The following is a 121,896-nucleotide window of genomic DNA, read 5'->3' as shown; positions in this document are numbered from 1 at the left end:
TACATATGGCACCAATCTACTTTTATGGGAAGAATTGGCTGATAATTGACAAAACCAAACTCTTTTCACTAATATTATAAATCGGCTGTATTGTTTTATTTGATTTTTGCACAAAACATTTTTATATAAACCTGGTCTTCTATAGCAGGGGTCCTCAACCCCTGGTTTGTGGACCAGTACTGGGCCGCAGCATGCCAGCAAGTGGTCCGCACAAACAAACAAAGCCCCATCTGTGTGATGCAGGCAGTATATGAAACCACACCCACTCCGGTCCACAGAAAAACTTCTTTCCATGGAAACAGTCCCTGGTACCCAAAGGTTTGGGGACCTCTGTCCTGTAGTATTTACATTTTCTGATCAACAAATGCAGCTTAAATCTTTAAAGTTACGTTGTCTTAAATGTGTTGACAGCTGTCACTTTCATAAAATGATTTGGATTCATGTAGATCATGGTACAATTGTAGTATTGAAGAAGATTTTATTTCCCACTTTTTTTCTTGCACTTCAAAATTTTCTAATATGTTCATGCATCCAATTTATCCAGTTCATTAGATAAATGGTATTCAAACCATGGACCTTAAATCTATACCTTTTTCAGGAAAAGCTAAGTCAGATAAATTTATCTAGGTTATTACATATAAATGAAGTGCAAAAACAATGACAAAAAATTACAGCTGTTTCAAATTTTAAAACGACTGAATGTTGGATAGCAGTGATGTAACATGAGATATGTCACAGCACAGTTCCACATATGTACAAGCTACCCTCAATGAACTCTTCAATAACTTTATGTGCAATCAGAAAAATATGCTAAAACATAAATATATTAAAAAGCCAAGGATATAGTCCAAGCAAATTTCTCCTTAGTTCTAGGTTGCTTCTGTGCTTTATTAATTTCCATCTGTTGCTTCTTGTCCTGACTTCAGATGCTTTGGAGAATAGCTTGATTCCCTTTTCTTTGCGGCAACCCCTGAGATATTGGAACACTGCTATCATATCACCCCTAGTCCTTCTCTTCATTAAACTAGAGATACCCAATTCTAGCAACCATTCTTTATATGTTTTAGCTTCCAGTCCTCTGATCATCTTTGTTGCTCTTCTTTGTACTCTTTCTAGAGTCTCAACATCTTGACAATGAAAACTCTACTAGGGTTAAAGTTAGGGTTAGGGTTAGCTCTACTTGGAGTCATGCCACAAAACTAATGCTAGGGATAGATTCTTACAGGTATTTGAAAGAAAGAGATGGTTACAGCTTTTCATATAGAGTTATCGTAGTGACCAAAACTGGATGCAGTATTCCAAGTGTGGCCTTATCAAGGCGTTATAAAGTGGTATTAACAGTTCACGTGATCTTGATTCTATCCCTCTGTTAATGCAGCCTAGCACTGTGTTGGCTTTTTTTTTGGCAGCTGCAGCACACTGCTGGCTCATATTTAAGTGATTTTCCATTAGGACTCCAAGATCACTCTCACAGTTACTACCATTCAGCAAGGTACCACCTATCCTGTACCTGTGCATTTGGTTTTTCTTGCCTAAATATAGAGCCTTACTTTTTTCACCATTGCATTTCCTTTTGTTAGATAGTGCCCAGTGTTCAAGTCTGTCAAGATCCTTCTGTATCTATTCCTGCCAGCTTGTGTCATCTGCAAATTTGATGAGTTCCCCATCTATCCCCTCATCCAAATCATTGATGAAGAGGTTGAAGAGCACTGGGCCCAAAATAAAGCCCTGGGGCACCCCACTGCACTCTTCCTTCCATATAGATGCAGTTCCATTGCTGTTCATATTTTATATTTTTCAGTTAATCAACATAAATGGATTCTGATGAAGATTTGGAGGCATTACTAGATAAAAAGATGGAGGCAAGTTACGACAAATATTTTTAAATAGTTATTTTATTTCCTAATATAGTTATATTATATAATAGTTATATTATTTCCTAAGTGATTTATTAATGATTAGATATACCTGTTCTTTAGATAATTAAATATTGAGACTAATAATGTGATTATGTCCATTGTTTAGGGGTTTTTTTTAAAGTGGCTTTGGATCCCTACAGATAAGATTTTAACAATTTCCTTTCTTTTTGTAGAAAGAGAAAGTTCAGGAAAGATTTGCAAAGAAAAAAACATCTTTACCTAAAGGAAGTATTAGAAATCAGGTACTTTCATCCATATTAAAATAGAATATAGTATATTCTTTAGAATTTTGGATATTCTTCAGAAATTGCTTTTTAGAAAATGCCTCTAATTATGTTGATAACTTTTTCTGTTCAGTGTCACATTTTATTTGTATATTTTCATGAAAAATGCACATGTAAACTACTCTGAACTAATGAAGAGGTGATTTAAAAGTATTAAATTAAATATGCACAATTTGTACCCTGGAGTTAACCACAAAACAACCAAAACAGTGTAAGTTATATTTATGTTTCTTCCAGCTGTATAATAGTTAAAAACAGGAAGCAGAGAGGAACAACAATGGATAACTCTTATGCTAGAGGAACTGTGTAGATTTCCCATAAGATGCATGTTGGGACTGGCACTTAAATTAGGAATCAGCAGGTAGCTAATCTGCAGAAAAGCAGTAACCTACGCTGAAAGATAGAAACAAAAAAGCATAGGTGAATAATTATAAAGTAATATAAAATTTGAGGAGAGAAATATTTGTTATACAACACTGTTGATTTATATTGTTTTCTGCTTGTACTGCACTTAGGTGTAAGAGTATATCAAATGAAAATACTAAATACTACTTGTTAAAATGGCAAATGTAATTTAAGTTACCGGTAAATGTAATCCATATGTAAACTAATGGGGAACTGAGGTCAGTGACCTGTTTGTAGCAATTGTTGAAAAATTGTTAGGAACTAAAGGAATGGAAGATAAAATTGCCAACACTATAATGCCTATTTAAAAAATACACAGTGTAACCCCATGTGTATAATTTGGGTTGCTGAACTTTGATAACTGTATTATAAAAAAGAGGCAAAATAGAGCAATCAAAATGTTCAAGCTGTAAAAGTGAGGAAAAGTTGTAACATGAGATAGATAAATTAAAGGAGACATGACAGACCTCTATAAAACAAGTAGTCATAGTGTATAATGAAATTGGACAAAAATAATTGTTTTGCACTCATAATTTTTGAATCTGTGATCATCTTGTAATTGTGGGAAATAATAGGATTAAAATGGAAAAAAGGCTGGAAAGTAAAGTGCTTTGTAAATATCTGAGGCCTGGAGGAAAGATGGGATATACCTTGATTAAATCAATCAATTATTCAGTCAATCAATAATACAGGAATATAGTTCTTACAGTTTATTAGCAATTTTTCTTATACAATTTAGCAAACTGAAGATGACCTTTATGATGATAGAATACAAATAGAAGCCCAAGAACAAAGTCCACAGAAAGGTAATTCAGTGTTTTATTTGGATGGATATTACCACTATGAAATTTAGGAACATTTAGTGTGCCTTAAACGGAGTTTTATTATTTCATTTTATCATTATTTCACAGTATATTTTTATGCATTCTTTTCAATATTAATTTTTTCCCCAGGGAAGATATCCTATCTTGACTTCTCAATTTAATGTTTTATTAAAGAAAATTAGAATTAAAAAAGCTGCATGTGGAAAAACGAACAAGTTCAGGTATCACAGTACAGTGGTCATCTCTTAACGATCTAGAAATATTTTAACATTAATTATAACATTAAAGTAATTTGTAATATTTTCTTATCCCTTTTCTACAATTTCAAAACTTAGCTGTAAATGCACTTTTGTCAAATAAGGCTAAAGAAAGCACTGTTTTCTCAGTGCTGCTGCTCTGTCTAACTTAGCACACCGGTTCTTTAACTGGGAATAATTATACCCAAAGGAGTAATTTGGGCATATGTTGGGGGTAATGAACCATCATCTAAGTGGTTCCTACTTCCCCAACCCATGTACACTTACAGATGTCCACACTTTTTCTCACCTTTTGAAGAAAAGTTATCACTGAAGACTAATCTCATTCCAATTCTCTAGAAATTTAAGAGACAGCTGCACAGCTAATCCAGATTGTGACTTTGAGTTCTTCCATTCTTAACCTAGATTACTTTGTTGTTAGCTGCGAAGTCATGTCCGACCCATCGCGACCCCATGGACAACGTTCCTCCAGGCCTTCCTATCCTCTACCATCTTCTGGAGTCCATTTAAGCTCATGCCTACTGCTTCAGTGACTCCATCCAGCCACCTCATTCTCTGTCATCCCCTTCTTCTATTGCCCTCAATCTTTCCCAGCATTAGGCTCTTCCTCAATGAGTCCTTGCTTCTCATTAGGTGGCCAAAGTATTTGAGTTTCAACTTCAGGATCTGGCCTTCTAAAGAGCAGTCAGGGTTGATCTCCTCTAGGACTGACCTGTTTGATCACCTTGCAATCCAAGGGACTTGCAGGAGTCTTCTCCAGCACCATAGTTCAAAGGCTTCAATTCTTTGGCTCTCAGCCTTTCTTATGGTCCAACTTTCACAGCCATACATTGCAACTGGGAAGACCATAGCCTTGACTATACACACTTTTGTTGACAGGGTCATGTCTCTGCTTTTTAGTTTGCTGTCTAGATTTGCCATGGCTTTCCTCCCCAGGAGCAAGCGTCTTTTAATTTCTTAGCTACAGTCCCCATCTGCAGTGATCTTGGAGCCCAGAAAAATAAAATCTGTCACTACCTCCATTTCTTCCCCATCTATTTGCCAGGAATTGAGAGGGCCAGATGCCATGATCTTGGTTTTCTTAATGTTAAGTTTCAACCCAAGTTTTGCACTCTCCTTCTTCACTCGCAACAAGATGCTCTTTAGTTCTTCACTTTCTGCCATTAGAGTGGCATCATCTGCATATCTTAGGTTGTTGATATTTCTCCTGGCAATCTTAATTCCAACTTTTGATTAATCTAGCCCTGCCTTTCTAATGATGTGCTCTGCATATAAGTTAAATAGGCAGGGCAACAGTATACAGCCTTGCCGGATTCCTTTCCCAATTTTGAGCCAATCAGTGGTTCCGTGTCCAGTTCTCACTGTTGCTTCTTGACCCACATATAGGTTTCTCAAGAGACAAATAAAATCGTCTGGTACTCCCATCTCTTTAAGAACTTGCCACATTTTGTTGTGATCCACACAATCAAAGGCTTTAGCATAGTCAATGAAGCAGAAGTAGATGTTTTTCTGGAACTCCCTAGCTTTCTCCATGATCCAGCGTATGTTGGCAATTTGATCTCTAGTTCCTCTGCCTCTTCGAAATCCTGCCTGTACTTCTGGTAGTTCTCGATCCACATACTGCTGGAGTCTAGCTTGTAGGATTTTAAGCAGAACTTTACTAGCATGTGAAATGAGTTCAGTGGTACGATAGTTTGAACATTCTTTGGCACTGCCTTTCTTTGGAATTGGAATGAAAACTGATCTTTTCCAATCCTGTGGCGACTGTTGAGTTTTCCAAATTTGCAGGCAAATTGAGTGTAGCACTTTTACTGCATCGTCTTTTAAGATTTTGAATAGTTCAGCTGGAATACTGTCACCTCCACTGGCTTTGTTGTTGCTCAGCTTTCCTGAGGCCCATTTCACTTCACATTCTAGGATGTCTGGCTCGAGGTCAGTGACCACCTCATTGTAGTTATCTGGGACGTTAAGCTCGTTCTTGTATAGTTCTGTGTAATTTTGCCACCTCTTCTGCCTCTGTTAGGTCCCTGCCATTTTGGTCCTTTATCATGCCCATTTTTGCATGAAATGTTCCCTTCATCTTTCCAATTTTCTTGAAGAGATCTCTAGTCCTCCCTATTCTATTGTTTTCTTCTATTTCTTTGCACTGTTCATTTACAAAGGCATTCCTCAGCTGTTTGCAAAGCTTCCTCAGACAGCCATTTTGCTTTCTTGCATTTCTTTTTCTTTGGGATGGTTTTAGTTGCTACCTCTTGTACAATGTTGCGAACCTCTGTCCATAGTTCTTCAGGCACTTTGTCTATAAGATCTAATTCCTTAAATCTATTTGTCACCTCTACTGTATATTCAACAGGGATATGATTTAATTCATACCTGAGTGGCCTAGTGCTTTTCCCTTCTTTCTTCAGTTTAAGCCTAAACTTTGCAACAAGAAGCTCATGGTCTGAGCCACAGTCAGCTCCTGGTCTTGTTTTTACTGATTGTATAGAATTTCTCCATCTTTGGCTGCAGAGCACATAATCTGATTTCTGTGTTGACCGTCTGGTGATGTCCATGTGTAGAGCCGTCTCTTGGGTTGTTGAAAAAGAGTATTTGCTATGACCATAGTATTCTCTTGACAAAATTCTATCAGCCTGAGCCCTGCTTCATTTTGTACTCCAAGGCCAAACTTGCCTGTTATTCCGGTTATCTTTTGGCTTCCTACTTAAGCATTCCAATCCCCCATGATGATAAGGGCATCATTTTTTGTTGTTAGTACTATAAGGTGCTGTAGGGCTTCATAGAACCGGTCAATTTCATCCTCTTCAGCACCAGTGGTTGGGGCATAGACTTGGACTACTGTGATATTGAATGGTTTGCCTTGGATTCGAACTGAGATCGTTCTGTCATTTTGTGGATTATATCCCAGTATTGCTTTTCCTACTCTTTTATTGACTATGAAGGCTACTCCATTTCTTCTGAGGGATTCTCGTCTGCAGTAGTATACCTGATGGTCATCTGAATTAAATTCACCCATTCCTGTCCATTTTAGTTCGCTGATTCCTAAGATGTCTATGTTCAGTCTTGTCATCTCTTGTTTGACCACGTCCAGCTTTCCTTGATTCATGGATCTTACATTCCAGGTTCCTATGGAGAAAAAATCTTTACAGCATCGGACTTTCCTTTCACCACCCGATACATCCACAGCTGAGCGTCCTTTAGATTACTAGGGCCTTTGAATTTGTTGTTAACGTCCTTTTTTCAAATTTGTGAAAGTGAAGCAAAAATATAATTCCCTGCCTACACACTGTGCTACTCCATCTTTTAAAAAAAGTTTACAATAAATTGGTTAACTGGCTAAGTTGAGGGATTTATTCTCCCAGAAAAAAATACTTTGATACTATATATAAGTTATCCATTCATGGAAGAATCCCTAATGAAACAACTCTAATTCAAACTGTAGAGCAGTGAAGGGTGACTGGCTAATTCTAAGCATTCTTATCATGGGGATGGAAGAGGTCTGAGATTGCACTGTACTTTCTTTGGAGGTACTGTTTGATTGATAATGAAATGGTATAGCTCCTTCTGTTACTGTCAGACTTTATCCTCTTTGCATGTTCCAGAATTTTACATTCTTTGGATGCAAGATAACAGTGTCAAATACTGGTTATTTAATTTGAGGGGCAGGAAATGTGGCTCTTTTCCCTGATGAGCCACAGACATTTTTCCCCCTCACTGCTTTCACCTCTGCTTTGTCTTCTTTTAGTAGCTCCGGCACAATGACTTCTAAATGATTCTTGAAAGACAGAAGGCAACTGAATAGAACTAAAATGCACTATTGGGCAACACTGCCTAACATAGCATAGTAATGCAAGCACTAATGAAATGTCATTGCAGCAGAAACAGTTATGCACAATTGTTTAGATCTGTATTCCCTACAAAGTACCACTTGTCCCAAAAACTTCAAATTGGGCTGTTGTATTATAAAGTTCAATTTGATTTATAGATATGCTGGTTGATCCCTGAATTTAATCGCTTTCTTCCCCACCAATATTGGTGTCAGAAATTACTATATAAAAACATTGCCCTACTTTTTGGTGTAAAACACAGCATCCTATCCTTTCCAGCAGGCTGCTCTCATGAACTCATGATCTCATGAATATTAGAAGTAGAACTCCATGAGGATTTTGAATCAGACAAGAAGGCTGTCAGGTTCAAGGCTAAATTAGAGCAGCCTATTAAATATACATTCATTTGGAATTTTGCTAAGTGTGTGTCTCTGTATGTGGTTCAGATGCAGAACTCAAGCATTTAACAGCTTCAAAAACTAAAAAAAATATAGTCGCATATTTTACTGTTAACAATATGATCTACAGTATATACTATAGGGCAGGGGTCCCCAACCCCTGGTCTGTGGACCAATACTGGGCCACAGCATGCCATCAACCAGTCTGTGCAAACAAGCAAAGCCCCATCCACGGAATGCAGGCAGCACACAAAACCATGCACCCTCCAGTCCGCGGAAAAACCTCTCTCCATGGAACCGGTCTCTGTTGCCCAAAATGTTGGGGACTTCTGCTATAGGGACTATGAAAGAATTCTGTCACAAACTACATTCTAAAAATGTATGCTTTCTTGATTCTAGTTGTGGCTGAAGGAGAAGAACAAGATACATTAACTGAAGCATTACGGGACAGAGTAAAAGAAAAGCTGAAAACTGTCAAGGTGATAGTTTTAATTGGTCTGTAACTAAATGAAAAAAACAACCCAGAATATTTATTTATGTTTCTATGAAAAAAAAAGATAATTCAGTGTAAAAGATTCACCTTCAACGTCACTTGAAGTATCCCAGAAAAAAGTGGTTACATGATGAGTAATTTGTAAGTGATTTTGGTTATTAATGTGTATGTCAAAAGTAATATTGTAAATAAAGCATAATATTTATTTTAGGCTGCACAAGAAAAAGATTTTTCTCACAAACAAAATTCTTCTGCCACAGGATTTGAGAACAATCAAGAAATAAATGCTGAGGTAACAAAACTTTTGTAAAAAAATATTCCCAAGAGTAATAAACTATTGTTTTGGTCAGTTTCAGGATGTTAATAATGAGAAAGGCACAGTTTTGTAGAACTGTAATTCAGGCCATACTGCCTTACATAGATAGAAAAATGATAGTTTCTTAATTCTTAATCTTTTATTAAATTTTATTAAAAGTTAATGTTGATGTTCTATATAATCTGTGCAAACATAATATGTCTGTAACCTTGTAACTGGAATAGAAATATACTATATTCTAATTCAGGGGTGTCAAACTGGTGGCCCACGGGCTGGATGCGTCAAGAGCAGGCCACGCCCATCCTGGCTCCACAAAGGCAAAAAGTGTTTCAATACATCACATGATGCAATCGAGTTTGACACCCGTGTTCTAGCTGATCCCTGAGGGTCTACTCCCTTTAACTTTAAAACATAATCTTTTCAATTGTTTTTCTTCCTTTTAAAATCTAATCTGCTTTTTCAAAAATGTTTTCTAGCAAAATTCTATTCAATTTCATGTTTCATATTTCATATTTATATTTATTTTAAAATTATTAGTATAAGCATCAGGGAGGATCCAAAAGCTTAATAAAATAATCTGCATCTGGGAGGTCAACAATAAAATCAGGAAAAGTCATTTGAAATAATGTCAGCAGAAAGCTAAATATGGATTTCAGTCTGTCAAATATAACAACAAAAGGTTAAATAGCAAAAAAATTAATAGCAACTGAACTAACTTGCTGACATTTCCCCATTCTTTTGTTTCAACAAGTATCATGAACATATCTACAATTTGATTGCCAAATCTGAAAAAGCAAATAATCTGAATCATTCTTAGAACTGGTGGTACCATAGAAAATAGATAATTAGTAATTAGTATTTTCCATCAAACCTTATTAGCAAGCATGGAAATGAATACTGTGGAATAGATATTTAGCTAGTTTCTATAGCTACACGTGTAGTTTGGGATATCAGACAATGGGCACAATTTTTTGTAAACAATTTTGTGTTGATCTGATCACTAGTGGAATTTGCAGGAAAATTAAGTATTCTCAGTATTAAACTGGAGCCCTTTTGTCATAAATTCATTAATGTTTCAAATGATAACTGAGTAGTTATGAAATATTGCTTGTATGAATTCAAATTGTCTTTTTAGTTTTAATTAGTATTTTGTGCAATTTAAATAGTAATTTCCTTTTTTGAATCAGTGTGAAGCTAATATAGCAGGCTATACATACTTAGAGATGCTGTTTTACGATAATCTAAACCTTATTACACAAAGCATTGCCAAAAAGTTTACATTCTTTCTTCGTTATATTTTCCCAGAATTGTTTAAAATGGGGGGAAATGGATCAAGATGCTATTTCAAAATGTCTAGTTTCAGTGTTTATGCAGCTTTTGGAATGAATGATGAAGATTTAGCAGTATAGGATAATTTAGGGAGAACACAAAACTTACCTTCATGCCAGTTGTTTAATTAACAAATGTATATGAACAAGTGCCAACATAGTTTTAGTTAAAGGGTATCCTATGCATCTTTGAAACAATAATATTTCACTGAGGAGTGGATGGTTGCTGTTGTAAAATCAACCATAATATTTGAGCGGTAATTGTTAAAGAATATGAGGACAAATAAAGGAAAATATAGCTTAGGAGAAAATAAAACGTTACTCTATGATCTATCAACAGTTTTTCTGCTATGTTCTTATCACTCTTAGAATGAAGTACCCATAGATGAGGGTTTTGAATTTTTTATATCAACTTTTGAAGAACACTCCAATATGAAAGAACTTGATACAAATCTTGAACAGGTATTATTCTTTACATATGAATTGTCTTCTTCTTTCTTTTTTCTTGAGTGACTTGTAGTTTTTTTATAATAAACAGATACAGAGCATCATAATGCTGTATATTTCATTACTAATTTTAATGAAATAAACTATTGAAATGTTATCTTAATGTCTCAGAATATATATGCACATCAAGTAAATTTTTTTATTACTTTTTCTTTAAGCTCATACAATGAAGTCTTTGAAAATATATTATGCTTTTCTTGGAAACTTTTCATTAATTATGGAAGTAATATGTACTTATGTGTAATTACAATATATTATGTATTTATGTATAAAAAGTGCATTTGCAATTGGATTTGAAGTAATAAAATATTTTACAGCCTGCCTTTTTTTAGCTTTTTTAAAATTGTTTTAAAATTGTTGCATTGTACTTTCTCAAAATAATTTTTTAAAAGTGGAAAAAATAACAAACTTTGGCTTTAATTGTCCAGTGTAGCTAGAGTGTATCATTTTCTTCCTCTATACTATACAGGATCTGTCAATACTGGGTTCTAATGAGAGCTAATAAATTGTATTGAACTGTATAGGCCAGGGGTCGGCAACCTCGGCTCTTTTATGACTCGTGGACTTTATGACTCGTTGAAGTCCACGAGTCATAAAAGAGCCGAGGTTGCCGACCCCTGGTATAGGCTCTAAATAGCCCCTTGCAAAAGTGGGAAGCTGTTGTAAAAAAGAATGCTATGTTTGTCTGCGTGTCTAATACTTAGACCACTTCTAATTTTAAATAATCAACTTCTAGAAGTGCACAAACTAATTCCACAATGTACACATTAGCCTGTTCAAAGCAAAAAATAGCCAAATTGTTTTAGTCCAAAACATTTTTATATCCTTAGTGTGCTTCCTGTTCAATGTATATTGTACTGCATCATTAGTTTAATAAGTTACTGAATTGTTAAAGAAGTTATTTTAAATGATTTACAAAGTTTGAAGTACTGATGAAGTACAGTTAAAAAACAGAAATATGAACACTGAGAAATTGTTTATTTGTGTCCTGAAGGTAGGTCCTTGATGCATATCTGCTGAAATTTGTAAAGTTAAATGATACAATAAATTAAACAGAAATTATCAAATAAATAATTATCTTAAATTATTTCAAATAGGATAATTCTTTGTTAGTACTATTGAAAAATCAAAACCTTTTATCAAGTTTGTATATTTAAAATATAGCTGTTCCAGCTGCCTGCAATTAGTGCAGGTTCGCATCCCACCAGGCTCAAGGTTGACTCAGCCTTACATCCTTCCGAGGTAGGTAAAATGAGGACCCAGATTGTTGGGGGCAATAAGCTGACTTTGTAATAATGCCGTTTGGGGTGTGTGTGAAAGCCCTAATAAGCAGGCATATACATAGAATGAAGGCTACTGCTAAGTTTGTAAAGCCGCCCTGAGTCTTTGGAGAAGGGCGGGATATAAATGGAATTAAAATAAAATAAAATAAATAAATATACATAGAATGAAGGCTACTACTAAGCTTGTAAGCCACCCTGAGTCTTCGGAGAAGGGCGGGATATAAATGGAATTAAAATAAAATAAATAAATAAATAAATAAATATCCCTCTATTTACTGTGTACATAAGTAGAATCCAGTATTGTACTACTGGAATTCTGTTTGTTCTCAACATCTACTCCAGAAGATTAAGGATTTTCTAGCCAAACTTTGGTGGTACATGGGAATTTAAAACACTGGATATCATTGCTTGTCATTCAGACTGAATTTCATTTATGAACATATTGATTATTTTCTAGGAATTACCTATATCAATTCAAAGAATTCAGTGGAGATATTGTTTCATGTTAGTTTTTATTCAATTATTTCTGAATTTATTATTTCACATTGTTTTTCTTCATGATAAACAATAGAAGTCAACAGATGGCTGCCTTCAAAACATCTGTAGCTTAAATGAACAAACTCCACTGCTTGTCCATATGAAAGAAATGTTGACAGAATTACTTGAAGTAAAATCTCCTACCTGTGATTTCAATAAAGTAGACAAGGAAAAGGGATGGAATCAACTCTTTATTCCAAGCACATCACCAGGTGATAAAAGTTTCCAAAGATACTATAACATTGATACTGGTTTTATACACATAAATATAAATATTAGGTCTATCTGCTGATTCAGAGCAGAACTGTTATCAGGTGCAGAATTTGATGTAGTTTTCATTTTTCTCTAAACCTATCCTGCTGTAAAATTCACCATAAAATTGTTTGTAAATGCTAGGGAAGACTTTCATGCTGCAAAAAATGGCACAATGGTACCATGTCCAAAAAGTGCTCCCCCTCCCCCTCCACAAAAATCCATATACTTTGCTTGTGTAAAATATCTTCATATAGAAGGAGGAGAGAATAATGTTAAATGCAGTGATTCTTTAGAACAGGCCAAAGTTGGGTCCTCAATTCAGGTCCAAAGTTTTCATGGAGATATGAGTTGTTTGTCATTGTGGAATACTCTGACTTCTTATGAACACTGAAACCATTCACTATTAATAGACAGAGGAATCTCAGGGCTGTATTAGTGGTCATCTCTAGCAACTTAGGAAGGGATGCTGCTTGGTAGCAAAACATGGCATATCAGCATTATCCTGTCCTCTACAAACCATGAATCAAAACCAGTTAGACAATGGGCATTGCTGGCATAAATCTCTTGAAATAGAAATCATGTTAGGTTTAATGTAATCCCATTGCTTTATTTCTGCATTCAAGGCTGCACTTCATGGAATGCAAAACTGCACCAATGTTATTGTAGCAGTTTCTTATTTATCAAGGAGCCATGGTCAAAAATGATCATCCCAGAGACTAGCAAAAACTAATTAATTTTCTTTCCCTCTTCAGAAAAATCTCTTTTCTACATCTAATACGAAAACTCAGTAAATATTTATTACCATATTCTACCTTTTTTGTTTTTTTCAGAAGTAAATTTGACATAGATCCAAGAATTAACGTCTCTATGGATATTGCCCATACATGAACACGGAGACACAGGACTGATTATTTCCTTAATTTCTTACTCCCAATGTGGCCCCCATGAAAAGAATAGTCCCTTTTAATGATTCTTCTCTCCTGCCTTTGATAGCATTGCCACTGGAAATAATACTTGTGTCAGCTAGCTCCTGCAGACATTTCTTCATATAAACTTTTTTTCCATAGTATGATCCTGGATTGTAATACTGTGGGATAACACCACAGATATTCATCAGATAACATTTTACATCTCATAATGGGGATGGTGGAAACAAGGTGTGCATGGGGTGAAGCGGGATCTGGTATTAGTCTATTAATCACCTCCAGCATGCGTGGCATTTCCCCATTGAGGCCCCAAGCCAATTGGCAAAGCCAGGTTTTCAGGTGTTTATGAAAGGTCAGGAGGATGGGAGCAAACCTCACTTCATGGGGTAAGATGTTCCAAAGGGCAGAAGCCATGACAGAGAAGACTTCTCCTGGACCTTGCCAGCCATTATTCCATAAATGACAGAATGCACAGCATGCCTACTCAAGTAATCTGGACCCATGCTATGCAGGGCTTTATAGATAATAACCAGCACTTTAAATTACATCTAGAAGCAGACCAGTTGCCAGTGCAGCTTGCAGAACAGCAGTGTAATTGGGCCATTCTAAGGCCCCAAAGGCTGCCTGTGCTGCCGCATTCTGCACCATTTGTAGCTTCTGAATGGTCTAAGAGTAGCCCCATATAGAGCTCATTGCAGTAGTCCAAATTTGAGACAACCAGGGCTTGAATGACTGAGCTCAGGAACTCTGGTCCAGGAAAATTTGCAACTGGTGCACAACCCGAAACTGTGCAAAGGCAATTCTAGCTGTGACTGCCATCTGTTCAGGACCCAGATTGTTGGGGGCAATTAAGCTGACTTTGTAATAATGCCGCTGGGGTGTGTGTGAAAGCCCTAATAAGCAGGCATATACATAGAATGAAGGCTACTGCTAAGCTTGTAAGCCGCCCTGAGTCTTCGGAGAAGGGCGGGATATAAATGGAATTAAAATAAAAAAATAAAAAAATATTATGTTTTCCTTATAGAAGAGTTGCTCTAGCCTTCCAACCATTTTTCTATTTTCCCCATTTTTCTAAGCTCTTTATTTTTGTTTTAAAAATATGAAAAAATAGTAAGTAAAAATACCATTTTAAAGTAAAATGTATTTTAAACTATTGACCTGCAGATCACTGCTAATTTTTCCAAAGGAAAAAAAATGAATTCAGTGCCTGTTTTATCTTGTGGCTGATTTTTTATTAAAAAATTGATGGATCCTTTTTGATTTGGCCTGAAAGAAAAAGAAAACAGCAAAAGAGCACCAAAATAAAGTTTTAAGAACATTGTGCATACACCGTTTGAGCTGGAGCTGAGATGAGCCTTCTGTAGGTATTTTTTGTCTCCATGCTATGGATCAAGAGGAAAACATTACACTTTTTTAAAGAGTTTTTTTTTTAAAAAAAAAGTGGGTAAATATAAACAATGATACCTCTGATAAATCTTGGCAGCGTATTCAGTCTAGCTTTTAAGAGACAAGATAGGGAAATGCCATGGTAAGTACAATATCGTTGTACACAGTTGTATACAATTATCTCTGTGTTATCTCTGTGTTTCATAAGCTTAGAAGAGCAAAAGTTGGAGAAAGTAAATTTTTACTGGCAATTCACTTTATTAGGAGTATTATCTGTAGCAGATTAACACGGTTGCTATTATAAATATTCCACAAATCATTTGTACCTTTTTTCTCTGTATGTAACCAATAAAAGGAAGAAAAGTAATTAGCATTGCAATCTCTAAGTATACATCGTTCTTGAAGTCATCTTGATTATTCTCAGTTATACATAGCTGTAAGCTACCAAGCAATATGTTGCCACGACTCCTAGAAGAGGAAGGATTTTACATTCCAAGAAAGCCTCATATTCCTAGGAAGATGTACCACAAAATGGAGAATCGCCTTCAGCAAGAAGGGGTAAATATGATGGTTTTGCTTTTTTTAAAGAACCACTTTCTAAACAATTTGTTTTAAAAACAGTTATTTTCTGGTTTGCTTGATTTTCTTCATGCTTTTGAATCACTCTTACAAGGCAAAAGGCTGGTTTGAAGAAAGTGGGGAAATAATATCATTACCTTCTCCGATCAAGCAATCAAGCCATCACATAGTATCTTTCCCTGTTAAGACTATCACAGAATTAAGTACAATATACAGAAAGGTTTGTTTTTACTCTTTTACACTATTTTACAAAGGGATATTCATTGGACAATGTTCAGTATGCTTTGCCAGAAGTGTTACATTCAGGAAGACCGACAGTAGATTTTAGTTGTTTTTAAATAACAATTTGTGGAGGGGGTGTTACTCATTGAAGGTCTGCACTAGCATTTGGAATTTCATAAGATTGGTAAATTGCTTTATCACTTTCCACTTGCTTTGGAGGAGAGATGAATGAGCAAGCTGCAAACATCTAAGAGATCTGTGCTCATTTTGAGTTAGTTTTTAAAGCCTGGCTGCCTATTCAGGCCTTTCAGCTTTGGGTCTTTGTATCAAATGTTTCGGGGGATATAAATGTATCCTACTACAACCATGGCTTTGTCATACATTGCTATTTATTTATACTTAAAAATAGTATTTGGCCCAGTACCATATCTAATAGTCAAGGTTGAAATAATTCTTAAAATTGAAATAGTATAACATATTTTTTACGTTGACTCACAAACAGTTTTTATCTATCAGGTCAAACAGGTTTTTCTCACTTTGGTTTCCTTTAGGGAGCCTGCTTTAAATATATATACATATATAGAAGTACAGTCCATATTGCTGTTCAAAATTACTTTTTTAAAGAGAATTTTTTTAAACTTCCCAAATAGGCAATGCAACCAGAGTTGGAAAATTGTGCCAAGTTTGATGACTATAAAATGTATCAACTAGATCTTAACATATCAAGTATTGTCTTCAGTCATCATTGTCTTTTTAATTGTGAGCAAGTTTTGGCTGTTAAGTTGCTTGATATTTATGAATGTTTTCAGAAAAGACAAGAGCAAAATGTTACCAACTTGCTTTCTGAAAAAGTAAGAAAATACTTTTATTTTGCACTAAATTCTAGTAATAATGATGTTTGAAATGATGTTGTTTAAATGACTTCAGTTTGTCTCAATTTGAAAACTACAGTAGAGATGTGCCTAACTTTATTTTGTTGTCATAATATCTGTACATGTTAATCATTTTGAAATTCTGCCTTGATTAGGACTCTATTTCTATAGTGCTTACAATATTGCAATACTGCAGCATAGATGAGACAATAAATTTATTATTACCGTATCAAACTAACATTCAGAATAGTCTAAAATATTTCCCAGAAATATGTGGGGAATTGTTGCTTCCCTCCCCCTCCCTAGCCTTTGAACTGTTTTGTTAAAAAAATTTAAATCGAATGCATTTGGGCATTTGGGAACCAGCCTGCATTTACAGCCCTTTGTAGCATCTTGCAATCACATGATCATGATTTACAATGTTTTGCTGGAAACCAGTGTTTATTTCTGGTTTTAGGCAAAATGCCCTATAACAAACAATGGATTCAATTAACAACTGCAGCATTCATTTAAAAATCGTGGCATTCAGTTTATGACTGTCACATTCACTTAACAACTGCCACAAAAAAGCTAAAATCAGGTGAAGCCATGTGGTGATTTGCTTTATGACTGTTACAGCTTACAACTGGAATTGGACGCTCAATTACAATTGTAAGTCAAGGACTACCTGTAATATGACTTATAAAACCATAGTCAATTTATGATAACATAAATATTTACACTGAACAATAGATAATCTTTTTTAAAACATTGTGGTGACATTCCTTTTACCACAGAGCGCTATTTATGGCCATACTTTGTTTGGCTTCCTAATATTGAATCTCCAAAACATAAAAAAATTAGACCGATTATCCTCTACTGCAAAGTTCTTTTTAATAATAATAGCCAGCTGAATGAAGCCAAATTACTTACGGTAGTTGTTGTACACTGAAGGTTGAGGATTATTTATTTTTTGTGAAACAAGTTTCTCTGCTGGAATTATGCAGAATGTCTATGACTATTCTTTTTATTTTGTGTTATTACATCATGGCTGCAAAATGTAGAAATTTTCCACTATAAAAATATGCATCAGTTTTATGAGCTGCTTTTTCTACTTGTTAATGCTAAATCACTAATAACAATTAACTAATTATAAATTTTTGTTACAGCTAAAAGCCTTAATAAGTGCAACAATTTTAGCAGAAACAAATTCAAAAACAGGCCAGTTGAATACAAACACTTTAAAGGATTACAGCTCACAAATAAGGTATCTTGTTATTCTGGAACATTTCAAACATGCTGCAGATGTGTTATTTTGTTGTTATTGTTGTTGTTAATGGTATTATTTATTTTATTTGCTTTATTGTGATTTCTGCAGTGCCTGAAATCTATATACTACTAAAAACTCTTATGTCTGTGCGAATTGGGCAAAACAATAGGATAAAACATTTTCAACCAATGGGCTCTTACAGAATACATCTAAAATTCAGATCCTATGACTCCTGTTGAATTGAAAGTTGACAAATTTTATAAAACTTTTTATGACATAAAAATCATCATAACACATTTTTTCCCTGTGTCAAAAGCACCAAAGCACTTCTATGGTGAAAGGATCAACCGGTGACATCACCCTTGCCCAGGGGACACCCAGTTGGAGTGGGGTCCTTTTATGTCCCCATTAAGTTGCCCACCGGGCAGGATTCTGATCAGGTTTTTGATAATTCTGATGATGTAAAGATTCTTATGTTGAAATTGAGGCCTTGGCATGTCTTTGGAGTTGTGGAAACTTTGATAAAGAAACCACAGGCTTATAGTTGAACATGTGATCATAACTACAGAATGCACGCACAAGTATTTTTGTAACTTCTGTACCTTATCTACTATGAAGTGCGTTCCTGTTATGTAACTAAGTGAAACTAAGACACCTATATATGCTTGCTTCAAAATGCATTCCATAAGAACGACCCACCTTTGTTCAGCACTGAATAAACATGTTACTTAGAAAGAGAAGTTGGACTCCACCTCTTTGATTGTGCTGAGCCACACGTGGTCCCCTGCTTAAAGTGGTATCCATTTTTCTACTTGTGATCACTGCTTTCGAATTTCTGAGTCAGAGGAGCAAGTGACAGAAGCCCACCCTGCCAGGCAGCAGCAACCCGGCCTTCAACACAAGTCTGCCAGACTAGTGCTTTAATCATGTGAGCCACCGTGCTCCACATCATAAAGCATTTTAACACATAAAATGTAGTGAACTCCTGATATTTGACTGTGCTTTACAGTTTAGTATAGGCTGCTTTCAATGTAGATTTATCTCTGAATATTTCTCTGAATTTTTAAGAATGTTTTAATTACGTTAGAAGCTCTGCTATTGTTGGAGGCATTGAAGAATATAGTAAGGACATATCTGAAATCACAGGTTATTAGTAAAAGGAAAACAGCCTTTTAAGGGTTGCTGATTATTTTCACCCTTAAAAGTAAGTTGGTCATTAAAAGGTCAAATCAGTACATGGAGGAGAAGGGGGAGATGATTGAGAACACAGTACAAATTGGGAACACAGTACAGGTAGTACTTGTTTAGTGACCACAATTGGAGCCGGCAACTTGGTCATTAAGCAAGTGGTTGCTGCAAAAGCGAAACATCAAGATTTTACAATCTTACTTAAGCTTTACTTTACAGACCTGCAAAGGTCATAAATGAGAGAATTAGTTGCAATTTATTTTTTCATTACCTCTGTAACTGAATGATTGCTAAATGATGCAGTCACCAAACAACTATGTGTATCAGTGAAAGTGATTTAACATTTTTTTCCTAATGCTGAAATATTATTTGGATTGCATTTTCTTTCTCCTTCCCATGCTGTTACTTTAATTCCTGAGAGAAAGGAATAATAAAGCCTGCAAGATTGACATAAAGAGCATATAGCTGCTCAAAATAGTAGCGGTTTCATGAAATTTGATGAAAGCAGCTTTGTTGTAGTACAATAATAGGTTCCCAGGAAGGAGGGAGCCTATTACAAAAAGAAAGTCATTGTTTATTACATTTGTCATTTGCAATAAATATAAATGAGTACCTTTTAGCAAGTGTACTCCTGATGATTGAGAAACATTAGACATGTTGTTTTGCAAGATAGTATTAGAATTTTTCTCTTTTTCTGCTTCACAATTAATGAACTGCTAGAATTACAGGTCCAACCTATAATCAAGCGAGCCTATATCATTAATAACAGCCATAAAGATTAGATTAAATCCTTACTTAATACTATTGTCAGGCCTAACCCTAGAACATCCTAGCACAATTCTTAATTTTCTTATACCATATAGACAGAATCTTGCCTGACTAACAACAACAACAACAACAATAATAATCATCCTATATTACCCTACCCTAAATCCTGGGAGACTATAGGGAGTGGTTATTCTAAACTTCTGTGCTATCTCTTGTTTTGATAAGACTGTTTTATTTGTAAATCCACTGTAACATCTTTTTCCATATCATTCTTGTAACTTGTCATTTTTAAGTCCAAACCCCAAACAGTTTTTTAATTCTTGTGGAATTGAAAGCCTGATTCTCAGTTGTACGCTATTACGTCGCCTCTTTTAATACTTATAGTAGCAGACAATTTTAAGAGAAATTTCTGAATGGATTGTTCCTAAATGCCTCTGAATTTTTTCAAAGTTAAAATACTTTTCTCCATTCTGTATTAGTATGTCTCTTCTCCTTTAATTAATTTTATCCCTTTAGTAAAGAAAGGCGATGCCAGAGACTGCTCCAACTGTCGCACGATTGCATTGATTTCTCATGCAAGCATGTTTCTGTTAGAGATCATTAAACAGAGGCTACAGAATGTTATCAATCAAGAGTTAACCGATGTACAAACTGGCTGTAGAAAGGGGTTCAGCACTGCCAATATTAGATGGATTTTGGAAAAGGCAATTGATTACAGAAAAGCTTTTGACTGAATAGAACACAGTAAGCTATGGGCAGCTTTGCATGATCTTGGTGTCCCAGTGCACCTGATCAGATTCATCAGGTCACTTGACACTGATCAGGAGGCAACAGTGAGAATGCTTTATGGCGATACAAACTTGTTCAGGATCAGTAAGGGAGTTAGACAGGGATGCATTTTCTCTCCTTTTTTGTTCAAGTAAGATGCTGAAATGACCATGTGGAAATTAGATCTGGAGCTGCCTTATGTTGGAGTGAAAATTGGGGGAAGAGCCATAAATAATTTCAGGTACACAGATGGTACAACACTATTGGCTGAAAATAAGGAAGATCTGGAAAAATATGATCTGGAAAATCAAGGACGAAAATGAAAAAGTAGGACTGAGTCTTAACATCAGGAAAACAAAGATAATGACAACAGCTGAAGGTGACACGAGACATTTAAAATCAACAAGGAGGAAATTGAATTAGTTTGAGAATTTATCTTCCTTGGATCAAAAATTCTTTATGATGGCAGTTTTACTCTTGAAATCAAATGCAGGATAACCTTAGGCTGTACTGCAATAATTAATTAATTTTATCCCATTAGTAAGATCTGGAAAAGCAGAGATATTGATATAAATACAAAAAGGCTAGTTAGAGCAATAGTCTTCCCTATATTGATGTATGGGTGTGAGTTGGACACTAAGAATGGCTGATCAAAGAAAAATCAATGCCTTTGAACAGTGGTGCTGGGTAAATTACTGCATATACCATGGACAGCCACAGTAACTAACAGAGAGGTGTTAAATCGAATAAAACCAGACTCATCACTAGAAGCTACAATCATAGGTCTATGCCTGATTTACTTTGGCCATGTTATATGTGCACATTTATTGGAGAAGGTAATCATGCTAGGACAAAGAAGAAGGTGTAAGCAAAGAACACGCTGGCTTGATAACATCAAATCTGATGCAAAGTTGAACATACAACAATTAAAAGAAGCTGTGTTTGACAAAGCATGGAGAGCACTTGCCTATTAAGTCACTACGAGTTGGAGATGACTAAATGGTTAAAAAACAACAATTTCTTCTGGTTGCCTCTAGTATCCTGTCTTCAGTCTCCTCGTATGCTTTTTTCTAATCCATATTTTTCCATGGGAAGACTTCTTTTATTTAGATTCAAATTCATATATTTTAATAGGATTTTAAACAGCCCACCTGAAGGATTCTTATAAGTAATTTAAAAATCTTATTCCCAATCCATCTATCCCCTTAGTCTTTTTATAGCTTTCCATAATCAACATTCTAATCCTCCTTTTGCTGTTTATTTTTTAAAAAATGTTTTTGAACCATGAGTAGGGCAAAACTGATCTTCCCTTATTTTCTAGAGCTCTATAAACTACTGGAGATCATTGTTTTACTCTTTCCTCATGAGGAGCCTTCATATGGAATACTTCTAGGCAATCTCAGGTCTTCCCTTTTATCCAGAGAGGCATTTTGAGGCACTGAGCCATTTGCCAGCTCCTCATTCCGTTGCCATCACCTTCAATCCATCATTACTTTCCTGGAAGTGCCACTAATATTAATTTTAGTATTAAATAAACCTCATGATTTGTGTTTGAATGTTGAAAATTCAAGTGTGGAAATTCAAGATGTTAATTAAACAATAGTGATTTTTTAATGTTTCAGATAAATATCTCATTTTTTTGTATCTCCCTTTTCACAAGATACACTCCCTTTGTATAAGTATATAAGAAAAGGGTTTTGCAAACCTTTTCAAACAGGAGAAATTAATGTTTAGCTTTTATTGTGCCTTTAAAAAGTAGAATTTTCAATTAATTTTGTAAAAAACCTTCTTCCACATACTCATTCTAAAAAAGAAATACTAAAATATTATATGAAAAGGAACGACAACGAGATTATTCTTTAATACAAAGTATGCTGAAAATATGGAAACAGATGAAGACTTTGCGTAAACAACAAGCTTTTACCAGTACAACTATAAAGCTGCAATTTCAAAGGTAAATGTATAAGGCAATCACAATACAATTAGAAATTGTGCATTAAATTTCTATAAAAAGTAATAACACGGCAATGGCAACGCCCAAGCAATATTCAATGATCTTGAAAAAAAACAACATTAACAAAGAAGAACCTTAGAAGACATAAAATCTGCATTTGCTTAATACAGTGAAGAAAGAAATTCTGGAAAGCTCAATAGAAACAGATTATAAATAGCTGCTATTTTTTTATTCATACGGTATATGAATAGTGAAGGTGTTTCTGAATATTATGGTTTAATGTATGGTTTGTTTTGTAATTTAATTTTATAAGCCATAATTAATACTAATTGTAGTATGTTGATTTAGATGGAATAGCAAACCACTTTTAACCAAATACTTCTGAGTTTTAAGTGCCCTTCCCAGATACACAGATGCTATTTAAGATGATGGACAAGAAATAGGGAGAGTCATGTTCTTGTCCAACTAATTGGGTTGCTCTGGGCTAACAGATCTCACAGCGGTGTTGAGAGGGAAAAGGTCAAGTAAAATACAAAAAATTAAAAATACCATTGAATGATAAATTGGACAAAGTGGAGGATTCAGATTTCCTCATTTTGCATTAAATTATAGTTATGAATAGACCACGGAGAGTTAAATTTGGGGGCTCTGACACATTAGTGGAAAATGCAATTGTTTATTGATAGAATGTGATGTGGCACACAGAATTTTATAGAAGTGGATAGGCTGTGTGCTATCACCAAATGCCATAACCTTGTGGCCTTAAAATTATTTACAGCCTGGGGTGACTGCAGCAATATGTTAATCATACACTGCTGCTTCCAAGACTATAATTTCGTGATGGTATTAAATAATTAATCAAATTTATATTTTACCTTGCACTATGTCAGGTGCTTCTTTCTCTTGATAGCTGGCATTTTTAAATGCAAAATCATTAGAGGCTGCAATTGATTACCATGGGTATGAAGGACAGTGAAAAGACTCCCCACTTTTCCATTCTTAATTGCATTCTCCTTCCTTATTGAAAATGAGGGGAGAAAGCAATATATTGTATTTTAGTATTTATTGCCCTGTTCACCGCCCTGAGTCCTTCGGGAGAAGGGCAGTATATAAATAAAATTATTATTATTATTATTATTATTATTATTATTATTATTATTATTATTATTATTATTATTATTATTATTGTTGTTGTTGTTGTTGTTGTTGTTTTGTTGTTTTGTTGTTGTTGTTGTTTTGTTGTTGTTATTATTATTATTATTATTATTTAACTTGGACATCAGTGCTGACTGTGTACTCCCGAATGTCTATTTTTTTAACTTTTCATATATTTTTCATATTCAAGGCAAACACATAATTCTGAATTGGATGAATATCTGGCCAAAATATCAGAAGACGATGAAAAAGAGGTAAGAAAAAGGAACAATAAAATATTGTGAGTTCAGTAAACTTGTGTATAAATTTCTATAAAATGCATTTGAAAAAAAGCTATACAAATGCAGATATTATTGTCTGAGAGAATATTGATTACAATAAAAATATTAATATTGAATTCTAGGATTCTTTGGACTCAGTGTGTACCTCTCAATCTTTAACCAACCTCAGAGAAGGAAAGAAAACATTTTTCATCCCTCATATGACCTTTATATCAGAAATAACACCAGCAAAATTATGCCCACTGTGAGTTCTCATTTTTCCCCACTTTATTTTACTTTTCAATGGCTATTTGTTTTTTAAAAAAATGCAGATATATCCTTTGGCATATGTAAATAAAATGGCTTCTTCCTCCTCCTCTACCCCACTTTACATTACAATCTTCTATAGAATAGGTCTTTCTTATATCACCTTCTGATAGCACCCAGAGCAGCCCAGCTGAACTGCAGTTCATTCAAGGTCTCTAGACCAGACATGTCAAACACAAGGCCCGGGGGCCGGATGCGGCCTGCGAAGTGGTTTCATGCGGCCCGCGAAGCCATCCTGGAAACAGTGAGGGAACGGCCCCCACTGCCTTGGCCCTGGCCCAGAGACCCTCCTTCTGCCAGAGACTCCCAGATCTGTCCCACTCCTGCCCAGGCCCCCATAGGCACCCTTGATGCGAACGATGTAGAGCTGGCCACGCCCACCCAGTAGGCCATACACACTGTAGCCACACCCACCCAGTAGGCCACGCCCACCCTGGCCACGCCCACCCAGCCCCCTGAGGGCAACTGCAATGCTGATGCGGCCCTCAATGAAATTGAGTTTGACACCCCTGCTCTAGAAGAAGACTGTGGTTAATAGTTCAAGTAGTCCTTGGCTTATGTCCCTTTGTTTAGTGAACTGTTCAAAGTGACAGCGGTGTTGAAAACATAAGACTAATTTCTAAAATTCAGGCCATCACAGCACCCTTGTATTTATGTGATTCTAATCTGAGTACTCAGTGCCCAACTCACAAATATAACACCGTGGTTACTTGATCGCCATTTTCAACTTTCCATGCCAGCTTCCTATAAGCAACGTCAGTGGGGAATTTGGCAGGTGAGGTTGCAAGCCAGTCGTGTAAGTCATTTCTGCTTTTTCTCCCACCAGGCTAAGGTCTCTGCCAACCTCACCTGCAGCCTCTGCTGTCCCTCCCAGACTTTCCCCTGTAGCAACCTTCCACCCTTGCTGCAGCCTTATTCTTCTTTATCTGGGTTCTTGCCTCTTTCCGCTTAATGATCCATGTGTTTTTGAGCTTACAATAGCAACTGGGGTTGCCTAGGATTGCATCACTACTTTTCAACTGCATCACTTAGTGATGGCAATCCTGGTCCCAATTGCTGTCATAAACTGAGGACTACATTTCTCAAAATCAGGAATGTTAACTAAATTACACTCTCCTGTCAATGTCTGGGTACAGATAATCCAATAGGATGACCAACATGTCCCTGTGCCAATATTGGGTTGAAATTTGGAGTGAAAATTTAAACCTTAGCTATTATTTTTAATTGGAATACATTGTAACACTAACATTCCACACATTGTTTTAATGATCAGAACCTCAGTCTAGCAAATGTATACAGGTAGTCCCTGATTTACAACAGTTCACTTAGGGACCATTCAAAGTTACAACGGCACTGAACAAAGTGACTTGTGACCATTTTTCTCACTTATGACTGTTGTAGCATCCCATGCTCACGTGATTTACATTTGGATGCTTGACAACTGGTTCATATTTATGACCGTTGCACTGTCCCAGGATTGTGTGATCACCTTTTACGACCTGACAAGCAAAGTCAATGGTGAAGCCAGATTCACTTAAGAACCATATTACTAACTGCAGTGATTCACTTAACAAATGTGGCAACAAGAATCGTAAAATGGGGCAAAATTCATTTAACAAATTTCTTACTTAGCAACATAAATTTTGGGCTCAATTGTGGTCGTAAGTTGAGGACTACCTGTAAATGCATGCTTCATTTTTTTATGAAGAAATTAATGTGTAGGTTTTTTTGTCTGACAGTATGGTTAAATAAAATATTAACTGTAATTTGTTTATTTTTAGAGAAGAACAGAAGAGAAGGGAAAAGGTCAAAATGGAGAAATATTTTATTAAAATATATTACAATAATAAATTGGTCTCTTGCACTCCGGAGTTTTCTCTACGTGATGATTTTAAAGTTATATTTCAACAACATTTTAGAATTCAGATTTTAAACTGGTCTGAATCCCTTCAGCTAGAGGTATCTGTGCAGATGCAAATTGTTCCATAGAAAATCTAATCATCTTCTCTTTACAAAACCTTCATCTAATTGGAAGTTGTTCTGTTCCTATTATTTTAAGGGAAATTTTTATATTTAACTATTTTATCTTGGAATGAGCATGTAGTTGACATGTTTGTTGAATGAACTTACTGTGTGCTCCATAATGTTTGAAAAGATAATGTGCTGTGATTAGCAACCCCTTACATTCCAGGAGATTAGACCTGTTATCCTTTTGCAAATGTACCTTGGAGTTTGACATTACAATGTCTGTGGTCTCCTTAAATGGTATCCACCAATCTCCAAAATAAACAATAATCCCCCTAAAAGGGCAGAATCTCAAGAAATAGCTATGTCCTGTGCATTGTTTTGTTAATATGTGATTTCAAAAGTTTGATTTTGATTACATTTAATTTTTTTTAGTATTTACAACAACATTGTGCCTTCACTATAGTGTAAAATCATGCAGTGCTGCCCTCTGTCTGAAAAAAGTGATTGGCCCTAGATATTATTTATGTATTATTGATTGCATTCTATTTTGCTTTCTTTCCCTGACTATTCTTTTTTTTTTGAGAATTTAAGTTAATATATGGTACATGGCAATCTTTTCTAATTTTATTCTTCACATCAAGAACCCTCCCCCCCATGACATAGTTTGGAATGAGGGAAAACAAATGGCCCAAAACTATTCAGCAAACTGGGAAGATAGGAACCTTGATCTTTCCCAAAACTTACACATTATACTAGATTATCTCTGCTTATGTAGAAGCAAATCATGAAAAATAACCTTTTAGGTCTAGATCAGGGGTAGGCAACCTCGGCTCTTTTATGACTCATGGACTTCAACTCCCAGAATTCCTGAGTCAGCTATGCTGGGAGTTGAAATCCATGAGTCATAAAAGAACCTAGGTTGCCTACCCCTGGTCTAAAAGGTAAAGGTTCCCCCGCACATGCGTGCTAGTCGTTTCCAACTCTAGAGGCCGGTGCTCATCTCCGTTTCATAGCCGAAGAGCCAGCGTTTGTCCGAGGACATCTCCATGGTCATGTGGACTAGATAGATATATTTATAATATTAATCTTACAGGTTATCTGTATAAAATATCTGGGACTTTTTATTGTGGCTTTTTCTTCTTTTTACTTTGGTTAATTAATTTCAATTCTTCTTTGACACAGAATGCTTTATATTGTATTATATATTACATTGTAGATTATGGAGTCAAATAAAAACATGTTGCTGACCAAATTGTACTTGCCTCTTCCTAATAACTGTATTTTGAAAAGCAAGGATGTTTTGGATGAAGTAGAGTTTAGCTGTGAACAGCAAGTTAAACCTTCAGCTGGAGCAGTGGGAAGCAGTTAAGTTACTACAATAATATTTCTTCAAATTACTTAGATAACTGTGGCTCTCTACAGTTTCATGTAGACTGGTGTAAATCCATTCTGTTTCGCTGCATATATTTACAAGGCAGACTTTCATTTTCACTGTGAGTTTTTTTCTCCAAACAAAACGAAAGAAAAAAGTATTTGGTATTAAATTTAGAGGCAGAAAAAGATTTAAGTATAATTTTGAAAAAGATGTCTTTGAATTTTGCCTTTTCTTTCTTTTATTGGTAAAAATAACTTGTTCATTCACAGTGACTCTGGGCTTCTTATAGAGATGCTGCAGCTTTGCACTGTAATCCTAGAATGACCGTGTCATGCAATGGAGAAGAAGCAGCTTCCATGAAAAGCTGGCATTGCTATAAACCTCTTAAGGCTGAAAGCAAGCATAATATCTTTCGGTTCAGATATGTTTTTTTAAAAAAAGTGCTTGTAACCCTTTTCAAATGTAACATTTTTTTCCTAAATTATTTAAAATTATTTTCAAAGTCCTTGTTTTGAACTTATTTGTTTTTTATTGCCATTATTTTTAGTAATATATCTCAAATGATCATGTGTGCCAAGAAGAAAAATTAGTAAATTAGTGATCCTCATGTTTTCATTGCTAGCTGATGTATATTTCAAATTTGTTGGAACAGATTATAAGGCTATGATTGGTGAGATAAAGAATCTTTGCTTATCTGAACCATTTAAAAGCAGATGCTCTTATACCTATTTTTATCAATCAGATCGATTTAATTGTGATTCATTTGACCCTAATTTTAAGCTCCAAAGATTTGTCGTTAGAAAGTGAGCAATCTGTTTGTTAGTCTCAGAAGTTAGCACCTAAAGTTACATGCCACAGTGAAGATGTGTGGCATTTAAAGTGAAATGAAAGTCTGGTGTTGCAATAATGTTTGTTTGGGTTATGTTTATATTGCAGATGTTACTTTTTTTCTTGGTGAAAATCAAACAGAAGAATTATGTATTATGACATCAGGAAAATTAATTTATTCTTTATCTTGGACAGTTAATGACAAGGGTATTCCTTTGGCTCCTACTTTTCAACATGCAAATATTTCTTCCAACAGGTAATATTTATGGATAAGTTTCACTGTTAGTTATTTGCTTGGCAGATTTTTAAGTATTTATTTATATTTTTAATTTGCTTTTATAAAAAAATATCTACAATCTAATTTTTATTTTTCTGCAATCTACAAACTGCCATGTATCTCTTTTCCTTGTCTTGCAAGGAATCTACGAGTTCTAATTCATGCTAGAGATAGATTGTGTATTTTCATAAATTGAGGAAATACCTACTGTATTTTTTTTTGCCTCAGTAATCATTTGAATTATTATCTTGAAACCAGACTGATAGAATGAAGCTAATCTAATTGCATATATCTATGTTACTTCTGCACTTCAGTTTGAGATAATTACAAATTGCAGGCTTTGGCTTAGCATGGCCATGCCTAGCTATTTCTATAAGTCCCCTACCCCCCATTCCAAGAAGCATTTAATTATATTATTTATTTTATTGGAATTCTGAAAACTCATAATTTCTCATGACTCAATTCAATTAAACAGGCATGGAGGAGGCATGAAATGGATATAAATACAGATAGTCCTCACTCACCAATCACAATAGGGACTGGCAATTGTTAAACAATGCAGTTTTTAGATTTAGATTTTATTAGATTTATATACCGCCCTTTTCCCGTAGGACTCAGGGCTGTTTACAAGGTGTTTAAAATTAAAATTAAAAAACAATTAAAAATGATTAAAAATGATTAAATTCAATCCCTACATGTTTTTTAGAAGACACCCAGAACTGGCACAGCACATTCTCTTAAGGAATCATGAGTTTCCAAAAGCTAACAAGTCTCCTTTCTCAAAATGAAGAACTATTACTACTATTTAATAAGTTATTTAACAGTTACTAAGTGTGATGTTACATTATTGCACTGACTTATAATGCCAGTTCTAGTCATTAATCAGATCACTGCAGATTGTTAGTTGATGTCATGTCACTGAGACTTGCAATTCTTACCAACTTCCTCATTGTAAATAGTGATCACATGACTATGGGGCATTGCAGTCATTGTGAATGTGCATGGTTTGACAAGCATCTGAATTTCAATCATTTGACTTCAAGGACCAGCCATTAGTCTTTATTTCCAGTGCTATTATAAATTCAAACCATCACAGAATGACTAGCTGGTAAGCGAAGACTTTCTGTAATACATTTCAGGTTTTGCTCGGAAAGTGGGAAAATGTGGGCATTAAGATTTGGTACTGCATAGACCCAGGACATAGATGACATGTATTACTAATCTTCTTGCTATGGCATAATCTGTCTCCAAATAACTAGCTAGGAATCTATCATGGATGGTGTTAGAAGTTCTTGTTTTTATTTGTTGTAGCTACCTATGACTTGGCTTTTTATGCTGCTGCTGCATGCTGGATGCAGTTTCTGGGCCCATAACCTGTTAGAAATTCTGTTTATATAAAGCACCACACAGAGCAAACAAAGTACAATCACCATGTGCTTTACTATATAACTGTAACAGGAAACTCTACTAAGAACAAAAGAACATAGAGTATACATACCATAAATCCAAACTTGCAAATACTGCCATCTACTGGCTGAATACTATTGTAGTTGTTGCATAAAAATACATTCCAACAATGAATTCCAACAGATGGCCAGTTGTAAGTATGTCATTTGTTACTTTCCTTTATGCTTAATAGCCATCATTGGAGGTCCAGTGGTCCTTGTGCCTTAGGCTGGGCCCGACATGAAATTTCCCCATTTTGGGCTTATACCAGAGTCTAGATCACAGCTTCTCCTCAGAATGAAAACAGACTGATATTCCCAATCCAATGTACATATTCAGCTTATTATCATAGCTATTATTGCTACAAAGTTTTCCTAAAACTATCTATACATTTAGATCTTACCCAAACCTAAGAGGTGCACACTTTTATTCCCCCAAATGATTACTTTCTTAAATTATTTTGAGTGCAGCACAATTTTGCACCCAGTAGCAGACACTTCAAACATACAACCCTGTTGACTTCTTTGAAAGGTCTTTTCCACACTCTTATGATTTAAGGCCTGTTTCTACATCCTTAAATTAGTAGCTCTGACTGTATGATTTGAAGTCCTGGAATACAACTTGCAGTTCATATGCAGTGACTATTTTAAAATGTTAAAATAAATCTATATTCTTTTGCAGTCGTCCCTTTCCCCCCATTATAGCATCATAATGAGACTGTTATTTCATATTACATTTTTTTTAGTGTACCAAGGAACATCAGTTCAGAAAAAGGAACAGGAATTTGGTGGCATTCTGATATCCAGAAACTAGTTGACTGGGCAAAAGACATAAATATTGACCCAAATGATCCTTACTACTCAGATTTGTTTGAGTTAATTATGGTAATGATGAAATTTCTGTAATGGAAGTTTCAAGTTTTCTGAAAGAAACTGTGTAATAAACCTTCAAGAATAGTATCTTCTTTTTATTTATTTATTATGTATTTTTTATTCTAAATAATAAATTAAATACTTAGAAACACTGATCAAGAAATTAAATCAGGATTTTGTAATAATTTTTGATAACTAGAAAGTTTGTATATAGTGTTCCTTTTTAACTCTTCATGATCCTATAGCTTATTTATTAATTGTATAAGAACCAAGTTTAGACTGTATTTTATTCTTTTATCCAATTTGTTTCATTGCACCTTTGATTCCTCCTTAACAAATATGAGAATACAAGTAGAGTATTTGACAAAACAAAATCTTACAGTATGAGCAGATACAGAAGAAATTTCTCTCTCATAATACAGGACAATTGAAATTGATTGGCAATATACACAGGAGTGGTGTGGAAGCACTTGTTCATATAATCTGATATGGAATTGACTCTCAAAATACTTGTAGTGATTAGTTTGTATGTTAGGTGTCTATAAAATAAATTAAATGGAAGGATGAATACTTATTTGAAGTATAGATATCTATTAACTATAATAGTTACATGATTCTCCAGGCAGAAATAGTATAACAGTGTGAGTTTCTTGCTTTGAATTCCTAGATGCATCTTTTTGACTACTTTTAGAAGCTGACTTCTGTTTGCCAAACAAAGGTTTTCATAGCATTTAAGCAACAGTTCTACTATTTCCATACATATATTTATTTATTTATTTATTTATTGATGGGATTTATATCCCGCCCTATCTCCTGAAGGACTCAGGGCGGCTCACAATACAACATATAATAAGTACATAAATCAAGATAAAATGAAAATTGAGAACATCAGTGCAATAAAAATTAGAGAATTTTAAAATGAATTAAAAATACTGAATATAAATTAATTGAAATGCCTGTCAGTCTAGGTCAGCTTGGTGGAACAGGTGTGTTTTGAGGCCGCGGCGAAAGGATTGGAGGTTTTGGGCTATCCGAAGCTCAGGGGGGAGCTGATTCCATAGGGTTGGTGCTCCCACAGAGAAGGCCCTCCCCCTGGGGGTCGCCAGCCGACAATGCCTAGCTGACGGTACCCTGAGGAGGCCTTCTCTGTGTGAGCGTACTGGACGATGGGAATTTGTTCCCGGCAGCAGATGGTCCTGCAAGTATCCCGGACCTAAGCCATGTAGGGCTTTAAAGGTAAGTACCAGCACCTTAAATCTCACCCGGAGGGCAACTGGTAGCCAATGCAGCTCACGCAGGAGGGGTGTAATATGGGAGTATCGGGAAGCTCCCATCACAACCCGTGCAGCTGCATTCTGCACCAGCTGAAGCCTCCGGGTGGTCTTCAAGGGCAGCCCCATGTAGAGAGCATTACAGTAATCAATACGGGAGGTAACGAGTGCGTGGGTGACTGTACGTAGGGCATCTCGGTCCAAAAAGGGGCGCAATTGGTATATAAGACGAATCTGGGCAAATGCCCCCCTAGCCACGGTTCCAATGTGATCTTCAAAACTGAGTCGTGAATCTAGGAGGACGCCCAGATTGCGTGCTTTATCAATGGGAGGTAACATCTCTCCTCCTATAGTCAGAGATGGAACCTCTTGGACTAAACGAGATGACGGTATGTACAGCCACTCAGTCTTGGCCGGGTTGAGTCGAAGCCTGTTTTCTCCCATCCAAATCTGTACCGCTTCCAGACAACGGGACATCACATCAAGGGCATCACTGGGTTGGTTCGGGGTGGAGATGAATAGCTGGGTATCATCAGCATATTGATGATATTTCACCCCGAAGCTACGGATGATCTCTCCCAGCGGCTTCATATAGATGTTGAACAGGAGGGGCGAGAGCACCGAACCCTGAGGCACTCCACAATTAAGAGGCCTAGGGCTTGACCTCTGCCCTCCTGCCAACACCGTCTGCGAACGGTCCGAGAGGTAGGAGGAGAACCAACGCAGAACGGTGCCTCCCACTCCCAGCCCCTCAAGACGACGCATATATACCTAACTTTTTAAAAGAAATTAAAAGTCAATTATTTTCTGAATAACTTTGTTTTTCCAAAACACTTTAGCTCTCCTTATGCTTATTTAGTGGCAATTTGTTTTGCAGATTTAATTATATTTTCTCCTCTTCAGCATATGAACAATCTTCATAGCAGTAAAGTTTTAGTATTTACTGATTGTATTTAGCAAAATTTTCCCAACTTACGGTATATTTGTTATTTTTTAATAGTATGCACGGTCTCAGGAGAAAAGTGATTCAAAACACTTTCGCCTTGAACAACTGCAAGAAGATTTTAACTTTGCTACCGCAGAAGATATTCAAAATTGCAAACGTTTCCGGCTGTTACAGTTTAGGAACTTAGGACAGTTGGGCTTCTACTGTTTTCAGCAGATTCCTCTCTTTGACAAAGAAATTCCAGACACAATTTTTCAGGTATTTTACTTTAAGAACAAATATTGAAGTTTAATTTTACATTATGTATTTACACAATTTTCCACTTTTACCTTGTCCAATGCCTAAGCTAGTTGATGTTGGCCTGGTTCTCGATGCTATAACAGTGAGGGAAAGCTGGGAGCCACATCTAGGCATACTGCATGCTTTTTTGGAAGGGTTCTGATTATGGCTTTGTACAGGTGCATCAACACATACAAAGCTGAGCATTTAAAAGAATCACAGTGATAGGTAAGCATTGGGGAATTTGAAAAAAAAACAGAAGAAGGTAATGGGAAACCACTCCATATAATGGCAACAAAATTCCATGAAATGACTTTGTGGTTGATAGACCCAGGGCTTAGCTTTTTACAAATTCAGTTTTTCTCATGGATCAACATCTTGCATGCGCTAATTATACCATACATTCTATATTCAATCCTCACATTGTCATAAAAGCTATATGATTTACAAGTGGTGGGACATTTTTTTAATACTTAAATTATATATCAGCAAAAAATGAGGTACTGAAATATTAGATTTCTATAGGAAAATGTAGCTATAACTGTATGCAATAAATAGAAAGTACTACTCTAAATGCTAAGTAATTGCTACTTAAGACCACAAGAATCTATATCTTACAAGAAGGTAGAATATAGTTATGACGACTTATCTTTTGTTTGTCTGAACAGCCTAGTGTTTTTTTAATTGATAAAAACAATCCATTTCTTCTTTCAGGAACATGGAGGCCAATTGGAAAAGGACATGTTTATGACAGATATGGATCCTATTTCTGCACAAAGAAGTAGTTCTGCCAACTTTGTTAGGATGGTATGACAGTTTTAATATAATAGAAAATGAATGGTTGGAAACTACTTACTGCATTGAAAATAAAACAATGTAATATTCAATTTCTATGAAACTTAAGGATAGTTGTTTTAAGATAAGTTAACGTTTATTGTCACTTTTTTATATGAATACACTGGTGCACCTTAAAAAATTAAATTCTGATGCCTGCTCTCAAAATAAATAAATATATAACCATACACATACATACACTTTCCAAAACACTAGCTCTCCTTATGCTTATTTAGTACATTAAGGGGTCCTTCAAATGAAGATCATATCATAAGCCTAAATTAAAGCCAATAGATTTCTTTTTCCTGCTTTGAAAATTTGTATCATAAATATACAGATTAAAAATAAGTAGGAAAAGGACAGAACCATGTTAAATATACTATTGAGTAGAATCTCACTTGAACATGGGTATTTTAATACAATTACAAACCTTGCAGAGAACTGCATGTTCCAATTAGGACTATATACAGACTTAATATATCTTACACATAATAAGGTGTTTTGATTTCATTATCTCAAGCAATTATCTTGCATGTAAGGATTAATCCAGTGATATTGGCCCAATGCAAGAATTCCTCCATTCCTGTCATTCCCTAAATCTCAGTACAAATTGTATTGTACTGAATATATTGTACTGAATAAATAATAAAGCACAATATAATTTATACTGAAATTCATTTCTTGACTTGCATTCTTTTTTGAACATTCAGTCTAGCAATGGAATGTTCTAGAAAATTGAAAATGTAGCAAATTATTGCTTCTGATGAGGTATTACTTTATTTTACTAATTTAATTTTAATAAATATAATTATAAAGCCTACTTTGAGGTCTACTTCTAAGAACAGAAAAGGTGCATGAGTGAATTGAACAAAATCTTACTTATAGGTGGTTATTCTTGCTCACAAACTCATTTAATTTCTGACAATAGAGAGAGGAAGGATTTTGCTAACAAATATAATGAAATAAAATTTATATTTCCCCCTAAAACAAACATTTTTGTTCTAAAAATCTGTTTCCTTATATAGGATTTGATCAGATTGAGACAAAAATTAGTAACTCTGATGCCATCATATAATGTGTAGGGTTTGATCCTCAAGAGCAACATGCACCTTTTTACATACTATTTCATAGCAACAAAATGTTTACTCAACCTAACTGCTTCAAGCAAAGCCTGTACTAGATAATTCAACGTAAATGTATTCTTTTCTGTTGGCACTCCCAAAGCTTTAACAACATCTAAATATGAATAAGGGATAATATTTGTAGTTCAGGATTGAAATGAGAGGTCCTTGGTACTCTCTTAGCTTGCTTTTTTTTGTAGACGTTTCATTACCCAAACTAGGTAACAACATCAGTGTTAGTGTGATGGTTTAAAGCCCATTAGTGCTGGCACTGATGATGTTACCTAGTTTGGGTAATGAAACTTCTATAAGAAAACAGTCAAGCTCAGAGAGTACCAAGGACTGCTCAACATCCTCTGTCCTGGTCCTATTAGATCTCTCAGCGGCTTTCGATACCATCGACCATGGTATCCTGCTGCGGCGTCTCAGGGGGTTGGGAGTGGGAGGCACCGTTTTACGGTGGTTCTCCTCCTACCTCCAGGGCCGCTCGCAGTCAGTGTTGACGGGAGGGCAGAGATCCGCCCCGAGGCCTCTCATTTGTGGAGTCCCTCAGGGGTCGGTTCTCTAGCCTCTCCTGTTCAACATCTATATGAAGCCGCTAAACATCTAAATAAATGTTGTTTCTGTCTTAAACTCATGTTGATTAAATTTTACCAAGAACTTACGCTTTTTTTTTACTATGTTGTTTTTAGATGCGAAATCAAGTTGCAAAACAAATTTTGACCATTAGGCACAAATTTAATTTATCAGATCTTGTGAGTGATTATGAAGAAATTATATCAATGAGGTACATAATTTTAAACAAGTTCTTTTAAAATGGCCCAGTGTGGATACAGATGCTTAATATGAACAATATAAAATTCTAATAAAATTGGAAGGTTAAAAAAACTCTGAAAGATCTCATTTATTATTGAAACACTAGAACAAATACAGTTTTACAGAATGATATGCTTTGTGGTGTCTTTATTTTCAAATTGTTTTATAAAACCAATTAAGCTCTGTACACAGTTTTGTGCATATATTTCAAGATTTGAGAAGTGGTAAACACCATTCCCTGCTACAGTATCATTTGCACTATGACATCAATGAACAGCCTGTTTAAGCAAGTAAACTGCAATAATAAGAATCCTTTGGGTACACATAAGGACTTCCACATGAGTTGCAACCAGCAGCATTCATTGGGAGAGACTCAAAAAAGTCAAGAAGATGGTTGCAGCAGTGTGATTGTCGCCCCCCACCCTTTGTATGTGCATGTGGTCAACACATGTACAAAAACTTGATTACAGTGCTGCAGCCATCAGCTTGAGTTTTTTTTGATACACATACACACACACTGCGGATGCTCCTTGTTGCAACCCTACACAATGTACTTTAAAGCGAGGGTGCTCTTAGTTCCTAGTAGCTTTTGCATAACACAGTCTAATAAACTGTAATTTTATTTATTTATGTAATAATGTATTATGATTGTTGTTGTGGGTTGTTGTGGGAAAACTAGGAAGAGGAACTAGTATTAGGTATGTTCAGTGCCTTGAAGTATTATAAAAATGATAAATAAATAAATGAATAAAATGGTCACTAGGCTGAAAACTGTTATGCATTGCAATTCCATTGAATAGCACTAAATAACAAAAATAGTGCTTCACCCTGCTAGTCTGTACAGGTATCAATTTTACTGTATGTCATAATTTTACTGTATGTCATAGACTTGAGGTTCTTTATTTTATATTGTGTTCTACAATTGCTTTTACTATGTTGTAATATTGTTGTTTTTATCCTATGCATGCAGTCAGCTATTGGTACATGATAAATAATTTCAGTGTTAATTTCAGTCTGATCAAAATAGCTGCTTTAATTCTTCATTTATTCTAGCCAATTGAGTAATGCAATTTTCAAACTAAGTGAACGCAGAAGACATTTGAAACCACAAAGGAAAGAGAGACGAAAGGTTGCAGCCCAGGCAGTTTCAGATGGAGATGTTAAACTTCTTATCAGAATATTGAGAGCATATAATATTCCTGCAAGGAAGGCACCAGCATCTAAGTAGGTGCAACATTCAATTAATGTAAAGAAGGTTTTTTTTTAGCAATACAGTAAAATACAGGCTGTTCATTATAGTAAAACAATAATACAGTAATCTACAATTGCGGCAGATTATCTTGCAGTGTGCACACTACAAAGTAATTTGCCGCAATTGTACTGATTTTATAATTTAGTTCTTTTCCTCATGAATATTAAGAATATATTCCACAATACTAGTAAAGTAACTTAAATACCACCAGGTGAAAGACAGAATAAGAAAGACACATTATTTATACTAATGGAAAAATATTTGCAAGAAAATGTAATGAAAATCAAATATTAATACAATTCTACAATAACTTGTTAGCTCTTAAAACAGCATATGGTACCATTTTGTTATGTTTTTATCAAAAATTCCACTGTGCTTTAAAATATTATTTTAATGTCTGGATATATAGAAAAGTCTGCTGAAATTATTTATGGTAGTACAAAAGTGAAAGATTGAAGGCAAAAGAAAGGGACGGCAGAGGATGAGATGGTTAGATAGTGTCATTGACACAACAAACATGAATTTGGGCAAATTCTGGGAGACGGGAGCCTGGCGTGTTATGGTCCATGGGGTCATGAAGAGTCAGGCACAACTTAGCAATTGAACAAGAGTAACAAAGAACAAAAGTAACCAAGTGTAAACATGTTAGTTTGGAAAACAAAAGTTCTAGTAGATTTTGAAACAAAGGGGATTTTTTTTTCTTGAAATAATGTTTCATTTGAAAAGCATAGCTGTCTTTCAGAATTACTATTCTGGAAATAACTGGAATTACTAGAATATTGTATGTAATAAAACATAATTTCTTATCAGAGATTTATAATATACTATATAGCAATAATAGGCATTGGGGCACATTTCAAGATGTTTTCTCTGGATCAGTCTCGTTAACTTTAGTGGAATGCTTTCATGCTAAATTTATACACAAGCAGAAGCAGTATTATTTCCAAACAAACACAAATCATTATCAATTTTGAAACTTTTCATTTCATTTCCTATAGTGTTACTACCCCATATTTTACTTATCCTCACATTATTCAACTGATTCCTCATTTATCTTCCCCTGAATTACTCATTATCATACAATTTCTCTAAAGCTGTAGTATTCAAATTGTCATCTCATAACTACACATGGTCCTCACATCCTTTTTTTTGCAATTTCCATAACATTTCTGAATATGAAACTTAATTTCAGAAGTTGCCCATTATTTTGAAATAAGAAACACATATAAGCAGAAGAATAGCACTTACTACACTACTGTCCGGTTATCACCTCCTTTGCACTGACAGAGGAATGAATGAATGAATGAGCAAACTTGTTTATGCTCACTCTTCTTTTACATACTGTCTATATTATTTTGGCAGATATGTCTGGCTGCACCAGCACCTTCCTCTAAACAATATTCTCTGTGTTGTCCCACATACAGGTTCTGTGCTAGAGCCAAACTTTATTCAGAAAACTTCTACAATTTAGACAGGAACCCTATCTGCACACTCAAGGAGAATATTCCTTCCTTTTTTTCTAGACTAGAAAAAAATGTGTATCAGATAATTTAGACATTAATGCATTTACCAGTCCTGAATAAATGATCCTTATCCAATCTCTAATCATGAGATAATACATGAAATAGATGCATAAGAATGTAAATCAGGTTACAATAAATGAAAAATTCTGAATGAATATGTGACATATTTCTCAGTTGCCTTGTTTACAGGGGGATATCTAGCTAATAGTTTGCATTTATATAACTTGTATTTCCAGTCTATTACCAATATCCATGTTTAGCAACAAAATGAAAGTTTTGCTGAGGTGATTCTTCTGATTAGACTTTTCTAAAAGTAATGTCATGCCAACTTATATTTTATCATGCCTCCCTACCGCATTGCCTTGTATTAGCAAATTTGAGTTACAACTTTTACTCAGATTTTCTTTAGATTAACAGTCAACCTACTATTATGTATCAATAGACAGGGAGTTGTGCTGCATTTTAATGAGAAAAATTGGCTGAAACATATATAATATTTTCCTTTAATATATTGTTAGGGTTGCAGTTACTTATTCACCATCTTACTTACCAAATCGTATGTCCCGAGGCAGACATATTCCATTAGGTAATTCAGCCTATGCTGCCAATCTTTTCTCTGAGGTAATTATGATTTTTTTTCCTTTTAAAATATGTTCCATTTTTCTGTGTTTCATAAACCTTGAAGAAAGCAAGAATAAATCTATATGGCAGTGTGGCGGCAATGTGGAAGACCATTGTATTTTGAGGAGTTTAATGACATGTTTTGATTTCATATTAAGAAAAGTCTAAAAGTTTAGAGCTCACTCTGAGCTAAGCTGCTTGTTTCTCATTCTCGTTTGCTAAATAAAGAAGTGGTGGTGGTGGAAATCTCACAAAGCTTTTCTTGATCTCAGAGTCAAATGCCACCTTGTCAAATTCAGGGTTTGCAGGCTCATGACCATAAAAACAGGGCCATGAAGTCATGATGACAGGTTTTAATAAAAACCCTAGTATTGGCCTTTAACCTGGGAGCTATTACACAGAATTTAGTACTGGCACTGTGGAAATTAACCCCAGTTGGAGTATCCCTGCTGTTTTTATTAAGAAGCTCCTGGCAGCTTGTAAGAGATTTGGATACCTTCTTGCTTGTTATGTATGATTTCTATCTTATGCTTTTAAATCCATTTACTTGAATTAATAATAAAGCTTAAACTTCTTTTTTTACTGATATGTTCATTGTCTCTGTACATAAAAGAACCAATTGCCTGGACATCTTACCTTGACACTTGGCAAAACAGCTAGTTGGTTTAAAATATTAATTTGAATAAATAAAGACCCTTTAATTTATCCTAACCCTTTTCTGCTTTCAGCAAAAATATAACATTAAGGAATATCCTTGACTGGATAGTATTTATTAAGGCCATCTCACCAGAAGATATGAAGTCAATTCCTTTACAGGTCTTAAGGAAATGCAGAATGTAAAAGACTGTAGAAAAAAATTGTGGTTATGAAATTTGGACCTGGATTAATGAAATCATTAGGGAACTTTAAAAAATAGCAACACCAGGATGAACTTTTATTCTTATCTTATTTACTATATAAAACATATGGCTGTAATATTTACTCAAGTTTGGGTGTCAGAATCCTGGGCTACCTAGAAAGCACTTGTATGAATTTTTATGTATGTTTAAATTTTTCTATTTTATCTATATTAATATTTGCATACAGGCTTTAATGATTATTTAAATGTTATGGGCCCTTCAGATACTTTCTAGTTGCCTTTTTGAACTGAATTGTAGTTTATTGTTTATTGATTTTTGATATTGTATTTTATTTTCTTATACTGCATATAATTATATGTTCATGAAAAATGAAATTACTATAACTATTAATAATTTATAGGGAAAGGCACTGAAAAGATCTGAAAATTTTGATATGGCCAGGCCGCAAGGAAATCTGAGCACTTATCCCTATATTAAAAGAGAAACAATTCACTTTATAATTGAACTGTGAGAGTTTAAGGAAAACTTAAACTGTCAAAGTGAAAATGAATTTGATGAGTCAAAAATAAATTTAGATGAGAAGAAGAACCCTTGAATGCATGTAATATAGTACACTACTTGGGGCATGCCTTGATTAGAAATTAGAGGCTGTGGTTCTCATGGGTGACTTTGGGCCAATCACTCTCTCTGAGTTAACTGCCCCCCCTTAAAAAAGTTATTGTTATGATGAGAAGAGGAACAGAAGTATTATGTGAATTCCAGAAGCCATGTTTTACGTGCTCTCCCTACTTTGTTATCTAGAATACCTATTGCAATGTTAAAGATGCTCAAGATATTTTACAACTTGTCTCTCTCCATTAGGACAATATTTATCTGAAAACTGGACTGGGTTTAAAGTCTCTGTCTCTGTCTCTCTCTCTCTCTCTGTCTTTCTGTCTCTCTCTCTCTGTCTCTCTCTCTCTCTGTCTCTCTCTCTGTATGTGTGTGTGTGTGTAAAGAAAACAAAAGAAGGCTTGAATTCAGAAATGGGCAGATCATATCCATGGTTATAGAGAAAAAAAATCCTCCAATACATTCTCCAGTATAAGAGGCAGTGAATACAATATTGGATATTGCTTCATTGTAAATCCTTCTTCCTCCTCGTTCCCAGTTACGCTGTGACTGAACTCTGTTTAAGAGGTTGGAAAGAACACCGGAAACTGCACTTTGCGTTCTTTCTGTACCTTACCTATTTTGTGAATTGTTTTAGCCTAAGTAGAAAGAGGTTAGAAATAATAACTGGAGTGCATCTTGTACTGTCCACAGTGAGAAGAGAAAGAGGTTATTTAACTTTAATAACTGTTCTTCCTTTCCATTTTAATATGGTCAAACTTTTGCTCTGTTTTAGGTGACTGTTCATCCTTTTGTAGAAGTTACATTTCAGAAAACAGTTTATCAGACTAGCACTGCAGCTGGCTCTCATCCATGCTGGAATGAAGAACTTGAAGTTGACTTTAAGTGAGTTAATATTTCAATTTTAAAACAGTTTGTTTTAGATGAATATGGCATTTAAATTACTCAGGAAAAACTCCATGTCTCCTGTGTCCAAATACTTCTTGCACTGCAGTTTGTTCCATTTTCTTAGACATTGGACCTCAGTTGTACATTATCTACATATAATGGAAGATGATCCCAAAGCAATGATTTCTTATTTATTACCTGAATGTTATGAGGGGTTTGCTGTATAAAGAAAATAGGAAAACAGTAAAACCTCAGTTTAACAGATCATTCAGGGAACAGTATATCCATTATATTTGAATGTCTGGATAAATCTAAACTTGTATCATTGGCATCAGTTTATTATTGATTCAAGATTATGTTTGTTAAATTGAAATTTTATTGCAGATGATGCCATTTAGTCAACTTTATAATTATGCAAATGATTTAAATTCACACAAAACGATAAGTTCAAAATTAGCAGATATGAATAGTCCATTAAATGTATGTAATGTAAATGTTTATGTATGAGACTTAATATTTTCTAAATCTAGACATGATTTTAAAGTTTTATTGATCAAATGGAAACATATGTATACAATTGTATAGAGGATTCACAGATTCTATACAGCACAGTATATAGTTTAAATAGAATTATTATTTAATACATGATTATTTTAATATTTTTTAATTTTTAAAATTTGTTTAAAGTAGAAAAAACATAACTCTTCTTAATTTTATTTAAAATATTTGTTCTTTGTTTCAGCTCTCCAGCAAATGATTATACCTTTCTAGGTCTATCTAAAATAAAAGACAACATAAATATTAACATTTTTGATGAATTTGTGATTGAAAAGCATGAGGTAAATTGTGTAAAAAAAGAATAAGTTTTTAAATAAGTAATTATAGATTGATTTGTAACTATGTGTAAGAAATCAGAATATTTTTTTCATTTTGATTAAAGAATAGAAAGTTACCATTAAGTCCAAAATATAATTGTAATATTTCTTATATTGTTTAAGAAAAAAGGATGTTATGCATAAATGCTGTTCACATGCTCCTGCTCATTTTGTTCCTTGATGTATTTCTTAAACTTTGATTGGTATACCAACTGATGGAGCATACTGACTTGGCCAATATGATCCACTCTTGTCACTTGCAGCTAGATTATTTTAATATTATATATGGGATTACTCTTAAAGACCATTCAGAAGCTGCAGTTGGAGATACTGTATTTTTAAAATGCTGTCTTGCATTCTCTCTCTTGCACATAGATACATGCATTAATCTAAATACAAAAGATTAATCCAAGTTATATATTTAACTAGGATGCCTGCCCAAATAGTTGCAGTGGTCATTCTTACATAAAAAAAAACTGGCTTGGATCGATTGTATTTCCTTTCTCTGCTCTACTTGAACAATCTAAGGTAATAAGAAATATGGTTTTAAGCATGTCAGTACAATCCCTGCAATTCAGCCATCCCTTCAGATATTAACTGAGATTTTATTATATGTATTTTTAATCTGTATGTGTTCTCAGATTTGTGGAACATTTCAAATAGATATGCCACCTGTTGTACTTGGATATACTTGGAGTAAGACATATGTATCCCCTAAAGAAGAATGTTTGGGGCAGAATCTGAAAGAATATAGCTTTTTAACCATCTTTGCCACTATTGAACCTCAGTTATCCTCTGCTGAAAATAATTTAGAGCTGTATACGGTAGGCATCTGAAATTATCGCATTTGATATATAAGATAAGTTCAATTTTTTTCCAATTATAAAGTGCAATATATAGATAGTCTTCAACCTATGACTGTAATTAAACCCAGAATTATGGTTGTAAGGTATTGTGGTTGTAAGTTAAGCATATGTGACTGGGCCTGATTTACATTTTTCTGGCAGTCATTTAAGGAACACTGTCATCGTTAAGCAAAACTATTTTACCCAGTGGCCATTTTTTCTTGCTGGAAACTAGAAGTTAATGGCAAAAAACATTGAGATGCTTTAAACGGATATAAAGTGAATCGAGGACCCAAAATTTAACCATGTGACTGTAAGGGTGTGTCTGGCCATTGCATCTTTGAAATTAGGTTGTAAGTAGCTTTTGGGAGGGTCCATCATAACTTCAAATGGTTGTTAAGTGAGGGTTGTAAGTTGAGGATTAATTTTGAGTATGTATTTAGTTTGCAGATCATGAAGCAGAAACACTATTGCAAAGAGCATACATTTTTAAGCAAACATGGAAAGCGGTGTTTCCAAAGAGAAGAATAATGACCTCAGTTTTTAACAATCAGGGAAGGAATATTTTGGTAACTAAGTACATTAGCCCTTTGAATCCACCACAACTATTGCTAGATATACATCCAAAAGATCCCAGTTCAACTTCTGTGAGTATGATTTATTATTATTATTATTATTATTATTATTATTATTATTATTATTATTATTATTATTATTATTATTATTGTTATTGTTGTTGTTGTTGTTGTTGTTTTGTTTTGTTTTGTTTTGTTGTTGTTTTGTTGTTATTATTATTATTTCTGATTTCGTTAAATATTTCTTTAAGACATTTCAAATTATTATTTCTTCAAATTATTATTTCTGGTGTGCCAATTAGAACTTTTTCTTTATTTATCTTAACAAATGTAAAAACATAATCCAATGAATAAATAATTGATGCATATTACAATTCCACATAAAACAAATCAGTTGGATTTGCTGATTTGATTTTCTGCTGATTGGATTTCATCTTATTTTCTAGGACCTGATATCACGATTTGTATCTTTAATTCCTTGTATAGCAGATACAGTGGATGAAAATAATGATGTTGATGTGTGGATGACATCAGAGGTACTGCCAAATTTCATAGTAATACTGCTCTGTTGATTTTTACAAATTACTTTTATTTTTTTGTAACTTGCACTGATAGCCATCTGAAATATTTACCGGTATATGGAAGTGTGGTATAAATGGATATTTCTTATATTTTTTCCCTTAGGACCTCTTCCCACTTTTAAAAATTATGGAGTAGCCCAAAAAAGCTTTTGTTTCTATAGGTTATATATATTTATGAATAATTTACTGTATTAAAAGTTACAACTGATGCATTTGCTGCCACTACCTCTTCTTACAAGAGTTCGATTGACTTTCAGTAATATGTTGTTTTTCAATGTAAAATGGCAAGTAATTTTGATTTTGCTGATTGTTAATATTGTTAATTGTAATTTTGTTTGTTCTTTTCTGAATTTATCTCTGGGTTTGAGTAATCTGCTGAATTATAGAAAAACAGTTTGTTATAGCCAGAGTGGACCTAGGAAAAGAAAAAGATTATTGAATTGATGTGGTACTTGTCATCTGGTGAAAGACTTAAATGTCACCCTGCTTATCAGTTTACAAAAAAAATAATTAATTTGAATTATAAAATACTACCATGAATGTGTTTTCCTGCAGTGGGGAGGATATTCTTAGAAATGGTTCTCACTTACTCTGATAGGTAAATAATACAGAAAAAGAAGTAGAAACTGATTCCCTAATAGAGAGCATTCTGTTTCCAGGTTTGTTTCCGTCTTACTCTGAGACAGGATGTCATATCACCAATGTTTCATACAGTTACCCCCCACCTCCATTTTGTCAGTATGCTTTTTATCCTTAAACCCATTTTTCCCTTTTGATGAAAAACAAGTTCTTTAAAACTTTGTCAGAAGAACCCAGGATCTCTTGGAAGTTCTTCAGAAGGTTTTCAACTAATCCATAATTAGTTGAATTTAAAACAAAAACAAAAACAAAAACTCCAAACCTGTGGTGCCGACCTCAGTGTCCTCTTTTTCCAGTTCCCATTGCGTCTCTATTTCTGTCTCATCTAATTCTTCTTTTTTTACTTTCCAAAAATCCTTTGCCTTTTGAACAGAGTTCAATCTGATTCTTTGCAGTTCAATTTGATTCGTTGATGTTTGGAAGTAAAAATTACCGGTACCATTTATCCCTTTGAAAAGGAGCTTTTTCTGTTTTAATTTTTCAACCAAAAGAGAATATTATTTCTGCTTACACAAAATTCATTTGGAATCTCTTTCCCATAATTGATGGGAAACAATTATGTCAGTAATACCCATTTTTAATATTGCATCCAAAAATTAGGATGTCATAAAAGAATTTGGAGATTACAAAAGAGAGGCTGTTCTTAGGCAAGAATATGAGGCTTCTACTGTGGTTACAACAATTTTCTCAGTAGTGCTATTTCCTCCATAATAGGAAGAGCTTTGATAATCTTGACCAAAGAGCTAAGCATTGAAAAGGCCTTGGAGCTCACCTAGCTTTGACAATGGATAATAAAGGAGTCAAGATTACAGCTTCTGTGGCTGATCCGAGTTCAAATATTGTTCAGTTTGTTTTGAATCTGGCTTTTAGTTCAAATCTTCATTTCTTTCTTTGGCAGATTTTTTAAGACATTCTTTGTAGATGGCCAGGATTTAGATCTTTCAAAAATAAAGTGTTGAGGCCTTTACAGTCTTTAAGCAGTAATAAAATGGAAGTTTTCAATGAAGACATAGTGTATTCCTCACTGAAAGGCTCACATGATAAGAAAAACAACAGGCATACTGCCAGCCACCCACCAATATAGATTTATAAATAATTCATGCATCAGTGAGGGTTCTTAGGAATAGATCAGGGGAATGCTTTGCAACCAAAAGGAAAGTTATACTCTAAATTTGGTATCTCCAAAGTGTTTCCAACTTTTTTTTTAAGCTAGTTCTGGAAAGAAAGTTCTCTTTAAGTCTGACAGACATTGGATATTTGCTGCAATCCACCAAGGAATTATTTTATATCAAATATCCTGTTCAATATTCTTCATTGTTCCCAAGAATAGAAATTGTTATGATCAGTATTGCATTTGAAAAAAATAAATTGGAATCAATTTATCAAATAAAGATAGTTTAGGATTAAGCATTCTGTATCTTCCTGGCCTTCCTACAGACAAAAGATTTCTTTACTTTTAACAGTCTTCCAGATGAATTCACATGCCAACCTAACTTCTTTGTTATCATTTTTTTGCATTTAGTTGCAATTCAAAGCCCTCTCCCTTGAGTTCTTTCCTACATGCTTAAATTATTCACCAGCGTTTTAGTAATGCTCATAAATAATGAATTTGGGGAAATATTGGAAAGAGTAATCTCCATCTAATGCCAGATTGGGGGAAGTACTCAATATGCAATATGTTGAACAACAAGATGAAGTCAGATCCAATTCTAGAAAAACCCAAGAATTTAAACATGGAGCATTCATATACATTGATATTTTATATCAGTATTTTGCAGTAGTCCTGTCTTCTGTGCATATATTATTTATTGTTTGTCTGCAAGCAGGCAACTGATGCAATCTGCTCAGAGTCGCTCACTTCATGAATTGTTATATACATAGAATGAAGGCTACTGCTAAGCTTGTAAGCCACCCTGAGTCTTCGGAGAAGGGCGGGATATAAATGGAATTAAAATAAATAAATAAAATAAATAATAAATATTATTTAATAAATAATAATACTGATTCTGTGAATTCTGTTAAGTATTCGGTTCTTATAGGCATTGAGCGAGACGAGGTGTTCAAACAGCAACAACTTTATTCAGATTCAGAACATAACAGAAGCAAGCTAATAGCTGCTGTGCAGCTATTTATATGGTTGGCCTCTAGGCGGTGACCAATAGATTTAAAGTAGCAGTTTCCCGCCCAAACCTACTTAACAGACTGGAGACAGCAAGTCTAGCTCAGCCCAGCAACCGTTATCTAACATACAAAGAGTAGGTCAGCTATTAAGCAAGCAGTTTAGACATAAAGCAAGTGATTTACACAGATAAGGCCTATACATTACAAATTCTGTTTTAGTAACTTCCAGATAATGGGATGAAGTGCCTGGAATGCAGGGATTTATTCAGTGGTGGGAGTCAGCCGGTTCACACCACTTTGGCAGAACCAGTAGCTAATTTTTTGTTGCCCAGGCCCAGAAGGGACATCCGGAAGCAGCATCCACACAGAGAACTGGTTGGTCACATATTTGAATCCCACCACTGGATTTATTGCTATCCTTGTTGTGAGTCAGACATGCAGTCACCACCCCCACCCCCACCCAGCTCCTCCTAATGTATAGAGAATATCCAGAACTCGTCCTGTCTCTAATGAAGCTGAGCAGAAATTACTCTTATGATACTTACCTGCACTTTATGGTAAGAAACCTTTTTTAATGCTGCTTGTCAGTTTATAAATAGACTGAGAGATTGCTTTCTATTTAAGTACATATAACATCATCATCATCATCATCATGATCTATGAAGACCACATTGGGCAGCAAATGTTTTCCAGTGGTTTCAATCATTCGCAGCATCTTTGGCACATCTCAAGGAACTTTAATAATCTTAAGATCTTCCTTAAGTGTTTGGTGCCAGGTTTTCCGAGGCTGGCCTTGTAATGTATTGGGGTTTTTTTTGCTTGTACTGATTCACATGTCTGTTTAAATGCTGATTATCGGGTACTCAGTGGTGTGTCTGTGTAACAGCTATGAACCAAGCCAGACTTGTTGTCTCCAGGAATATCACTGGTAGATTTGAGGTGGGAACAGGTTTCTTTAAACCTATTGGCCGCCACCTAGTGGCCAACCGTATAAATAGCTGCGCAGCAGCCACTGTTTCAGTTCTGTTCTGCTTGACTCCAATAAAGCATGTTTCTGTTTGGAAACTTCCGTCTCGCTTATTGCCTGCAAAGAACCGGCTACACAACAGACTTCACGTCTTCTTTTCTCCAGGAGGTGTCCAATATAGTGCAATTTTTGGATGCCAGTATTTAGGCATATGTTACATTTGGCTAACAAGCCGCATTCAATTTTCATTCACAGTTCTTGATAGGGGTTCTAAATCTGTTCTTTCTAACATCTAACAGCAATGAAGGAAATCTTAGGATAAATTGAACACAGAGTAATATTCACTTGGAGAAATATGTCAATAATGGTAAAATCAACAAAGGCTGTTTACTTTTCTACTATCATGTATCTATATCTGTATCTGTATACCTATACCAGGGGTCGGCAACCTTGGCTCTTTTATCACTCGCGGACTTCAACTCCCAGAATTCCTGAGCCAGCATAGCTGGCTCAGGAATTCTGGGAGTTGAGGTCCGCGAGTGATAAAAGAGCCAAGGTTGCCGACCCCTGACCTATACCTATGCACCCACACTATAGATATCCCTCAATTTATGATCACAACCGGCACTGAAACTTTTATTGCTAAATGATGTGGACATTGAGTCACACCCAAATTTATGACCTTTTTGCCACAGTCACTAAATGAATCATGTGGTGGTTAAGTAAATCTGGCATCCTCCAACTTTGCTTGTTGGAAGCCCTCTGGCAAATGGGGCCCGTGTTACCCTGGGATGTTGCAAGTCATAAATTCCTGCCTGAATTTTGATCATGTGACCACAAGAACGTTGGTCGTTATAGTTATGGTCATTAGTGTGAGGACCAGTTGTAAATCATTATTTTCACACTTTTTTTTATTGAAAAGTTTTAAAGTACAGTTTTCCATTAGAAAAACCCCCCTTCCCCCTCCCTATACCCCCCCTACCTCCCCCCAACCTCCCTCCCTCCCCTCCTCCCTCCACCCCCCCTCCCCCCCCCCGACTTCCCAGAGCTAAATACAAGGTATATGTATATAAAAAAGCAATCATAAACAACCATATACTAAAAACTATAGATTCTAAAATCCATCACTCTCTAGCTTATATAGGATAAAACACACCTTAACCATAATAAATATATATAAAAAAACTAGAATAAAAAAGAAGGAGAAACGAAAGAAGACTCATTCGAATGCTACATAAAACTTCTTGACCCTATACTTGTTCTGGATAAACTCAATCCATTTTCTCCATTCCATAATATAACGTTCTTGCGAATGATCTTTCAAATAGGCTGAAATCTTCGCCATCTCTGCCAGGTCGGAAACCTTTAAAGTCCATTCTTCTATAGTCGGCAGTTCCTCTTTCTTCCAATATTGACCTATCAAAAGTCTTGCTGCCGTAACTAAGTTCAACATCAACTTAGAGTCCACAACTGTAGCGTCAACAATTATTCCCAACAAAAAAAATTGCGGACAAAACTTTATCCTCCGTTTAAAAATCTTCTGCATATTCCACCAGACTTTTATCCAAAAAGCCTTAACCTTCTTACATGTCCACCATATATGAAAATATGTTGCATCTTCATCGCCACACCTCCAACATTTAGGCTGGTATTTCGGATACATACTTGCAAGCTTTTTAGGATCTAAATGCCATCTATAAAACATTTTGTAAAAGTTCTCTCTTAGATTTTGAGCTTGAGTAAATTTTACATTCCTCACCCAAATCTTCTCCCACGTGTCCATTGTAATAACTTCCTGAATGTTTTGGGCCCATTTTATCATGCAATCCTTAACAAGCTCCGTTTCTGAATCCATCTCTATCAATGCAAGATATATCCGTTTAATATGTGCTGGTCCCTGGTTTCTAATTTGCTTTATCAAATTTTCATCAGTCATTGTAAATCCATTTTTCTGGTCTTCTTTCCACCTGGCCCGTAACTGAATATATTGAAACCAAGTTTGGACAACCTTCTCTTCTCGCAGCAGGCTATATGATTTCAAGCACCAAATATTCCTTTCCAAACTTAAAATCTCCTTGTACGTAGTCACATCATGTTTAAAGCCAGCATGTATATTTTCTATTGCGTGTTTTGGAATTGCCCACAATGGTATCTTGCTGCTTAACTTATGTCTATACTTCTTCCAAACTCTCAGCAATGCCTGTCTTAAAATATGCATCCTGAACACAGTATCTACCTTCTTATCATACAACAAATATGCATGCCAGCCAAACAACAGATCATGGCCCTCAAGATTTAATAACCTCAATTGCGTCAAATTAATCCAATCGCTTATTCCTACTAATGCAGCAGCTTCATAATATAATTTCAAATTAGGCAACTTAAGGCCACCTCTCTCACGAGTATCCTGCATAATCTTAAGTTTAACTCGTGGCTTTTTCCCTGCCCAGACAAATTTATTGATACCACGCTGCCATTCCTCCAAATTAGAATCTTTCTTAAGAATCGGTATCATTTGAAATAAAAATAAAAATTTGGGCAGGACATTCATTTTCACTGCTGCAATCCGTCCCAGCAAAGACAATTGCAATTTTTGCCAACTCTCCAATTCTTTTTGAATTTTCCCCCATAATTTTTCATAGTTATTTTTATATAGCTTTGTATTAGAGGGCGACAAAATCACCCCCAGATATTTAACCCTTTTAACAATCTCAAATCCAGTTAATCCTTCTAAGAGAGCCTTCTGTGAAACTGTCATATTTCTAGCCAAAATTTTAGTTTTCTGTATATTTACTTTAAATCCAGAAACTTTCCCATATTGTGTTATTATCTCCATCAGGTCCACAACAGAGTTCTCTGGCTGGGTCACTGTAACAACCAGATCATCGGCAAATGCTCTCAATCTATAGTCCTGATCTCCAACTTGTATTCCCTTAATTTTTTCTGAGTTCCGAATCTTGGCCAATAGTATCTCTAATGTTAACACAAATAACAAGGGCGATAACGGACACCCTTGCCTTGTGCCCTTCTCAATATTACATGCTGCTGTCAAGCTATTGTTAACTATGATTCGGGCAGTTTGTTTTTGATATAATGCCCTAATCGGCTGTAAAAATTTTTCCCCAAAATCCATTTTATCTAAAACTTTCAACAAAAATTGCCAATTCAATTGATCAAAAGCCTTTTCAGCATCTAAAAAGATTAGCGCTGCAGAGATCTGGTTGTGCCTTTCCAAAAACTCTAACACATCAACTATATGTCTCACATTATTTTTCATTTGCCTACCACTAATAAACCCCGTTTGATCCCCATGAATCACCTGTTGCAGGACCGTCATCAATCTATTAGCCAAGACCTTAGCAAATATCTTATAGTCTGTATTTAAAAGCGATATCGGTCTATAATTTTTAACTTGAGTAGCATCCTGGTCTTCCTTCGGAATCAAAGAAATAAAAGCTGTTCTCCAAGACGGGGGCACCTCTCCCCCCTCTGGATTGTCTGGAACAGTTCCTTTAACGGTTTTATCATCTCTAATTGCAAGTTTTTATAATAGGCCGCAGTCAAGCCATCAGTGCCTGGTGCTTTATCCACCTTCAGTTCCTTAATAGCTGTAAAAATTTCTTCTTCTGTAATCAGTTGATTAATCCCCTCTTTTTGTACTTGCGTAAGAACCGGGATGCTAGCATTCTCCAAATATATATCAATATCTTTTATATTAATTTCCTCCTTAGTATATAATTTCGAATAAAAATCCACAAAAGCATCCTTAATAAGATTCTGTTGAAACACAAGCCTTCCTTTATACTCAATCTTATCTATATTAGAGGCCCTTTGCTTTTTCCTCAGTCTATAAGCTAACCATCTGCCTGGTTTATTAGCGTTGCAAAAAGTATTGTGCCTAGCAAACCGCAGATTGGTTGCCACTTGATCTGCCATTAATTTATCAAATTGTCCTCTTAGCAATCTAATAGCCTCCTTGATCTTCACATCCTCTGGATTCAAAATCAAAGCCTTTTCTTTTTCCTTTATTTCATTCTCCAGTTGTTTCCTTCTAATTTCCACTTCACGTCTATGTCTATTGTTCATATATATCAACACCCCTCTCATATAGGCCTTGCTAGCATCCCAAACCATGTCCATAGAGGTACCCTTATTCATATTAATCTCAAAAAAATCCTTCATCCGCTGTTTACATTCTTCCACATTTTTCTGATTTCTAAACAAATTCTCATTTACACGCCACGAGCATCTGTCTCTTTTCTCCTTATCAATCTCCAACCAAACTGGACTGTGGTCAGAGATAGTTCTAGCACAAATCTTCACCTTTTTAGTTCTCAAAAAAAAGTCATTAGTCAACAAAATAAAATCAATCCTCGAAAAAGATTGGTGTCTGTCAGAATAAAAGGTATAATCCTTCTCTTGAAAGTGTCTCTCACGCCAAATATCTCGTAATTCCAAGTCATCCTTCATTTCAAAAAAAGATTTAGGCAGTCTTGCATGACTTGGAATGCGCTTAAAAGCTCCAGCCTTATCCAGCTGTACATCCAAAACACCATTCCAATCTCCCATAAAAATAAAAGATTTATAATCCAACTGGGTAAGCTTTGTGTGAAGTAAGCTAAAAAAATCAGCTTGTTGTTGGTTAGGTGCATATAATCCAACTAAAAGCGTCTTTTTACCTTCTAACAACAGCTCAATCATAACATATCGTCCATGCTTATCTGCTTCAATTAAGTCTGCTGTTAAGGCACTTTTAACATAAACAACCACTCCATTTTTCTTATTCTCTGCAGAGGCAACAAATTGCGTACCCAGTCTCGAGTTCATTAAATACTTTTGATCCAAAACTCTAATATGCGTTTCTTGCAAACATATAACATCTATCTTAAATTGTTTTAAATATTGAAAAACTTTCTTCCTCTTCTGCGGTGAATTTAGTCCATTAACATTCCAGGTTAGAAATTTAGTTGCCATGGATATCCTCCAAAAGCTCTTGGACCACAGCTTTGATAGGACTAACTTCTTTAGGCCGTGCTCCTCCCACAGCTTGACTATATGTACGTTGTAAAGAATCTGAAGACTTTTGCTGATCTTGTTCCTTTATTTTCTTTGCTCGTTTTAAAGCAGCACGCGTTACTCTTTGCTCTCTAGGATCATCCAAAGAAGTTGTAGCTTGATCTCCTCCAACACCACTTTCCTCTGTTTCATCCTCTTGATGATCTCCTTCTCCAACTCCCTTTCCAGCTTCCAGAAGTGTTAATGGGGTTGCTTTTAAGACATTGTTGTAGAAATCACGCGCTTGCTTCACAGTAATCAGCCGGTACCTTTTACCTTCATGCATCACCATCAGCCCCTCTGGAATCTCCCATCTGAACCTTATATCTCTTTGCTTAAGCTCCTGCACAAGAAATGCATAGTCCTTCCTTCCCCTTAAGATCCTTGGAGGAATTTCTTTTAAAACCAGAACTTCTTGTCCAGCAATCACCACTTTAACATCATAGGCAGCTTGTATAACTTGGTCTCTGATTTCTCTTTTTGCAAAATAAACCACCACATCTCTAGGCAACTTTCTCTGCCTAGCAATCCATGAATTCACCCTGAACACTTTATCCATAGCTGCTCTTATTTCAGATGCTGGCTGGTTTAATACCACTTCAAAAGCCTCAGAGATCAGCTGCTTTAAATCTTCTTTAATATCCTCTTTTAAACCTCTAATTCTGATAGCAAACTGCATCTGGTAATATTGGGCCAAGCTTAACTCCTTTTCCACTTTGTCTCTTGCATTTTCATTCTCCCGAGCCTTTACTTCTAATATAGCATTTCTTTGAGCCAAATCATCCATTTTTTCATCTAATTCTTCCACACATTCCGCCACTTTATGCACTGAGGACAAAATGTCTACCTTCATCACGCTGAGCTTCTGTTCCATCCTCTCTTCCATTCTCTCCTCCAATTTCTCCAATTTCTCCTCCATCTGCGCAAATTTATCTGCCATTGATTGATTAATTGATTCCAAAAGTTTATCCAAAGCATCTCGTAAGTCCTTCAGTGTCAGCACTTCAGGAGGGTGCAATGCCTGTAATGATGATTGTTGCACTGGCGAGGATCCACCACTCCGAAGAGTTTTAGGGGGAGGTTTCGCCGCCATCTTTTAATCCTCAATTATGACGCACTTTCAAAAGTTTAAAAAATCCAACAAGCTAGAGAGTATATTAAAATAAATCTCTTCACCTTTGTCTCTTGTACCGCTCTGCCTGCTCCTTTAAATCATAGTCCTTTCTTCAGGCAGGGATGGTTCGCAGACGCCTGGCTCTGCTCCAGGGAGTTCGGAGCAGAGACGCCGGCCAGCTGGGAGCAACCCAGGCTTCGGGGGAGTTCGATCCTTCAGCCGCCCAAGCTCCAAGCTCAGGCGGCCCCGGAGAACTCTACCCCTACCTGGGGCCTCACCCCCTCCTCTTCTCCCGAGGAGGGGGCTTCAATTTCGCCCGAACAGCTGATCGGCGCTGTTTCGGGCGAAAAAACAAACAGCTGAGCCGCGGGCAGCCCGGGAAGGCTGTCTTCGGCGCCGCGCCGCCACCGGAAGTCATTATTTTCACACTTTTTAACACCATGGTCGATATCTGTATGATATCATTGCTTTACCATATTTTACAGCATCTTCTTTACCAGGTTGCTAGGAAAGTGCTAGAATAATGGGGGAGATTCATTCTTTGCTGATACTTGATTAAAAGTGCTTCAGATCCTCCTGATGTGATCTCAGCAAGTGCTTGTTAACTATTTTAAACTCTTTTCAGCTTCTGAATCTCAAAAATATAGAAGAAACAATTAAGTTAGGGAACCTGGGCGATAGGGATATAATTTCCCACCCCCTTTCTTAATAATGTATAGCTAGCTGAAATATCTTGCTGCTTCTAAACTTCTTCATGATAATAACACTCTGCTATTTATACTGACATTTTACTATTATTATGTATGAAGATGAACATACTTTTTTTTTAAAAAAAAGTAACTTATGTTTTTTTCCCCTAGCATTGCATCGAATTGAGTGTTGGTAATAAAGAAGAACATGCAGTGCTTCTGTGTAATTATCTTCTATACATTGGGAAAAAAGCCTGGGTATTGTTAGGAACATCTGTGTTAGAAGTAAGAGCAAAATAATTTTTGAATTAGCAAAATAATTAAAACTGTGCTTCCCAAATATTATAAAGAATGAGTGAAGTTGTAAAGCAAATTGAGATCCTTATGTGAAGAAAAGCATTAGCATGTATGTTAAATTAAGCAACTTAAGCCATGGAAGCTTTGAAAGAAGCTTTCAAGGGTTTCTTTTCAAACAAAATGGTCTGATCTGAAAGCTGAATTGGTCTTGATGTTATTAGTATTCGCTAGCATATGTGAATAGGCAATGCTTCTTGCTCAGGGATAGTGCACAAAGTCAAAATGGAAATTAATCAATTCATTATTAATCAATCAATCAATCAATTTCCAGCATGGAAGAATGAGAAAAACTGATGGAATTAGTGGAGGTCACCAAAGTAACTGCTTTAAACAGAGAGAAGAATATATCTAACTTTGTTTCTATCTGGAAACCACTTAAGGATTTTATGATTGAGATAGAGGAAAATGAAAGTTTGACTTTGGTATTTCGTTCTTACTTTATCCTCAAATTATAGATTCAGTGCTGCACAATGGGATGAGTTCCCATTACTTGCCCCAGCTCCTGCCCACCTAGCAGTTCAAAAGCATGCAAATGCAAGTAGAATAATAATAATAATAATAATAATAATAATAATAATAATAATAATAATAATAATAATAATAATAATGTTGGAAGGGACCTTGGAGGTCATCTAGTCCAACCCCCTGCTCAGGCAGGAAACCTTATACCATTTCAGGCAAATGGCTGTCCAGTCTCTTCTTAAGTGGGAAGGTAACAGCGTTCTGTGCGCCTTGGCATGTAGTCATGCTGGCCACATTGATATGTCTTTGGACAATGCTGTGTTCCTTGGCTAAGAAATGGAGAGGAGCACGGCTTCAGTCACAACTGCAAAGGGGAAACCCTTGCCTTTCTTTAATGTTCAATAATGAACAAGTAAAATAGATACTGTATAAAATAGGTCATAGAAATATAGCACCTGTAAAAAGTATGTAGAACGAATAGAATTAAAACTAAATGACATTTACCCAGTATTGGGCCATGTCAACAGCATTTTCTGACCCGGCGCAGATCCCAGCGAGCCCCATGGTTCACTGCGGAGCTCCGGGAGATGAAGCGTCGGAGACGGGGCCTAGAGAGCCGTTGGAGATCCAGTCGATCCGAATCCGACCGATTGCGATTAAGAATCCTCACCAGGTCTTATCTCGCTGCGATAAGGGTGGCAAAATCCAACTACTTTTCCACCCTCATCGCGTCCGCAGATAATCGCCCGGCTGCCTTGTTCAGGGTGACTCGCTCCCTATTGAACCAAGAGGTGAGGGAGGAACCCTTGCAGGGTCGAGCCGAGGAATTCGTCAATATCTGCTGGATAAAATTGCTCGGATTCGAACTGGCCTGGACTCCAACTGGGCTGAGCTGGAAGAACAAGACATGGACAGTCTTGTCGACGTCATCTGGGAGGAATTTGATCCTGTAACTCCTAAGGAAGTGGACAGGATTATGAGAAGGTTGAGCGCCTCCTTACTGGACCCGTGCCCTTCCTGGCTGGCCTATGCAGCTCGAGAGGGGACACGAGGCTGGTTCCTAGCGGTCATCTCTGCTTCTCTGAGTGAGGGTCACTTCCCCACCGCCTTGAAGGAGGCGGTGGTGAGACCTCTCCTCAAGAAGCCCACCTTGGACCCATCCTCTTTGAATAACTTTCGTCCTGTCTCCAATCTTCGCTTCCTTGCGAAGGTTGTTGAGAGCGTGGTGGCGCACCAACTTCCTCAGATCCTGGATGAAGTGGTTTATCTAGACCCGTACCAATCGGGTTTCAGGCCGGGCTACAGCACGGAGACGGCATTGGTCGCTCTGATGAATGATCTCTGGAGAGCCCGGGACAGGGGCCATTCCTCTGTCCTAGTCTTATTAGACCTCTCGGCGGCTTTCGATACCATCGATCATGGTATCTTGCTGCGACGCCTCAGGGGACTGGGAGTGGGAGGCACGGTTCTGCGTTGGTTCTCCTCCTTTCTCCAGGGTCGCTCGCAGTCGGTGCTGGCAGGGGGACAGAGGTCGACCCCGAGGCCTCTCGCTTGCGGAGTCCCTCAGGGGTCGGTCCTCTCGCCTCTCCTGTTCAACATCTACATGAAACCGCTGGGTGAGATCATTCGCAGCTTTGGAGTAGGGTACCATCAGTATGCTGATGACACCCAGCTTTTCATCTCAGCTCCAAACAATATCAGTGATGCCCTCGACATGATGTCCCGCTGCCTGAAAGCGGTCCGGGAATGGATGGGGAGGAACAGGCTTCAACTGAACCCGGACAAGACTGAATGGCTGTACGTACCGGCAAGCCAGGATATTCAGAACGTCCCATCCCTTAACATCGGGGACAAGTTACTACCCCCCTGTTGATAGGGCCCGCAACCTGGGTGTCCTCCTAGACTCGCAGCTCTCCCTGGAAGATCACATAGGAGCTGTGACCAAGGGGGCCTTCTCCCGGGTTCGACTAGTTCGCCAACTACAGCCTTATCTGGACCTGGATGCCTTACGTACAGTCACCCATGCCCTTGTGACCTCTCGCCTAGACTACTGTAACGCTCTCTACATGGGGCTGCCCTTGAGATCCACTCGGAAGCTTCAACTGGTGCAAAGTGCAGCGGCACGGACACTCTTGGGAGCCTCCCGATACTCCCATATCACACCTCTCCTCCGTGCGCTGCACTGGCTTCCGGTTGCCTTCCGTGTGAAGTTCAAGGTGCTAACAATGACATACAAAGCCCTACATGGCATGGGTCCGGACTACCTACGGGAGCACCTTCTGCCAATGTCAGCACCCCACCGTCCTGTGCGCTCCCACAGAGAGGGCCTCCTCAGGGTGCCACCGCTCAAGGAATGTCAGCTGGTGGCCCCCAGGGGGAGGGCATTCTCAGTGGGTGCGCCAGCCCTCTGGAACAGCTTACCAACCGAAATCCGGATGGCCCCCGACCTCCGCACCTTCCGGCGCGACTTAAAAACCTTCCTGTTCCAGCAGTCCGGCCTGGCCTGATAGCTTTAATTGGGGTCCCAGTTTGTTTTTACTATTGTTTTTTATTGTTCAATCTGTATACCTTCCTTCCTCTGTACACCGCCCCGAGTCCCTCGGGAGAAGGGCGGTTTATAAAAACAAATAAATAAATAAATAAATTTTCTGTCGCTAACATGATTTACTGATTAGATAAGTTTTCTTTGTTGTAGAAATTGTAAGTATATACTGAATATGCAAAGTATAAAAAGGTGAGACTATAATGTTATTATGTTCATTCTATTATGCTGAAAAGAGTCAGACATTAATGTTTTTTTTCTTTTTGCCTGTTTATCCTATACCTCTTTATTTCCCCTTTTCTCCCTTCCCAATTTCCCACTATTTTTATTTGTATTTTATATTCTAATAAGTTGTATTTTATATTCTAATAAGCTTAATAATTTTATAGTATAATAAAAAGAAATAGTGCACAGAAATGTACTGGAAATAGAAATACAAATAGAATACAATTGGGAAGTTGAATAACAATTACATATTTACTGCAGTTTTAAAAATTAATTTGCCCATAATAGTTGATGTAACAATTATTTGCATGCATGTTGTACCAACCATATTGTTTACACTGATTTGCACATCCAGTTGATTCTTTTTATTTAATTTCAGATTTAAGCAAACTCCATGATAGATATTGAGGATTTACTGTAGTTCAGAACAAGATATTTCATATATCTCCTTTTTGAATAGCAAGGATAAATAATTACATACAATAATCTTAAACTAAAATGACTAAAGATGGGAAACCAGAAATGAAATTGCACCATGATAGTTAGATTATTGTGCGTTGGAAGAAATATTTGGAGAGCTACAGGTGTTCCTATTTCTACCTTAAATATGTCAGTGTTCTCATTCTAAAACTCAAACCAGATATTTATATTAATGTATGTAAGTTTCCCCCCCAAAAAAGTGCTACATGAACAATTTATTAATTAGAAAATATAATTAAATATAAAATTATTTATTTTGTATTTGGAATCAATAAAAAATTTGCTAATAGGGGAAAGTAGCTTATGTTGCAACACAAGAAAACAGAGAATATTTTCTGTGGAATCCCCTGAGTGGCCACTGCTATAAGCAGTTTGATGCATTTTGCCCCCTACAGAGTGTTGATTGCTTAATCAGTTGGGAAAATGTAAGTATTTATAATAAAATGGCTTAATATTTATATGTTACTTATATGTGTGTAGGTCTGTACATATTTTGTATATAGTATGTTTAAATGTGTGTTATGTATGTGTACACTTTGAGAGCAAGTAGCTAAATTTCATTTTAAATGTGTGCCATTGTGCACACAGTAAAAAAATGACAATAAAGGTTATCTATCTATCTATCATCTATCTATCTATCTATCTATCTATCTATCTATCTATCTATCTATCTATCTATCTAATCACTTTCTTGTATGTACTTTAAAATTAGGGTTCTACAGTTACTTTTATTCAGAGGAAAGTGATCAAGAAGCACACTTTAATTTATCTATTTTATATGACATTTAGTTTAGTGTTTCAGCATAAGAAACTCAGAGGGCTCAAAAATAAACAATACTTGTGTACATGGGAAGAATTAGTAATATGCTTGAACAGATAAAAACTATTTTCTAATATAGCTAACATTTGAAAGTTACTATTCTTTTTTAAAATATCTAAGTTACTATTTCTGAATATTAAACTGAACTGATTCTTTTTCTATTTTATTTCTATATATTTTGATGAAATTAGTAAAATGTGTAAGTTTACATTATAAATTATAGATGTATTTATGTGCAAGAAAAAATATTGAATGAGATGACACCAAGAGGCTTGTACCTTGTGAAGGAATATATGTGAAGCACAATATAATGAATATAAATTAATGCAGGAGAAATAAGAAAACTACTTTTTTGGACCTCTGATAAAGATATGAACTCAAATTACAACTTTCTTGATAATTTCTTAAAATACTTAAATTCAAAAATGTGGCACATCAAAAATGTTCTAATATTTTAAAATCATGATTTAACATACATTCTTTAGATTGAGTTAGATTTATAAAAATATAAAGTATATAAAAATAAATATATTTTGTAAGTCATTTTTAAAATAACATTTTATAGGTCTGGTTTAACATTCAACAAAACAATTCACCTATGTGCACCAGTTTTGATATTTCCAAGGAAGGTTTTTGGAAACAATTGCTTCCATATAATTTCCAGAATTCAAAAACACAAACAGTGCAGGTAAGAACCATTTCAGTATCTACAAATTATAATTCATAATTGAATTTTTACATTTGAGGTGTGTGTGTGTGTGTGTGAATTCTTTCCTTAAAAAAGGGATGTCTATAGAAAGAGATAGATATAAGGAACGTAGAGTGAGGAACTAATATTAAGATATTGCTAGCCACTCCAATTCAGGATAAGACTGGATAAATTTGTTTAACATTTAATGATATATTCCATCTTTACCTCCCCTAACAGTAATGTTCTTTCTATAGCTTTGTGCATCATACTGCTGCTTCTAGAAATGCAAATGAGAGGTATGGCCAGCTATGATATGTTTTTAGCACCTTTTTAGCATATTTAGCATAGATTTTGGACAATGTGCATTCTTGACAAGAGAAACTTGGCTATAGTAAAACAAGTGCTGGCCACCTGAAGTCTGGGACCATCACAAATTTTCTGATTTGTGAAAGCACACGGTACATCTAATGACATCCAAGGTTTTCTCACCAGTTTTACTGCCTCCATTGCTGATTCACCTACTTTCTTAGCCAAATGTGGAACAGTTCTGCTGCATATCTTCTTGAATAAGGTAAAGGTTCCCCCGCACATGCATGCTACTCGTTTCCGACTCTAGGGGCTGGTGCTCATTTCCGTTTCAAAGCCGAAGAGCCAGCGTTTGTCCGAGGACGTCTCCGTGGTCATGTGGCCGGCATGACTAGATGCCAAAGGCGCACGGAACGCTGTTACCTTCCCACCGTAGTGGTCCCTATTTTTCTACTTGCATTTTTATGTGCTTTCGAACTGCTAGGTTGGCAGAAGCTGGGCTGAGTAACAGGCGCTCACTCTGTTACGCGGCACTCAGGATTCGACCCACCAAACTGCCGACCTTCTGATCGACAAGCTCAGCGTCCTAACCCACTGAGCCACCGCGTCCCTTTATCTTCTTGAATACAATAAAACAAAGTCAAGAGCAAGAAGTCATGGAGAAAGCCTGTGAAATAGGAGTGCACCTACAAAGTGCTCTAATATTAAAGTAGGGTTTATTTATTTGTTGGTGAAATGTGTAAGGTTAAAGACTAAAAATGGGAGAAATGTCAAGAAACCTATGAACAGAATGCAAAATCAATCCTCTGTGAAATAAACTCTTTATTATTTCTTCCATTGGAGACAAAGTGTATGACCGTGAGATGAATTATTAAGGGATGTGTCTATCAGATAATATGCAAATATTTATGTGGGTTGCAAACAGGCTTGGAAAACCATCTTGCTCTCCAACTCATGGTAGTTCCCAGCTGCCAAGAGAGAGCTGTTTCTATCCTTCCTTCCTTCGTTTTGTCTGAGGAGAGGCCTCATTCCTAGCAGCAACTCCTCAAACTGCATCTGCAAGAATATTATGTTACATTACTGACTCAAATAACCTCAGGCTGACAGGAGGGTTTAATAGCAGTAGCCCAGAAAATACGCTCTGATCAGTGGAAAAGAGACAACTGATTATCACTTCTGAGAGAAAGACTGGAATGAAATGGAAATGGGGTGTTAGGATTTAGCATGTTTGCTCCTAAATCACAGCATCAGAACATTTTAATATCCATATTTTTAATATTTTAAAGTTTAAATATTTCATATTACTTTGACATTGGATGAAGCCCAGAGTCACTTGACAGTGAGATGGGCAACATTTAAATTTAATGGGGAAAAATAATAAAATAAATCAGCCTGACAGTCAGGAGTGTAAACCTTGGCAGTGAAGAACTGAATAAAATTCCCTGTCTATATGTGAGGGAAGAGATAGTAAGGCAAAAGGAATATGAAGACTTGGCAGTATTCAGAATAAAGCAGCAGTTGTGAGAGTTTTAGATAATGGGACAAGTGTGTATCTGTGATGCTACTAAATACTAAATAAGAATAGCATCTTTCAAACATATGTTTTTCAAAATTGAGAAATCATGTCTTTATCTGTCAAAATCCTGGTTAGCTTGCATTTGAATTTTCCATGGTTGTGCAATTTCTTTTTTATTCTGTTTCAGCCAGAAAAAATATTTTATGTCACAACGGATGGAAGTTTGGTAGATGAGTTACAAAATAGGTAATTACTTTAATTAATAACAGTTTTAAAGTTAATAGAATAGAATAGAATAGAATAGAATAGAATAGAATAGAATAGAATAGAACACAACAGAATAGAATAACAGAGTTGGAAGGGACTTTGGAGGTCTTCTAGTCCAACCCTTGCTTAGGCCCGAAACCTAATACCATTTCAGACAAATGGTTGTCCAATCTCTTCTTAAAAACTTCCAATGTTGGAGCAGTCACAACTTCTGGAGGCAAGTTGTTCCACCGATTAATTGTTTTAACTGTCAGGAAATTTCTTCTTAGTTCTAGGTTGCTTCTCTTTGATTAGTTTCCATCCATTGCTTCTTGTCCTGCCTTCAGGTGCTTTGGAGAATAGCTTGACTCCCTCTTCTTGGTGGCAGCCCCTGAGATATTGGAACACTGCTATCATGTCCCCCATCATCCTTCTCTTCATTAAACTAGACATACCCAATTCCAGTAACTGTTCCTTATATGTTTTAGCCTCCAGTCCCCTAATCATCTTTGTTGCTCTTCTCTGTACTTTCTAGAGTCTCAACATCTTTTTTACATCATGGTGACCAAAACTCAATGCAGTATTCCAAGTGTGGCCTTGTAAAGTGGTATTAGTACTTCACGTGATCTTGATTCTATCCCTCTGTTAATGCAGCCTAGCACTGTGTTGGCTTTTTTGGCAGCTGCAGCACACTGCTGGCTCATATTTAAGTGATTGTCTACTAGGACTCCGAGATCTCTCTCACAGTTACTACTATTGAGCAAGGTACCACCTATACTATACCTGTGCATTTGATTTTTCCTGTCTAAATGTAGAACTTTACTTTTTTCACAATTGAATTTCATTTTGCTAGATAGTGCCCAGTGTTCGAGTCTGGGCATCCATTATTATATTTTAGAAAAAGCATCAAATTATGTATTTCTTCTTGCAAACAGTATCAATTGACACTTCTTCATTATTTATGTAAAAAAATAATCTTAGATTCATCCAAAACAGCCTCTAATAATGATTTGTGACTTTTTGATGCTGCTAATGCACCAAATTATAATATTAATAGATGTTTTAACTGAATATACAACCATTTTGCAATTTTAGGCAATTCCAAAAATATTAAAAATACAGTAATGAATTTTTAAAATGTAAAAACTTGGTTGGCAATAAGTTGGTTTAATACATTAATATTCTCCTTGATTTCCTTCCAAAATGTTTACCTACAATTTTAAAGCTGACATTATCACAATGGGGTTTTAAAAATATCTATTTTTGTCATTTTCAGCTGAGGAAAAATATTTATATACTTCAATTAATTTAACAACCTCATAAATTATCAAATTATATAAAATCAATACATTTTAGATAAAAGTATATAATCATTAAGATGTAATAAAAAATATAAAAACCATTTGTAATTAGCTTCACCCTACTTTGTTTAAATGTCTTTCATCTATTAATATTTTTATTGCAAGTTAGAGTTTTTCCATAGACACATAAAAATACTTGCACCTGTTCATTTGCCATTGGCTCTAACATCATATCTGTCAATGAACTTTTTTTGCAAATGTCTTTCCTGTTGATAAAGTGGAGAATCCTTTTTCAACTTTCCATATGTTTGAGTCCACTAGAATTAGGCAGCCAATACATTAATTTATAAATAAATAAATATTTTAAAAGCCATTATGCTCTGACTCTCATATTTTCAATTCATTTGCCACTTCTCTTCATTTGATTGTAAAGCAGGTGTGTCCCACCTTGACAACTTTTAAGACCTGAGGACTTCAACTCCCAGAATTCTCCAGCCAACATGAATGGCTAAAGAATTCTGGGAAGTCCACAAGTCTTAAAGTTGCCAAGGTTGAACATTCCTGCAGGGTTTTCTGGATCTGTTTATTACGTGGGAACACGTATGCTTGCCACAGAACTAGAGGAAGATGGACAGCAATCATGCTGCTACAAAAGTTTTAAAAAAGGTAAGGTGATCTTCCTCCCATTGCAGATTTCAAAAGGAACCCTTACTCTTTCTTAGATTGTACTTTCCATCCCCAACATTCCTCAAGCTTCATGAACAAGATGGTTACCAAAAAAGCTAAAGCACTTAAAAATAATAATCAGTCTTAAAGGCCCTTCCCATAGCATTAAATCTTCTTCTCTGAAACCATGAAGGCTATGTCTCATCAAACAGAACTATTGTACATGCACATTTTATTGCATTACAGTTGCTTATCATATTCCAATGTTGATTTTTTCTGCTTTCTATCTGCTAGTCAGAAAAACTTAGAATAAGTTTAATTTCTATCCTTTTGTCTTTATTCATTGCTGCAGCAACAGTGCTATTAGAAACAAACCATATTGGTAACATTTCCTTTTCAGTATTTTTCCCATTCAGTGTGTTTCACTATCCTAGCTTGTTCTGTAGATGTTTTAGCTCTGTAATTTTTCTTAACGAAATTAACACCCTTCCCAAGTTGTATACTGAAATGGACACAGAACAGTTTAAAAGTTTCATGATCATAAAGACTCTTCACACAAAACAGTATCTGGGGTATTTTTAACTAGTGGGTAAATTAACAGTATAATAACTATAATGATAATAAACATCCTCTTGCATTATTTTTTTGAAAAACAGAATCGAAAGAACATTAAAAAATAAAATAATGGAATGGCGATCACATCTTCCAACTCGATGGCATCGACAGTGTACTAGTGTTTTAAGACAAATTCTTCCCAAGCTTGAATTTAGAAATGGACATATATGGACCAAAGAAAAAGAAGAAAGTTATTTGGAGGCTTTTCAAGAGCATTACTGGGTGAGTGTTTTGTTACTGTTACTGAAATACTCATTTCGGGAGAGGGCATCTGCCAAACAACATTTCACAGGATACGAAAGGCTACCACTGGGAAAAAAAATATTATTTGCTTTATACACATATTTTGTTGGCACATAACAAGTAGAATTTGGATCCTGGTTGTCAGTGGTCAATCATTAGTCAAAAATTGATTACTGACTAGGGGAATCAGACTAAAGAAACAGAAGATGTAGGAGGTAAAGCCAGATAACAAATTACTGTATGAGATAAACCTGAACAGTAAAAGGAGGATTAGACAGAGCCTTAAAAGTTACAATTATCCGTACAAAGTCCTTAGGGAGGTGCCTTCATAATTTTTTTTAATTGAGAAAGCCAAGGTTAAGCTTCGGGCTATTCCTTAGAACATTTTGTTGCCCAAAGAGTAGCAATACGAACACTGGTTAATCACTACAAGACATGGCACAACTTAACACAAAAGTATGGTTCCAGTGTTTGACAGTATTCTCTATCTATCTCTGTATGAATAGTAGTGGTAGAAAGCATGGACTTACAGACTTACAATAGATATGCTGATTTAATTCTCCTAAGCACTTTTCAAATTCACCCCCCTTCCAGGCCATTAGAAGAATGACTTAATGCAGATGGTTGTCACTTTCTGTTCTTTTCTTCTATCATCAACTCCCCTCGCTATTTTCTTTGTCCCTAGAGAATTTGTTCAGGGTATATTAACCCTTTTAGAAAAAAAATGTCGCATAAAATTACTCTTATTTAATGGTGTCATTTATATGAAAGAGGAACACTTAGGTGGAAATTTGCCTATGCTGCTTATATTTGATAAAAGAGTCATGAAGAAATAATTTGTTCCTCTCTAGATAGTTTTCTAAAAAGCTGCTTTCTTTTCAACTATGTTTTTGTTATTTAATATTATTTCAGGTGATACCAGTTGTCTCAAGTTCAGCTGCTTGAAAACAACTGTTACTCTCCACAGTCTTTAAATCATAAGAGGTTGATATGGCAGCATCCTTATTAAGCCATCCCACTATCTTCCAGAACCTTCCAGTAACATAAGGAAAATCAATCATGATTCCTTTTTTTCAAATAGTATAAAAAAATCTGTTTCTTGAATCACTCATAAAGGAAAATGTTTCCCCCAAAGAGGGAACAATATAATTTAGCATTAATAACTAGATTCCTCTTAACTCCATAAGAAATAGGATCCCTTTTGATTCTATTGACTTCTTAATCACAAGTTCTTGAGTCTAATGAACTGATATCTCCTTCACCCGACTAGTTATACTATACAAACAAAAGTTAACACAATTGTGTTTCTGACATACCGGTAGGTTATAGAATGATTAGCCAGTGACTTCTCCAAACTTTTCTCAGTTCCGTTCTCTTTAGGAGTCATCCCATTGCCTTAAGAGATCGATATCGTTGCCAGCCTCCTATTGCATCCAACTACCTTATTGGGGAAGACGGATGCTATGGTGATTAGTCTCACAGGTGTTCTTGCTTCATGGATATAAAATTTTATTACTCCTTGCAAAGAAGTATTACACTGCAAAATAACATTACACGTATCAGTGTCATAGCTTATACCATTTTTTCCCTTGAGGCTTAACTACATTAGACATTCTACTGTCATATATCTGCTGTGACAGTAAGCAGTCTCTGCCGTGATACCAAGAATTTCAGATTTGTCTCAAATTTCAGAGTGTGAGCTGGTACAATAAATGCTATTATTATTGCTAAGCACATTGAGTTGCGCTTTAGATTGTAAGCCGCCCTGAGTCTTCGGAGAAGGGCGGGATATAAATGGGATTAAAATAAAATAAATAAAATAAATTTACTTCTAGTAGCAGTGTGTTCATTTCAATAGTGTTGGTTCCAACACCATTAATGTCAGATTGGTCGCGCAGTAAGAGTTCAATGCTCTTCACTGTATCTTCTTTGGTATTCTCTAGCCTCATCTACCCTGCATTCTGAAGTCTCCAAACTTCTGAAGAAGCATGTAATCAAACCTAATCTGTTCTACATGAATTCTGAGTATTTCCTTGTGAGAAGACAGAGGGTTGAGACTAATACTGCATTTTAAGGCATCAGTGTTAAGGATTTTAAATGAAAGAATTTCCCTTATATGTTACTCACCATCAATGCTTCTTTGACTACAGTAGAGAGCTATTTAGACCAGTGTTCTGTACCAGCCTGCTACTGGCCCTGCAGAAAAGGCAGGGACAACCCCTTTTACAAGAAGGCAAGAGGCTGGAATTACGCCTGCCAAATTTATTGATACAAAAACAAATAGAACAAGACACGAACCAAAAAACAGGAGCTTTTCAAGCGGTTGCCTTCAGCAAACCAGCCCTCCCACGCATTCCCCCTTTTATACAGTTCAGGGCGTGGCTTCTCTCTGCCTCCTTCCGAGGAGCCCCATTGCCTTCCTCTGTTTACTCCTGATTGACTGCCTCCTGCGTCGGGTGTCCTTGAACAGGGCCAGCTGTGGGTCATCTTCATCCACGCTGTCAGGCTCACACAGCTGGGTCTGCGTTGTGACCAGGTGAGAGGGGCCTGGCTGAGGGCTCTCATCAAGCTGTCCAACCCCCTCAGCAAGCTCTTCAACACCCCCCTCCTCCTCCTCCTCTGAGTCGTCCGACCCAACTGCCGAACCCACAGGCTGACCCTGAATCACAACAACCAGTCATTCCAGCATGGATGACTTTAGTCTTTACCTCTGCTTATCAATCATACCAACTATCTAGAACTAATGTTAAAAATGGTGAGTTCCCTCAACTGTTCTGTTCAGCACAAAGTACTACTTGCAAACAGTTGCCTCAGATGTGCTTTTTCAAAAGACTATTGGACTGTTTTTCCTTGAGGAAGAAGAAAACATTTTGCTTTTCTTCCAAGAAGCTTCATTAGTTCTGATGATGGGTGGACCATCAGAACTGATGAAACTTTTTGGATGAGAAGTGAAATGTTTTCTTTTCCTTCCTCAAGGAAAAAAAACCAGTTGCCTTTTGAAAAGCACCTTTGAGACAACAATGACCTGGATGACTGAGAATCTCCACAGATATTTACAAATAGCTTCTGAGCATTTTTTTATACATCGAACAAATAATAGCATGTCCCACATATCTTATTTATATTTATATTTATATTTATTAAATTTTTATACCGCCCTTCTCCCAAAGGACTCAGGGCGGTGTACAGGGCAATAAATATAAAAACGTTGTACAAAAGTTAAAAAACAATTAAATATTATGCCCGAATATAAACAATAATTAAAACCATGTTAAAACCCCAACCCTTAACCCATCAAACCAGGCCGGATTGCTCGAATAAATAAGTTTTTAGATACCGCCGGAAGGAGCGAAGGTCGGGGACCATCTGGAGCTCGACGCAAGCGGTTCCACAGGTCTGGCGCGCCCACAGAGCGCCCTCCCCCTAGGGGCCACCAATCGACATTCTTTGATCGGAGGCACCCTGAGGAGGCCCTCTCTGTGGGAGCGCACTGGATGGAGGGAAGTTGACGCCGGCCGCAGGTGTTGCTGTAGGTAATCCGGACCCATGCCATGTAGGGCTTTGTAAGTCATTATTGTAAGTCATTATTGTCTAGTTCTAGAATTAGTGCATGCATCCATCATCTCTAAATGCCTATGGGCATCTGTTTCTCAGGCACAGATGAGGTAATTGCTCTCAGCAATTCAATCAGGAATGGTAAACCCCATAGTTGCTCATAATCTTCACCAAATGGAGTAAGACTATCAACCTATTTGATGCAAAAATGTAAATGTTGCAATTTAAACTGAATTTAGGGAAGCCTAAGAGGATCTACAATATTTCTTCTAGTCTGGATCACTTGCTTCTCAGTAATTTTCTGCTCACCAGGTGATTCAACATACTTGGCCTCAATATTTTTTCATGCATTCTAATCATCCCATGGTTCTTGGGCATTGTTTGGGTTTCCAACTCTTGTACCAGGAAACATTCTTCATCCTATCCTACCGTCATCTTCTGTTTCATTGACTGATTCCTGCCTTTGGAATCAGGAATTAAAAGATATTAACAGAAAATCAATCAACTTGCAACTCCTGCAAAGCCAAACAGTCTACTTACTCCAAATTTATTTCCAATTGGGGTTGCATTTGATTATTTGAGCCATTCAAACAATCTTGTGTGGGGTAATTCTTTGTTTATATACTGTTCTTCACAACTTTTGAACAAGACAGACAAATGAACAGGATTTAAACGTGATATACATGTGAAACACTCATGTCATTTCCTGGTACCAAAGAAAGACAGTGAATAATGTCCTGTCCTCAGTCTCTAGGACTTTGGTGACTTTATAGCTTCCTGTAATTTTTGGACCAGTCTGGTACATCTTTCATCCCTTTCTAATTCTTACATGATTTATAGTCAAAGTTCATTAAGACCTATCAGATCTCAGTCTGCTATCTAAGACAAATATGGTTCCCAGCCTCTAAAGCTTACTTTCAAGCATTATTGGAGGGTTGTGAACTTTACCAGGCCTCATCACAAAGAGACAAGATGCTCTTCTTTGGTTTCTTTGGTTTCTTTCAAAATATGGAGTTTAAAAGGACCCCAAACAGCTGGTGACAGGTGTGGTGGAAGGTTCTGTGAGCCCTCTTTTGCTCTTCACCCTGCATTTATCAAGTGTTCTTTGAGCTTTTTAACAGCTGGGAGGCATTTCAAGCAGTTGGGGAGGATGACTCTCTCAAAAGCTCCATGTCTCTGATTCTACAAAGCAGCTGATCTCTAAGATTAGAGTCTCCTTCCTCCCTTCACCTGATCCTTCACACTGCCCATGTGATTGATCTACAGCCTGGAAGAGGTAGAAAGTGAAACGGGCTTGAAAGGTCATAAGAAACATTTGCAAAATACTACAAAAGCTGTATTCGAATACTGACTGAAAAAGTGTCCAAATTTTAAAAAGTGTCCTATATTAGCTGTTATCTTGAATCCGAAACAAATGTTTACTGGCTTGGCTGTCTTTCAAATTATACTTTACTGCAACAAGATTATTTTTAAACTCAGTATATTGAAAATGGTAATCTGTAATTTAAAAATTATACCTAGAACAAAAGTTTTATTTTTATATGTCATCTTGGTTTGTACTGTCTGGATTTAACAGTACTGTTATAAGCAGATGTGTAATATTTAGATTTGATGTTATGTTTATTTTAAACATGTATTTTTTTTCTTCTGTAGGTTACAGGATTTCCTTTACAGATGCCATACCTAGATATCCAGTCAGTAACTGAGGCTGTTTACCAGACAGGAATTCATTCTTCAGAAATTCCCTATACAGAATTTGCTCTTGCTGTGTATATTCATCCCTATCCAAATAAGATTTTATCTGTTTGGATCTACTTAGTATCTTTGGTTTGTCATCAGTAAGTAGCAATAACTGACAAACCTCTTCAGGAATTACTCAGTGCATCTGTGAAATTGGTATTTGTGGTTTCTGAATTGTTGTAGATAAGAAACTAGTCAAAAACATTGTTTTAAAAAAAACCTATTTGCTATTTGATTCTTTCATTCTTATAAAGTAATACGCTTATTTTATTTGTTTCCATGAATAAAGAAAAATCTAATAAAATTTATTTTGAGTTTAAACATCTAAAAGTTTTCTGTGTCTTTTTGTAAATTCACAACTACATGGAAACATGTAGATCCCGATGATCCAAACCCTGGTGACCATTCATAAGGCATTAAAAATTGGCTATTACGCCAAGCAATGAGCCCATATAGAATAGAATAACAGAGTTGGAAGGGACATTAGAGATCTTCTAGTCCAGCCCTCTGCTCAGGCAGGAAACCCTAGGGCTATACCATTTCAGACAATATATAGGAGTTTATTTATGTGTACCCCTCAACACTCAATTTGCCAACAAATTTGGAAAACTCAACAGTGGCCACAGGATTGGAAAAGATCAGTTTACATTCCAATTCCAAAGAAAGGCAGTGCCAAAGAATGTTCAAACTATCGCACCATTGCACTCATTTCACATGCTAGTAAAGTTCTGCTTAAAATCCTACAAGCTAGACTCCAGCAGTATGTGGATCGAGAACTACCAGAAGTACAGGCAGGATTTCGAAGAGGCAGAGGAACTAGAGATCAAATTGCTAACATACGCTGGATCATGGAGAAAGCTAGAGAGTTCCAGAAAAACATCTACTTCTGCTTCATTGACTATGCTAAAGCCTTTGATTGTGTGGATCATAACAAACTCTGGCAAGTCCTTAAAGAGATGGGCATACCAGACCATCTTATTTGTCTCTTGAGAAACCTATATGCGGGCCAAGAAGCAACAGTGAGAACTGGACACGGAACCACTGATTGGTTCAAAATTGGGAAAGGAGTCCGGCAAGGCTGTATACTGTCGCCTTGCCTATTTAATTTATATGTAGAGCACATCATGAGAAAGGCAGGGCTAGATGAATCAAAAGTTGGAATTAAGATTGCTGGAAGAAGCATCAACAACCTAAGATATGCAGATGACACCACTCTAATGGCAGAAAGTGAAGAGGAACTAAAGAGCCTCTTGTTGCGAGTGAAGAAGGAGAGTGCAAAAGTTGGGTTGAAACTAAACATTAAGAAAACCAAGATCATGGCATCTGGCCCTCTCAATTCCTGGCAAATAGATGGGGAAGAAATGGAGGTAGTGACAGATTTTATTTCCCTGGGCTCCAAGATCACTGCAGATGGGGACTGTAGCCAAGAAATTAAAAGACGCTTGCTCCTGGGGAGGAAAGCCATGACAAATCTAGACAGCAGACTAAAAAGCAGAGACATCACCCTGTCAACAAAAGTGCGTATAGTCAAGGCTATGGTCTTCCCAGTTGCAATGTATGGCAGTGAAAGCTGGACCATAAGAAAGGCTGAGCGCCAAAGAATTGAAGCCTTTGAACTATGGTGCTGGAGAAGACTCCTGCGAGTCCCTTGGACTGCAAGGCGATCAAACCGGTCAGTCCTAGAGGAGATCAACCCTGACTGCTCTTTAGAAGGCCAGATTCTGAAGCTAAAACTCAAATACTTTGGCCACCTAATGAGAAGGAAGGACTCACTGGAGAAGAGCCTAATGCTGGGAAAGATTGAGGGCAAGAGAAGAAGGGGACGACAGAGAATGAGGTGGCTGGATGGAGTCACTGAAGCGGTGGGTGTGAGCTTGAATGGACTCCGGAGGATGGTGGAGGAGAGGAAGGCCTGGAGGAACGTTGTCCATAGGGTCGCGATGGGTCAGACACGACTTCGCAACTAACAACAACATTTATGTGTATATCTGTGATGCCAGCGATGTGGTGTTTTTCAGTTTTTACAGTTTTACAGTTTGTATATTATTGTTGTTAACTTGTTCTTTGTTGCTGAGAATTGTATAACAAGTAGGCAGCCAGTTTAAATAAATGAATGAAAGCTTGTGAAAACATTTGTACTCTCCTATAATGAAATGGGTTATGAGTCTGTTCGGATCCAGAAAAGTACAGTATCCTAGAATATAGATGTTTTCATGTAGTTATTTGGGGAATAGTTCACAAGAAGTTTCCCATTACTGTATTCCAGGATAATTTTTTACTTCCCATTCTACAGCCTTGAATTTTCACATGGCTTGTCACCCAACTATTGATCAGGCCCAACTCTGCTTAACTTCTGGATCCAAACAAACTCAGAATCCATTTTATTATAGGAGAGTACAAGTTCTTTACAAATTTTCATTCATTTATTTAAACTGGCTGCCCACTTGTTATACAATTCTGGGCAACAAAGAACAAGTTAAAAACAATAACACACAAACTATAAAACTATAAAAACACCACATTTGTGGCATCACACATATCCATATAAATAATCTCTTATATATATATGGACTCAGCTACCCACAGGGGCCATTGCTCGGAGTAAAAGCCAATTTTTCAATGCTTTATGAATGGTCACCAGGCTTTGAATCATCAGGATCTTGGCTATGGAACTATGATGTAAAACTTTAATCTTTGTAAGAATAAAATGAAATGGCTAAAAGGTACACCATGAATGTCCCAACATCTGACTTTCACTTTTGTTTGTGGCTCTTTAATCGCCATTTGAGGCTTACCATGGCATTTGGACACTAAATGGCAATTTTAGATTTCTGAAAGCCAACAATTTTTAATCAATAATAAAATTTCTTTACAAGTCCCAGTTTCAGGAATGTGATTTTAGGTTTGATTGACACAGTAAGTCATAAAGTTTGATTACAGAGGCATACTATGTTGGCTTTGGGAACTCAGTATAGCTTTGTAAAATGCTTGATAACAGGTTTTTCAGCTTAAGCTTTATAATATTAAGATAGATACAGCATATAAAAGGAATATCACATGTAGCGATCCATAAAGTGTGCATAATACAGACAGTGTATGTCAAGGTGGTCTTGTATTAGTGGAGATCAGAATGCAAATGGAAAGAGTTGGTATCTGGCTGTATTTCATTAAATATTTTCCCTAGCATTGTAGTGTATGTAATCGAACAGTAATTTCAGCACCCATAATCTTATTCAAATGCAATGCTAAGCAGGTTTCATATTTAATAAATAACAAATAAAAATTATAAATGATCACTAAGTTCATGAGCGTTCCTTTTCCTTATTTATTTTTAATCTATTAAATTTATTTGCTGCACATCTTAGATTGAAATGAGTGTTTAAATTTAAAGTAATGTTATTGGATACATTCACATCATGGGCAAACTGTGGGTAATCTTAGCATAGTTTTATAATGCAATTTGGTTCATTTTCCTAAATTATAGTATTACAGTTGAGGCCCAAGATATAACATTAAATCCGTTCAACTAAAAATGGAAACAAGGTTTTTGAACACCTCCTCTGAGTAGCAGTAAGGAAAAGAACGCTCAGAATTTACACACAATATATCCAAACTTGATAATTATTACCATGAATGCTGAAAATTGCTGATACAAGTGTCACTTGCTTGAGATAAGTGGTTTAAAAATTGAATAAACATATTTCTCTGTGGAAGTCTGCATTTATGTTTTTATAATACTGCAGTGTTATATTTAATGTGAAGGTATTTTGAAATATAAAAATTAGTCAACTGATCATTGTTCAGTATAAAAAATGCAGCTAACAATCACTTTCCAGATGATTCAATAAACAACATTTCTGAATCCTTCCAAAAAAAGTTTATAAACGATATAAAATTGAAACGTCACTATAATTTTTGCATCAACCAACAGTGTTTTGATTATGGTTTCTTAAGAATTTCAAGAATCCTTCATGATACTGCTTGAACTGCCTGTTCAAATCATGAGTTATTTCTTAATGTGTCAGGATTGATTTTTGTTATATAATCAAGAATTTGTCTGTTTGACAACAATCCAGAAAATTCTCTTAGATCTGATATTGCACATATGCCTGGCCACTGCAGAAAAAAATGTGGTTTTTTTTGTAAAGGGCATCTTGGCACTGTTAACATGCATAATTGTGAGCTGCAGAGGCTAAAATTATGACCATGATCTTGAAGCACATTTATACTATTTGCACAGAATTGCCGTATTATCAGAGATTGTTGGGCCAGTCACACAATTAGGGAATACAGCTTGTTGGAGAGGACTGCTTGTTGTAGGGTGAAAGGAAGTCCTCTTTAACGGAACTGAAGTTAAGACAAAATTCACAGGAGCAACAAAGCATTGACAAAAGGAAATTTGATTATTTAGTAATATTTTACTTTACACCAGGGGTGTCAAACTGCCAGCCTGTGGGCCGGATGCATCATGGTGAAACTGCGCCTACCCCATTGCCCACAATTGAAAAAGTTGTGATACGTCGCAACACATCACGCGACATTGCGAGTTTGACACCTCTGCTTTACACTTCTTCCCCTGAAATATAATCTGAGTCAGAATTACAATACGTTTTATAAATAAGCCATACATTTATTTTGTCTTTTACTATATTAACTATTGTATGAATTTCTGATGTTATAGATACGGTTGTCTGGTATATGTTGTTTTCTCCGCAATTACTGACAAATGGCAATGGTTTCTATGCAACTAATAGCCAAATATTTTGGTACTTTTTCTCTGACATTATAAACTGTACCAGCTACTCGTACTACCCAATGGTGCTACACATTATGATTTCAAATTCAGTTCCAAAAAGATTGCTTTGAAGTTCATGGAAGTATGAATACAGTACCTGCCTGCATCTCCTTAAAGCAGCTATGCGATTCCAGGAGCCAGCTATTTTTAAAAATGGCAGATAGACCACCGTGTGCTAGATTATATTATCTTTCAAGATGGTTATTATTAGTGGTTGGCAATTAGGAGGGAATGTCATATAAACCATAGCAAATAAATTTCTGAAACATTACACAAACACCTTGAGAATAGGATCTATGTGACTGGAGGTAGTTTTAGTATTGAGTTTGCATACATATAAGGTTGCTGGGATTCATCCAATTCATAAACAGAAAGAAATAAAAGTGTAACAAACTCAGATATGCCCATCTAGTAGCATGTAGAAGCAAGAAGTTCAGTTCACATAAGTGGAAAATTTAATATACGGTTAGAAGGTACCTTGGATGTCTTCTAGTCAATCCGCTGCCAAATTTAGATATTTTAAAAATACCATTTATGTAGTTTTTAAACCAGTACTCCTAAATGGAGGCTACCAAGTAAGGTGTGTTAACTGTAAAATGTTAGCAGCACACTTCTTTGATTGGATGGCCAATGCCACCATTATTGAATATACTTCCCAGAGGTATGCAAATCCTTTTAAAGTGGTGCCTTGAAAATTGCTGGAGCAAAGATGAAGCACATAATTTTCATACTTGAATGATTCCTTTTCAGATATGTACTATTCTTTTGCTTGCATTTATCTATAGCAGATTTAACTTAGAATTAAATTAAATTCTAAGGTAGAATGCACCAACTAACGAACTGTTTTTTTCAAGATGAGGCATCATACTGTTTTCTGTTCTGTAATGTTATCTGTGCACAACCAGATATGGACTTTGCTCAAAAAAAAAAGATGGGTTTTCCGTGACTTCTTGCATGTCTGTTGTATTATTATAGTCAAAAACAAACCTGGAATGCATTGCAATATCACTATCATTAGGAATGCAACTTTATTCAAAGCACACACACAAGTTACGCAAAACTAGCTTTATTTTTAAGAGAGTGCATGGCACTCATTTTTTAAAAAATGTGTAGTTCTTTCTTGACGACACACATTTTAATTCCTGCAGTAGGAATTTCAGCAGTGTGTCGATTCAGTGGAGGTTGTCCAACTACGTATAAGAAAATAAGAAATGTTGCACAGTGCATATTCTAGTGCCAATATTAATCTATAACAACAAACTCAAAGGCTAAATAATAAATTAAAAAAGTAATGAGCCACAAATCTAAGAAACCTGTAGAGGATCCATTTTTAGAAAGAAGTCTAATTACTTAAATACCTTAAATAAGATCATTTGTTTTAGGTGAGTTTTGCTGGATTGACTAGACAAATTACCTCTCCCACCGCAATTCCAGTGTTAATTATTAACTAATGTTTTGAGTGTAAACGCCTGAAAGATAATTTTCAGATGTATTAGATGTCTAATCTGCAGTCTCATTTATGGAGGACCGACACTGAAGGACACATAAGAATTTTAGGAACAATGTACTGTTATTTCAAGTCATGGACTTCCACAAAATTGTACATTCAACATATTATTGAGGTAGTTAAAAAAGAGCTGTATGAGCAGTACTGCAATTTGAAATTACTATCATTCCTTTTCTGATGTATTTTGCAATCCTTCATCCCCACAAAAAATGAAATCATGAGAAATGACACGATGTAAGAAGATAACCTCAGACATTCAATTCTGTTGCTAATCAATTTTTCCCTGCAAACACAATAATAAAATACGCTTAGGAAAGAAGTAGTATTCCCCAGTATATGTTTTCAGAAAGCTTTACTGCACTTCTTTCCCTCAAACTTCCCCATTTTTATAAGGAGACACACACAAAACACATTATGGCATAAAATAATTACCACTATGGAGGATAGCTTCTCCTCCAAATTAAAGAATATTTTCTCATAGCATGGTCTGCTCATAGAGAGCCATTTTAAGGCCATTTCCCTTTAGATGAGAAGTATTTAGGATGATCTGTTTTTCACCAGGGAAGGTGTGTACTATTAATGTCTTATCTTCAGGTTCTCCATCCATTTATGACCTCCATTCTCAGTCATCTCTAAAAACGTGGATCACATACCACTGGATACAAGTATAGCAAATTATTCACTCCTTAATCTTGAATACTAACAAGAAGATTCTCAAAATTCTTTACTGCCTATTTACTCAAATAATTCTGGTTTGGGTAAGGATAGACTCTAAAAACTTAAAAAAGACCTCCGATGGTCAGATGTAGCACCCTTATCGTGACTGCTTAGCTCACATTATAAAAAAAATATCTGAATTGCAGCTGATGTGGCCAAAGAAATAGAAATATAGAAATACAGTTGTGCTGTAAGAGTCTGAGAACTTCCATTTCTCATTCTGCTCTCTGGCCATCATAAATAAGGCTTTATTTCTTGTAAGCATTTCAACTGTACCTTGAAGCCAGAAATCAATACAATGAGGAAAAAAAAGAACAAAACAAAACTTTTTGGACACACAAATGGTTGGTTGAATAAAGTAGAGCAAATTGCAAACAATACTCCATCGTTTATGGTATAGTACTGGCTTCATTTAAATACAACATGCCCATTTTTTCCCTGTCTCGTTGCAAAGCACATTTAGGTGAAGGGAGTACTTGGATGAGCACCTCAACTCCCTTTGGTATATTTACTGCAATTACCCTGAGGAACAGAACCCGAGGCAACCATTTAAACGATATCTATCCTGTATCACAGCAACTTTTGATTATTCCCTGAGTTGGTATGACAATTTATCTCTACGTAGCTTCGGTGGAGAATATTTGAAGTGGAAGATTGGAGAACATTAATCCAAGGCCACTGAAATACAAGTTCTCATCCATTGGGCATGTCAAAGAACTGAGGTGCTCTTTAGCTGAAGAAGGCCCCCTTCTCCCACTTGCCTTTCCATCTTCTGGAACGCAATGGCACTTAGTGGACTTTCAGGGTTCAGTATCTTGTTCCAATACTGCACAGAGCTAAGTGGAAGCAGCAGCGTTGCCAACATCATGTGTAACCTTTCCTTCTTTCCAGGAAGACAAAACCTGCAGTCATGACAGGTCTCTCTCAACACGGTCTTAAGGATAGGTTTTAAGTTCAGCATGTAGAACCACAGTGTGGCAGAAATATATATATTTTTTCCCATCTTCCTCCATTATTCTGCAAGTCCTTGTACTTGCAGTTTCCGCAACTGAGCTACCTTGGGGAGGAAAAAAAATGGGTGTTCTCTTTCAGCCATTTCCCAGGTTTCAGAAGGACCCAAAATGGCCCTCTGTTATTTATTTAACACTGGTCACACAGAGAGTTCTGTTGTAGTTGTCACCTCTCAAAGCATGGAGTAATACAAGGGTAGCGTCCAGCAATCTGATAGGTTCGATTATAGGAGATGTTTAAACATGGCTTCACTTCTATGGGGACTGCTAGTGACATTCCAGAAGTCTGTATATGACTTTGAGCCTGAACACCACCTTGTAAACCAGCTGGGCAAGTCTGCATCGGGTAGGTTGAGGTATGACTGCTGCTTGACATAATCGGCTCACAGTTTTGTTGCGGTGCTGTTTGAAGATACGGTAGAGGAGTCTGATGAGCTTGAATATAATGGGGTATGTGCTGCTGTGTGGGCTGACCGGTTGTTTGAAATAAAGTGTTATGGGTGGGTTGAGAGCTATGTTGTCCTTTTTGCTTGTTGGCTTCTTTTACGTCATTATCGTGGGACCTAGAATATTAAAATTAAAAGGATTATTTTCTGTTTGACTACATTGGCTGAAATCTACAGTTCATCCAAGCCCATGTACAAGGAGAGGATTATTTTTTTTCATTCATGCTCGATGTGAATGGGCCAATAGTTCTTCTTGATTCAAGGTAAGCACTTCTGCTACAAGAAATAAAACCTTATTTCCTACTTCATTTCAAGAAATAAAACTTTTATAAAACCTTATTAAGTCCACACCTGGAATGCTGCATCCAGTTTTGGTCACCACGTTACAAAAAAAGCTGTTGAGACTTTGGAAAAAGTGCAGAGAAAAACAACGAAGCTGATTAAAGGCCTGGAGACTAAAACATATGAAGAACGGTTGGAGGACATGGGTCTGGCTGGTCTACAGAAAAGAAGGACTGGGGGGGGGACTAGATAACAGTATTCCAGTATTTGAGTGACTGCCACAAAGAAAAGAGGGGGTCAGCTTATTTTCCAAAGCACCGTAAGACAAGACAAAAACCAGTGGATGGAAACTAATCGAGGAGAGAAGCAATCTATTCCTATTCCTATTCCCTATTCTATTCTATTCTATTCTATTCTATTCTATTCTATGCTTTTTTTGTAAAAGAAAAAGGTGCCGGAACTCACATGTCATACAACCCACCTTGCCTACCCTACAGGGTTCCATCCAAAAAAGGTGCCGGAACTCCGTTCTGAGCGTTCTATGAGAAAAAAAGCCCTGATTCTATTCTATTCTATTCTATTCTATTCTATTCTATTCTATTCTATTCTATTCTATTCTATTCTATTCTATTCTATTCTATTCTATTCTGTTGTTCTGTTCTATTCTATTCTATTCTATTCTGTTGTTCTGTTCTGTTCTGTTCTGTTCTCTTCTCTTCTACCCTATCCTATCCTATCCTATCCTTAGAAAAAACATACACACCACTACTTGCTGTTGGGGTATTGTGGGAGTTGAAGTTCAGACACCTTAAAATGGGTATGGCTGGGAAACACTAAAACCAGGAAAAGAAATAACCCAACTCCGAAGGCAAAAGGTGGACTGTTTAGGTCCTCCAAATCTGTTAAACCTATTAGGTAAACAGTTATCCCTAAGTAAGAGCTGATCTTCAAAGGCTTCCATACTTGGCAGTTATCAGCTCAGGCAGGCATCTGAACCTCCTGCCCACTCCTTTGTTTTCAACAGCACCTTTTATTTTCATCCCTATACGTAAGAGATAATTGTGATATGTTAAAAAAAGCAACCCAAAAACTTTCTTATGAGTAAATATCACGTTATGCAAGAATTTGATTTTATTTAGGACTAAAGCAGTAGTGTCTGCAGGGTATGGGTTTCGTTTCGTTTTGTTTTTTTTTAAAAAAAAGCTAAAATGGGAGATCCAACACTCTGATTGTAGCTCTGCCAATTTTTTATGGACCATTGTCCAGTTGGGCCTGCTGACTTGATCTCCTTTTGCATACCTGCAGAAATCCCTGAACAAAAGAGAGGGGAAATTAGAGAAATGTGTCGTAACTGGCAGACGTCGGCATTAAGAATGCATTCAAGACTGAAATGCAACAGTGTTGGGAGCTTGTCATCACCCTCAGCTTTCCAACTTGGAAACTCAGTAGCAACTCCTGCACCTAAAACCTCACCCGCAGCCCTCAGATTGCACTTCGTTAAAGTAACTACAGATAGTCCTCAACTTACAACTGAGCCCAAAATTTCCGTTGCCAAGCAAGATAATTATGTCCCATTTCACATCTCGCTCGCCACAGTTAAGTGAATCGCTGCAGCTGTTAAATTAGTAACACAGGCGTTAAGTGAATCTGGCTTCCCCACTGGCATTGCTTCTCAGGAGGTCACAAAAGGGGACCGTGTGACCCCAGGACACTGCAACCATCACAACTGCATGCCAGTTGCCAACCATCCTAATTTAGATGTGACCACGGGGATGCTGCAATGGTTGTTAGTGCAGGTTCGAGTCCCACCAGGCTCAAGGTTGACTCAGCCTTCCATCCTTGCGAGGTAGGTAAAATGAGGACCCAGATTGTTGGGGGCAATAAGCTGACTTTGTAATAATGCCGCTTGGGGTGTGTGTGAAAGCCCTAATAAGCAGGCATATACATAGAATGAAGGCTACTGCTAAGCTTGTAAGCCGCCCTGAGTCTTTGGAGAAGGGCGGGATATAAATGGAATTAAAATAAAATAAATAAATAAATAAAATAAAAATGGGCAAAGGTCCCTTTTTTTCCAGTGCCGTTTTAACTTTGAATGGTAACTAAACCAATGGTTCTAAACCAAGGACTACCTATTAAGTGAGAAAAACCATTCCAGACACTTACACCAATAGTCGTTCAATACAAGGCAACAGAAAATCCCAGGAATATGCTGTCAGGCGATGTAGCCGCACTGGCCATGTTGGAGAAAGACGCAAGATAATCCTGGAGGAAGCCACACATGCAGCAGCCACTAACGAAGGGGCATAATTTAAAAATACATGATCTGGAGAGAGACCAGAGGATTAGGGTTACGTCACACACGACCACATACAAACCCCGCAGCTAAGTAACCACGGGGAGGAGTTTGAACAAAGCCATTAAAAAAAAAAGCACCTTGCAGGGATACTTCCAGGAAGTAGTCGGCATATTTGGCCATGTACAATTTGGTCTTTTCCAAGCAAACCATCGGCCACCCGTCATGGAGGTCCGATTCGTGAACGGCGATCGAGAGATAGTAATCTATGAAGTGAGCAGCTGTGGGCAGGCAGAGGTTCCACTGGAAAGTTTCTAGCAAGAGCAGTTCCATGTGCAGCAAATTCTGCTTAGTTAGGACCAGGCTCATGTTACTCATGCACCCCAAGCTGTTCAGCTGTTCAAGCTTAGGCACGCTGTCTTCCTTTTCTTCAAATTTACCTGACGGACATGAAATGGGTAAAACATCATTAGAAGGCAATTAAACAATTTAAAAAATAATAATTTCTGTATATGCTGCGATTTGTCTTTCTAGCGAGACTCAGTTACTATAGATAGCCCTCAACTTGCAATCGCTTGTTTAGCGACCGCTGCAAAATTACAACGGCCCTGAAAAAAATGATTTATGGTTGCTCCTCGTACTTACAACCACTGCGGCATCCCTACAGTCAGAGGATCGGAATATGGGCCCCTAGCGTGTATTTACAACCGTTGCTGCGTCTCAGGGTCACGTGATTGCCACTTACGACCTTTCCCAGCCAACTTCAAACAAGCCAAGCTAATGGGAAAAGGCAGATCTGCTTAACAAAAAAAAATGGTCATAAAATTGGGCGTGATTGACTTGACAACCCTTTGCTTAGCAATGGAAATTCTGGTCCCAGTTGTGTGGTAGGAAGTCAACAACTACCTGGAATTTGTTGTTTAAAGCAGGGGTCTGCAACCTTGACAACTTTTCAACTTCTGGACTTCAGCTCCCAGAATTCCTCAGCCAGCTATGGAATTCTGGGAGCGGAAGTCCACAAGTCTAAAAGTTGTCAAGGTTGCAGACCCCTGCTTTAAAAGACATTGCTTTTTGGTAAAAAGTACACTATTGCACTGGTGGTAGCACAGTTGGGTTCATTTCTCTCTATTACACACTTATCATCTCTAATGACAGATCTATGATTCCAGATTGGCAGCCACATTTGAAATCATTTTCTCCTTTCAGAGTTTGGCAGCAGGAAACTTTAAATGATCGTATTCTGTATGTCAGAGCTGCTCATTACGTGGGAAGCAATCCTTTTTTTTTAACCTTAGGATAAATGATACATTGGGGAAAAAAACTTTTGATTTCCATATTTTCAAGCCTAAAACAACAGATTTTTCAGATGTATTCTGTTATTTGGGACATGGGTGACTTTTTGAGAACTTCAACTGTTTACAAGAGCCACTGGACTTACGGTACTGTGAAATCAATCAGCCCAGTGTTTGACACAGGCAGATTGGCCTACAGGGGGTGATTCAAAAACAGATGCAGAATGTAACAGTGCTAATTGACCGGATCCACCTATCAAGCCAAGACATGGCTTAATTAATCTTGGTTTGTTGACTACCCACAACTGGCTGAGTTCATGCACAAAGCTAAGCTGTAAAGCACAATAAACTGAGTTAAGTCAAAGCAAAGCAAATATAAACCTGTTAAAGCAGATGCAATTTCCATCACTTTCCAGGTCGATCCACTTTTCTGTGATATCTAGGACCACATTCCAAAAGTGGGCGATGGCTGGGCCCATTTTTTTGAAGGGGGGTGGGTGGGCAGCCAGGAGTTTTAAGAGCTAAAATGGGCACCTGAACTTTATTAGTTCTTAAACCTCTGGCACTCAAAAATACATAGTGCCCTTTATTTTTAACGCCAATGATTTTGAGGGCACAAAAGAGATGGTGGAATGTAACCCGTGAGATGCATGTTTTTTTTTAAAATATTCTGTCCAATCCTTCAATATCCTACACCTTTCGGTGGATTTGAGAAACAAACCCTTTACACCGATCAAATCAGGGATATAATAGCCGTTACAAAATATCGTAAAGTTATTGAAACGGATCAGAAGACTCGAAGATACCATTCACGTGTGATTCTGAGTTTGGGCAGCATCACATTTTGTTTTCAAAAGAACAAATAAAAGTTTGTCGTAACAACAGGCCGTGCAAATTTTGACCCCTAAAATCATAGAATCCATTTCTTTTTTCAGGAAACCACTGCAGCTTAGCAAAAAAAAAGTTGGGTTTCTGCAATCCCTGATGGGTTTCAGGATGGCTGGTGTAAATATTGAATTCCCAACCATTTTCGGAATTCAGCTATTTGATTTCCAGTCTGGGTAAGCAATTTCTATCTGTTGAGCTCTTGCTTTGAACTTACTTGCTAAAAGCAAGCAGGAAAGTGCAACCATGTGCAGCTGTTGAATGGAGATGTCATAGCGGTCCATAAAGAGGTCCAACAGGTAAACAGCAAGATGCCGGGCGGCAGGACAGAGTCGGAATCGGTTGCTCACAATGGCAATCAAGTCTGCAAAATACCTTCTCAGATTTAACTGGGGAGACTGGCCTTTATAACAGGGTAGCTTCAGCTCCTAAGTAGAGAATAACAGTGTTTAAAAACAGCCACTGCTGTATAGAAGCTTGCACTGAGAATAATTACATCCAAATTGCATTCCTTTCATTCATTCAATTTGCATAGTTGCCCATCTTACCTACGTGACACTAGGGTGGCTCACATTCATTAAAAACTTGAAAAAAAAAGCAGCACAATACAAAAACAGAGAAGCAAAACGTATAAAACCATGTCGAAACCCATAAAACATACTGAGCAAGTATACTATAAAAACGTTCGCAGCATTCAGCATCACCAGTGAACAGGCTTAATGTATTTATGATCATTTTGGAATTCAGGTTCCCTCATATTTTAAAAAGAACACAAAGCGTTGTAGATTAAAAAGAACATTTTGTAGAGTTCACATTCCCAGAATTTGCACTGCAGTTCCTTCTTTAATCTTATGAACAACAGGTGTATCACAGATATTAAATTAACACAACACTTGCAGGGAGATTAAGAATTTTAGCACTCATCTTCGGGCATTGTTATTGTTGCTCAGGTTGAGTTTCCCTTAACTATTGTTATTACCACACAGGCAATAACTGAAATGGTTGTTGTCAGCACCAATACTTCTATCTTGGGGGAGAGAAGGGAATGGAGACAGTAAGTACAGAGTAATCATATCTACATATCTCCGTTGCCCAGCGAGCTACAGGAAAATGTTGAAATGTAAAACTGCATTGAGTCATTTTATATGACCCGAACCAAGACATTCTAACCCAAGAGGAAAACTGGCCAAGGGTGTGGGATGGGGGGGGGGAAACTTCCTTGAATAAAGCATACAATTAAATGGAAGAAGGCAATGTGAGGCATTTAAAGGTAAAAGGTAAAGGTTCCCCCGCACATGCGTGCTAGTCGTTTCCAACTCTAGGGGCCGGTGCTCATCTCCATTTCAAAGCTGAAGAGCCAGCGCTTGTCCGAGGACGTCTCCGTGGTCATGTGGCCGGCATGACTAGACACCAAAGGTGCACAGAACGCTGTTACCTTCCCACCGTAGTGGTCCCTATTTTTCTACTTGCATTTTTACGTGCTTTCGAACTGCTAGGTTGGCAGAAGCTGGGACGAGTAACGGGTGCTCACTCTGCTACGCAGCACTCGGGATTCAACCCGCCAAACTGCCGACCATCTGATCGACAAGCTCAGCGTCCTAACCCACTGAGCCATCTGTCTGAGCAATAAATTGCCAGTATTTATTTATTTACTAAAATTTATATACCGCCCTATTCCCGTAGGACTCAGGGCGGTTTACAGGGAAAATTAAAAGTTAAAATACAATTTTTTAATATACAACTAAAAACGATTAAAACTAAGATTAAATTAATCTCTGAACTTAACTAAAACCCCATTAATTAAATAATTAAAACCCCTCAGTCTGGGCCAGACAACTCAAAAAACCAAGTTTTCAAGTCCCTACGAAATGAGCGAAGGTCGGGGGCGGTCCTAAGCTCCGTGGGAAGCTGGTTCCAAAGGGCCGGCGCGCCCACAGAGAACGCCCTTCCCCTGGGGATAACCCGCCGGCATTCCTTAACCGGCGGTACCCTAAGAAGGCCCTCCCTGTGAGAGCGCACAGGACGATAGGAAGTTGATGCCGGCAGTAGTTGTACTGAGAGTAAGAGAGGTGATCTTGACAGTTTTGCTTTTTGATATTTTATGTTTTTCTGACATCAAATAAGGTTTTGGAGGTTCCAGTCCCTAAGGGGAAAAAATTATGAAAAAAATATTATCCTGGGAATGAGGACTAAAACATTCTTTGAGTTCCAGGAAGCAAGATAATATTCAAAGCGAGCCAAACAAACAACTCTGATTAACTGGGATACAAGAAGGAAGGGAGTTAAAGGGCAATCAGTTTTGCAAGATGTCATTATTATAGCCTATTTCAATAAACTATAGGTTCAGTTTTGCTGTGGCGTTGATATTCTGGTTTCATCTACTTAGTGGGCCTGGCAATCATCATTTGTCTTTGATGTCTCTCCTTTGCTGTATAAATTTGTTTTTGCTTGCATAAAGCACATTCGTTTCTTTTTCTATCAATGCTAAACCTCTGAGCTTGGACGATACAAACCCACTGCTAATAATCTATTTTAATTTATGATAGAACAAAATACTGATGGTGAATATACTGACAAACAGATTTTTCATCTTTTTAAAAAAAAATATTCTCAAAAGAATACCAGCAAATTCTTTAAAGTTATCTCCTTGCACCTGGCTATTAGACCAAGTGGGGAAGACAGGCATAATATTGATACCTGCCCTTCCAACTCCTGAAAGCCAGTTAGAGCTAACAGGAAACAAAAGACTGCTATAACAACTTTAAGATGTGTGCTCTTCAACTCCCAGAATTCCCCAGACAGCCACTGCACCAGGTCATACTATTACAACGATCAGATCCGCAAAGAATACTAACAAGAAATCTATTTAAAAATTACAATAGCTGAGCTCACCATCTCACTGACTCAGTATCAAAGAAATCATACTACAGCTTAATGTAACACATCAATATTAGTAAAATTCATCATAGCGAACATTGCCTGATTTCTCCTTCACCATCATCACAAACGACTTTAAAGTTCAGTTTTATTCTTTACTGTGTTCCTTGGGTACAAGACAACTTACGTCTTCTATTAACAGTTCCAGAACATAAGCAGTTTATTAGAGATAGAAAGGGATAGATCTCTCTACTCTATTCTATGTTGTTAGGGCCTTTCAGTTATTATATTTATTCATACTATTTGTCTGCAATGGAAAAAGTCACATACTTAAGTTCCACTTTACAGTTGGTAAAACTGGATGGAGCAGTTTAACATGAATCACAGTAGCAGTAATTGAAACAGTGAACCTTCTCTGAATGTTGCTTGACTTGAAGGCAATTCATACTTTAGAGGCATCTACATTTGTTAGACTGGAAGTGTATTGGAACTACCAATAACCAATGCCATCAGGCATCACATGTCCGGGGATCATTAATCTAGAAAGACCCAAGATGGACACTGGGTATTTGGTACAATCAATCGTAATAAGCCAAAGGAAGGTTCTGGGTACTTCTGTATATTTAGCTGCTGAGGTCATCTACAAGATATTATTGAGCTATTTTGTCTCTTTTATTTTTGTTCTTCTTCTATGAAGACAGAAAAAATGCTGAACAAACAAGGTAGGGTTGCAAAAGGAGGATTACACGGTGGGTTCCCTTGGTGCTGAGTTTGGGGTTTTTTTGCAGACATTTCTTTACCAAACTAGGTAACATCATCAATGTACCAAGGACCCCACAGCTCAACCTTGAGCTATAAATATTCTCTTCTAACATTTCCGGGTACAATTCCATAAAAGAAGCTCAATGAAAACCACTTGTAACTCCACTTCATTGCAAATCACCTCATAAGCGCTTGTAGCCATCAAGCTAAAAGCATTCGTGGCTCAGGCAACATTCATTTGAAAAACAAGCTCGGCTTTTGGATTCGTTAGTCATCCTTGTACCCAAACCCATCCATTGTAGTTTGCAAATCATATGGCATTAAATAAAATATTAAATTTTGTATGAACCTCAGGAACAGCCACAGTTTACTCAATCAACTGAAATAAATAACTGCTCTGCTGACTGATTCAAAATGGTCACCAGTGTCATGGATCCGAAGAAAAAAAATAACAGGAGATAAGAAAATAAACAAAAGATAACCCAATAAATAAAGAAATCAGAACATTCTACCTGATCAAATAATCCTATCAATTTAACAAAGAACAGTATACAATGGTGGAACTAAATTTCTCAGGTCAGAATTGTACGTTAAGTTACTTAGAGGCATCTGACTGAGGTATGGCAAGATCAACCAAACCTTCCAACGGATGGGAAAGCAGAAAAGTAAATCTTATGAACAGGTCAAACAACTTTTTCTAAAACCTTCAGGAATATACATTGGTTTAATTTAAACAGGACTGGTATTTACATTGTCTACTTCTGTATAATGATTTGATTGGTAAGGGAATTAACTTGATAATCTGGATTCAATAATCTACTGAACCTTAAAACCACTACCTGGACTGGATTTGCACAACATGGTGAGTAGTTAGGTTTGTGATACAAACACCAGCAAAGAGATGGAATGGTCTAAAAGAGAAATGTTGGGGTTTTTTTATTAACTGCCTTCATACAGTAAATTAAATCATGATATTTTTTTTTATTGAAAAGTTTTATCATACATTTTATCTTTAACAAACCCCCCTACCCCTCCCCTATCCCTCCCTCTTTACCCCTCCCCCCTCCCCCCCCCCCCCCGACTTCCCAGAGCTAAGTACAAGGTATAAAAAACAAAAAAAAAGAATCATAAACAACCATATACTAGCAACCGTGAACTCTAAAATCTATCACTCTCTAGCTCATATAGGATAACTACAAACACTATTAATATAAAATATATATAAAAAAAATAAAAAAAGGAGAAAAGAAGGGAAGACTTATTCAAATGCTACATAAAACTTTTTAGTCCCATATTTGTTCTGGATATACTCAATCCATTTGTCCCATATTTGTTCTGGATATACTCAATCCATTCCTCTTAACAGTTTAATTTCATTCAATTCTTTCCTCCTAGCTTCCACAGCACATCTATGTTTATTATTCATATATATCAACATCCCTCTCATATAGGCCTTGCTAGCATCCCAAACCATGTCCATAGAGGTGCCCTTATTCATATTAATTTCTAAAAAAAAAAAAAAAAAAACCCTTCATCCGCTGTTTACATTCTTCCACATTTCTCTAGTTTCTAAACAAATTCTCATTTACGCACCACGAGCGCCTATCTCTATTCTCCTTATTAATCTCTAGCCAAACTGGGCTATAATCAAAAATAGTTCTTGCACATATCTTCACCTTCTTAATCCTTGAAAAAAAGTCATTAATCAACAAAATAAAATCGATCCGGAAAAAAAATTGATGTAATCCTTTTCATGCGAATGTCTTTCACGCCAAATATCTCACGACGCGCTTAAAAGCTCCAGCCTTGTCCATCTGTACATCCAAAACACCATTCCAATCCCCCATAAAAATAAAAAATTTATAATCCAACTGGGTATACTTTGTATGAAATAAACTAAAAAAGTCAGCTTGTTGTTGATTAGGAGCATATAATCCAACTAAAAGCATCTTTTTACCTTCTGACAGCAACTCTATCATAACGTATCTTTAATTTGAATTAAATCATGATTTTATAAGTCATGGCTTTTGGGGTAAACATGTCTCTGCATGTTAAGCCACAAATCATGATTTACAAACCACAATTTCCAAGCTAACATATTAAACACCACCAAATAAAAACCGTGCTATAACTTAGCACTAAAGTGATGGATTCCGAAAATATGATCTTCAATAAAAAGATTATAAAGAGGCTAAAGGTTACAGGTTTAGGTTTAGGGACAATTTTCTTCCACTGAGTTTGGCAAGATTTCATTCTGGGTTAAACAAGCTTATAATCAAGGGGAAAACAGGATATGTTTCTTTCCTCAATGGGAACTAAAATCACACACAGATGAAAAGTCTTTTTATACTAGAGAGATAATTACTGCAGCATATTAATGATTAGAGACAACCACATTTCAAAGAATTAACAAAGTCTTAAGTATTTACATCAGTAACAGAACTGAATCAGTACATTATACTCATTCCATGCTTGCTCTAAAAAGATTTATGTTAAAAGTAAGAACCTAACTAATGCAGCTTTATCATTACAGTATAATGGCAAGGCTGCACCTGGTGAATATCCACCTGGAGCCTTTAAAAAAAAAATATCCCAAGAGCTCTTCAGAAACTGATAATCAAAGATTTATAACACAAGACAAAAATGACTGCACCCAGGCCTGGTAAACACATTGCTGTTAATCACTTTACTTGATCATGGTTCCCTGAATAAACCCTAATTAATTGGGATCAATGCAGTGCAGAAAGACACAAACTATGGTAACTTGATGCAGTGTCTGTTCCTGAGCCTAGTATTTTCTAAAGGAAAAAAAAGTTTGCAAAACTGCCATAGATGCCTCAGTGCTGAGTAAACCTGAGCATTGTTACAGACATCTGCAGAGCAATAAATGTTATTTCAGCTGATCTTCTGAATCCAACTCTGCATGTTCACTGCAGTCTGCCTACAGCACGGGTGTCAAACTCGCCACATCATGTGACGTGTCGCAACTTTTTTTTTTTTGCATTGCCGGAGCTGGGGTGGGCACAGCCTTCGCATGATGGAACCGGCCCACAGGCTGGCAGTTTGACACCCCTGGCCTAGAGAGAGAGACCCAAATAAGAGCAGCAGTTTCCAACTAAAATGCAAACCTTAGCAATCAGTAGCATTCAGCTGCTGAGGTCCCTTCAACTGTTCTCCGACAGTTGTTCCTGTAACCCAGCATCTATTACATTGTCATCATTTTTTAGGTTGCTAAGCCATGGCCCCAGGAAACTATGTTTAGCAACCCAATCTGGGGCTGTCAGTCAACCTAGAAAAACTTCAGGGATAGTGACTAGAAATTTTTCCAGCCTGATGAAATGTTTCAAATAAAGAAAAAATGTGTTTAGGTTAGGTTGTGGTTTTAATGGTGCTGGTATTATTATAAGTAGCATGAATTTGCATTGGCAGTATTATGACAGCTTCTGATAAATGTTGATTTATTGTAATGCATTCTGCATTAGTGTCATGTGGCTGAAGTGGCAGAGAAGCATTTGCAATAGACAAACAGGAGACGCAGCAGAATTTGGAAATAAGCTACTTTCTCTCACAACACCTAGATGGGTTACTCAGTGATTAAGGTTACTTGTTGACAGCCCTTAGAGTAGGAAAAAAAATGGAGTGAGAGCAAAAGAGCCTGAATGAACTTTTAAAATCTGACATATCCCTTTTCTTTTTCTTCTACAGCTTTTGGAAAAGGAGATGCAATAATAAGTTATTAAATTTACATGCCATCTGACTTCCAGCCACAAGCATCCTGCAACTCGGGAGGACCATTTCATTTTATTATGCCGCCCTAAACAAACCCCTGAGCAGAATGGGATATTTACCTTGGTTCTCACCTAAAAGTAAAACTTTAGTAGGCCCAAAGCAGAATCTGCTAACTGTTCTTCTCATAAAGATGCTCCCACCAATCTCTGTATCTGCACTTTAGGGCAGGGAGCAGGACTGGATCAGAGGAGAGGAAGGAAATTGGCACCAACAAAACTACGTATCTCCCGCGGTTGAAAATCAGCGGGTTTGGCTGCTGACTGAGAAGATCTATTAACTTCAGGGCATTGTCTAGCCAGATCCTACAAAGGCTAGAGGATCGCAGCCAGTTTTCTCCTGACTGAAACCCACAAGCAATCACAATGCCCTGAAGTCCTTGGAAGTTTCAGTAGAATCACTTCCAGGGCCTGAAAGAAGTTCCAGAAGCAAGCAGTACAGGAAGAATAAAGGCTGGAGTCTAGAGCTTCTGCCTCAGTTTCCCCACCTGTGAGTGCAAAGACTAATTATATGACTCAGAAGAGGGGGGAAACAGAAGAAATCCAAAGAAGGGAGGGTTAGAAAGGCCAGAGAGCTGGCCTTTTCCCCCCACAGCTGATCAAGACCACAGAGCCAAAACCTTCTTGGCTTCCGGAGCGGGAGGGGGCAGCCAGAGCATCCGTAAGGCAAAACCTGAGCCCGGGGCGCCCGATCTGCCTCTTCCGCCCGGCCGCCGACTCCCAAGGATCGGGGGTCGGACGTCGAAGCGAGGGCGCAGGGTAACCCGGCCGACTTACCTTGGAACGAAGAGCTTGGTGGATGTCGGCAGCCAGCTGTCCTTTCCACCACTGCCCCTCCAGCTCCATGGGGTGGGAATGAGGGCGGCCGGGGATCCGAGCGGAGGAGCCTGCGGGAGGAGGAAAAAAAAGGGAAGTCGCGCCGGTTCTGAATAGCAGCCCATCGCCCGCTGGATGCCAGTGGCGTAGCGTGGGTTGTCAGCACCCGGGGCAAGGCAAGTAATTTGCGCCCCCCTAACCCGTGGATTTTCAAAGGGACGCGGTGGCTCAGTGGGTTAGGATGCTGAATTGGTCGATTGGAAGGTCGGCAGTTTGACGGGTCGAATCCCGAGTGTCGCGTAGCAGAGTGAGCGCCTGTTACTCGTCCCAACTTCTGCCAACCTAGCAGTTCGAAAGCACGTAAAAATGCAAGTAGAAAAATAGGGACCACTACGGTGGGAAGGTAACAGCGTTCCGTGCGCCTTTGGCGTCTAGTCATGCCGGCCACATGTCCATGGAGCCGTCCTCGGACAAGCGCTGGCTCTTTGGCTTTGAAACGGAGATGAGCACCGGCCCCTAGAGTCGGAAACGACTAGCACGCATGTGCGGGGGAACCTTTACCTTTACTTTAACCCGTGGATTTTAGCACTGGAGTCTCTTCCACTAGATTAGTTAAAGAAACCCTTACCCCCCCCCTAAGCACGTGTATTGTTTGTTATGAAAATACTGATGTAATTAAAGTAAAATGCATCTAATGCGCCCGCCACCAGATGTTGCGCCCGGTGCGGCCGGACCCTCCTGCATCCCCCCACGCTACGCCACTGCTGGATGCTGCTTCCCCAACTCCCGGGCAAGCGGCCGGCACCGGCGCCCCGCCGTTAGTTCCAGCAAGAACTCCGCCAGCCCCGGCCGGAGTCCCAGACCTTCCCCAGGGAAGGCGGGAGGAGGCGACCAGCTGATTCCACTCCTGGCAGCTCCAAGGAAGCCGAGCGGCCGGGAAGGCGGCCCCGATCCCCGGAAGATCTCCCCGGGGACAGCAGGAGAGCGGCTGATTCGGATCTTCCCAAACGGGGCCGCCGGCGAGGAAGGGGCGACTCTTTGACAAGGGCACCCGGACCGGACCGACTCGCCCAAGGCAGGCAGCCGCCCGAGCCCAGCGGAGCCGCGCCGCCCTCCGCCTGTCCCGCAACAACGTCCAACTTCTCCCGCTGGAGGTGGGAGCCCCCGGGCAGAGCGGCGGCGCCGCCACAACAAAGGGCTAGCCCGGCGTTTGCCAACCTTAGGAACTTGAAGATGCGTGGACTTCAACTCCCAGAATTCCCCAGCCAGCTATGCTGGCTGGGGAATTCTGGGAGTTGAAATCCACGCATCTTCAAGTTCCTAAGGTTGGCAAACGCCGGGCTATGCTGGCAAACGCCGGGCTATGCTGGCTGGGGAATTCTGGGAGTTGAAGTCCACGCATCTTCAAGTTCCTAAGGTTGGCAAACGCCGGGCTATGCTGGCAAACGCCGGGCTATGCTGGCTGGGGAATTCTGGGAGTTGAAGTCCACGCATCTTCAAGTTCCTAAGGTTGGCAAACGCCGGGCTATGCTGGCAAACGCCGGGCTATGCTGGCTGGGGAATTCTGGGAGTTGAAGTCCACGCATCTTCAAGTTCCTAAGGTTGGCAAACGCCGGGCTATGCTGGCAAACGCCGGGCTATGCTGGCTGGGGAATTCTGGGAGTTGAAGTCCACGCATCTTCAAGTTCCTAAGGTTGGCAAACGCCGGGCTAGACCCGCTTCCCCCGCCTGGGCTGCCCCAGACGGGCGCTTCTCCCTCTTCTCCCCCAACGCCGCGCCGGCCGTCGTCGAGCTTACCGGAGTTCGCAGCTCCGCTTCTGCTCTACAGCCACCGGGAAGGGAGAAGCGCCTCCAGCATCTCCCCGGACATGTCGGTTCAAAGCAGCCGCGGCATCCCGCTACCAGCCCCGTCCGGTGGAGCAGCCCCTGTCGCCCATTGTTAAAGAGCTCGGCGAGCGAGCCTGTGTGTACAAAGACGGGGGGAGCCAGACACATGCGGCCGCGCCTCCACCAATCCCCTTTCGCCTTACAACTCCGCTCGAGGCGCGCTCTCCAATCAGCACGCGGCACCCACCGGCCCTCCGCCGCTTCGTTTTACCCCTCTTGCTACAGGCGAGGAAGTTTTGGGCCAATTGGATTGCCGTAGCCGCTCAGACTTAGTCAAAGATCCACCCGGGCGGCGGATGGGGCGGTCACGTGGTCAGGTTTTGGTGCAAAGGGACTTAGGTGTGTGTTGCGAAAGGTGGCTGCCTTTTAAAAAAATAGGACAAGGACGCGGTACGCTTTTGTAGCCTCTCGAGTTGACCCGGGTAGGCAGGCGAATATGCCTTTTAAGCAAGTTATCGTATCGGGAGCGCCTGAAAAGTTTAGCAAAGTTTCCAAAGTAAAGCTCGTGTAAGGAAGAGGCGGGGAAGGGGCAATCCGAGAGACACGGGCAACGTGTGGATGGTTAAATATCCGGAGAGATCGCTCGCCTTGTTCCTTCAACGCCAGAAACGTCGTAATTTTTCTCCCCCTCCCCCAGATGGGCTTCACTGTAATCTTCATTTTTAATCTTTCACTTGCATTGCTTGACAGAGTTGCTCTCTGTACATAAACTGCAAGGCATGTTTATTTTGCGGTATTTAATTACAGATGTAAAGCGGGGTGCATTGCCTAATAAAAACTTCTTAAAGACTGCAGTGCAATAAGGATAATTGGGTTTCAATTTGATCCATATCTATTGAGAGCGAATCCAGTTTTGAATGGAATGGAACTTTCCCCTGTAGATAAGCGTCTATCTGTCTCTGCTATAGCATAATCCTGTGCCTATAGCGTAATTTCCTGAAGATTACAAAATCTGTCTTAATGGGCTTTACTCTAAGGGTAACTGTCCACGCTACTACCGGTAGGATAAGCCATATTGACTCCAGTGGGATTTCTCAGTAAAATATGACTTGGGCACATCATCTCTTAATACAGACTTTGGCAATTCAAACCGTAAGCAAGCAATGAATAAAATGGGAATTAGGTGAAAAAAATAAGATTTGCACAATTTTTTTTTCAGATGATGCAAGCAGATGCATCTTTCATGTTTTGTTGATAGGATGGACAAGGAGATTTTTTAACATAGGTTAGTAGGTACAGGGTCTTGATTCTTCCCATCCTGGCCTTTTCAAATACACATATGTGGTAGTCTGATCTGTTCTTTCAGTTTTGTAAAGTTGAATGTTTTGGATATACATATTTCATATACAGTTTATAAATTCTAATGAATAAAAACCAGCCTTGATGTTTTTCCATGCTATGAAAGATAGGTGTGAGTCCAAGAATCTTCAGGAATGTGTCATATCATTGGAAAGTTCTAGGCCAATTTATCTGGGCTGCAAAAACTTAGATAACCAACAATTTTTTTTAAATTTTATTTTAATTCCATTTATATCCCGCCCTTCTCCGAAGACTCAGGGCGGCTTACAAGCTTAGCAGCAGCAGACAGATATAATAAATGGCAGCAGACAGATATAATAAATCTCTCTTTGCTGCCAGCTAGTGCTTACATAGGGTGTTGTAGCTCATATACGGTAGCTCTTTCAGATTGCAAAAAGCAAAGGTTCTAAGAAATAAGTCAGATGTTGTTTTAAGCAGGTTAAGGGTTTGTATTTGTTTAAAACAGCCAACAGCTGTGGTTGGGAGGGGCTGGTTTTCAGTGGCATAGTGGTGCGTAAGGAAAGGAATATACTACAGCACTTACCAAAATGATTCATCTGGCTTTTAGTACCGAAATTAATGTTCCTGTCAGCAATCATTTTGACAGAATACGATCCAATTTTCCTGAATTTCTTGCAGGTCAGTTTTAATTTTGCAAGTCAAACTAGCCATGTAAATGCATTGATTTGGCCTTAGTGGTTTAACAGGACCAAACTGCTTGAGAAATTTCTTTAATGCTATAAGTCTGAAACTAAAGACAGCTGAGACCACTTAAGCTATCTTTAAAATTGTTGTCAAACCCTGCTTACTTTACCATCTTCTTAAAGTACTAGGATGTACTTTAAGAAAAAGAGACAACTAAAAATGTTCTTAAAGCTAAATACTATTTGTGCTACCGCTTTTAAGAATCTCCAATATATTCTGACATTACAGAAAAAGGGATACCTTGTGATCATGCCTCACAAAGTTTGTGGATCATTTAATTCACAGAGGATATAAAAACATCTATGGGTGTGAATGGGTGGAACATATTTTCTTTTAAAGTGATGTCTCTGGAAGCATTGCTTACAGCAGTTGCTTACATGCTGGCTGGGGATTTTTTGGAGTTGAAATCCACATGTCTTAAGGTTGCCAAGGTGCAGAAACACTGACTTACAGAAACAGGGGAGGTTTTCTTTAAGGCTTTCTAGCAAATGGTCTATGGAAGTCACAGATAGAAAGGAACTCCTATTTTGCAGGCAAAAATTCACTCAAGGCCGGTGGTGGGATTCAGCTGGTTTGCACCAGTTCAGCAGAACCGGTAGATAATTTTTCGTTGCCCAGGCCCAGAACAGACTTCCGGAAGTGGCATCCACACATACGGCATCCGGTTGTTCACATATTTGAATCCTACCACTGCTCAAGGCTCAATCAAAGGCCAGTGACAACTGGGAATTAGAGGAAATTGAGAGAATGATGTAGCTTTTCTGCATTTACTTTTAGACATTGTTGAAGTATACTTGTTTTTGGAAAACAATTAGTTTTATACTTGCATAAATCTAATGCTAGTTCCATGTTGTGTTCAGCTTGAGTTGGGGTACCTAGATGGTCTGATCATGCTGGTTGGACATTTTATTCTCACTATGTGCACCAAGGGATTTATTCAGCTTTGGATTCTGTGAAAGGAAGCTTTCCACTAAAGCTACTGTCTTATTTTTACTTTCCTGGAATAGGCTTTAATAAAAATTGCATTGGGGGAGATAGTGCCCTGAACTATGTGGGATTCTAGAGTTGGAGATATAACATTGTTTTTATCTCTTCACTTTCCAGGTTTGAGACTGACAAAGGAAACTTCTTGGGGGATACTTGTCTCTGCTGTGAATCACATTATATAATATTTTACTCCCTGCAATCACTGCTCACCTTTTGCAGGCCCAATTAGGAGTATGAAGTTTAATTTTCAAAATCCTAAATAACTTAAGACCCAGGTTTTCTGAAGAAATCTGTTTCTTCATTTACCTACACAAATCCTAAGATTTTCCTCTGAGGTTTCTTTTCTTCAAACAAAAAAGGATGAGCAGCCAAAATAGAGGGAGTCTTTGCAGTAGTGTCAACACATAACTCGAATCTTTTTCCCATTAGCATCCACATTATGGACCTGAAAAGTAAAAAGAGGCATTTAAAATGTATTTCAGTGTTTATACACATTTCCTCACTTTATTGTTATGAAATTTATGTATTGCAGTTATTGCTGACAAATTTATATAAAACCACAGAAAATATAAAACACATCCACAATATGTTGTTTTTCACATCTTCAATTTGATTTTCACCTAGGCAAAAGAATTGCAATTATTGTGCAATCCAGAAATATAGTAACTTTAATTTGATCCAAATATATGAATATAGGATAGTACATTTTTTTGTCTTTTGTCATAAATATGTTCCCCATTCCAAAGAAATTGCTTTATTGGGTAGATTGTATTATATCTGTTGGGATTCTTCTTGAGTAGAAAAAATGCTAGTGGGATGGTGCTAAGTTTTGTTCTTGAGAATTTTTGGCTTTTCTTATACAGGTTTGCCACATAAGAGTCTATAAATTCAAAGTTTTGATCCTCAAAAAGTCCATTTCAGCAGATTCTGTGGAGCTTGCAAAAGGCAAAACTGAACAATAGATTGTACCATAATATTAATATAGCAAAACATGATGATTTTGTTAACATCTATATTGCTATTTTGAATGGAAGAAGTCTTATTTATTAACAATTGACAACCTCGTAACAATTTAGGCTTCAGCAAATCATTGTTTATTATTGAGATGATTTCTTTCCCAACCCATTATATCTTGAGGTTGTGATATTCCCCTGGATATATGTACAAGTCATCACATCTACGATGATGGGTGTGTCTATTCCTCCCACTTGAACACAATAGGGGCAAGATGTAAATTAATTTCTGTGGCTGTCATTGCGCAGCATCCCTATTCATGGTTAATTTAACCATATTTACTGAATCCAGTTTTCTCGATACTGAGCCATAAATTAACCATGTAGTTTGGAGCTCACCACCCTAGACTATAAGATAATTGGCCAGTGTGTCATTCCATGTGTCATACGAACTCAGCCAGTGAGGAATTGCTATGTAATGTGGAGTGGTTCAAATCTGACCTGGAGATTGATTTAAGGCAGATTTCGGATGAAATGAACTCTTACAATTCTTTGAATAGGAATACTGTCAAGGTCCTTTTAAGCTACCCCTTTCAGTACAACCCAGTCTGGTTCTGTAGGTTTATTTAAATGACCTGGGTACCCTTTGTGCAACAAGATTGTGTCATGTCTCTGTCTAGTTGAACAGTTTTTGACCTACATTGGAAGGAAAGGGTGGAGATTAAACCTAATGATGCAGAAGGTCACAAGGCAGTATCAATTGCCTTTTCTATTCAACTTATTTTGCAGGAATAGACTTCTGTTCATTAAGCCTTGAATGTGTGGCAAATTAAAATATATGTAATGTCTTTTTTTTAATGACTTCATGGATCTCTTAACTTCAGATCTTCCACAAGAATCTAGCAGAACTGCTGCTTGGTGAAGAAGTTAGATATCTTGGTGAAAACTGCTGCTAGCTACAGACCTGTCAAAGCATCATCTGAAGTAATCTTCTCATTGTTGCCATGAGAGTACGAGCACTGTTACCACACTTAACAAACTGGCAGAAGCCCATGAACTTCAAGAAGAGTACCCAGGGGCATTGGAAGAGCATCACAACATTTTTTAGGAGTTGGCGCCCATCTGAAAACAAAGATAAACTTGCCATAGACTCAAATTATTCTTAAGTTCTAAGAACTTCTCACATGTAGCTTTATATTCTTCCAGCCGTCACCTCAACTTTTTCAAATGGAGGCTTATTTTTGGAAACATGGGACTCTTTTTCCAGTAGTATGATGCTTTTTAAAAAAGGTAGTTTTGTCTCCCCCAAACCCAATACATTCTGAAAAATATTATACCATTTTTGTAGGAGATGATCAGGCTGAGCTTGAGGAAAGGGTCAAACGAGTCATAAGTCACAGGTCTGCGCGCCTGCAAGAGATCTAAGTCCAGCCCATCTCTTATTCACGCTCATTTCCCTTGACCGTTAGTAGCTCAGATTTTTGTAGAGTTTAAGCTTGCAATAAATCTTTCTCCTCATTCAAACTGCCTGAAACTCCTGATTTCCTTGACATGTTTTTGTCATGACTTAAAAGCAATCAAGAAAAATAAGCAGATATATAGTGACGAACACTACAAATACATACTGCATTGCAGCATTATTCCTAAACCTGTTTTTTTTCAATTTTTGCAGACATTCAGCTTGTCATGTTAATCTGTTTCTGGAGAACCATTCGCTGTGCCACATTAAAGTGCTTAAAAATACACAAACCTTTGTGGGTGCAGAGAATTTGCAAAAGTGAGATGACTGATCGAGGTATTTTATTTTAAGGCTTGCAGCATCTCATTCAGTAAAAAAAATACATCTTGAAATTTTACTATCTAATTTGGTAGCAAAATGGCTAATTTTCTATATTTTCCCCTTGATTTGGGGTTTGTTCTTTGAGGGGTGGGTGGATGTTTTTAAGGCTGAGTAAGATCACAATGCTTCCATGAAGCAAAGTGTTCTACCAAACCCCCAAATTAAGCTTTTAAAATTGTGTCATGGGATAAATGTTCTTTGCTTATGGGATAACAAATTGTTGAACGTTTCTGTGAAGACTGTGTCTGATTACTGAAAGAATGTCACTGTTCTGTTATCCAAAGGAAATGCAGCAAGACAGAAAAAGAAAATAGGTGACTTTGTTAATTGGGTTTGAGGAGGTCTTTGGTAGAATTGTAATTGAAAGATTACTACGTAGGATTTGTGGTGTCTCCTAAATTGTTTAATATATTGTGACTATATATATATAAAGATCGTTTGTGGTGATGCTGGTTGGAGATCTGAATGTGCATGCATTTTGTATGCTGACAATGGCATGTTGTTGATGGGGAACTCAAATGATTTGCAGTGATTTTAAGATAGATTGTATGATGCAACAAGAAGTACAGATCAGAAAATTCATGCGTCAAAACCCAATGCAGTTGTACATGACAGGAAAAATGGAGTGAATGACCGCAAATTATACATAAATGACAAAATCTAAACCAAATGAGATGATTTCTGTACCTTGTTAGAATATTTACCATGCACCAGAAAACGAATAGAAAACATTTAGAATGTCAAGTGCTGGAAAAAAGGCAGCATGTAGTATGTGCGCTTTTGTGAAGAATTGTTCTGTACCAGCCTACTACCGGCCCTGCAGAAAAGGCAGGGACAACCCCTTTACAAAATGGCAAGAGGCTGGAACTAAGCCTGCCAAATTTATTAACATAAAACAGAGCAAACAGAGCAAACATGAACCATGAAACAGGAGCTATTCAAACGGTTGCCTTCAGCAAATCAGCCCTCCCACACATTCCCCTTTTAAACAGTTCAGGGCGTGGCTTCTCTCTGCCTCCTTCCGAGGTGCCCCATTGCCTTCCTCTGTTTACTCCTGATTGACTGCCTCCTGCGTCAGGTGTCCTTGAACAGGGCCAGCTGTGGGTCATCTTCATCCACGCTGTCAGGCTCACACAGCTGGGTCTGCGTCGTAACCAGATGGGAGGAGCCTGGCTGAGGGCTCTGCGGAGCCTCAAGGCTATCCTCAGCAAGCTCTCCAACACCCCCTCCTCCTCCTCTGAATCGTCCGACCCAACTGTCGAACCCACAGGCTGACCCTGAATCACAACAAGAATTATCATTTGTTGAAACATGTAAAAGTGGCTGTGTTTAAGTCTGCTTCTGCCCATTTTGTTATTGGGAACTAAGTCGTGGATATGCTAGAAAAATGTAAGGTGAACGTAACGGAAAGGTTTACATAAATATATCTGGCAAAATGGGTAGCTCAAATTTGAACAGGTGCTGAATGAATGAATGAGTGACCAGCACAAAAGAAGTACATTGAGGTAGGTTAGTATTATGGAAGGAATGAATAACAATACAGTTACATGAAGAATGAGTGAATGGCTAGACACATATAGAAAAAAGTTATGATTGGATGGACATGATGAGATCCTGAAAGAGCAAGGGGAACCTTAAAGAATAAAGGCAGTGGTGGGATTCATCCGATTTGCACCACTTCGGCAAAACCGGTAGCTAATTTTTTGTTGCCCAGGCCCAGAATGGACTTCCGGAAGCGGCATCCACACAGAGAACCGGTTGTTCACATATTTGAATCCTACTACTGAATAAAGGGCAATGTAGGAAGCAGTATATGGGTATAGTAGAAGCAAAGACGGCTTTTGAGGATAGAAAGGAATGGAGAGAGATAGTGAATGGTGTTGCATGAACTTGTTTTAGCTATATTTCTTTTTACTATCTCATCCAATTCCTCTGGCTTGTTCTTTCTTACTCTTTTTCTGTGCTTTGGCTCATATTAGTTGCCCTGAAGAGGATCTGTATCTGTTATTTTTTATTTTATTACTGTTAGCTGCCTGGAAACTATTGTGGAGGGAAAACCAGAATATGAATCTGGTGAATATTTTTTCCTGGCTTTCTTCAGTATGTTCAGTATTTCCATTCAGCTGGCAGCTTAACCTGAGGCACTGCTTTCAACGAAGCATTCAAGGGATCTTTTCCTCAGTAGAGCACTTCAATACGGCAGAAAACTGCTCTCTGAACAACCACATACTGTATTATCTCAACTGATTATATTTTACATGCCACAAACTCCTAATTATTAATAAATTACATTGTTCCTACAATCAACTTTAATTCTCCCCGTTGGATACATTTCTCACTGAATTAACTCTTCATTCACTAGCTGAAGACACGAAAGAGCAGAAAAAAGTTCTTGGAAAAGGTGTGGGTAAATATTCTCTTCAGCTTCTAGAAGTGTCAGACACTTGCTTTTAAAATGAAAACCAGGATTCCTGGAGATTTGCTTCATCTGAAGGATTGTCTCCCTTGCAGACACCCTTAGTAACTTTCTAAAAGCCAGAACAATTGCCGTGCAGAAATAAGCAGTGTATGGCTTACATATAGGCTGCTGAATGTTAACTCCATGGCTTTTTGATGCATGATAGGGATTCAATCCAACAGTAGTTTGTGGGCTACGTGGTGCTTATCCCTCTGCTGTCAGAATGATGTACCCATTCACTCGGTGGGATTCAGCCAGTTCGCACCAGTTTGGCAGAACCGGTAGCTAATTTTTTTGTTGCCCAGGCCCAGAACGGACTTCCGGAAGTGGCATCCACACAAAGACCCGATTGTTCACATATTTGAATCCCAGCACTGCACTCACTTTTGAATCTTTCCTTCCTTTGATTTTTGTGCTGCTGGTTTACAGGTCACTGTTGCCCAAAACTTCATATGGATGCCAACAGGGCAGTCCGCTAAATTTCTATACATCCTATTTATTTGTCAAATCTATAAGTAACTTATCCCAAGCCTAGGAGACATGCAAGTTAAAAAACATTAAATTCAAGAAAAAGGTGAAATTCCAAAGAGTTAAACATTAAAGACATGATAAAATCCCCTCCCTCTTGGGGTCCAAACTATCCACCTCTAAATGAGTCTTCAGGACTCATTTAAAAGATGGATATTGCTGTAAGAAAGGGGCCTAGATCCACCAGAAGCAACGCTGGACAGTTTCTCAAATGGGCAGGCCGTGCGCCAGTTTTATCCAAGGCAAATTGTACAGTAGTGAAAAACATTAGAAGCATTAATATTTATTTTAGATAATTTATATAGTCACCTACTCACTCACAGTGACTCTAGGCGGCTTACAGATAACAAAAACACAATGTAGAAAAAATAAAAATAATAAAAAGAAGTGAAAAATAAAATACGAGAGAACCAAGTAATTTTCTTAGTATTACACTCCGGAAGCTTATCTAGCATTTACTGAGTTACTCAAAGTGGCATTTTGATTGTGGTAAACACCACCAGCAATTCACTACAAAATCTGTGCTGTAAAGGAGGCCCCTTTAATGAAAGTTGGCAATTTGGGGGTAGTGGGGAGATCCCAAAGGCGGCAACAAACTGGGTCATGTCACAAACTGGGCAGAACTGGGATGTTTTATTTTCTTAGGCGTTTCTGAGAGAGTTGGTATGTTGTTCTTTTATGAGGGGTCCTTGGTGCTTTCTGAGCTTGGTTGTTTTCTTGCAGATGTTTTATTACGCAAACTAGGTAACATCAGCAGCAGCGCCCTTCATTTTAGTCCTGAGCTACAGTCTTTATTGTTTCTTTAATTTCTAACATTGTGTTAAGGACATTAGAGAGTTGATGCCAAGTTTCATATCCTTCCTATCCAAAATGGCAGGGCATCACATGGACAGTTTTTTGCAATTGTAGTACTTTACAACACACTGCCTGTTCAATTGGAGAAGACTGCAGGGGCCATTAAATTGCAGCAGACAACTCTGGGGTGATTGTGGGGGGGGAAATCACCTCTAGTGTAATGGGAAGATTGGAATTCCTTTACTTCTCTATGGATACACTTGTGTGAATCCTATGAGTTCAATAAGTGCATGCCTTGTTAGCCTTAATATCTGCCACTTTGGTTATCTCAGTAGAGTGTTTGCAGCAGTATCAAATAAGATGAATTATTTCAAGTTGATTTTTTTTCCAGAGAATCTGCATCTTCCTTCTTAAAAATTATAAGGAGGCAGTTAATTCTTCCCTTAAACTGCACTGACTATATATAGAGATAGATTGAAAAGCTGAAACATTTTCCCACCTCTAGAGGGACCACCAGGATCAATGATTAGATAGCTTGGTTGACTTTGGGAAAGTCAGGCAGCTTTGTTAAAGTTTCATTTGCAATTTTGTTGGGCAACAAAATACTTCCTGTATTCCCCAGAACAATGATGAAAGATTTCGAAAATTAGACATGCAAACACAGCCAAGATTATTTAGCTTGGCCCCCTTAAATTGTTTTGGCAGTTTCTTAGAAGAAGGAGGTTGTGGGAAAGGAAAAAAAAATGCATGAAGACAAACTATCACTCAGTTTACATGCATGAAATAAATCAGAAAACACTTGTTTCCTTTACCCAAATACAATTATAGAATATTTTAAGCCATATATTATACTGTATTTAACAATTATTTATCGGATAAATCACAGTGGCAGAGTTCATGTTGAACTGTAAACCATGATTTATAAACTGCAACGCTTAAAATCAGGCAACACATTAAGTTACAAAGAAGCAAACATTTTGACTTAATATGCTATGCAAATCTTGCCTAAATGTGTTCACTTGAATCAAGTGAAAAAATGTTATAAGCAAGAACTGGAAGTGGAGGGATAACAATGGCTTGCCTTACAATAAGCTCTCCTGTGTTTGGAGGGCTGAAGAGAATTGATGCTGAAAAAAAATATTAGCCTATTCATATATTGAATTATTTGGGGCAAATTTGTCTCCTGTGTGGATAGGCTACAGTTTCAATTTAGTGCAAATGAATGGAAATTAATTGTAATCACAACGGTGCTAGGTTGTTCTAGTCCTTACACTACTTATGACAAATTCACAAGTACAATCACTGACATCTGTAATTCCCTGTATGTCTCAAAATACCTTTTTATTATAATTTTGGGGCATAGAAGTTTCACATGGATGTAACTCTTTACCCGCCTCCAATTCTTGGAGATTGCCTGGACAATTCACGGAGGTTTTCTTGCCAAGGTTTTTCAAAAGTGGTTTGTCATTGTCTCCTTCCTAGGACTAAAAGTGATTGGCCCAAGTCACTCAGCTAACTTTGTACCTAAGACAGAACAGTAAGACCTAAGGCAGGATGTAACCTTAATGCTAGTTAAATGCTTAATAAATCTTGGGCATTGGTACTTCCTCTAGGGAAGGTGTACAAAATCTATGGCCTCCAAATCATATTCACCCATACGTAAAAGTCTGTAAAAATTGTTGCCAGATGTAATTTTTAATAGAGTTAAAAAAATTAGACATCCTGCAGACAAGCTCAACACATGAGGACTGCATTCAGATAGATTTTTGTGGGATTTCTACAACAATACTGAAGTGAGTTACCACTGCCTTCTAGAATGTTTAATCAGCTTCCCAATCCACCTAACAAGCATGGTCTACCATGTAAGTAAAAACCAGGACTGATCCTCAGCTTCTAAGATCAGACCTGCTGAAGTGAGATGTATGGAGAAACATATAACTTGATATGTTTCCACACATTCCAAATATCATGGAACTTACTTTTTAGACACTTTTACAATCAAATCAAATGTAATTTTGCCCTGACTCACATTGCAATACGCTAAGGAAAGCCAAATACAGTTCTCAGCTGTGCTGCAAATTAAATCTGAAGCCCAATGGCAAGGGTGTCTGTAGGGTGTACTCATGGCAGACATCTTGACCTTTTAAATCACACTCTGCCCAATGGGATGCAAATTTTAATTTTTCTTTAATTGGGAAAGGGCCTAAGCTTTTGTCTGCAATTTGTATTGAACCTGAAAAAAATTGGCTTGCTATTTAAAATAAAGGTTTGGTTAAATACTAAAAGATCTGATAGATACATTTATTGGCTTGAATTACAGAAATAAATACTATTTGGTAAGTATATATTATTTGGGGAATATGAAAACTTACTATAACATGGAAACTACATACACAAGTGTAAAATGACACAACAATACAGATGATATTAGACAAAAGTTAAGAGTGATGAGTAGTACCTACACACAGAGAAAATGTCTGCAAATTGAGAAGAACTAGGATGTATCTTATTTATTTATAAAGGGTCTTCAAACTTGGCCCTTTTATGACTTGTGGACTTCAACTCCCAGAATTTATCAGCCAGGCACACTGGCTGAGGAATTCTGAGAGTTGAAGTCCACAAGTCATAAAAAGGGCCAAGTTTGAAGACCCCTGATTTATAAGATGTATAAGGCCACCCAACTCATCCAGTGAGTCTTTATATATCTGGAATAAAACTTATTCGGTGAACCCAAAATTATGGCAAGAAAAAAGGAAGAAGCTTCAAGATTATGCTAAGATGGGCAACCTAGACATAGAAATCAAACATTCCAGGGAATAGGTTTGAATACAAATACTGATGGGAGAACCAAATCTAAGGGTTAGGAAGCAATATATACGAGCACTCCAACACTGCTTAAAATAACCATTTTATAAAATAGTACTTGCCTCATGTTAAAATGTTGTCATTTGAATTGGAAATGAACTAACTGCCTACGTGTGCTAAGCTGAACTGGGAATTCCTTTATTGATAGGGGTCCATTAATCAGTCAATCATTAAATAATTTAACCACACGACTCCAATCTCTCTCCCCTCTCTTCTTTATGCATAGCTGTAAGGGAACCAACTGCTTTGTATTTTTCCACAAATGTGAACAACCTATGATTAGCATAAATGCTGGCTTGCAAGTCAACTAAGTTTTTTTATCAGGACTTGTGAAGTCAGCATGAGCCCAAGTATAACAGATTTCTTTATAGCAAAAAAAAACACCTTTCTTGCTGATAGTCATTGGATTTGGGATGAAGGGAGCTGCACTTTAGCTGTGTGGATTCACCAGTGAATTGCTTTGTGTCAAAAATTTTGCCATTAAGCTTTTGTTTTTGTTTTTCCTGGTACATTGCTTCAGCAGATGGAGAGAAGCAGATTTTGGAAATAAATACCTTCTCAGTATGTTGTAATATGTACATAATATATACTGATCTATGATTACCAATGCATGTTTGTTTTAGAATGAGGATTCTAGTTGCTTTCAAGAATAAAAGGGGAAGTTATGTGCTGATGGGAGAAAAATAAAAGTGCCTTGGGTTTCTTTAGTAAAAGAAAAACATGATAGTCTAGTTGAATTTTCTGCTACTGCTTAATTCACCTGGTTTAGGAGTTCTTATGCTTAGATCCAAGGATTGCTCTCTTTGACTCAACTCTAGGAAGCTCCTATCCAAAGTTCAAAAACCTTTAAACATCTTGAAAACCTAAGGGGGTAACTGTTATCAAATCTCTAAATATATTCAGGAGCTTATGGTAGAAAGCAAGATATAGGAAAACTAAGGTGAAGCAATATGAACATGCAAAGAATCCCAAGCAAAATCCATAAAGTTTGAATTAAGTTAACGAGTAGATGCCTGAGTAAGAACTTGGATTTCAGAGCATGCTTAGAATTTATGGCAAAGATGATGGCTTGAGAAAGCTAATTTGGGAATTCTGCTTCTTTTCATATCACCCTGTCTTCTTTTTTCCATGCTAAGAAGTTACTTTGCTCAAGGTTTAAGGCTATTGTATTCTCCTGATTGTAAAGTTACTTCTTTTAAAGAAATTTAACTATAAAGACAAGATGAAACATTTGGTTTTTATTAATAGGTACCTTAATATTTAGATCTTCTAAACTACTTAATAGGGACATTTATAGTACATTTGAGGTCTTTGGGTTAATATGGTACTGAGTGGGGGTATTTCAGATTTATTTATTATACATCCCTTATTTTATTGTGCTATTTAAAGGTAAGCCAGGGGGTCACTTCCCCCAAGTTATCAAAAATTTACTATGAAACGGTCCCATCAACTTCAGTATATTTTCAAATTTTCTTTCTTCTTTCTTTCTCTTTCTTTCTTTCTTTCTTTCTTTCTTTCTTTCTTTCTTTCTTTCTTTCTTTCTTTCTTTCTTTCTTTCTTATCGTACAAAATATTTCCAGAAAAAGCTTCTGTGCTAAGGATACAACTTTAAATTTCATTGCTGCCATTAAAACAAACCTAGTCCTTGACCACCAACTTGATAGATTATGGTTGTCTTATGAATCAGGAGTTAGGTTCCAGCAGAATTTCCACAACCATATCTGGGGGGAAAAGGGACACATACAAACAGATGCACCTACAGGGAAGTGGTCAAGAGGGAGAAATATAATGAAAGCGTGTAGCCTCAGATCCTGCACATTGTAGAAGATTGGTAACCCCATCTTGGTATACTTCAGAAACTGAAGTTACCGTTTGTCCAGGTTAGTCTTGAGGACACCAGTTTGGAGATGAAGGGAGATGAATTATTTTCCTAAATGGACATAAGATTTTTTAAAAAAATAAATAAATGTGTGCATGAGATCATCCCAGACGTTAACAGGACATTTAAACTGTCCTTCCCCAGTGCTATAGCTCCTCATACCAAGTAGCAACAAGGTCTTCCTCATAAACTTGTACAAGCCACTTTTTATAATAGATACAATTCCATTTCTAAAATGCATCTTAAGTTACTGCTAAATCAGGTTTATAACCAGGACTGGCAAAGGGAGGCTTGAAAGAAAGACGAATGAAATTGGTTCTTGCATGCAAGCACACACAGAGAAAAAAGAAATGCATACAGGCACACAAACCACAGCCAGATTTAGACTTTGTGCTTCTGGGTGATCTATGGCAATAGAATTATAAAATACCACCTTTTTCAAGTAGTTGCAAACAGGCGTGACAGAGATTAATGTGGCTTTTGTTCCATTTTTTAGCCACCAAAAAGGTTTTGCCCGCCAGTGATTTTATGCACCAATCAATTATAACTGCTTATTTAAGTGTCTTGTGATTTTTCCAAAAATCGGTTAAATTTAGGGTCATTGACTAGTAGTTCAAAGCTGTCTCTACAAATTTATACACCTGTGCCATAATCATTATAAGGATATTGCATAAATGATTATGCCCATGGCAGAGGAAAAGTTTTTGGATCTGCGATTTTTAACACTAGAAGCAGGCAGAAAAGGAACTTTTTTTCTTTTTTAACCTGATGATTTCCAGGCATGTTAGAACTACAAATCTCGCAATGGTTAACTCATACCCTGAAATTTGGAAGTTGAAAACCCCGTGTGCATGGAGGGCACATAGTTGGAGAAGATGATTCTCTAAATAAGCATGTTAATGCTTTTTCCTAATTATGCTTAAAAATGTTTCCAGAAAGGTAATGACTTTGAAGTAAACTTTTGGAAAGTGTACAAAGAACATATATTACTAAAAAGATTCATGAGTAAATTGGATGATTGCATGGGGCATATTTTAAAGGTTGATTATTTTTTTCATTCTGATAGTAACTTTTACAGTAATTAAATAATTAAATGATAAACATTGTTTATTATTTAATTACCAGCACTTCATGTTCGTACCTGTGTATCCTTTTAATGTACATTAATGGCCAGCATGAATGCTTTTTCTCTGCTTACATTCAAAATACCTTATTCTTTCCTAAATTATAAAGAGTGTTTTTTTAACTGTTAAATTAACTGGAATATGGCAAAGCAATTTGCACAGAATGTAGTCTGAAAGCTAGTGGGATTCAGGGCTGAGCAAAAATGTAATGTATGGTGTAATTCCAGTGTAATTTATCTTCTGTGCCAAGGATATTTTATCACATTTCTACTACATCGTTTTATTTAGGATGATGGCAATGTTTTTTTTTTTTTTAGTTTTCTGAGGATCAGTCAAAAGTGGGCATATTTTTAAGAGATATGTTTTTGGTATGCCCATATAACTGTACTAAAGATGAGGAACTGCAGCTGTAGTTGAAACTAAGGTAAAGTTTTAGTACTGAAGAATTTAAATTCTGCAGGGATTAATCTGCAGTGATCATTTTTATGTTGTGTCATTGCTTTTAATTTCTATGAGAACTGGCAGTGGGACAAATGTCAGACTTGATCTTCTGTGTTAGGAAGATTCTTTGCAGTGTTTCATTTGTGTAGGTAAGTGGTTTTGGAGGTGGTATTGTTGAAAGAAAAATCTTCATCAGGGTCCAGTCCAAGCCGGGAACAAACAAAATGTAGACTGCTTTAGAAAGAAGGTTGTAGTTTATTGAAGAGGAGAGTCAGACAGAAAGATAGCTCTGGAAAAACTGACCACATGTAGCAGGGAGTGGTGGTTTTTACTTTGGGGGCTCTTGAGGGTGTTTCCTGTTCCTGTTTGAGGCTTTGTGTTTCCTGTGTCATGTACTTTGACCTGAGACTAAGTGTGCCCTTTTGGTATTGGTGGGTTAATCCTATTATGTCTCCTGTCTTTAGAATTTGGGTGGGGGTATGTAGATTTTAGGTGTCTTTGTCTTCCTAATAGCTTCCTGGCTTCAACCTTTCTGAGTTGATTATTACATCAGCATTTCTAAAAGCTGGCCTCTGCCTAGTTTCTGCTTGGGGAAGATGGACTGGGACTGGTTTCTGATTTTTAAAAACTAGAAAAAGCACCATTTTTCACCATGAAATTCAACCCCGAATCTCGTTCTGGTGTCCGTTTTTACATTGGGGTCAAAAAAAATTGCCTCCTGGGCACAAAAATCCCTGACCCCGGCATCAGGAATTTCCTTCCCAGGAAACCAAAATAGCTTGATTTTTAAAAACTAGAAAAAGCACCATTTTTCACCATGAAATTCAACCCCGAATCTCGTTCTGGTGTCCGTTTTTACATTTGGGTCAAAAAAAAATTTGCCTCCTGGGCACAAAAATTCCTGACCCCGGCATCAGGAATTTCCTTCCCAGGACACCAAAATAGCTTGATTTTTAAAAACTAGAAAAAGCACCATTTTTCACCATGAAATTCAACCCCGAATCTCGTTCTGGTGTCCGTTTTTACATTGGGGTAAAAAAAAAAATTGCCTCCTGGGCACAAAAATCCCTGACCCCGGCATCAGGAATTTCCTTCCCAGGAAACCAAAATAGCTTGATTTTTAAAAACTAGAAAAAGCACCATTTTTCACCATGAAATTCAACCCCGAATCTCGTTCTGGTGTCCGTTTTTACATTGGGGTCAAAAAAAAATTTGCCTCCTGGGCACAAAAATCCCTGACCCCGGCATCAGGAATTTCCTTCCCAGGACACCAAAATAGCTTGATTTTTAAAAACTAGAAAAAGCACCATTTTTCACCATGAAATTCAACCCCGAATCTCGTTCTGGTGTCCGTTTTTACATTGGGGTCAAAAAAAATTGCCTCCTGGGCACAAAAATCTTTTTAAAGATCTTCTCTATTATTCCTTTGGGGAAATATATTCTGCCTTTTTAATATTCCCCCCCAAATTTTTCTCTGAATTCTTCCCACAATATCTTTAAGTGTCCTGATTTCTCATCTCCAATTGCAGGCAATAGTGGTTATTATAAAGTGTTTCTTTAACAGAGTGTTTCTCCACCTTGTCAACTTTCAAGATATGTGGATTTTAACTCCCAGAATTCCCCAGTTAGCATGTTGAAGCCCATGTATCTTAAAGTTGCCAAAGTGGAGAAACACTAATCTAACAGGTAAACAGATCATGGTTGGATCAGTATTTCCTAACTGAAGAACAAGAAAGAAGGTTAGCTGAAAGGTAAGGTACTCATAACTCACTCCTTCCATGCTGGATTCACATACTGGATAGTACCGAGCCAAAATGTGGCTTGCTGACGATGTGTAAATCTAACCATTGTGATTTAGTTAGCACATTCACTAAAAACATAGCTTCAGTTTATGTGATTACAGTCGAACCAAACAAACTACAGAAGTATGCATATGAGGTATGGCTTGGCATGTTTATAGCCAGGCACAGTGTGTTTATTCACCCATTGTGGCTTAATTAATATATCACACTTAATACTATGAATTGGATACTGGCTAGGTTCACACACTAGACTAGATTAAAATCATAGTGCACATAGGGCTACCATACAGGATAAACCAGATATCACTGTTTGTTAATGAGGTTTGTTAACAGTGACCAATCTTTCAAGAACCCATACATTAGCATGATATGTGAGATGATATGTATAGCAGATCACTTACTGGCCATACTGAGAGCTACTCTATGATTACTAATCTTAGTCATATCAATTTCCTGGGTTTGTCCACATGGGCAAGCTAGGCAGTCATCTAGGGCTGGGGTCCCCAAACTTTTTGGCACCAGAGATCGCTTTTGTGGAAGACATTTTTTCTTCTACCAGGTGGGGAAGGAGCATGCAACCTAGATCCCTCGCGTGCGCAGTTTACAATAGGGTTTGCACTCTTATGAGAATCTAATACCTGATGGTCTGAGATGGAGCTAAGGCAGTGGTGCTTGCACTGGGGAGGGGCTGCAAATAGAGATGAAGCTTTTCCCGCCGCTCACTTCCTGCTATGCGGCCCGGTTCCTAACAAGCCACAGACTGGTATCAGTCCATAGTCCGGAGACTGAGGATGCCTGACCTAGGATATCAGAGCAAATGGGATGCCAAATTTCAATACAAAACAATATCAGATCTTCTTTTGTGTGTGTGTGTGTGTGTGTGGGACACCGCTTCTGTAGTTTTCCTGCGTGCCATATGCTGAATGAAATGGTCATGGATATAAATATGTACTCTCTGTTTTAATCCCTCCCATGACATCTACATGTTTTTTAAAATCTTCGTAACTTGGAGAAATATAAGATTTGTGCCCTAAGATAGTACAGGTAGTCCTCGACTTACAACAGTTCATTTGGTGATCATTCAAAGTTATAACAGCATTGAAAAACGTGACTTAAGACCGTTTTTCACACTTACAACCGTCACAACATCCCCAGGGTCCTGTGATCAAAATTCCGAAGCTTGACAACAGGCTCATATTTATGACAGTTGCAGGATCCCGGGCTCATGTGATCACCTTTTGCGACCTTCTGACCAGCAAAGTCAATGGGGAAGTCAGATTAATTTAACAACTGTGTTACTAACTTAACAACTGCAATGATTCACTTAACAACTGTGGCAAAAAATGCCGTAAAATAGGGCAAAACTCACATAACTGTCTTGCTTAGCAACATAAATTTGTGACTCAATTGTGGTTGTAAGTTGAGGACTACCTGTAATTTGGAAAACTTGTGAAGTTAGTGTTTTATACTTCAATATTTATTTGTGTTTTTTTTTTAAAAAACCTACCACTGCTATTCATCACATGAATGGATGGATGAACGAAAGCAAGTATGCAAGAAAGCCAAGAGAAGAGCACTCCTTGGCCATCACTGATAGATTTAGATTCTGCTCATTGGTAGCCTGTTTTCCCCCCTCTTCTGTAAGGCTACCACCATATCTGGGCTGCAAGAATCCAGGCAGCCTCTAGATGGTAGCAAGGAGATACAGGCAACTCTAAATTTTGGAAGACATCTAAACGCAGTCTAGATTCTGCAGCCCAATCTCCTCCAATTTTCTTCTCAGCCATTGTTGTTCAGCCATTCAGTTGCTTCTAATTCTTTGGCCATAATTTTGCCAGGATTGTCTTTCAGTAATTGTTTCTTTCATTTCTTACAAGAGCTAGCTTTTGTCATTATTGACGGTCTCCAACCAATTTGTCTTCTGTAGGCCTCTTTTTCAATAGCCTTTCCCCCCAATATTCTCTTCTACCTCTGCATGGTGTGTTCTCTTTTCAGTCTACCTGCAAGGAAAAACAAAATATAAAAGCTTGGAACTGGCTCAATATCATTTTGGACAGTGTTAGTTCAGAGGACATCTTTTGCATTCTTAGTGACCTAGCCAATTTTCATCACTGTAGGTTCACTGGATGACAATGCAAGGTTAGTTCTACATGAATTTTAGTGCTCTTTGGATCAGAATTCAGTTTCTCAGCCTACCTGATCCATTAACCCATTCAATAGTAGCTTACGTCTTATGAACAATGTCTTAAAGCACTGTCACTTCATTTCTGAAGTAACATTTTAAATAGAACGTTACACCAATGCTCTTCTCCCTTCTCACCCCAAAGCTGTAAAAAGGAAGAAAGATATTTTTTTTGTACTGTATGTCACCTTAATTCCATTATCACAATTTATCTTGTCACATTTGCATGAATCCAAACTCAACCAGTGGCTGAGTAGCCTTTAGCTGAACATATGCAGCAAAAGGGATCATCGCCTACACAGAGAGAAAGAAGTGAGTCAGATGATTTGTTGCATGGGTAAATTTTAATTGCAAAAGGAAATGTACCGTAATAAGTCCCCATTAGTTCATTATTCCTACATCATCACACAGAGTAGCTAGCCCAAAGTAAGAGCAATAAAGTTGGAGAAAATGGGTCAGAATTTTTTCTGTCTTGGTTAGCAGCTCCTTATAGATAGGTAAACCATTTCTTTATTAACTTATTATCTTCCAGCCTGGAAAAATATTATTATATTGTGGAAAAGCCTAAAATGCTTGGAACGGGTAGAAGGGAAGAGAAGAAGAGAATAACCAGAAGAAAGTTGGATGGACTCGATTACAGTGTCCTTGCCTGTTTCAGATAATTCCAGCTTCTCATAACAGTCTGGGAATCCATTTAGCTCAAGTTTCTCCCACATCTCTTTCTGAGCCCTGGCATTTACTTGGCTTCTGCATAGACTTGATTTGATTTTGGCATTTATAGTGGCTTTTCAAGGTCTTCATGGTAAGATGTTCTTGTCCTTGTTTCAGCTATTTCTGAAAATTTCCACTAAACTTTTCATTCACATATCTTAGTCTCATTGTTTGGTATATTATACAGTACCGTAGTTTCCGGCGTATAAGATGACTTTTTAACCCATGAAAATCTTCTCAAAAGTCAGGGGTGGTCTTATACGCCAGGTGCTGAAACTTTAGGGACAGGGCTGGCTGGAAAACCTGGAGCGGATCTTCCATTTAGTCTGCGCAGGGAAAGTGGGACCAATTGGAGTAGAAGATGCAGTCTGTGATTTTTTACAGGCTGGGGTCTGGGCGTCTTTCCTTCTAAAGTTGAAGAGCAGCTGTAGGCAGGTGGGGAATGCAAGAGCAACTTGAAAGGCAGGTGGGGAATGCTGTAGCCAGAGCAGCTGCTTAGCTCTAAGGACACATTTGACTCAGGAACTGGGCGGGCTCGCTGGAAAACCTGGAGCGGATCTTCCATTTAGTCTGCGCAGGGAAAGTGGGACCAATTGGAGTAGAAGATGCAGTCTGTGATTTTTTACAGGCTGGGGTCTGGGCGTCTTTCCTTCTAAAGTTGAAGAGCAGCTGTAGGCAGGTGGGGAATGCAAGAGCAACTTGAAAGGCAGGTGGGGAATGCTGTAGCCAGAGCAGCTGCTTAGCTCTAAGGACACATTTGACTCAGGAACTGGGCGGGCTGGCTGGAAAACCTGGAGCGGATCTCCCATTTGGTCTTAAATTGGAGCTTAAATTCACGACAAATCCTCTTGGACAGATGGCAGCCGTCTGATGGCCTTTTTCACAAGAAACTAGGAGGTATAGCTGTTAATCTTCCTTGTCTTGAATAGGCCCGCATAGTCTCTTTCGCATGTGCTACTTCGTCATCCCCAAGAAGAAGTCAGGAGAGCACATAAATTTGTAATTAAATTCCTTTATGCAATCATACTACTGCTAAGCTTGTAAGCCACCCTGAGTCTTCGGAGAAGGGCGGGATATAAATGGAATTAAAATAAATAAATAAATAAAATAAATATATAATCATTGAAAAAACTGCTGTTCATACAACTCCATACAACCACCTAGTATGAATATCCAGATGTCTAATTTTGTCTTCAGAAAATTCTATATTCAAAATTCTCCAACAAACCTAACAATCCTGATGCATACACATGTACATAGATACACACTTGCCTGCAACACACTGAAAGCAGAAGCTGTGGAATAGCACCTTAAAAGTCAGGTGGGAAAAAGGTCTAACATAACAGCCCCACATACCTGATAAATATGTTTGGCAGAATAACCCAGAAAATAACTTTATTTAGTTTGTTTTAAAATTACAGCTGCCTAGGAGTAATTGATCTGCTGTCATTAGGCAGAAAAAATCTGAAAGCCTGGGGGCACAATTAACCAGTACACAACCACCTGCCCTCTCAGAGCTATCCTTTGTAATCGAGAAGAGGGGCTGTGGCATTTTTTGACAAGGGAATAACAATGGGATTCTAAAGTTTCATTCCTGTAGGATCTTACTTTAAATTAGCAAAGTAGGTGAGGAGTGATGTCACCCTTGCTCTACCTCGGCCAAAACAAGCATTCAATGAGGCAGTTGCTTGTTGTAGTCATGGCTCCTGTTGGTGAGGATTATTTGCGTCAGGATCCTTGAAAAGAAAAGTAAACACCTGGTTTAATGGTTGTGCACAAGTAGAGGAAGATCCACCTACATAAAAATGAGGAAACTAGTCATCTATCTATCTATCTATCTATCTATCTATCTATCTATCTATCTATCTATCTATCTGATTTGGAACTGCCTATCTCCCTTTGAAAGGGACGCGGTGGCTCAGTGGGTTAGGACGCTGAGCCTGTTGATCAGAAGGTCGGCAGTTTGGCGGGTCGAATCCCGAGTGCCGCGTAACAGAGTGAGCACCTGTTACTCGTCTCAGCTTCTGCCAACCTAGCAGTTCAAAAGCATGTAAAAATGCAAGTAGAAAAATAGGGACCACTATGGTGGGAAGGTAACAGCGTTCCGTGCGCCTTTGGTGTCTAGTCATGCCGGCCAAATGACCACGGAGATGTCCTCGGACAAGCACTGGCTCTTCGGCTTTGAAACTGAGATGAGCACCGGCCCCTAGAGTCAGAAACGACTAGCACACATGTGCGGGGGGAACCTTTACCTTTACCTATCTCCCTTTGAGGGGTGTACAAATACAGAATTAAAGCATCAAAAACAGTATATGAAATTATGGCATCACAACCTTTATTACCCACCTAACTGTATTTTTAGAACTGCTGCTCCAAATCTAACAGAATCGTAGAGTTCCATAGGTTCCAAGGAATGGAAGGGAGGCCAGCTATCTTGTTGTAATTCCTCAGTGTTTCATTCATGTGCTGAAACTGTGCTTTTAAAATGTTTTTAAATTTAAATTTTATATTCTGCCTTTATTATACAAATAACTCAAGACAGCAAACATACCTAATATTTTTTTCTCCCTCCTATTTTCCCTACAACAACAATCACGTGAGTTGACTTGGGCTGAGAGAGAACAACAAGCCCAAAGTCATCCAGCCAGCTTTTGTGCCTAAGGCGGGACTAGAACTCACAGTCTCCTAGTTTCTAGTCTGGTGTCTTAACTGCTAGCCAAACTGGCTTTATTTTATAATGTATCCCCTAAACCACCACTTCTTTTTAGAAATAGGAATTAAAAGTAGGAATTCATCAAAAAGTCCTGCTTCCTGAATTAAAAAAACTTACTACACTCCTGTACTCTCAATTCACAATTCAAGAAGAATAATTCAAATGTTCCAATTATAATTCAAATGTTCCAACTATGCTTCCATATGAAAAGGTAAAGGAAAAGGTTTCCCCTGTCATTTCCGACTCTAAGAGGTGGTGCTCATCTCCGTTTCTTATTGTCCTAAGACACCTTTGTGGTCAGCAGGATTATAGGCGAGGCACATGGAACACTGTTACCTTCCCACCAAGTGGTACCTATTTATCTACCCACACTTGCATGCTTCTGAACTTTTAGTTTGGCGGGAGCTGGGCCAAGAAACAGGAGCTCACCCTCTCACACAAGGCTGCCAGTTTTCCAGCTGATAAGTTCAGCGTTTTTAACCGCTGAGCCATCCCGCCCCCTTTTCAGATGAATCCATTTATAATGATTGAATTTGATATATTAGGGCTGAATTTCTTTTTAAGTCATTTTAATCATGGGAACTGCAGTAACTGAGGTTTTAAGCTCAATGTGGAGGTACCAGCGGTAAGTATTGGGCATCAAATAAAACATGATTTATTAGCCTGCTGTGTAAAAATTAAGGAAGAGCGTATATTTTCCTTTCTAGTTAAGTCTCACTTGTTTATGCTAAATGCGGACATTTCACATCTTTGCATTTGGATTAAATTTACCTTTCTCTAATTCATATTTTGATTTGTTGAATAATCCATTGTTAATTGGGTTTACGCAGCATGCTAAGCCATAAAACATGGTCCTCCCAGCTATATTTAGCTTCAATTCCCCTAATCCCCAACCAGTCTTAGGGAAGGCTGCTGTAAATCCTGAAAGTTTCTCCCTTAGGAGCAGCTTAATATTTTCTTCCTATTTTGATGAAGCCATGTTTTGCCATTGCACTCAAACATAGTCAGCCTTAGTTAGTAGAAGGCATAATCACCCTGCGAACAATGTTATATTCTGCCACAAACCCAGGGCTGAATAAATTTTTCAGATGGACTGGAAGATTATATAAATGCAACCATTTTATCTATTTCTTTCTGTTTTTAAAATAACTACAAATTGTCTTGTGGAAACACAAAGCTCACTTTCTAAACAAAGGCTGCATCTGTTTACTGCACTTTGGCAGTTTCGTTAACCATATTTTCTTTGAATAAATCAGAATTGGCTAGCCACGTAGAGTCTAGACTGTCTTCTAGAGCAGGGCTTTTCAACTTTTTCACTCATTGTACCACGTTTAGGATATGGCAACATCCGAGTACCACCAGTCGCCTAGCAAAGTGTCAAAAACCTGATGACCAAAAAAAAAAAGGGAAAAAGTGATAAAGTACAGGTAGTCCTCAACTTACAACAATTCGCTTAGTGACTGTTCCAAGTTACAATGGCACTGAAAAAGTGCCCCCCCAAGCCACAGCCTAGCAAGACAACTGCCTGCCTGCCCGGCGGCACTCTTCCTCCTGTCTGAGGTTTTCATTGTTGTGAGCATTTCTGTTGAGGATTGGCAGTGGCGGTGGTGGGGGGTTTGGTTTTTATTCCCCCCATCTGCTGGGTGATTGCAGGAGGTTTTGGTCACTTTACATGATCCTGGGACACTGTGACCATCATAAATACGAATCAGTTGCCAAGCATCTGAATGTAAATTACAAGACCCTGGAGATGCTGCAACAACATCAACACCAGCTGCCTGCAATTAGTGCAGGTTCGAGTCCCACCAGGCTCAAGGTTGACTCAGCCTTCCATCCTTCCGAAGTAGGTAAAATGAGAACCCAGATTGTTGGGGGCAATAAGCTGACTTTGTAATAATGCCGCTGGGGGAGGGGAAAGCCCTAATAAGCAGGCATATACATAGAATGAAGGCTATTGCTAAGCACATTGATTTGTGCTTTAGATTGTAAGCCGCCCTGAGTCTTCGGAGAAGGGCGGGATATAAATGGGATTAAAAAAGAAAACATTCCAGCTGATTGGCACTTCTTCTGGACTCAGCAGAAGTGCCAGGATCATTGCTGAGCTCCAGCTGGAGCCTGGCACTGATCCTGGTGCTTCCGCTGAGCCCTGACAGCCCTGCAGCTCCAGTCATCTCTCGCTCAGGCTTGTGCGGTGCTGCCACTGGTTCAGCTCATTCCCCTCCCCAGCTACCACTTTTGTAGGATGTTCGCGTACCACCTGCCAGGTGCCAATGTACCACAGGTGGTACCCGTACCACTGGTTGAAAAGCCCTGCTCTAGAGAATCTATCCCCAGCCTTTTTGTCCCCGGGCACTGGTTTTATGGCAGACAATTTTTCTACAGATTGCCGGGGGGGGGGGGGGGGAGGAGCATGCAACCTAGATCCCTCGCATGCGTAGTTTTCAGTAGTGTTCGCACTCCTATAAGAATCAAACGCTTGATGAACTGAGGTGGTGATGCTATTGCTGGGGAGCGGCTGCAAATACAGAAGAAGCTTCGCTGTCTTACCCACTGCTCATCTCCAGTTGTGTGGTCTGGCTCCTACTATGAAATTAGGAACTTAGTGTGTTGTGTGAATCCAGCCAATCATCATCACCATCATCATCTAGCTTTTTAGCTTGCCTTTATTATTTTATAACTCATATGTTACTCACACATGTTATTCAATTAATTATGGTTAGGAAATGTTTGGTTAAGTAAATAACAATTATGGGAACCTCATAACTAGAGGTGCCTTAGGCACAGAATATATATATATATATATACCCATTTGGTTTCTACTCTGGATTAGACTTTTGCTCTTCTTTTTTCCCATGCAGTTGGTTTTTTCTACACTGGATGACAATACAAAGAGCGACTTTGGAATCCATAATGGGGAGAAAAACAGTCTATTCAGTACCACAGTCTTCAATGCTTTTCCAGTTATTTGAAATGAGTGTAATTCCAAATGACACAAATAAAAATGTCTCTGTTTTAGTCTACACACAGTATGTTATTTGGGCTGTATTAGCAAAATGATTTCAGGAGGCAGAAATTATTATTTTTCCTAATAAGTAGGTTAAGCCCAAGAAGGTACCTGGTTTTAAAAACAGCAAACGCCAAACATGGTTGATCTAATCCTAAGCACTATTCTGTAAGTCCCAATTAATAATATAGAATTTATTTCAAAATAAAATATGTATGGTTTAAGGTGCATGTATTAGATTCTAATCTTTGCAATGAACACCAGGGCAAAATACCAGATTAACAAATCAGTTAAGTTGTTGGACTATGACAGAAATAACCCAGGTTCAAGTTCATCCATAACTATATTATCCATGGATAATTTGGAGGCGAAGCATTCTCAGCCCAATTTACCTGCCACCATTGTTGTTATAGTTGTGGGGATTTAAAGCAGAGGAAAGATCAATACATATTCTGCTTGGAATTCCTCAAAAAAAATTAATGAATAATAATATTAAGAATACTTTATTCTAGAAGGTATTTTATATTAGGGCCAAAATAGAGAGATAATGGATATCCATTATTTGTTTACTGAGGCTTCTGAAAATCTATTTTGATTTAACACAGCGGTCCCCAACCTTTGCGGCTTGGTGGCCCAGCTGGGGGTGGGTGGGGAAGAGGGGAACTCAGCTGCGCAAGTGGTGGCCTAGTGGGCCAGCATGTGGACCTACATGCAGCCCTTGATAGAGTGGCAGGCTGGTGCACACGTGCACACACTCATAGCTCAACTTGGACAAGCAGTGGGCTGGGGCACATGTGTACAAGTGCCCACTAACCCGCTGCTTGTGCAGGTTGAGTTGCACATGCACTCCAGCCAGCAACTCATGTGTCCCAATTCTGAATAGGTTATGGCCCAGTAGTGGACCATGACCCAGGGGTTCGGGACCCCTGATTTAACACACGGTATCGGTCAAAG

At 37.6% G+C, this 121,896-nt stretch overlaps 2 protein-coding genes and 1 long non-coding RNA gene across 3 annotated transcripts; 2 read left to right on the top strand and 1 right to left on the bottom strand.

The window, feature by feature from the left end:
- The first annotated feature begins 12,454 nt into the window (after window positions 1–12,454).
- CC2D2B (coiled-coil and C2 domain containing 2B) lies at window positions 12,455–71,624 on the top strand. The gene is made up of 29 exons (XM_083363315.1): window positions 12,455–12,590; window positions 15,370–15,503; window positions 15,619–15,744; window positions 16,397–16,597; window positions 17,767–17,864; window positions 22,405–22,545; window positions 23,891–23,954; window positions 24,104–24,208; window positions 26,079–26,246; window positions 27,472–27,619; window positions 28,567–28,714; window positions 30,927–31,065; window positions 33,325–33,528; window positions 34,264–34,356; window positions 36,197–36,291; window positions 37,374–37,544; window positions 39,614–39,716; window positions 41,964–42,073; window positions 42,819–42,915; window positions 43,381–43,479; window positions 43,593–43,775; window positions 44,240–44,443; window positions 44,818–44,907; window positions 55,709–55,822; window positions 59,894–60,028; window positions 60,989–61,111; window positions 63,124–63,182; window positions 65,806–65,986; window positions 71,216–71,624. The coding sequence occupies exons 1-29, from the start codon at window positions 12,479–12,481 to the stop codon at window positions 71,402–71,404; spliced, it is 3,834 nt and encodes a 1,277-aa protein (XP_083219441.1). The 5' UTR covers window positions 12,455–12,478; the 3' UTR covers window positions 71,405–71,624.
- Window positions 71,625–77,338: 5,714 nt separating this feature from the next.
- Window positions 77,339–94,741, bottom strand: CCNJ (cyclin J). Its single transcript, XM_083363859.1, has 6 exons — window positions 94,567–94,741; window positions 92,731–92,840; window positions 84,747–84,957; window positions 82,493–82,792; window positions 82,223–82,382; window positions 77,339–79,894 (listed from the first exon to the last, which is right to left on the bottom strand). Exons 2-6 carry the CDS (start codon window positions 92,797–92,799, stop codon window positions 79,498–79,500), a joined length of 1,137 nt encoding a protein of 378 aa, XP_083219985.1. The 5' UTR covers window positions 92,800–92,840; window positions 94,567–94,741; the 3' UTR covers window positions 77,339–79,497.
- A 237-nt stretch (window positions 94,742–94,978) lies between these two features.
- On the top strand, window positions 94,979–99,895 carry LOC310641799. The gene is made up of 3 exons (XR_014492778.1): window positions 94,979–95,078; window positions 95,816–95,881; window positions 99,485–99,895. It is a non-coding gene; the product is annotated as an uncharacterized lncRNA (long non-coding RNA).
- The last annotated feature ends 22,001 nt before the right edge of the window (window positions 99,896–121,896 follow it).

Source organism: Vipera ursinii, assembly GCF_947247035.1.
Source record: "Vipera ursinii genome assembly, chromosome: 5".
Classification (NCBI taxonomy): domain Eukaryota; kingdom Metazoa; phylum Chordata; class Lepidosauria; order Squamata; family Viperidae; genus Vipera; species Vipera ursinii.
Note: the sequence above shows the minus strand (reverse complement) of the source record. Positions and strands in the feature narration are given on the sequence as shown.

Coding starts and splice junctions, on each gene's coding strand:
- CC2D2B (XM_083363315.1), top strand. CDS start 12,479: ATGAAAGAAATGTTGACAGAATTACTTGAAGTAAAATCTCCTACCTGT. Junction 12,591..15,369: donor TATTCCAAGCACATCACCAG/GTGATAAAAGTT, acceptor GATTATTCTCAG/TTATACATAGCTGTAAGCTA. Junction 44,444..44,817: donor AAGATCCCAGTTCAACTTCT/GTGAGTATGATT, acceptor CTTATTTTCTAG/GACCTGATATCACGATTTGT.
- CCNJ (XM_083363859.1), bottom strand. CDS start 92,799: ATGGAGCTGGAGGGGCAGTGGTGGAAAGGACAGCTGGCTGCCGACATC. Junction 84,958..92,730: donor ACCAAGCTCTTCGTTCCAAG/GTAAGTCGGCCG, acceptor TTCTCTACTTAG/GAGCTGAAGCTACCCTGTTA. Junction 79,895..82,222: donor TGTATTGAACGACTATTGGT/GTAAGTGTCTGG, acceptor TTAATATTCTAG/GTCCCACGATAATGACGTAA.